Source organism: Calypte anna, chromosome 8, assembly GCF_003957555.1.
Source record: "Calypte anna isolate BGI_N300 chromosome 8, bCalAnn1_v1.p, whole genome shotgun sequence".
Classification (NCBI taxonomy): Eukaryota; Metazoa; Chordata; class Aves; order Apodiformes; family Trochilidae; genus Calypte; species Calypte anna.
Window position 1 is genome coordinate 30,145,555 of NC_044254.1, and position 123,601 is coordinate 30,269,155.

At 44.2% G+C, this 123,601-nt stretch overlaps 1 protein-coding gene across 1 annotated transcript; it reads left to right on the forward strand.

Annotated features, from left to right (window-relative positions):
* Positions 1-2,512: 2,512 nt before the first annotated feature.
* Positions 2,513-119,314, forward strand: LRRC7 (leucine rich repeat containing 7). Its single transcript, XM_030455170.1, has 26 exons — positions 2,513-2,557; positions 58,428-58,630; positions 62,670-62,787; positions 63,765-63,843; positions 64,586-64,675; positions 66,032-66,088; positions 77,590-77,653; positions 80,599-80,673; positions 81,199-81,343; positions 81,934-82,006; positions 86,461-86,590; positions 86,932-87,047; positions 91,802-91,871; positions 92,635-92,734; positions 93,382-93,506; positions 96,740-96,940; positions 100,666-100,788; positions 102,508-102,619; positions 102,832-103,012; positions 104,245-105,922; positions 107,662-107,811; positions 111,528-111,653; positions 114,840-115,058; positions 116,277-116,369; positions 117,332-117,406; positions 119,207-119,314. Exons 1-26 carry the CDS (start codon positions 2,533-2,535, stop codon positions 119,312-119,314), a joined length of 4,536 nt encoding a protein of 1,511 aa, XP_030311030.1. The 5' UTR covers positions 2,513-2,532.
* The last annotated feature ends 4,287 nt before the right edge of the window (positions 119,315-123,601 follow it).

Consider the following 123,601-nt stretch of genomic DNA (forward strand, 5'->3'; position numbering starts at 1 on the left):
TTTGAACTCTCCAGGTAAGGAAGAGCAAGCAGTTTCAGATGCCAGGTCATTAGATCATATCAGGTTTTTAAAGTGGTTCTGGATAACCTAAATGAAATAATTTCATTATTAAGGAGAAGAAATGATTTGACACAGTTTGAAAAAGTGTGGTAAGTTGTGACGTTGTAGCCTGCTGATGCCATACGCTGCAGCAAGGTTAGCTTCTTCCCTTGCCTGAGCCATTATCCTTTCCATTTTTGACCCACCCATTATCCAAAGCCATCCCAGGGAGTTCCCCAATCCCTCAGCACCCATCACTGCTCGGTCACCCCCTCCTCTTGTAACATCAGCCCTGGCCAAAGTCTCACTAGCTCACCAGGTCACCACACAGGACAGCCAGGTCAAGTCTCTTCCTGTGACCTGCTCCTTCTTCTGACTGTCCCCTGCCATGCTCCCATCACTTGCCATTCCTTTTCCCATCCATTTAAGAGTGCTCAGAGTCTTTTCCTTCAAAATGCCAGAAAATGGCTCAGCACCTGCTGCACATTTGTCTTCCTGTTCATGGGAAGACCAGGAGCAGGGTGACAGTGTCACTGATGGTGGCAGTGCTGACTCCTGACCTACTCAGGGGTGTTCCTGCCCATCCCATCCCATCCCATCCCATCCCATCCCATCCCATTCCATCCCATCCCATCATTCTATCCCATCATTCTATCCCATCACTCTATCCCATCCCATCCCATCCCATCATTCTATCCCATCATTCTATCCCATCCCATCCCATCCCATCCCATCCCATTCCATCTCTGCTTTCCCCACCCCCCCCCCCCAAGAAGAAGCTCCATTATTGATATTTTTCTTTTTTTCTGAACTTCTGGCCATTTTATGCCAGACACTGCACTACAGGTCCCTCACACACCAACCAGAGCCACTGTTCCCACCTCACAGCACCCAGCTGGACTTTTAGTTACCATGCACTGAGGCCTCCTCAGCAGGTGACCTGAAAATCAGCATCCATCTCTACCACCACAGCCCATGACTCATCTGCTCTTCTCAAACTCAAAATTAAAGCCTCCAAAAATGGAGATTTTTGTTGGCTGTGAATATAGAAAGAAGCACTTGAGAGAACTTAGTAGAACCATAAGGGGGAAAAAAATATACCAGGGCTTCTAGAGGGAAAATTTCCCAGGCTGTGTAACATCACCATTTATTAAATATAGGAAGCAGTATCCTAAATGTCTGCTCCTTTGATATATATTACAGATCTCTTAAAAATAATAAGAAAAAAACCCTTTATTTCAGGGTCATGAGTCTGAGGGATGTGCTCTGATCTACTGTGCTCTTTCTTTACCTTGGTTTTGATGTCTCCTCTGGAGTCCTTGGAAGTGAAACCACTCTGACACCTGTGTAACACTAAGGGAATTGGGGTGTAAGTTCAGCTGTGACTTGGGACCCCTGAAGTTCTTTGCATGATTGCAAAGATGGCAGCTGCCAAGAGCTTTCTTGCCACCCACGAGCAGGTGATGGGAGACAGCCTCCACCCAAGGGTGGGTGATGAAGGACACCACCCATGGGCAGGCTGCCCAGCAGCACCCACACCCTTTAAGTGGTGTGGCCTGGGACATCCCAGTGCTGGAGTGGGGATGCTGAGCCATCTCCCAGTACATCCCCATCTGCAAGGCCCCACCACTGGTCCCCAGACCCTGCAACTTGTCAAAAGGGAAGAGGGGCTGGAGAGTGTCCAGAGAAGGGAATGGAGCTGGGGAATGCTCTGGATCAGAGGATGCTGAGGGGAGAGCTTGTGGCTCTCTGCAATCCCCTGAGAGGAGGTTGGAGCCAGGGGGGGTCGGGCTCTGCTCCCAAGGAACAAGGGATGGGACAAGAGGAGCTTTTGGCACAACTCAAGTTGTGCCAGGGGAGGTTTAGGTTGGAGCTGGGGAACAATTTCTCCCTGGAAAGGGTTGTCAGGGCCTGGCCCAGGCTGCCCAGGGCAGGGCTGGAGTCCCCATCATCCCTGGAGGGGTTTCAGAGCCCTGGGGATGTGGGGATGAGGGACATGGGGCAGGGGTGGCCTTGGCACTGCTGGGGGAAGGGTTGGACTCAGTGATCCCAAAGCTCTTTCCCAACCCAGCCCATCCCAGGATCCGATGGCTCCTGGGCACACATCACCCGTGCCTTTTTTTGACGTCTCCCCCGCAGCGCGGGGATGTCCCGATCCCGGTCCCGCCGGGGATGCTCCGGCCGCCACGACGGGGCGGGGATGGGCGACACCGCCTGCGCACACCGCTCCGCACCGCTCCGCGGGGAGGGCGTGTCCGCGGGACCTCCCCCCACCACCACCTCCGCCCCGCTCCGCCCTCCCCTGCGCCGCTGCGGAGCGCAGCGCGGGCGCGCAGCGGGACCCGCCCCGCCGCCACCACCGCCACCGCCGTGATCCCGGACACCGCCCGCGCGGAGGCGGGTCTTGCGCGGAGGGGCCGGGCAGCCGCGGGCGCGGGCAGCCCCTCCGCGCCCCCGCAGGCTCCGCGCCCCCGCACCGCGGCTCGGCCCCGCATGGACGCGCGTTCCCGCCTGCACCGTGAGTACAGCCGGGCCGGGGGTCGGGTGTGTGTATGGGTGTGGGGGGTGTCCCGGGGGGTACCAGTCGCGCTACCTCCCGCAGGGCTGCCCACGCCCACCCCCCGGTGCGGGATGCTGCCGCCGGGCCGGGCTGCGCGGCCGCGGAGCGCGGGGAGGGAGCGGGGGGGGCGCGGCCGAGCCCCCGCCGAGGACAAAGGAGCGGCCGGGGGGTGCGGCGGGGACTCCCGGCGGGGCAGCACCGGGACCACCGCCCCCTCCTGCTCCCCGGCCGGGGGTGGGTGTGGGGGGCAGCTCCGGGGGTGTCCTCCCCATTCCCTCAGCCCGCCGGCACGGGGGAAGCGCCGCGCACCGCTCCGCCACCATCCGCGTATCCGCCCCTGGATTTTCCTCCCCCCGAAGCCCCTCGGGAGCCGCGGGCGATGCGGGGACATCGCCGGTTGTCACCAGCCGTGCGGCTCCGGTGCCGTCACCCCCCTGTGCCACAGCCCCGCGTTCAATCCGCGAGGAAGGCTTCGGGGTGCTGAGGGTGGGGGTGTGCCCGGGCTTGGGGAGAGCTCCTGGCCCCGGCAATGAGCTCATCCCTGCTCCTTCCCCACGCTTGGGCAAAGGGCTGGGCCGCGGGGACGGGGGCTCTGAGCCCCTCCCGGATCCAGCATTGCCCCGGGGACAGCGGCGGGGGCTCGGCGGGGCCGGCCGGGTTTGTTTGCGGGTTATTGCGGGGAGGCTGGAGCAGGGGAGGGTCGCGCCCGTGACAGCAGCAGCGCTGGAAGTTCCTGGGTGTTCGGGGGAGAAAACGGATCCGTCTGCTGGGTGGTTTTGTGTGCCCATCACCCCCGTTAAACCCTGCGTTCTGCTCCTGCACATCCCTGATTTTCCCTAAAAACTCCGTCCACGTGCCGTTCCTGGCTCTAACCTCAGGTGTTCTGAGTCATTATAATCCTCAGGAGCAGATGAGATATGAAGCGTTTTGCTCCTCATTACCTGACAGGAGAAGTGACTGAATCTGGGGGGTTTTGCTGTTTCACATCTGCTCGCTCAGATACTCGGCCGAGGACGGATGTTTGCCATGGCAACCTCCACCTCGCATCTTGCAGGCACTTTTTTGGAAGTAGCAAGACTTGCTGAAGACATAGGAACAGCTGATTTCAGACTCCATGTAATTATAAATAAATTGTGCGTCCTGGCAAAGATGACCTTTTTTTTTTTTTTTTTTTTTTTTTTTTTTAATATTTATGTTGCTTCAGCTGCTAGGTATGGGAAGGGAGGCAGCCTCCTGAGGAGGTCCTGGGCTGTTCTTTCCGTGTAGCTGCAGTGAAAGAAGGTTTTTCAAACAGGATTAATTACTGAGATTTATTTCAAGACCATATTAATTCAATGATCTTATAATCAAACATCCTGATGTGTCCTCTTAGCTTGATGTCCACACAAAATTCAGCCTTTGTCAGTATTGTGTAAAACTTTTTCTTGGATAAAACTGTATTTTTAATATGTATTTTTTTAATTGCCTCACATAGGAGGAGCTTTTCTGTGTGTTTCATTATCCAAATAATGTGAAATACTTAAAAAGTGGCTTTCCATTACACCACTTTCTGCAGTTGCTGAGGTAACAGCAGCCATCACTGCTCGGGCACGGTGGGACCGGTGCTTCCTACACCTGTGGGAATCCATGGAAAGGAGTGGTGGTGCCTGGTTGTGACCAAGGTCTTCACTCCTTGGTCCCACAGGAATTTAGAACAGCACCTTAAGAATTTGTGAAAAAAATCATTTAAGTTGTAGTTGCTTGCAGAAGGGGATTTTTAAGGAAGATTGTCCATTACCTCTGAAATATCTCACAACAGCAATGTGTGCACGCTGCTAAAGCCTCAAAACTTGAGATTAATGAGGAATTAACAGCTCCTGAGGCTTCTGCAGCCCTACAAAGCTTCAGCTGTGTGCTTTGCTCTTAAAGCAGAGACGCCAGGGATGGCAACTCCAGCAGAGCAAGAACTTCATTGGAGACCCAGAAACCAGGGATTAACCCACATCTGATGGGGCCAGCAGCTGCTCACTGCCTGGAGCTGCTGCCCAGGAGCCTGGGCTGGGGGACAGATGTGCAGCAGAGGCTTTCCAGTGCCTCAGAACTGGTGAATTCCAGCCTGCTGGACAGGGGCTGGTGCAGCCCCTGCCCTGCCCCACTGGGGGTGATGTGGGAGTGCTGGTTTGTCCCTGGAGACACCCGGGAGGCAGCCCTGCCCTGGGTGGCCCTGCTGGGGCTGGTGGCTTTGGTGTCAGAGGAACTCCTGCCTTTTAATCAGATGTGTGAAGCCATCAGACCCACCACAGGCACTCTGCAAATCTGCTGGGGCAGTGGCTGAAAGCCCACCCCGAGCACCCTGCAAAGTGCAGTGTAGGAAACCATCCCTGAAATCATCAGGGACGATGATGTAATTAATAGAATACCTTAATGATTTTGGTAGATCTCAGATGGACACAGACCAAGCACCCAAATGTTGTATTAAGCCCTATTTAAAGATTTGTAAGAGCCACCATGTGTCTTTGGTTTTCAGCTCTCTAATTTTAGCCTGGTTTCTGTAGGCTTTAATTTGCCGGCAGATTGCATCAAACCCTGGGACAAGGCTTTCAGAACTGGTAGCTTTTTGTCAGATCTTTTTTTTTTCTTGGGAATGCAGCAATTTGTTGATGCAGATAAATCCTACTGGGCTTGCTGTGCAACCTCACGGGGCAGCTGCACACCTTTAGTGTGCCCTGCTTAGAATCATCCTTAGAATCAACTTGGAAGTTACAGAGGAGTTGAAGGTGGGGAGATGGGATGGCCAGGAGGAAGGAGATGTGGAAGAAGCTGTGGATGAAGCTGGGTCCAGCTCCATGTAGGAGATCTGAAAGCCCTGAGGAGAGGCTGCTGCTGGCAGCTCTGTAGCCAAGTGCAAAATTAGGGAAGTAACGGAGCATAAAATCCTACAGCTGGAGAGGTGCTCTGGTGAGGTGGAGGGAGAGAAAAATGTTAATGGATCAAGGTATGAAGGAGGAAAGGAAGCCATGAGCTCAGGAGAGCTGCTCTTGTTTATCAGAAGGAGAACATTCTTCATCCTTTAGTTCCCTCGTACTGAGGGTGAATGAATATATAGCTACAGGAGCTGAAACTTACTGGGGGAAAATGCCCCCACCCCAAATATTTTGCTGGGGAAAAGAAATGCAAATGAGAGCTGGGGAAAAGAAAATCCAAGGAGAGCAAGTTTAACCTTCTGAAAGCACAGGAGGCAGCGAGCAGAAAAAACTCTGCTTCTGTTTCAGCATGGTGAAGGGCAGCAACACCTTCATTCAGGTCCAATGCTCAAGCTGTGGGGAGCAGCCAGGGGGGCTCTGGGGGTCTGGGCTTGCTGAGCAAGTTCCTGTGGATGGGAAACAAACGCTGGGCTTTACATCCTGGGAATTGTCAGTCCCTACTGGTTTTGTCAATGAGGTGCTTAAGATGTAAAGGCAGACTTGGTGCAAATCTCTGGTGCTGAGCTTATTGCTCAAGTTTGATGCGTGGAAGATATGACACGGGCTATAAATAGAGCAATCAATAGAGCAATCTTCCAGGTATTAAAAACAAAACAAACCCGGTACTCCAAGTGCATTTTGATAAGCAGAAGGCCATGTTCCTGCTGTGTGACATGGGGAGCAGTGGAGCAGAGCTGCTCAGCTCTGGTTGGAGTCACTGGGCTGTGGGCACTGACCTCGAGTCACAGAGCTGATGCTCCATTCCCTGGAGACTGCTGCTCTGATGTGGAGAACCAAGTGGAATTTAAAGCTTGGGTAGGCTCGGATTGTTTTTCAGCTCCTGGTTTTAAAGTACTGCTCTGTTGCTTGTCTTCTGTGCTGATGAAATTGTCATTGCAATTGACATAGGGAAGATTGGAGAAGGAAGATGATGGGATGTCTGGAGGAAGATGGCATTCCAGAGACTGCCCCAAGGAACCCACCATCATCATGGGTCGATACCTCACTTGCGTCACATCAGGGGCCATCCTCAGGGCTGCCTCTCCCTTCCTCACAACCTGTCATGTCATCTGCAGCAGGAGCTGGGTTGTGGCTGTGGTGGGAGGTGACCAAGCCCTGGTGGCAGTAGAGCTGTGAGGCCTCAGAAGGGTTGTGAGGAGGTGAGAGGAGCTGTCACTGGGAGCCTTGGTACTCTTCTGGGACTGAGGAGCAGAGCCATGGCTGGCAGGTCCCTGTGGCAGAGCAAGGGGTGGCAGCAGCAGTTGCTCTGACAGGGCCAGGAGCTCTGTCTCCAGCTCTTCAAACCCCAGCAGTCCCTGTCTCTGCCTGCTTCAATCTTGCCTCACTTTATTCTCAAGGACATGAAAAAACCCACATGCAAACGCCATATGTTCTGCTTCCAACCCCACATTCCCATCTTCTCCTTGTTGCCATTCTCGGTGTTTGACCATGGAAGAATCCTTGGGGCAGAGGCTTTTCATCCCTCCAGATGAAGGGATCTTTGTGGATCTTTGTGAGATGTTGATGGTCCTCATTCCTCTTGCCCAAAGGGCAGGCTGGAGCATCACCCCAGCAGGAGGGAGACATGGGGATGGGTCTGAAGTCTGGGGGAGCTGGTGGAGAAAGGGATGAGGCTGGGGAGGGGAATGTGTTGTCCCCACAGGAAGGGTCTCCTGGTGGGCAGCTTCACTTCCTAATTAGCATAAAATCTGCTCAAGGTGTTGCTGAAATCTTTTTGTACCTTGTGTTTAATTTTGCCTGGGGTATGTGATGCACCCAGCAAACCGTCTGGTGCCTGTTGGGAGTTTCCACCTCAGGCATCCTGAAGCTTTAGCTGTTGTAACAATAAAAAATTCCAAAATTTCCAAGCCTGAGTACTAAATTGGTAGCTTTCAGCAGTTCTCTAATTACGTGAGACATTTTTTGTACTTAACAAATGGCTCTTATTCTTGCCAACGCTTCAGCCCGGTGCTCTAGGACTGTGGGTGTCAGGGAACAGAACATATTTCTGTGTCTGTGAATATGATCCCACACGTTGTCTTAAGTGGGAAAATGTTCACAGCCCTTATATGGCGAGGGATTTTTTCCCCAAATCCATCAGTGCTCTCTTCTGCAGTAATAATGCAGTTTTATCTTTGTAGGCTGAATATTGATGATGAACCACAAATATGAAAATATTTTTTTTTTTTTTTTTTTTTTTATTTTTTTTTTTTCCCCCTCCTGGCAAAAATATCCCGAGGTGTAACCTGCTCTGCCTTGCAAACCATTCAGGAGCTGTCTCTAGAAACCACTGGTGGTTCTCAGCAGCTCATCCATGTGTAGGTGCCAACTGATGGATAAGTGCTTTGGAGCACCAGGAGTGCTAGTATTTATTTTTGTCTGGCCTTGTGCAGCTCTTCCTCATCTTTGCTGTGACTTTGCACACTTCTCCTCCTGTTCAGCCCTTTTGCCAGCAGACTTGGAGGCTCCTGCAGCCGAGTGCTGCACAAGAAGCTGTGTTCCCTGCCTGCCCAGTGATGTCCCATGCTTCCAGTCCTGTCCCAGGTGTCCTGCCACACCATGAGGAAGGTGTGGGGAATACAGGAGTTCCCAGAGCTCCCCATGATGGTCTGAAGGAAGGGCAGTGAGAGGCTGGTGGCAGATTTGTGAGCACTGTGAAATAAAGGGTGAGGGGTTCTTTAGGGGAATGGAAGAGCAGAATTACCCTCAAACAGATTTTGCTGAGAAATACTCACTTTGCATTAGATATTCCTGCCCAGTGGCACAACGCCCCAAAAGCCTTTTGGTTTGTACCAGGAAGGCTTTGTAATGCCCTGCAGGAGGAGGAGGAGGTGTGGGGCTTCATCCATACTGGACATCCAGCATGGGAAGAGCATTTTCCCATGGGATAGCCAGAGGCTGAGGCTGGAGGTGCTGCCACCCCCTGTAGATGCACCCAGCCCAGGAGAGAGGGCAGAGAGGTGACATGAGCATGGATGCTGTAAGACACATCATCTGCTGAGCTTTGTGGACACCTGTCCCCTCCTGATGGGTGTGTGGAAGGAAGGGAAGGAGGTGGCCTGGTGTGAGGATCCCTGGGATCAGCAGGGCTTTGTGAGGAGAGGAGAGGAGAGGAGAGGAGAGGAGAGGAGAGGAGAGGAGAGGAGAGGAGAGGAGAGGAGAGGAGAGGAGAGGAGAGGAGAGGAGAGGAGAGGAGAGGAGAGGAGAGAGAGGAGAGGAGAGGAGAGGAGAGGAGAGAGAGGAGAGAAGGAGAGGAGAGGAGAGGGTCAGGCAGGGGCTGGGAGGCAGCTGGAGGTGTGGCTGAACAGCAGGTCTGGGTTCCTCTGAAATCCCTGGCTTCAGATGCATTGGTTGTCTCATCAGTGAAGACATTTGTAATCCTGCAGATGGGCAGGAAGGTGAAGCATTACAGCACAGAAACTCAGTTATGTTTGATATTACTGATGATGTTCCAAGGTTTAATAGTTTTTTTAAAAGTTCTCCAGCAAAGCAGAATGTTTCTTTCCATGGGCAGAGTTGCACAGATCAGTCCCTTCCTTTCTGAAAGGGAAGCAATGGAAGCTCTGTGACAAAATGTACATTTTGAACAGTATCTTTTACCAAGTTCCTACCAGAATGGCTGTTTGTGTGAGGAATGCTGGGGCACAGATGTGCTCTATTTGTAGCCATGCACCCTTGTGGTTTGGGGTTTCTAAGTGTCACCCAGAACCCAGGATTTGGGTCAGAGCTGTGTCCCCATGCACTGCCACTGACTTGAACCCCATGGGGACTTGTGCCTGATGTGCCATCTGGGGCAGGATGGTCTGCATGGAATTTGAGGACAAACCTCAGTTACTACTCATGGATTTGTAAGACATATTCCTAGGTTTACAAAATAGGGGTTTCTTCATTCTCTGTTCCACAGTTGTGTTTTTCTAAGCACTGAGGGTTTTTTCCTAGCCAAGTCCCAGTTCAGGGATCCTGCAGAAGGATGGGTGAGTGCACAGCAACTCCATTCAAGTCAACACTTCCATGCATTTCCCAGGGCTAACCCATGGCTCTGTCTTCATCCTGCTGGGGCAAGGCACTGCTTTAATGGGCTGTCATTAACACTCTGCTGCTGGATGATTATTTCCAGCCATAATAGCAACAAGATGTTCACATCGACAAGTTAAAAATGAAGCTCCTGGAGCTGCCAGTCAGAGCACAAGGGCTGCTGGCATCCCTTCATCATCACTGCTGGCTTTGTGGGGATGGAGTTAGCATAAATAGGTGGGATGCAAAGTGTCAGGCCATGTTCAGTCCTTGTCCAAGACATCTTTGTTTTGGAATGGCTCTTTCAGTATCAAATTAATCAAGAAAGTCAATCTTCATCCATGGGGAGAAGTCAGGGGGTGGAGGGGAATATAAACAAACAAAAATGAGTTGCATAGTTGGTTTTCCTCCCCAGTTATTCTTCAATGTAACTGACTCTGTGGGGAGTGCAGCCAAGAAAGCAGTTTGCAGTGCAGTGCAGTGCAGTGCAGTTCAGCCCTGCTTGTGGGGTGGGTGTGTTGAGCAGTGGCTGCCAGGGCTGCTTGGCTTCTGGCACCTGGAGCTCCCTGGGTGGCAGGGGCTGGTGCTGGCTTTGGCTGCTCCATCACTGCCTTTGGAGACCCTGCTCAATAAGCACCCCTGGGGCAGACTCTGGTGCTTTAGTGTACTCCTGGGCTCTCTGCATCCCCTTTTTCACTGCTGTGTTGTGATTGGTTTTCTCCACCTTTCAGTGTTGTGGGCATCTCCCTTCTCAGCCCTTCCTCCTGCTGTGGCACTGCCCTGCCCTGGGGAAGGGCACTGGGATGGAGGCAGGAGGCAGGTATTGCTCAGGGCTTGCATCTCCTCTGTGCAGCTCCTGCAATTGGGATATCATCCGTAAACTGGATGAGGTTTTTTCTGCTTTAACCAGTGTTGGCTGTCAGATTAGCCTGAGATTAAATAAATCTTAATTACTTCTGCTAGATTTGGCTGTGACTAGTCACACTGAACTCATCTTAACAAGTTATGGGGTCACCTAGGGAGGAACTGAGAGGTAGGATGAACAGAGAAATGATTCCCTGATGCCAGCTTTGTTTGGAGCTCTGCTTCTTGCACTGGAGATGATGAGGAGCTGCTCCAGGTCCATCTTCTCCAGCCCCCTGGGATCTGGTAGATATCTGTCATGTTTCCCCCAACTCATCTCTTTTATAGACTGACCTACTTTGAGACTCTTCACAGAGAAGTCTATACCTTTGCCTGTCCTTTTCATCCTATTTTGAGCACTTTCCATATCTAGTATGTCCTTCCCTTTATTTCAATGAAGGGACCAGTTTTTTTACAGCTTTAGAATAGCTCTGGGAAACCTTAAGGCAAAGAGAATTGTGTCCTTTCTGAAATACTTGGCATTTTTCTAGTCCATTAGCCTGAGTGCACTGACTTTGGGGTGAGCAGCATGAAAAAACCACAGCCAGTGTTAACAGAAATATAAGATTAACAGAATACAATGAATTTGTTCTTCATAATAAATGCTTACCTAAAATACAGTACCCTTCAGAGTTGACAAGGGAGAAGAGTGATCATTATCTTTCTAATGAACTGATAAGTCTGAATATTAAATCATCTCCAGAAGCTACCTCTGAGCTTTTCCCCATCCTCTTTCTCCATCTGCTTTGCACTAGAGAACTTGGCTGCTTCTTTCTTTGGGGTTAAGAAAAAGCACTTAAACATGGAGTGCAAAACCTGTCACTGGCCCTTGTCTCTGGCACATAATTCGTGTGTGCATTTCTGTATATGTATAAAAATATAGAGATTTATATCAATACAAGCATAAGAATTTGGATTTGCAGGGATCACAGAGTTTGCTCCACTCTCATGATGGGAGAGGAGCTGGAAGCTTTCAGCAAGGAGAACTCAAACCATTAATGAGTTTTATGACTTTGTAGAACTTTCAGCACACGGTGGTGCTGGGGCTTCATCTTACCTCCTGGGGCTTCTCAGTTCCCTCTGAAGGATGTGGAGTGGGGTGATTTGTGCTGGGACAGGTGAAATTGGAAATGCTTAAGGGTGGGTATTTGCTTTTTCAGGTTTACCCAGAATTTCTAAAACATATGCATTAAAAAGTAGATGTTTTCAGGCACACAAGGACTTTCCCAGCCCTGCTCTGTCCTTCAGTCTCATGGGAGAGCTTGCACATCTGCCAGACTTTAGGCCCTGAACTGAGTTTTTCCAGTTCACTTGATAAATATTTTCTTCTTGAGACAGTTCAGAACTAGAGGGAGGAAAACCCCAGTTCTCTGCCTGGGATAGTAACTTTGGATGCTCTTCCATACTGAAATGTTCTCTTCCTTCTGGAAGAGCTCACCTCAGCCCGTCCGATGGTGGGGAATGCCCTTGGCTTTGGGAGCTCTGTCACCTTTAGTGGCTGGGCTGCTCATCACTGAGCTGCTCAGTGCCCCAGGGGTGAGCACAAAGGTTTTGGGGCAGGGGAGTGAGGAGTGGAGTGGCAGCTGCAAGGGGAGAGGGTCTGCAGCACCTGTGAGGTACCTGCAGGGACACCCAAAGGCATCCGGAGGGGAGAGGCCTTCTGCGTTCCCAGGCTTTAAATAAACACAGAGAAAAATGGAAACTCTCTTTCTTTTTTTCCCCTGTGACTTTGGATTCACCTCTACATTCTGAGGACTACGTATTTATAGCTGAGAGCAGAGCCCAGCCAAAGCCTTGCTGTGAGACCCACCTGCAGATGGTGGATCCCACCCTGCCCTTGTCTGGAGCGCGTTGCCCGCATCAAGGCACGGGCTCTGGCCAAGCAGCAGCAGCAGGGATCAGCTACCAACCCCCTCACTCTCCCAGATTTGGGGCCTTGGGGAGAAAGGTTTTTGAGAGGAACTGGATGTAAAAGAGAGGAGACCTTCCTCAGGCTGCAGATCAGGTTTTGCAGCACCGCTGCACTGCGCTGCCCGAGCCAGGGAGGAACAGGAGCAGGAAGGGTTCTTGGGAAAGGTACAGTGGGAAAATCTATCCATATTAAGGCATTTCCCTCGTTTTCCAACTCCTAACTGTAATTTAGTCTGATTATTTGTTTCCTAATAAATTGTGTGCAGCTCATCTCGACATCAGAACACATTAAGCTGTTTGCTCTGATGTCTGTTGCACAGGCTAATGCAATTCATCTCTGGAAAGGAGTTTTTGACCAGATGCTGAGATCTGACTCCAAGATACCACGCAGCTTGTTCCTTCTATCTGGATATACCCAGAAGGTCAAATTCTGCTCCTTTCTCTCCCCATAATTTAATTGAAGTCAAGAGAGCTCCAGAGGTATAAGGGAAAGCACACTCATTAGCTGTGGGAGCAGCAGGGGAAGGTGCTGAGTTTCAAGGCAAGGTGGTAGGATGTGAATGAGGTGGGGAGGAAGCCACCCGTGATGTTTGCCTTAGAAAAGCTTCCAGCATTTCAGCTGGAGCAGCACTGTTCAGTTAATGGAATGACAAGAGGGATTTTAAATGTAAGTAGAAATAAAATATGGAGTAGTGCCTACTGACACCTTTAACTGTGGATAGAAGAGGAATGCTTATTATTAATTAGTGAGTGAAAAAGCTTATTAGTGAGATACATCATGACATTGTTCTGGAGATGGGTGTGTTGTTATTGAAAGCAAAGATAGTCTCCAACTAAACATAACTTAAGGTTGTTCTCCCATTTTTTGTCTCCATAGATTTCTACTCTTTTCTCTTCCCTTCCCAAATGGTGATGGAACAAGTTCTGCTTTGACTTGTTGTCCTGTGGGTTGGTGCTAAGTGTGTCTGTGCACAGCAGAGGTTATTCCTGCAGCCCAGCTCACCGTGTCAAACCCTCTGCTTTGCTGCTCATTGCCATGGGTGCCACCAGGCCTGGGCTGGGAGCCCCAGGAGGCTCTGGCCCCACTCCCATGGGTGTCAGATCTGGGATCCAGCTCACCTGCTGGGGTCAAAACCACCCCTGGTTTCACCTCCTCTGGCCCAGCAGCATTTGAAGAGCTCTTCTGGCTGGTTTGACACCCACCCTACAGAAATATCCTGGGTCAGAATCCCTGTCGTGTTCTTCTCAGGGCAGAAAGTGGAGCTGCAGGGTGCTGTGCTGCATCCTCACAGCTTCTCCTACACACACTGCCAGCAGCCAGGCAGGGACAGGATGAGGCAGTAACCTGGGCACTTACACAGGGAAATAATTTATGAACCCCAATCCTTAAAGACAAGCATGCTGAGAAAGCAAGCCAGGCCTTTGCAATACCACTCATCAGTTTGGAATTGATTTCCTGGAGGAAAATTTTCTTCATTTTACATTTTAGTGTCTCATGTATGACATCAACAGGATGAGCAGGAACCAGATTTATTCATGGTAGCTCTAAGGGTCCTCAACCCTTAATGAAGGGTCCTTAATGAAGTGCAGTGGGTAGAAAGCAACTTCAGCTGGAGCTTGTACAGCACAACATTAAGAGAATATACCCAGGGCTCAGTTAAGATTCTAAATGTCTGTTTTGTGATTAATGTTCATTGCACCTAGGAACTCTTTTCTTGTCCCTTTTCTTAGTGTAAATCCAACTATTTTTGGAGTTACTTTGGGGACTGCACAGGGTGTAGAGCCCACCACGTGGCACAGCAAGTGGAATGGAATTCCCTGCTCTTGTGTGTATTAAGCTGGGGAGGGTTCAGGCGTTAGGAGCAGAACTCAAGGGGAAAGTCCCAACATCAGCCAGAGGTTTGGTTCTGAGAAGCCCCTGCAAAGGACCTGCAGGTCCAGCCAGATGTCTTATAGCCTGTCCTTGCTCAGCTTGGGCAAACTGGGTGGCTCAGGGGTGGTACCAAGAGGGGAAAGGAGCCATTCAGGCAGGCACAGCAATGACCCAGCAGTCCTGGCTGATTTCATCTGAGCTACACAGGATGCTCATCCAGGAGAAGTCCTGTCTCCCCTTCTTGTTACTGCTGGATTTTGCTTTTTGTTTCTGGTCTTTGTTTTTTTGCCAGGACGTGTGATGTCTTCATTCTGGAAGGTTGTAAAAGGACTTCCCAACAGCTCAATTCTTTTTCTGAAACCATTCAGGAAATCATGAGTCACTTTGCACCTTCAGAATCACGAACACAAACTGGATCCTGATCCAAAGGTTCCCTGAGATCATTAGAACTTGCATTAACTTGCATGAGATATGAATCAGGCTGCCAAAACTTATGTATTTAACACAGCTTTATCAGAGGCTTTATTCTGCACAGAGCTAAATGCAGGTTTTTCACAGGCTGATAACTTGGGCTTGAAATAGCACTTAGTGTAAGGAAAGGATAAAAATATTGGTAAGACATCATTCTGAGATGCCTTTCATGGTTTCAAAAGCTTTTCTGCACACTGTCATGCCCTCATAATATTAATTTATCTTTTTTTCCTGTAACATTTTGTTTGGAAACACCAGTTAGGACAGCTCAGTGTGATGGGGTTGGCTGCCTACTACAGGAAAATCTGGTTTGCAGGTTGTATGTGGTGAAAGGGAAGGTTGTGGTTTCTTACCCAGAGATCATTGTCCTGGTCTTCAGCAAAAATGAGAAGGAAAAGGGGGGAAAAGCAAACAACCAAAAAACCAACCAAGTGTGCTGGTTCTGGAGAGGCCAGGAGAGCAGGGCTGGGGGGGGAGAGTTGGAAGCACCCATGGAGCTTGCACAGAGTTTCTGTGCTGCTCAGGTCAGGTCAGGCTCTTCCCCCCTGCCTCAGGGTGCAGGGATGAGATTGGCTTTAACCCTTGCTGGGCAGAACAGACCTAAAAGCTCTCTCTGTGGAGATTTTCTATTCTCATGGGAGCTTTAAATAGCAACCAGACTCATTTTACCCACCGAACACAGAGCTGGGCTATTTGCAAGCACTGAGCAGAACTGATCAAAAGAGAGTCAGGGGGCAGGTAAATGGAGAGAGGGAAATGTCCTGGAGCATCCTTGGTGCTGCTGCAGCACCTTGTGCTCAGTCTGTGCCCTCCTGCCAGCTCCCTGGGGACTGCAGCCTCAGAGGGAAGGTCACAGGGAGCCAGCTGTGTGCAGGCTCCCAGGTCTGTCTTGGCATAATGGTTTGGCACTGGATGGAAAAATACAGACTGGGGTCTCCAGGGGCACCAACACAAAGATGTTTTCAACAGTCTTAAAATATAAAGGGCTTTGTGGCAAGGTGAAAGGTTTTGTCAGCAGTGGCATTACCGTGGTTGATCCATGGATCCACAGGTATGGGGGTGGGCTTGCAGGACACCCTTTTTTGTCCTTGCTTTTTTGTTTGTGTTCTCCTGAAGGTCAGCTTGGTTTTTTCCTGTTCTCCTCACTGAGTGTGGTTGGCAAAGGTGTGTCTGGAGGTTGGGAGTGAAGGCAGGCAGAGGCACACCTCATCCCTGGGGCACACACCCTGGGATCTGCCTCTGGATTTGCTGCCAGGTGTCTCATAATGGGCTGGCACTGCCAAAGGTGTCCTAAATATCTCAAGTATTGTGACATATTCACTTTGGGGAGTTTTTCCCATGGTGTGTCTGAAGAGGAATTTGTTGTCTTTCAGTACTTTCAGGTGGCTTTATTGTATTTTTTTTAATTGTGGAAGTGATAAGCACTTTATCTCTTGTTAAAAGATGAGTAGTAAAAGCCTCTGAAATTGTTGGTTAGGATCTTGGCCTTAATTAATGAGTTCCAGTGGTCTTGCTTTAGCTTCTGCCCACTTTCACAGCCAGTGTCGCAGTTCCTGTCTCTGAAACTCTGAAGTCAGTGAAACAAATAGGGGTTTTGGGACTTTGGAAAGGGAAAAAAATCTAAGATAAAGTAAATAAAAAGGGAAAGCAATTAATATTTCCCAGCCAAACGAAAAGAGTATCTGTTATTATTAGGGCTGCCACACTCTGGTTCATAGGGTATGAGCCACAGTGGGTTATGGGATGAGGTTTTGCAATACCCTGGAACAATGACTTTCCCTGAGCTGCCTAAAGAGCAAAAAAAGTCCCTGAATGTGCCAGGGTGAGCACAGGTCTTCACATGCATGTGAAGGACCAGAGGAAATGGATGGAAGCTACTCCAGGGGAGGTTTAGGCTGGGTGTTAGGAAACATTTTTTAGTCTGAAAAGGTTGTGAGACATGGGAATAATCTGAAGGAGAATCGGGTTAGTGGTGAGCTTGCAGTGCTGGTCCAAGTGCCCTCTCTGTCAGGTGGCAGATGCTTCATGTTTGGTGGCCACAAGCCCAGCTGCAGCAGGTCCCTCATCTCCCCAGGGACAGTGCCCAGGTCAGCCCCAGGCAGGATGAGGTGGGAAAACCATGGAATGAAGGTGGGATCTCTAGCTGGGAAAGGATCATTATCCTCAGCCTTTGGCAGGCTTTGCTGGATGGTTCCAGTGGGCTGGGCAGCAGCAGGCAGAGCATGAAGGCAGGAATCCCATCACTTCCCAAGCCAGCACTCCCCTTGCAAGCTGCCAGTGCTATGGAGCCAGAAGCAATATTCCATTATTTCTGGTTTTAACGCCTTTTCTCCCTTTTTCTTCTGCTCAAACGATGCAGCATTCTACAGAGAAAATGGTGGGAGGGATCTGTGGCAAGGAACTGTATTTTCCTCCATGCTGTGTATTCCCTGTCTCCTGGGAAGCCTTGTATCTAGCAATCAGATTGCTTCTCCTCAACTCACTGCAGAGCAGGAAGTTTTTGTTTCACTGCAGTTTGGATCCCCTCTCACAGAGGTTATCAGGGCTTTGGGACTCTGTATTTTACACACCCTGATTGCTGCTGCTCCTCATTAGCCCAGACTTGTTTGTGTTAGGGTAATTATACATTTTTATTAACAAATGCTTTATTGGCCACGTGTATCTGCTATTTATATAGAGAGCCTTCTCTAGATATACTTCACCTTTTAGACAATACCCTCAAAAAGCTTGAAGAGGAATTCTCATTGGAAACAAATCTTTTATCTCTGCCTTCTTCAAGGGCACCACGAGGAACCCAGCATTTGTGGCAAACCCTTGAAGTTCTGCCAATGAACTTGAATAGATGATAATTAAATCTCTTTAAGATTAAAAAAAAAATGTTAAAGTTTCTTGATTAGCAGCTCAGCCCTGGGCTGCACTGCTGTTCATCCTGATCAGACACCAAGCCTGGGGTGCCCCCAGCTCTTGCATAACTCAGAGCTTATTTCAGCACTGGGAGTGTGACAGCTAAATATTGTACAGCTCTGAGCCCACGTGTCTTCCACAGTTGGTTTTGGGCTTTTTTGAGTGTACATTGGCATTAGCAGCCACTTTCCTGTAAAATTATTTTGGATTCTTTCCCCCAGCTGGAGCCTTTCCAGCTTGGTCCAGATGACCTTTGTTTATTGTAAGTTGAGCATATGTTTCTTTGAGCTTGATAGCTGAATGAGAGCTTTTAGTCCTTGTCAGTGGAGGAGGCTGTGAGGGCAAGATTATACCTAAGGCAAATCATTTTACATATTCTGAGGCTGTACCTGCTAATGCAATTGAGAAAGTGGGGGTGAGGACTGCTCCAAAATTAAGGGTATATAATATTTAAACACACTTGAAATAGCAGCTTGTGGACTGAGAGAGTTCACCACTGGAATAAAGACACCTGTAGTCTCCATGATGGACTTCTTATGAATGTCAACATTGTTAACACAAGCATTTAGGCAACTTCAGAAGTAATTCTGAGCCATTCTGCGTGTTCCTGAAAGGCTTTATTCATTGTGATACTTTACAACATTACTTCTAAAAATATACCTCCCAGTTTTGGCAGAAAGAACCATTGTGTGGGAAAAGTGAAATCACCATAAAAAGCACTTTAATAAAGTCTTACAAGTTAAACATTTTTAATTTGTTACATTTGTTAATCATGGGAGTGTGAATGAATTAAACTTCCTATTCATATATGTAGGGTTTACTTTATCTGATGAATCTCTAAGAAAAAGGTTGAAGATGTGTCTGCCTCTGCTCTGGCTCTGTGAACAGAAAATACATGGAGTTAAAAAGAATTGTAGAAAGGAAGACATCAATAAACCGTGTCCTTCATCCTTCCAGACAAAAAGCTCCCTGAAAGGGAAACTCTTCTTCAGGGCAGAGACTGTGATAATCAGCCTGGGGCTGATATTGAAGTGTCTTTGAATATTCTTATTCACTCTCCTCTCAAGCTAAGTGGATGCATCGTGTCCTCTCTCTGGTCATAATTAATGAAAAACCTGTAGCCCTGCTTAGCACATCTGAGCATTTCTCACTGCTCCTAATTGACTTATGCAGCATCCAGTGTGACTTGATGGGCTTGGATGGCTTTCCTTTAGTCCCTACCCTTTGAACATTTCTCTTTGTGCTAACATTTCACATCCGAGGTTTAATCTCTTGCAGCTTTATTAGGGAGAAATTAGCTTCTACAAGAACTGAGCTGTGGAAAATGGGTATTTGGATCTTATCCTGATTCCAAAGAAGATTGCTGTGGTGGCTGGAGCTTTGGAGTGTGGGTCCCATCAATGCACCCAGCACAGTCTGGTCCCCCAGAGCAGCCTCTTCCTTCAGAAGATGTCTGAGCTGCAGGGAGTGCATGCAAAAGCCTGAGGGCTTTACTTTTAATTTTATATTCTGTTTCTGTTCTGAATTTTGGAATGCCCCAAACAACTCTTGCTGCCTGCTCTTGCAGGATCAGCAGAGGAGCCAGCCAGCAGCTGGGGCTGCCCTGATGTTCCTTGGCTGCATGAACCCATTCCCTCCTGTTGTTTCCAGGTCTGTGTAGTCCAGACTCCTCCCTCACTGCCTCCCATCCTGGGGTCCTTTAATCTCCCTTTGGGTGCTGGTCATTTTTTGTGGCATTTTCAAGTCTTCTGAAGTCTTTCAAGAAGAGGTAAAGTAACAAAAGCCCCAAAAGTGGGACCTGGATTTAAAGCACCCTCCTTTTATGATGGTTCTCAAGTTACAATTAAGCTTCTTTTCTAAACTTTTATTTTGTGAGTTTCAAGTCTATTTAATGCAGTACACGAATTTATAACATTCTGAGTTCTCAGTCAAAAGCTGGGCAGTATTAAATCCAGTGCCTGCTGAATCCGTGGCTGTTATCCCTCATACCTGTAATCCCATCAAAAGAAATTTGTTAGGCTAGTTTGACACTGCTTTTTTTTTTAATACACATGTGTAATGGCATTAATTTAATTAATCTGCTGTAATTCTTTACAAATAGTGTTGTGTATTGCCTATTCCATTGTGCAGGATCAGTGTCAGGATGACAGGCCTGTAACTGCTCAGATTATCCCATTCTCCCTGTTAATCACTTGGGGCAGCAGCTGCCTGCTCCCTTCTAGTTCTCCCTGATAATATGGCACAAAAGAGGTTATTGTACCTCTACCTGTGACCAGCTTACCAGAGGCTCCAGATATATACAGACTAAGTCCTAAAGGCCTTGCTTTGGGAGAGGAGGCTCAATAGAAAGTTGAAAGCCAGGGGTGCAGGTGAAATAGAAAGCCAGGGGTGCAACAGGCTCCAGGGACACTGGTACATCCACTGCTCCAACAGGTCATCAGTCCATTTTACCCTTACATTTCCTCCTAAAATCCAGGCAGTGAGCAGCAGGACAGCCTTTTGTCTCAGCACTTCTGAATCCCCTTGGGAAGCTGGCTAATTCCTGGGATCTGAGGAGAACCGCCCTCAGCCAGAGCAGCTTTTATCAGAGGTGCCTGGGGCTGCCTCCTCTCCTTGGCATGCCCATCCTGAGCCTCAGGTTTCCCTTGCCTTGGATCCAACAGGCCCCAGCTCACTGCTAGGATCTATACAGCTGAGCAGCAAAAGGGACAAAATCTCATGTAAACATATGAAAAAATTGCAGTGTTATTTAGGGCCTGGGACAGGCAATGTCATTCTGTTTGCCTATTTACAAGAAAAGTAATTCATCAAAACTCAGCAGCAAAGGCAGGAGTAGTATCTCTTGAGCTATCATTTGAATCTCCTTATTTTTGGTTGGTAATTTATTTGTCAGGAAAATATTGCTGTAAAATAATTTTTTTTCTGAATATGAGCTACTGGGTAATCAGATGGCTTTTTGGGTTGATTGTATATGCTGGCCTTGTACTCTAGGGAAATTCATACTTTCTCAGCTGTTCATGGCTCTCTTTCTGATCTCCTGAGCCATTGCCAGAGTTACAAAATAGGAAAATCCATTCTAAGAGACTATGCAAATGTCTTCCAGCCAATGCTAGGCTGTGCTGAGGTGCTCTTGGTACAACAGGGCAGGATTTTCTACCCCTTGTCAGAGGTGTGGTGAAAGGCAGAAGGAAAATGATGCAAATCTGGTGCTCTGGAATAATTTAATTTTGGACTCCTCTCCAGTGCCAACATCTCCTGATGAAAAACAGCCTTTCAGGCAGTTGGAGACTGCCATGGCAAAGACCTGGACTACCTGGCAGGGAATCTGAAACAGGAGGTAGCAAAGCTCTCCTCCCAGCCCTCTCTGAGCTCAAGGGCAGAAATCTCCCAGCCCCGTGGCTCTATCAGAGGCTCACAAACAACAGACACATGAATGCCCTTCAGCTGCCAGTGGTGCAGGAGGCTTCATGGGCACCCAGTAGTTCCATATCAGTAGAATTTTCCATTTTGTGCACAGACAGTGCTGGGTCTGCATGGTGGCAGAGCTGCAGCCTGGTGGCTCTGGGCTGGGGTGTTGCCCTGTGATCAGTCAGAACTGAGCTGACACAAAGCTGGTGGGGCAAGGGCTAGTGCAGGGAATGTGGAGGCAGAGAAACCACTCTGGATTCCAGAGCTGTCATCTGATCATCACAGATGAGGTCTGCAGAGGACTAGAGATTAGAAGTTTATTAAACTGTGTGTTTGGGGGTTCTTCTGTAGTGCTCTGAGAGCCTTGCAGTGCTGAGGGGAGCAAGAACACCATTTCAGCTACAGAAAAGTCTGCTAATTAAAGACTGCAATAGGAATGTAATCTTAGAGAAGCTCCAGGGAAAGGGAAATATGTTCTCCTTACCTTTGTGTTTTGTAAGTGTGCAGACGAGAACAAGGGAAGAGAGGAAGAAACTCATCCTCATAAAACCAGTCTCTTGTTGGCATCATGTTTGGGAATGAGAGCACATTGCTGGTGGTGCTGTAAGAGGAAAGAGATCTCTAGAGGAAGCAAAGTAGGAGAGAAAAGAAACACTTATTTATTTATTTAAATGAAGCTAACCTCAGAATGCCCCTGCAAGATACGTAGCCCTGGGACAAGGGCTGAGCCCTCCCAAAACCCCAGAGGAGATGAGCTGGAATAGTTAAGGGGAGCTATTTTGGTTAAATACAATGTAGATGAGAGTTTTGTCTGACCTATTCTAATGTTTTTATTTGTTTCAAGTCTTGTTACTGCCCTATGCTTAAACGAACTAACAATAATCAATCTGACAGCCAAACTCAGTTTGAAGTGGAACTGTGATGTATTAAATATATCCAGGGCACACCAATGCTATTTCTGTGCTAGGCACTGAGGTGTGAGGGTGAACAGGTCGTGGTGGAGTCACTACTGGCTGTCCTCTGATGGAAGGCCCAGCTGTACAGTGTTTCAAAAGAAGGAAAAAACCCCAAAGTTGCCATATCCATGTGACATCTTTTGTCTAAAAGGCCAAATTCCTGACTTCCTACTGCTTCTAAAATTCAGATTTGTTTGCTATCTTTTATGCTGTTGCATTAATGATTTTCAAATATTCAGAAAGTCTGCCATGCTTTAGATGGCATTAATGAAGTCACTTGCTTTATTCCTTGGACAGTGATTTAGAAGTGATGTTGCTAGGATACCAGCAGAAGAAAAGGCAGTTACACAAAACTGTGTGGCAGAAGGGAAACAACCAAGTTTCTCAAGGCCAAGGAGTTGCATCTCAATGGAGTAACTTACATCCATGCTGAATACCATCCTTGTCCCAGGGCTCTGTGTCCAGCTCCTCCTGGCTCTGCCTGGTGCCCAAAGCAGGTGCTGAGCACCCCTCTGTCTGCTGGGAGGGGAAGGGAGGGTTTGGGGGTTCTTCAGACCTCTTCCTCCTGCATTTTCATTTCTTCTGGGAAGCACTGGTCCCTCCTCAGGAACAGGTGAGACTCCTCTGGACTTTTATTTCTGGCTCACACTGCAGCCAGAGCACTGGCAGCAGGAAGAGGATGAGGTGGCTCCCATGCCAGGTCCCTGGGGTGCTGGCAGCTCTGGGGCCAGATGGGCTCTGGCAGGCTCAGGGCTGCTGGCACAGGCAGGGCAGAGCTGGGCAGGGGGGACCCATGGGATGGGAATCTGGGATGGGCTCCTTCGAAGAAATCCTGGGTCTTCAGACAGCCAGACTTCAGCTGGTCATCTCTCCTGAGGACAGCCAGACTTCAGCTGGGCACCTGTCCCTTTCTCCAGCTCTGTTTCACATCCCCTCCTCCTCTTCTTGGACCAGAAATCCTTTACGGGTCTGCTCTGTGTTTAATTATTGCTCCCAGCCCCGAGTGTTAAATAACATTAGAAATCGTGTGTGTCTGGGAGAGTAAAGTAATTCCTTTTTTGGATCTGACCCAAAAAACAATTCTAGTTGGTGCCTTGTGATATACATAAGGAGAATGTCAGCAAGTTGGAGCAAAATGACTTGTGACAGATACACATGCACATCCAGAGCCCTGGTGTGTTTAAAGTTATAGAGGGCTCTTAAACAATCTTGCTGCCTATTAGCTGCCCTGTAATAGGAACAAAATGAATCATTAATATTTAACACTGAGCCCTATCTCCCATCTGACTGACTGGTGAAACATAAAAAAATACAAAACACTTGTTTGTTTCTTCGTGGCCAGTTGGAGAATGGTGGGGAGTGCATTTGTAACAAAGGAAAAAATACTTGCAGTTTTTTGGTTTTGTGATGTGTTGGGAGAAACGAGAAAGGGAAGATGAGCACTTACAGAATGAACTTGCCATTATCTGTATTCCAGCAGTGACTGAATGAAGCTGCTGAGCAGAAGCAGTGATGCAGACATGCATAGCCTTGGGAACTGACTAATGCTCAGTTGGTGTTTTGCATCAGTGAGTGAAAATGGACTCTGCAGGGCTGATATAATACTTGGTAATTTCCTTTAGATACCTGGAGTATACCACAGCATGTTGAAATCTGCTGTGTGTGGTGGGGGACACATCCTTGTCTGCTGGAACAAGGAAAAGGTGGTTAAGTGTTCATTATCTTCCCATGATTTTCCCAGGCTTTCTCTATGTAATAAGATACTCAGTAGCTTGGAAGTAGAGAGGAAAAAGCCACAGTAATTTTCAGGAATGCTTTGTGTAGTGCTACTGCACTGCATCCTCTATTTTGCCCTGAATGTAACCGATACACCACAAAACATTTTATAGAGCTTTAGTGGAGAGGGTGGAACAGTGGACCTGGACAGAAGCAGCCAAATCCCCAGCTGCTGTGAACCAAAGTCACCCTGTCCCCACCCAAGGACTAACCTGGCTTACAGCAAGGCAAGTTGGAGCTTTAGGATGAAGGATTAGTGCCTGGTGTGGCAGACAACTTTTCTCTCTCTGCATTTTGTAAAAGACAGGTCCCCTTTTTGACATGAGAGCTGTTATCTTCAGCATCACCAGGGGCTAAAACCCACCAAATAAACCTAAAGGTTTTAAAGCTAAAAGGTTCATTCTGCTCTTTAAAAAGGACTTGTATAATTTCCATTACTGTCACATGGAGTTAGGTATAGAGGATGCACAGGAATGAAATTCTTGAACTTAAGGAAAATAATATTTTTAATATGAAAATACATATAAAGTTATCCATGTCTTCACATTCTTCAGCAACAAATATCATGTCTATTCCATTACAAAAATATTTGTTCTTTCCAGTGTTTCTCTTGTTTCAATGTGAATTTCTTTATATATAAACCCACAACATACAAGTATATAAATACATACCTTTATAACTATAAACCCAGGTATAGAAATATGTAAACATCCAAATAATACACAAACATAGGAACAGAAATATGTAAACATGAAAACATGAGTGTTTGGCTGATATTTTTCAGCATGCTTTCTTCCCAAGCACTGCTTAGTTCCAGATCCTGTGCTCACAGGTTTCTCTTTCATCCCCTGGGGACACGGGGGAGATGGGGGATGCGTGACTGCAGCTCTGCCCTTCCACCAGCCCAGAGAAGGGAACTCTCCTGGCTGGCTGGCACAAAGTCAGGGATGGGTGTGTATGAAGATGCCTCTTCTAATGACAATTAGCTGGAGAAAGCTTAATTCCCCCCTCCAGTACATTTTATTCCCCCCTGATGGTTTCTTTGCAGCATTCCCAGTTCCTGCACTGAGACACCATGGGGTGAGTTGTACAGCAAATCCCAGACTTGTTTAGGCTGGAAGGGATGTTAAAGATCCATCCATTCCCAACCCCCTGCCATGGTCAGGGACACCTCCCCCAGCCCAGGGGGCTCCAAGCCCCATCCAACCTTCAACACTGCCAGGGATGGGGCAGCCACAGCTTCTGGGGGCAACCTGGGCACCCAGGGGCTCAGCACACTCAAGTTAAAGAATTTCTCCCTAACGTTTAACTTAAATCTCCTCTCTTTGGACACAAAGACTGATAGTGCTGAGAGGCTTTGTTCTACCAGAAGGCTTTAATTTTGTGCTCAAGTGCTGTATGGGAGATGTGCCCCTGAGGGGAAAGCGTGTGTCGCCCCTCTCCTCACAACCTCACGAAGAGTCCTTCGTGGGAAGGATTTATTCTGTCCCCTCACAGGGGACATTATTCTGTCCTCTCACAGGGCAAAAACTCTGAGTAAGACATGTTATTCCTTATTGGCAATCCACACAAATTTCTGCTGGCACAAACCCCCTTCATTCCCCAGCGCAGCCCCTGTGGTGAGCAGCGCGGGGCTGTGCCGGGTGGGTTTTGGCGGGAAGAGGTTGCGCCCAGCTGGCTGGAACCGGTCGGGGCTGGCGTGAGGCGGCACTCACAGCCCCTCAGAGCGCTGAGGAGAGGGGCTGAGCCCTCCCTGCCCTGCAGCCTCGGCTCAGGTCAGTTACTCACTTCTGGTGTTGAAGATTAAAACCAAAACTAAACTTGAAGAGATGCTCCGTGAGGATTCAGACTTGAAGGGAAAAGAACACAAAATGTGGCGCTCCAATCAGCATTTTCAAAGCGGTTTGTTGTGCTGTGGCACAGCTGAGTCATGGCTTCTTTTTGTTCTTTTCTTGTTTTGTTTTTTCAATTCTTTTTCTCAGTTCACTTTTTTGAGTTTGTTTTATACAAGCTAGCTAGTCTGTCTATCCAGAACTTCCCCTTCTAGCATGAGAATCCTGGAATCGTTTTAGTTGGAAATGACCTTTCAGATCTGTGTGAAAGGAAAAATGCATTATTTGGAATTCTCTTGAAGCTCGGGTGATATATAAGCTTCTGAAGTTGCAGTTTGGTAGCTCTGGAGAGATAATCAGAGCTGTCTTTGAGAGCCCTGGCTCCTTGGGCATCCCGCTCTGCTCTGGGTGGCTTTGCTGGTAACTCCACTCATCTGGAATTGCTCTGAAAAATGCCAGCTGAGGAAATCACTCAGAGACCAAACCCGCCTGCTTCCAAATGCCACAGACCATACAAAACGTGAAATAAATATGCATCCAATTAATTAGTGGTACAGTCCAGCAGCAAGAGTGGAACTTAAGCCCAGGTGAACCCAGCTCACAGCAGTATTTCCCTGATGTCAGCTGAAGGCAGAGGTTTTGGGATCAAACCCCATTTTTCAATCTTTCCTTTGAGCAGTTCCCTGTAGCCCCACGTTCCCAGGCATGAACCTCTGTGAGCAGAGGAGGGGCTGAGCCCCTGGGGAAGCCATCTGGGTAGGGGACAGTGGGGGACATCCCCATCTTCTGGGAGAGCTCCAGCTGCCCACTCACCAGTGCTGCCGGGCCAGGAAAGTGAGGCACGTCTGCAGACACTCACCAGATGCTGTCCTGAGATGGTTTTTCCTCTCCTAATCTGATTGAGGCTGTTCAGGTGTGTTTTGCTTCAATAAATAACCTCTTAATATAAAAGGATTGCTGTTTTGTCGCTGTGCCAGAGATGGAAAGGGCTGCGAGACAATTATATAAATGAAAGAAGAAAAAAAAAAAAAAATAAGGCCATCTGTGTGGTTAGGAAGCTGGGTAGCTTGTTTTGCTAAAAGGTAATACACTTCTGATAAAACTGAAAGTGTAGACAGATTATTTTAGTGATTTCATTGCCAATCTGTGATCATCTGACATGATCCTGTAATCTGTAAGGGAACCCACCCAAGGCTTCAGGGTGACTTGACTGGTATTTGGAAGGCTGGAGGTGGGAAGGTGGTGGGATGCTCTGTGGTACAAGTCCTCCTCAGCCATGTGTGACTGCTGAGGGGATGCAGTGCTGAGGCAGCCCTGTGGCAGCAACTTGGACAGTCCTGTTCCTCTTCTGGTCTGACTGAGTTTGTGAGGGAAGCGTGTGGTCAGATAAATGCATTGGAATCTCAGCAAATATGTCCACATTGGCCACAGTGTGTGCCAACACGAGGCTGCTCCGTTGCTGGGCACTTGTGATATTGCTGCATTTACCCTTGAGTGGAAGCAGTTGAGGCATGGGCATCTCTGGTGAAGAAAATACCAAAATCTAAGGGGCGAAACTGGAAGAATAAATCTGTCCTTGGTTTGCTTCTGGCAAAGATACCCACAGGGCTCCTTTGAATGCGTGAATGTGACTGCTTGTGTGTCTGCATTTTCCTTCTGAATTGCTGTTGTATTTTGCCAGGACAAAGAGCATCTGTGGATCAGGACAGTGCTGTATGAGCTGTGGTGCTGGAGGCTGGGAGTTAAGCCCCTCGCTGTGGGAGCCCACAGGTTGTTCCTCCCTTGGTTGGGATCTCTGACATTGTACTACTAAACAGGACTGATGGGCTGGCCCTGCAATAAAAGCACAAATGAATTTCAGAGCTTCTCACTGGGGAGTTACAAGTGGACTCAGAAATAGCTTCTTCAGAGGAAAGTACAGTTTATTCCTTTGGAGTTTTTTTGAGGCACTAGCATGTTAAATTTAGGGTTAAAAAGGGAGTCCAATGATTTCATGCACCTGCAGTGTGGTTAGTCTGTAACTCCCATGCAGGCCAATCAGCCTGAATTTTGGAGGCCACAAGAATGGTAGATTTTATTCAATCTTTTTTTCTTATAAAACTCCTCTCCCTGCTTTTTAAAGCTGAGCTTTAAGCTGTGCTGTACACACTTCGTTAGCCCACAGGAGGGCTTGGTGGCAGCAAGAGCGGAGCGGCATTAAACTCCAAGTGATGCATTGCCCTTGTCAGGGTGAACATCTGCACACGGGGGAAGTATGTGTGTGCTTTGGAAATGGAAGCTAATGAAATGAAATTATGAGGGTGAAACATGAGCAATTCCAGGGGAAGCCACATCCATCTGTGCAGTGATGGATGCCTCCCCGCAGGGCCAGCCAAAAAGGCAGCGGTGCGCTGCTCGCTGCTGAGCTACAGGTGGAGCACCCACTGGAGAGCCACTGCTGCCTTGGGAGGAGTGCTTGGATAAGGGAAATAAGGGATGCTGGTCAGAGCAGGGGGGTGTGTTTCTTGCTTTCCAGCCAGAAAGAAGAAAAAAAAAAATGGAGGGCAGAGAAAAAAAAAAAAAAGAGAGAGAAAAGGAGGACTACGGTCTAGTAATGAGTCAAGGGCTACATTTTCCCCTTCACTACAGTGAGATTTGCTAAGCTGTGGTTTCCTACTGACAATTCTACTCTGAAGGTTTTTCAATTAAGTTACTTAACACAGAAAAAGCCCCTGAGAGTATCTCGAGGTGAAGATGAAGAGAAATGGAGCATACTGATATGCCAGTATAAGGTAACTAAAATCCTAATGCTACAGTGATTTTTGATTCTTTTACTATTTTATGTTCTTATTCTTTTTTTCCTACTCCCCCATATGTAACTGGTAACAGCTAACTGGATGTAGAATAAGAAGGCTAATTAGATCTACTTCCCAAATTCCTGCCCTCTCCCAGACCCCTGGGAATACAGGGTGCTGCAGGGGATCACTGATCCAGTCAGGCAGAGATGTGCAAAGCAGTGAGCATCTTAAGCAGAGTTCATTCTTAGATTTCTAGGATGAGCATGAAAGGTAAAATCATTGCTTATGTGTCCTTACTGCTGCAAAGATGGCAGCCTAAAACCTGAGGATTGCTTTGTGGCTCTTTCTTGTTAATAGGTGAATATAGTAGCAGGCAGAATTTCTGCTAGAAGGCTGCCAAGTGTTTAGCTGCAGTTTCCCAGTATATTTCCATGAGCTTCAGAGAAATTTCCTTTATAGTCCCAAATTCATTTTGTTATCTGCTCTTTTCACTTTTTTATTTCTTGCTTTGACTTTTTTAGCCTCTTTTTCTTAAAAAAGCTTAGAATTATGCACAAGATTTTAAAGTGCTTCCTTGCAAGGGTACTGTTAGCATACTTCCATTTGCACTTTGTTACATCTTTATTATGTCACTTTGAAATTAAAGAAACATGAAATTAACTCCCTTAATGGGCTTTTACATTTTTTTAGTATTCTGAAGCCAAGTACTAAGTAACAGGTGTGCTAAAACCTTGCCTTGTGTTTAGACCTATCTGCATATGATTCATTTTTCAAGTTGGTGAGGTGAATGACATGAGTATGGCTGAGCAGGCAGCACTCTGCTCTGTTACTGGCTAATATCCTGCAGCAGTGTAGTCAGCTGTACAGCTGACCCTGTAGTTCACTGGACATGGTGGCTTTGATGTTTACCATTGTCCCACTACCTTTTCCTTATTTATTTCCTGCCCTGGGAACATGGTAACTCATGAACTGGTTTGTCACCTCTTGGTTCACATAGTTGCAGCCCATTAAAACGCCATCATGCTGGGCTGTTGCTGCATTGCTAACCCCAAGTTCTTCAGCAGCAAGTTTAAAATGTGAGGCAGGCAGAGTGCAGTCTTCTTATAGACACATGAGATTGTTCAAGTTAACTTCAATACCATGTAGTTTTGCTTAAGGTACTTTTTAAAATATCCAGGTTATTTTTTTTTCTTCGTGTTAATGTCATCACTGGTGTACATCCTCATTTATACAAAAGGAGATTTCACTTCCATGTTATCATCTTCTCAGAAATTATCCCAACAAAACTTTGCTTATTTCCTCCATTTCTACAATGTATTGATGGACTTTATGATCTCATGAAGGTGGTAAGGTGTTTTTAAATGATGTATTTGTCAGTAATAATGAAATGTGGTTTTCTGACTCTTGTGCTCTGTCTGTAGTTGCTAGTCAGATTTGGAGCCACACCAGATTTTCCTTTAGTTCATGCTTCTTTCCTTTCTCATGCCTTTTTTGTACTCTAATTATCAGATGGTTTAGGTATCATCTATTATCTAGAAAAACTGCTGACTAATTTTGCTCAATACATGTTTTTCTGAGTTCTCTAATTTTCCAGAGTAAGAGCCCTTCCTAGAGATTTGGGCTAGGGTTTTTTCCCTCTTCATCTCTCCTCTCTCCCTTTAATGTGGAGTGACTCATTAGTGGATCCAATCTCTTCCATCTCAGTTTTTTGCAGTAATTTCGTGCTTAACTGTTAATAATGTGCTTAACTATTAATTTTTGGAGGAAGCTTTTCTTCCTCCATTTCTAATTTCCCTCATGGCCATTGAGGAAAAATGCAATGTTCACTTTTCCATTTTCTTGAGTCCCTTTCACTCTTTCTTTGGTGTTCTACATGAATGATGCCCAGCTTGTTTAGACACAATTTTTGCTGCCACTGTCTTTATCTGTCTGCAAGTTGATGGGAAGCAAAACGAGGCAGCAAGTTCTGCTCACTCCTTTCCCAGCAGTGAAACCACTTTGGTGTCTATGCAGACCTGGGCTGCAGGATTTTCTGCAGGAAGCTGATTTCTTCCTCCCCTGAGCAAAGCTGCTGGGAGAGATACTGAGCTGTGGAGGCACTTGCAGTCTCTGTAGCTCATTGCTCCAGGGACAACAGACAATGTTGCCTTCCCTTGTGGAAAGCAAACCATTTCTTTCCTGATGTAGCTTATCTGCCTGCTCTCCAGGCACTTAGCTCCCCTTATTACTCTCGTACTGTTTTCATCTGGGTGGTGGGCAGGTGTCCCGTTGTAATTTTTAGCTTTCTTTTCTCTTCATCATCTGCACTTCAGCTTTCTTTCATACAGCCTGCTCTCTTCTTTATAGCCTCACACATTTGGGAACTATCTGCTCCTTTTCCCACTTGGATTTAGCATTCCCCTGATCACCTGTTTTTGTGAGGAGATATTTGTATCTACTCTTTGTTCATTAAAAGAGCAAAATCATTCCTGACTCAACATATGAATGCCTGATTTACCTTCTTTTGTCCAGTGCCATGAAAGAACCTCCAAGATACACTTTTCTAACCCACTTAACCAAACCCTTTCAGACTGATTTTTCTATTCTTGATATAGCACTAATGTCTAGGCTTTTGTGATTTGGGGGGTGGGTTTTTTAGTTTTTTGTTGGCTGTTTTTAGTTGTAGTCTTTGAGGCCCTAATTCAACAAATGTTCATTATTAGATAGCATTAGCTCAAGGCCATTCCTCCTCTGGATGCCTCAGAGGATCCCTGCAGTGCTGGGCTCTGGTGACCTCATCCTGTCACACATTTCTTGCTCTCTTTATGAGCAGACCTCAGTACCTGAATAAAATTGTAGTGATTGCAGTAGAACTCATCTATATCACATCAGCAAGGTGAGGGACTGTTGCTAACCTCACTGTTAGGAAAATGTGAGTAGGGAACTCACAGCTGAGAGTTTTGAGTGCTTTCCTGCCATGTGTGGACCAGAGTTTGCCAGTGAACTGATGGCAGGAAGAAGTAGAAACCCAGGTGGGTATCCTGGCTTTAAGGCTCTCTTACAAACATCTAGTGTTTGCAGTTGTAGTAATGCCACATGAGATTGTGCTTCCCTGGTAAACTCTCCTAAATCCTAATAATCTGCTGCCCCTTAAGGCCTTCCTGAGGCAGGCATTGTGTCAGGGTATTACTTGGTCTTGGTTGGCTTTTTTCCTTCACACGTGTCTCAATGCTTCTAAAATCCATTTATACTTGTCCTGGTATACAATTCTGTTGCAAGAAGTTACAGAAAAACTACTCATCTTCATTTCTTTTCCATGTTGCCCTCATGCACAGGATAATATCAGGGTTATCTTTGTGTAGTTTTTGAACACTTGGAATCAATTGTGGTGAGAAATAGATCTTTGGATGACATACCAGATTACAGAAATTACATGACACTGTAATATTGATTACTAAAGATGTGACTATCTTTAACCATTCTCTTTTATTATTAGCCAAATATTCAGCTTTCTTACAAGTCTCAAAGCAGTGCATCCCAATAGTTTTTCTGGTGCATTCAAAGTTTGTGGTTAAAATGCAATTGGATGCCTTATGGGGCTGTGTTCTCCTGCACATTGTAGCAAGCAGCCTTTACAGCAAACACTCTGCCCATGATCTAGTGTGAAAATCCTTTTTTGTTGTTGTTTTTGTTTTTGTTAATTAATTTTAGAAGAGATGCCACAATATAATTAGGATGTTATAGAGGAAAACTGAATTTACACTGACTAGCACTGTGTTCCTAAGTGAAAATGAAAACTGGTTTCAGTCTCATGTTTGCAGTGCCTCTCACAGCAGCAGAGATCCCTGAATTTCATCGGGGACAGAGGCCTGGCTGCAAGGTGTAGATTCCTTGATGCCTTCTGACTGCAGCACAGGGATGTTCTGTGCTCACAGGTAAACACCAGGGTGTCATGCACCTCATGGATGTCCAGAGGGAGCCTCTGACATTGTTTCAGGATGTATGTGCACTTTTCCAAGTTCTTAGCAGCTTGGTAGTTAGTGAATAGACACCAAGGGAAATATTTTCAAACTGGGCTTTAACCTCTGCGTATAAAACCCACAGTTACTTAGGCTGAATGACATTTTGATGTGCATGGTGGGTAATTAAGAATTTAATCACCCTTTCTCAAGTGAAAATGTTTTCTGCACAGACAAGGAAACAAAGTGTAGAGGCTTCATTCTAGAGAGCTATTTGCAAGCTTGATGTAGAGTCTGAAATTACTTGACTCCCTTAAAAAGGACTGGTGATAAATGTCAGGAAAATGCTTTTTGCCTGGTGCCTGGGAGAGAGGGAGCCAAGCCAGAGCAAGCCTAGGAACTAAAGAAGTGACCTTGTTTTATCCACAGGTGTACAGAGCTGACTGTCATTTGACAGGCATGCCCCAGCTGATCCATTCCTGTGGAAATGATGTGCTGGTTTTAAGCTCTCAAATTTAGAATTGAATTATTTCAGTTGCTGGAAATATCACTGATATGAAGTCCCCATTTTCCTGACCTTTTCAGTGAGAGACACTGGCAGATTTGGGGTGAATGGGAGAAGTGACTCCAGAGACTTGTGAGCAACTTTGTCTCTTGACAGCTCGTGGCAATATTAATCAGCTGGGTTAAGGGATGACTTTGGTTTGTCGTGCTGCATTTCTGGTTTTTGTTTGTTTGGTGTTTTTTGGTTTGGTTTGTGCAGTTCTCTTTCCTTTTATTTCTTAGAGCACTGCTGCTTGGGGGCAGGGAGAAAGAGGAGGGATAATTTGCAAGCTGCAAGTAAGCCAGATTGAGAAGTGAGGAAAAAAGAGTTTCCCAATTATTAGTAGTGCCCTGATGTAGTGAGTACTTGGCTGTGAGAGAATGAGACCCTGCCACACTTAGCAATCTGATACAATTCATTATGCTTCTAGTGACACTCATTTGTATTTCTCACTTCATTTATAAGAGATGTTTTTGCAGTATAAAAATGAATATTTTGGGAGTGTCTTGGAAATCTTTGCACTCTAACCAGTAACGTGCTAACACCACTACTCCTGTTGCAGTCTGTTTGGGCAGGGCACAGCTTCATGAGCTGATTGCTGTCATTCTCATAGGCTGGCTCTCTTCTGATGTTAAAGGCTGCTAATCAAGGTTAGGCATTAAAAGGGAAACAATTCACTCTGAAGGAAAAAAATTTTCAGGTGGCTGAAGTTGGCCCTTTGGAACAGCTTTTCTAACAAAATGCAGGCTTTTTGTAAGAAACTGGCTGCAAGGTTCAGTGTTTTCAGGCTGTGTGTGCCTCCAGGTGTTACATGTTCTGATGAAGGGAGAAGATTTACTTGTGGTGCTGTTCTCATGATTTTCTCCTAATATGCATGGCTGATATCCAGAGGATAGATTCAACAGGAATAAGGGTGGCCTTGATAAACTGGGCTCTATGCAAAGTTTGGAAGGGGAAACCAGTGAAATACTTGTGTTAGGCAGATGCAGGCTGAACTGGGCAAGAGGGATCAAACAACGTCTTTGGAAGACAATACTGATATGTCTTGGGCAGTGTTTGGACAGTTTTATAGCTGAGAATACTTAAAATCGGGCTTTTCCGTTTAAAAATAGTTGCTGCCTTCAGAAGCAGGTCCTCAGTCATTTATCCCACTCTGCCACCTTCAGTGGACTAATTCACTAGGCTGTTTTCCTGTTTCTTCTCTTACCCTTTTCCTCATTAAAATGTAATGAAAAGTTAAATGCAAAAGACAAGTACTTTACTGTTATACTGAAACTGATGTTTACTTGTCTGGGGATGGATTTCTAATGCTACATCTGTTCCTCTTTGGTTTATGGACAGAACAGTATCAATAAGCATAATTAAGCAAGCTGAATAATTTCCAGGGTATCCACACATTTTTAGTTGCTTGTAACTTGGCCGGATGAAGAGTTTTATTGATTTTGTTCAAGGCTTGTTTCTGCCTAAATTTTTATTGTCCTTGATTTATTTTTTTTTCTTTAAAGTTTCAAGTTTCATTAGCTATCAGAGGAGCTTCTGAGGAGCAATAAAAAATCAGTTACTTCTCATTCTTAGGAATTGCTGTAGTAGTTTTGAGCATTCTGGTATTTCAGCTGCCTGATGCAGAATGTGGAAATTTGGCAGTGAGTAATCCTGAAATGACATTGTTCCTCTTTCCACGTTTATGACAAGCTGTTCTTAACTGTGTAATGTACAGCTCTTCTGTATACTTTTTAGACCTTATTACACGTTCACCTTGTTTTCCAGAGTACTTCTACCTCACAGAGACACCAGACCAAACTGATAGAACTGTACAATTAAAGACTGGCTCATGCTGGAGTCATAAAAAGGGGTGATATTAAGAGTAGAAGAGAACCTGTTTTGCACGTTTATTAGCTTCGAAGTGCTTGAATTTCCAGCTTCTTTTGAAATAGATTTTGTGGGGGACCTTCCAGAAGTGCAGTTCCATGCTGCCACTTTGCCATGCACAATGGGGAAATAATGCTGGGACCAGCTGAGAGCCATAGCACCAGCATTCAGAGGCCTTCAAACATTGTTACTGGACCTATAAATATTGTTTAAAAGCCTTTATGAAAGCAGTTTTCCCCCGGGGGTGCTGTTCAAAGCAACAATGGTCTATAATAGAATGTATACAGCCTTAATACAAGGCTTTTAAATATTGCTACTTCCCTTACTGCCCTGGTTCTAAAAATACTGAATAAAACATTTCTGATGTGTGGCTTTTTTTTTTTTTTTCCCCTCGGAGATTTTGCTTGTTCTGGCTCATGTCTCACTGTGGATGTGGGTGACTGGTACTGCCTAGCTGTATGGCATGCAGCTGCCAAGTGATAAGATGCAAGACAATAAATGAACAGGCCTCACTGTTTAGTGAGTAGCTTAGTTTAGTGGGGAGATTTCTGCTTTTTTCTTTCAATTCCATCTGTATTTGCAGTGTCAGAGTTGTCCAAACTGTGGCTGTGGCTGCTCAAGACACCTTTTCATTCCCATCTGCCTCTTTTTCCTCCAAAGGCATGTGGGTACTCACCAGAGGGACAGTAAAGTACACTTTGGAATACAAAACTTTTTTTAGGAAAGTGTTTGTATGGCAAGTTTCATTATTGGCAAAATATTATTCCCAGTGGAAAACTGTTCAGTTGGAAAGTTTTTAGGGGAATCTGCTTGTTTCTCCAAGCCCAACTTTTGGTCTCCTGTTCCTGCATAAGCCAGGCTGGTGAGTTTTTACTCCTTGCCCATAATTCTTTCAACTCGGGAGTACTGCACGTTGCTCCCCTCTTTCTATAACATCTAAAATCTGAGAAATCCTCTGCATGGCAGGAGCTCCCAAGCCTGTCACCTGCCCAGGGACACGAGGCACCCTGGTGTGGTGCTGAAGAGGCTTTGCAGCTGGTGAAGGAACCCTTCCTGCTCTGCTGGGGGGTTGCTGCATGTGGATGTCTCCTGATCAAAATATCCAAAATCATGCTCTGCTGAGCTGGAGCTGGACCTGATGCAGGGGAGGTTTTGTTTGAGCTTTGTGATCTGCTTTTTGCATATCTGCTGGCAGGCTGGAGTGAAGGGGATGGAGATTGATGTTTGGCACTTCTTTGACATTCTGCTGGTACTAATATTAACTTGGGATGAGGAGTATATGTAGTTTTTGAAAATTAATGACTGGAGAACTTCTCCTGAGGTGCAGAATGACTCCTTTTCCTCCTTTCTCACTCACTTCATTTAATCCTAAATCGTGTTATTGGCAAATTTGTGTATGACTGTTTTTTACCTTCCCCATGCATGAGTAGAAGGAAACCAATTATCAGCCTCAACTGTTGGTTTGAACTTCTCACTGTGATCCATAGGAAGTGTCAAGATGCCAGAACTGGCCTATTCTAAAGATAAATTTGGTTTTATGAGCTTATCAACCTTTCATAAAGAGGGTATGACTGCATTAGCTGACTGGAAGCAGAAAACTCCCATTTAACAGCCACAACTTAGCCCATCTTGGTTTCCTTTTTAAGCCCTCTCCATTTTGCTTCATACATTTTCAGATTAAGTGCTCAGGCTGGGCCTTTGTTAGGGTAGCAAGTGTGAATGAAAGGTACACAGCTCTCAGCACACACGTGTCAGTGATGACTTCATTCAAAGTGGTCTTTTCAGAGCAGGTGCTGACCTACTTCCTTTAAATTGAGTCCTCTTTCACCACAGTTAATTAATTTTTTTTAATTATTTTTTTCTCAAGGAGCCTGCTACATGGAAAACTGCAGTGGAGCAAAACAGGCAGCCCCTAGGAATCTACAGCCACAGGAATGTCTAGCAAGTAGATAGCCTGTGTGTTCCTCCATTAATATTTAGATCCTTGTAATCAGAGGTGTGCAGATGACATACAGCTGTATGTCTGTGATCCACAAGGGTGCTCAGCACCACCCTCCAGACTTTCACTCCAAGAAGTGCCATAAGAGGTGGTTTGGGAAGCAGGCATTCAAAGGAAGGGAATTAGGGAAGTAGAAGCTGAACAATAAGCTGTGTGGAGCAGTGTTGGAACAACCCCTCCAGAGTCTTTGTTGCTCCTACCTAGTAGGAAGCTCTTTTCTTTCAAAACACAATCTGTTGACTGGTAGGGTCAGAAACTGGAGGCTTGCTTTGATTTCATTTTTTTAACTATGTTTTGAAAAATTTTCCATTTTCCCAAGTTTTACTCTGTGTGAAAGTCAGCCTGAATGAGTTTGGTTAATGTCCCAAAACAGCTTGACACAGGGAGTGATTTCAGAAAGTGCAGTTTGGTTTTATGCTCCTGTACAGCTCTCTAAAGGCAAAGAACCAGTAACAGATGTCAGAGTGTGCTGAGGAGAGTACAGTGGGAGTAGCACTTGGAACACTCTGAACTCCTGCCTGGGCTCTGCCGTGTGGGCAAGGGCTGAATGAAAATGCCACAACAAAATGCAGGGCTGGGCTCTGCTTTCCAGCATCACCTTCTTCATTGGGAATATGGAACTGGTTTTCTGCAAACTGCTCTTCAAGATTCAAAGCCTTTTTTCTGATGAAAAAAAATAATTAAAAAAAAATAATCTTTTCAGCACAGACGTATAAATATATATATATAAATATTAAGAGAGCAGAGTGGATTCTCCAGTAGTGGAACCTGATATGTCTCCCTCAGTTCAGGAATTCTGGCTGTTTTACAAAAGAAAGAAAACTTGTGATATGACCAAGAGATTTAACTAAGGCTGACAAATCCTTGCAGAATGAGGCAATTGTTTGTAATATTTTAAGAGTAAAAGAGTTCTTAGACTGCCATAGTTGGATTTTCTTTCATGGATCATGCTGAGGAAGGAGGCTTTTGCAGTAAGCAGGATGGTATATAAAAATCTTCTCGTAGCTTTTATTCTCTGGCATAGATGGGTCATTACAAGTCTGTACTATAAGTGAAAATCACTTGCAACAAGGTATTTCATAGTTCACTGTCTAGCTGTCAGTACTTCTAACAGTGCAGAATATATTTTATTTGATGGGTTGAGATTAACTCATTAATTATGGAGGAAAAAAAGGGGGAAATTGCATTACAGATCATCTCCAGAGGGTCCTTCCAGCCTCTCCCCTTCAGTGAGTTTGACTTTTGTCAGCTTTGCCACTCCTTTGGCTTTGGCAGGAATGCAGGAGTGACAGTTTTAGTTCCTAGGTTAAAAATAAAGAAACTTAGTATTGGGAAGCATGAAACCACTAAGGAATGAGATAATATTCTGGCATGAACTGCCAATGGTAATTAAAATCTAAGGGCTTCTATGTGAGTGGATTTAAAAAATAATCTAAAGTTATTGAAGCTTCAGATTGCACTTTTGAGCCAGCCCTCTTGGTTCATCCTGCCTCATTTTTGCTGTGCTGGATGTAAAAGAACCTAGATATGTGTTCCTTTAAACAAGCAAACCAAAGTTGTTATATGTTATTTAAGTGCTAGGAGATTAGTCAGGAATTTCAATTGTGTTTTTGATGTAGTTTCATATAGATTATCTGTCTCCATACTCCTGATAATGCCTTTTAAATTGTGGTGTTAATTGGCTGAGTCATTTTGAGGTTTTCCCTACAAAAGTCATTTTCTCTCCAAGGAGCATTGTCTGTGTCTTGTAGAACACAGGCAGAAGAAAAATCAGAGAACTGTATCATAAGTTGGATGTAAGAGGAATACTGAAAAGCTCAAAACTTGGTATTTGTTTGGGCTGGATTTCAGTGATGTGCTGAGGCATTGCTGGCAGCCTGAGGAGTCCCTGCTGGAAGGTTCATGTGGCAGTGGCACTGAGCCCTCTCTGTGCTGGCTCATCTCATGAGAACACTCAGGAAAAGCTCATCTTTTGGTCAGGTCCTGACGTGCTGTGCTTCATTGCATGACACCACCTGGTAAAAATGATCCTGCTTTGGGTTCCAGTCCCTTTGTTCTTACTGTAGAGATGCAAGAAAATCCTGCTAGGGCAAGAAAGGTTTGTCAGCACAGAAATGACTGGGTAGATACTTCAGGTTATGCAAGCTGTCAATCAGGGCTACTTTAAAATGCTCATACATCTTTCTGGGAAGTGGTGGTTTCAGTTCTGGACCTTCAGATGAACCTGCACAGAGTCCATCACCTGAAGGGTTCCTAAGAGCCTTCCCACCCTCTGGAAGTGAATTCATCAAACCCACTTGCACTGTCTCACAGTGCCTGGACCCCTTCCTGACCAGGACCTCACTCTGCTTCACCAAGCAGAACTGCATGTACACTTGTGAGGAAATTCCTGAAGCTGTCAAAATTGGAAGCTGGACAGCTAATTGTGAAATGAAGGGGCTTTCCTGACTTGTTTGGGAAATTCCAGAATTTAATTTTTTTTTCTCTGTGAAATATATTGATTTTTGTTTCAATTAGTTCTTATGTCACCCAAGATTATTAGACATGGCATATGAATGTCCTGGATATGAAAGTCAAAATATTATCCTTGTTTCATTTTATTGTATTTTTAAAGAAGTTTAAACAAATCAGTAAATTTGTTCTTGGTCAGAGTTTCTCCGGTTTGGGTTACAGTGAAACATTTTGACAGTCTGAAGCAGAAAATCTTAGGCACCTTGTGAGTAAATTGGGGAGCAGCTATTTTCAGTAGTCTAGAAATGTTGTCAGAGTCTAGCACATGGGTGTTAACAACATCTGCTCCTCTAATTGGTTCACTGAGTATTTCATTTTTCTACATGACTTGACATGAGGAGCCATGCCATGCTGTGCACTGCTACAGCTGAAACAATGTGACATTACAGAAAGGTACTAAAGGCTTTTTTAAACAAAGGCTTGATTCTTCAAACACGGCTCTTGAAACTCTGAAATTGTATTTTGAAACAGAAGCACTGACTTTCTGTAACCTCAAGCAGTGGCTTCAAAGCACTCAAACAGGAAGCTTTGGAACAGGGATAAATGATAATATTCTGTGGGTTGACTTTGAGGAAACTTAAACGCATCTGAGATACTAATTAATTGATACCAATTAATGGTCAGTCTGAACTGTGTGTGTGTGTCCAGCACTGAGACAGTTGTCACCATTTGGGAGCACAGATACGTGCACAGAACTATTTTCTGTAAACTGCAAAATCTTCAAAACACCGTTGCTCATTTCAGTTTAGATTATGGAAAGTTTTACTTTCCCTTTTTCCTTATTAGTAAGAGATTAATTGCCTTATGCAATTAAAATGGGACCTGCCATGACAGGGATCTTTGTCTTAGATACTTCTTTTTTTTACTCAAGAAAGACAGCTTTTGTGGAGCTTTCAGCTTCTGTTTCTGTAAAGATGAGAGAGCTTCTGCTTCTCTTTACACCTGAAATTCAGATACAGCATGTTTTACGTAGAAAAGTGCATAGAATCTCTGAATCACAGGTTGGGTGAGGCTGATGGGACCTCTTGTGATCATCTAGCCCAACTCCCTGCTGAAGCAGTCCCCTCCAGGGGATTCCCCAGAACTGGGTCCAGTCATGTTGGAACATCTCCACAGATGGCTTCCCAGGGCAGGCTGTGCCACTGTGCAGTTACAGGCACACCAAACAAGAATTTGTTTATCTTTAGATAGCACTTCATGTGTAGTGTGTCAGGTGCTTCAGTCCCTTCATCATTCTGTTGGCCCTTTCTGGGGCTCACTCCAGTAAGCCCATGTCTGCCTTCTGCTGGAGAGCTGAGAGCTGGGCATGGCCCTCCAGGTGTGGCCTCACCAGTGCTGAGATGCATCAAAATGTTGTGAGCTACTAACTATACAAATAAGGACAGCACACAGACCTAGGGGGATTAAAGATGAGGGGGAAAATGATTTAGAATGCTTGCATTTTAGTGTTTATGCTTACATGTTGATGTTTCAAGTACTTTTAAAAGCAAGTGTTTGTGCACTTTTGAAAGCAAATGTTTACGTGCAAGATTCCAACCTGGATTCCGTCTGAGTGTTAAGAGCTGAGGTTTTGGTTGTATCTCATCTTTAGTCATAGCAGAGTGTGACGTTTCTATTTGGAAAGGCCAAATGCTGTACACTTAGGAGGGGGAATTCAGCCAATTTCAATTTGTTATTGACTGATGGAATATTTCAGAAGTGGGGGAGAGGAAGAAGTGAACACCTGCTGTTCACCTCCTCCCTTACCTCAGGTTGATATCACCATCTCCTGACATAGCAGGTAATGTGGGCTGGCAGGTTGTTTCTAGACTTTCTGAAGGTGGATCAGCTCCCCTTGTGGAACCTGAACTCTGCATTTGAATGGGCTGCTGGTGGCCAAGTGAAACAGTGTAACAGATGATCAAGCTACTGGGTAAAATTTAGCTGAATCCTATGTGCATAAAAAAAGAAAAAAAATATTTGGTGCTCTTTTCTTTATGAAAATGCAAGGGAGCTGAAGAGCATTAGTTATGCCAGACTGCAGACCTTTCAACAAGCTTTCAAGTTGCAGCTGTGTGTCTGTAAACTGGTGGTTCTTTTTAAGATAAATTCCCTAAAAGAAAAAAAGTAACTCAAGAAAATTTCAAGAAACAACTTGTTCTAAATCAGTAGGAACTTCTTCCCTTCTTCCTCTAGCAGACTGACATCTATTATAATCATCTTCTAAATCCAGAAGACAGGTTCTTTGACAGCTAAACAATATCTTTTTTTTTCTTTTTACACTGGAAAGTGACAAAATGAAATCCTTTCCTTACAGTTCTTTCTGTTGGAAATTGCTGCTCACAAAGCTCACAGTACTGGTTCAGCCACTTCCATCATCTCTCTAGAAATTATCAAACTTCTCAGCCTTCTCTCTTCTCCAGTGCATGTTTGTGTCTTGTATGTGTTCTTGACTCATCTTTAACCAATCTGATCTAGTAAACCCTAAATAGAATTTGAACAGCCCTTTAATAGCAGCCTTGTGCTGCCCAGGAGCTCCAGCAGCTCTGTGGGGCTGGCTCAGCTCTGTCAGGCTCCTCTGCCTCACAACCATGGTGCCCTCCACCTGGCAAAGGAGTGGGGAGAAATGGTGCTTAAAATAAGGTGGGTAAAGGACTGAGGTGAGGTTTTGCTTCACAGGGGCTGGCCCCCACTTTGCACTTCAGGATTTTCTCCCATTCTTACAGAGCAGCCCTCTGCACAGAATCATTTCTGCACAGGGTTTGTAAAGCTGTTTTTGTGTTATTTTCCCTTTCAGTCTATCCTGTTCACAGTAAATAGCCAATTACACTTGCCTTGTCTAAATAATTAAGTGCAGCTCTTTTAAAACCTTCCAAATACTTTGTTGAAAGGCAGGCAGTGGTCAGGGGTGTAATGTGTGGGATATCTGTGCCAATGGAAATAACCACACCTCTGTGTGCTGGGGTATCCTTCCCACCACCCCCTTCACTTGCCTGTTTGTTGGCCCAAGCTATGAAATTGGGGTGCAGAACACTGAGAGTGGGACAGCACAATGTGACTGAGACCTCTGAGTTACCCAGAGGCAGAGGGCCTAACAAGCTTTGATAAAACATTTGTCTTGTTCCTGAATTTTTTTAGTATCAGGATATAAGCTTCTCCTTCATGTCCTGCTCCTGTCCACTCTGTCTTTCTAGCTTAGGGGGAGCCCAAAAATGCTTTATATGGTGTCATCTTGCTGATAAAGTAGCCATTTTATTGTTGTAGTTGCCTTTGCATTAAGGAAAAAAAAAATTAAGTAACAGAATTTTAGAATATTGGGGAGTTTTACACCTTAGATATTCAGATGAGGTTAAAAAGATTCAACAAAGATGAACCTGGCTTGGATGACTTTGTAAGAGTTCCTATGGCTTCTTCTGCATTTCCTTGTTGGGTCTATTCTGCCAGGTTCCCACCTATAAATGAGCATGTTGGCAAAGGAGTAAGTAGGTATAAATAGCCCAGGAGTTAATTTAGGGCAGTTATTCATAGGAGTAAGGAACTCAGAGCAAGTGACATAGCATAAGAACATGGCAGTGGGAGTAGCCAGGAGCAAGAACCCGTTTGGCCGGAGATGGCCTTAGAGGAGCTGAAGTGAGAGGTGAGAGGACGTGGCTGCAAGCTGTAGTAGAGTGTCAGAACTCAGCACAAGAGTTCCTCCCCCTCTCTGCTCCTCTGCCTCTGTTTTTATCCCTCCAGAACAGGAGCACGGACTGTTAGGATGTTGTTCGGCTTTCTGATACCATCTGTTTTCCTTGGTGGGAGGGAGGAATGGGATTCGTTCCAAGCTGTTCCAAATGTTTTTTTCCCTCATTCAGGCTGAAATTCAGATGTTCGTGCTCAGCTTCTAATGCGGTTCAGTGGCACTTAGGGTACTGTACTCTGGGCAGTCCTGATCCATATGTCATTTGACCCAACAAAGCTGTAATCACCTCTGTGCAGAGATGAGAAGGGCCCAGGAGGGTGGCTGGGCAGTGGAGCTGTCCTCATGTTCCTTTGCTGCACGGACAATCTCCTTTCTCCTGTGTTGACTAAATGCTTCCCTCAGCTTTTGTTCAGCTTTTGTTCCAGTTCTGTGTGATCTCTATCTGCTCCTACATGTCTTCTCTGTAATCCTCTTGACTACTGGTGATATTTCATGCCTTTCCAGGTTCTTTCTTGTCCCACTCCAAATTCTCTTTATTTTCCCCTCCATTAAATTAACGGACAGTGTTCTCATCTCCCCCTCACAGCCATCAGCTTGCCCAGCCTCATTTTTAGATCAATGTATTTTTTGTCAACATTGTCTGAGCACAGTGGTGTTCTTTCCTGCTTTATTATTATTTTTCCCATTTCAGTCTGCAGTGACGTGACTTCAGGTCACTGAACCTCACCAGAAGGCTGAGAGACTGGCTCTGTGCTCAGGCCTGCAAAGTGCTCCTCAGGACTTTGTCCTGGCTTTTGCAATGTCTTCTGCTGAGAGCTTTCTGCCAGCCCCTCTGCTGCATGACAGCCCTGTGTAAAACTGTCAGAAGCAATTGAGCTGGGAGTTGGCAGGGCTGTGGATGGAAAGGCCTTGCAGCAGTTACAGTTAAATGCTGTTCTTTATCTGTACAGCCACTCAAGCCATGAGCAATGACAACTCTGTTGGTGCTGTCTCATTCCCTCATGTCTTCTGGTGGTGCTTCAAAGATATCCTTGCTTACCAGTCAATAGGTGGAATTAAATAATTAGATTGTTAAAAAATAATAATTTGTTTGGTTTACATTAAGCCCTGGTGGGATGTGGGGGTGTTGTTGGCCTTTTTTAGATTATGGAGGGATTTAATTTTTATTTTGTTATTATAGAACACAAAGAAAGAATGCATGTAATTAAATGCCAGCAGAATCATCTCCAAGTTCCAAGAGACAACCACCCACAGTCAATTAGTAAATAGATGGTTTCTAATTTCTGTATCTGTAGTGCTGTTTGGTGATCACCCAGAACTGAAGGCTCTGATGTACAGAACTCAAGTGTACGGGGTTTGGTTTCAGTTCCTGCTGTGGACAGCCACATCCATCCAGCAACCTTTTCCCTCAGCTCTCTGGGTCTCACAAAGCAAATCAGTGTAGACAGAGACTGAAAAGTGACAAAGCATCTTTCAACTGATGAATTGTGAACATGTTATAAATATTTCAATATAAATTAGCAGTAAGGTGTTTTGATGAGTCAGGCAATAACAAGGGGAGTATGTCAAATGCAGAAGAGCACTTGAGTAGATGTTGGACCACATTCTGATATGTTGCTCATGTGGAGAGATTTGTCAAGACAATTTTTCACAATTGTCAGTAGAAATGTTGCTGGAATAATTTAATTTGAAACAAACTGAAATCATTAACTGTCTAGATAAATTTATGTAACCTTCAGAAAAAAATCTTGATTGTTGGCTTACATTGTAAGAAGGACTAAAATAGGGAGTATCCAGATTGATTATGGAAAAAGATCTACCAAATGCTGTGTTGGTGCAGGTCAGAAACACAAGTTAAACCTTTATAAAATGCATCTGCTTGAATGTCATCCTGGAGCAGATGAAATATTACTGGTGGTTCCTGTAAGAATGAACCTGAACATTTTAAGCTGGGGTAATAACACCTTTACAAATATTGATCTGAAGATCACAGCTCCAGTTCAGCTCCAGTTCAGTCAGAGCACATCTCTGCAGTTTGATTTGTCATGAGCTTAGTACCTACTTCAGTGGAATTTTTGCTTTGGCTTGTGGTTGTCCAGATGATTATAATGCTCCATTACCTGATCCAGAAAGTGGGGCTGTAAAATCCCATCGTTTTGCTCCTTCCTTGAGGACAGGAAATCCATGTTTCAGTTCCCTCTGGCTTACAGGGAGGAGGCTGGAGGCCAGGCTTGCACTCCTTCAGCCCTTGGGCAGGCTTTCCAGTGGAACTTGGATGTCTGTCTGTACCTCTCTGCCAAGAGCCTGTTGCTGCTTATGTACAGCTAAGTCTTCATTTAGCAGGTGTGTGGGTGCTCAAATATTGCTTAGTTCTTTGTTCACACTTTGATAATCTTGTTTCAGGCTGTGAGAAATGTCCCTGGACTTTGAGCAGGCTTTGGGTTTGCTCCAGGGAGGTTCAGAAAGGTGTCTGCTGAACTCGAGGAGCTGAGACACCAGAAGAGCTGCTGTTTTGTAAGAGTGAGCAGTCTGCAATTTAATTACCCCCTCCAGATGAAAGCGTGCCTAGTGAAGGACCTCGGGAAAAACAAAACAAACCAAGACCAAATCATTGTTGCTCTATGGAGAGAATGTGGCAAAGTCCTTGAGTCTTCCCAAGCTGTTAGCTCCACACCTGCCAGTTCTGCTGATGTGAGGAAGCCTCCATCAGGCATCAAGCCCTTGTTTTGCTGGAGTGGAACAATTGGGTACAGCTCTGGTTGATGATCCCAGTTTACAATGAAAGTGATAAAATTCTCTGCAGAAAGTCATTGCTAAGATTGCATAATTGAGCATTAAAGTTCTGATTATACTTTACAAACTCCGGGACTTTGTTAAAAACCTGACATTCCAATGTACTGAATTTCAGTGTTTGACAGCTCAGCTGTGAGAATTTTTTTAGAGAACATTTGTACCATAAGAACAGCATGTTAATTGACTAAAAAAAACTGGGACAGATTAATCATGGGAGGGATCTCGATACTTAAGAGAATGTAGTTCTAGAGCCCTCTGCTGATGGGAACCTTTAGAAATGCAGATCTTCTCAAATGCCCCTTTTTGAACGGCCTGGATTATTCATCCCTGAACTGAAGGGAGGAATAAATCCCTGCACTAAGGTGGCTTCCTCGTGGTGCCCACCAAAAAGGAACCTCAAGAACTGGGTTGCTCCTGAGCTTCCACATGGCAGAGGCAGAGGTGGGGTGGTGTTAGGTAGCAGGTGTCTCTCCAGGCACAGGTCGGGATGTCAGCATGTGAATTTTGCAAGGATCTCACTTCTCATTCAGGAGCAGCTGTGGCAGTAACAAGAGCAAGAGATTCTGCAAAAAGTGATCAGGAAATGGCTGAGTGCTACTGATTCATGCATTGAAAGAGCACAGAGAATAGATACAGACCAGAAAATTTAGCAGCTGAGGATATATACCAACAGCTTAATCCTTCCCCACAAACACTGAAGCAGTATTTGTATTTTACAGCCTGCCTTCCAGTATTTGATTTTTTTTCATCATTCTGGGTTGAACACAAGCCCCTCACAGCCTGGTGCCTTGGAGCTGGGAGTGGTTTCATTGCCTGTACATGAGGATGGAACAAAACAGAGAGATGTTGATTTTCCAGCATGCCCCAAACTTATTTGTTCCTATCCCTCCTGCAGAGTGAACCTGGCTTTGAGGTGCCCAAGTACCTCAGATATTGTCCTGCCCATTGTCTGCAGCATGTTAAGCTGACTGACCCAAGCTAGTAAGACTCCTTGGACTGGGATATGGAGTTTACATCCACAAACTTCATTGGTTTGTTAAATTTGTTGTTAAAACCAGAAGCTGGTTTAGTGCTCTTGTAGAGTAGAAGCCCTTGTTTCTTGTTCTTTGGGAATCTTTAGAGTAAAAAGAGGTCTAGAAAGGCTTTTTTTTTTTCATGTTTATAAAGCCAAGGCCTTCTGGCACAATCACTGACTTGGAAAAGAGAGGAGCTGGCCTAAATTTGCCCTTAAATCTGCCATTCTCTTGCAGCTGGCACTGGCAAAACATGTTTAACTGCAAACAGAATAAAATTCAAAATGCATTTAAGTGTAAAAAACTGGGCTTGAACAAGCAGTGAAGGATTAGTCTCATTTGCTGTGGCTAAATTCCCTTTTTCCAAAATAATTTTGCATTGTTCCCCATCTTTTCTTCTCTCCCAGTGTTCCTCCCCATGCCTTTGGAGCAGTTTCTCCAGGTTGCCCCTTCCTGCCGGGTTTGAGCCTTGCAAGTCTTTAAGGAGCAGTCGATGTGGCTGGACAGAAAGTGGAGATTTTTCTGAGTTCATGCAGAAGATTTGTAGTTCTGCAATTATAGAAAAGAGTATTTCCTGAAATGAAATGAACTTCTAGTTTGTTTCATATTTTAAACTCTGAAGGTGAAATACACAATCCTCCTGGGTTCTAAGGGGCTTTAATCAATGGTCTGTGGGCTTGATTTTTCACAGCCCAAGGCTAGTGATAGGACAGTGTCAAGGGGAAAGGGCAAAAGAGAGATTTTATGTCTCGATTCAGGCTAAAAGTAAACAAGAAACATGGCAGCTGCAACGTGGATTGAAGTACAGAGGAGATGTACTGAGGTATTCATGGGCAGTCTGGTATTTATAGAGGAGAAATGTTTAGATGTAAAAGATGTTTAGATGTAAGATTTTATTATTCAAGCAAGCAATTGCCATGGATACTTGTGGGGATTCTGTGTTTAAGATTTCACTTGTGCTGACATTTTGATGTACAGATTCAGGCTTTTGCATCTTGATGACCCCATGGTGAACATGCACACAAGCAGAAGGCAGCTCGGGTACGTGGCATAAATAGGTGTGGTGAAATGAGTGGGGGCACTGGAAAAAAGTGCATCTGTAGCCAGGAAAGAGGAGAGAATAACAGAGGAAAGAGGAACTGATGGGCAATAAAAGGCTTTATATTTTTCTTGGCAAAATTTAAGGCCTAATATAGAGAGAAGGGAGAGTAAGCAGAAGGGAAAAGCTTTTTAGTCATGTGTGAACAATGGTAAAAATGAAGTCGTGTTTGTGCAGTTCAGTTGGAGAATATGAATGTTTATGTAGAAACTCCTAGAAATTAAAATAACTAAGCAGTAAAGAAGCCAGCCTGATTGTTGGAAATATTTGCTGTGGTGTGTAACTAAACCATCTGCAAGGGGTTGGGGAGGTGAAGGAAAGAAGGTGTGAGCCAGAAGAGAGGTCTGGAGGTAAGACCCAGGTCTGGGCTCTGAAGGGCAAAAGGGGATGGAGAATGAATCAAGAACTCTGTTAAGATCAGGAAAAAGAAGATGGGGCAGATGAGAAGCTATTGCTGGTGGGTGACTGGAAGACCAGAAAACACTAAAGAAGTTGGATGGGAATAGGTTATGCAGAATGTAGGAGCATAGCAGGAGATGTGAGAGGAGAGAGAAGATAAGCAAGAGAGGTCAGGGAGTAAGCAGCACTTCTGACACTTCAGTCACATGGAGAGGGGAAGAGTTGCAGTAGGTGATGGTGAGGTGAGATGTCTCCACACAAGGGGAGCATGGTGAAAAAGACAATAAGGGATCAAAAAAGGCTCAATAATACGGAGTGTGATAGGAAGAAGTGCCTGCTCCAGGGCTGTTCAGAGAAGAACAAGAAAAAGTCAAGAGGAGAAAGATGAGAGCTTCACCAACAGGAGGGGAGACCTTGAAAAATACAAGGAGCAGTAGGAACAGTCACAGAGGTGGCACTGAGGGACAAAGGCTGTCTCAAGGTGCAGTTTCACTGGTGGAGAAGGAAAACTGACATGGAATCAGAACTGTAGTTTTTTAATTATTAACAAATTTCTATTTTTTTGAAAAGGAAAAGGTTTTTGAGAAAGCTTTGTGGCTGGTTATGAGCACTTACCATTGTGAGCCACAAAATCTGCATTTTCCAGGCAGTTGGTTATATATATTTCAAATGTAACTGTGCTTTGGAAATACAGACATCTAAACAAATAGATGGTGTGACATGTTGAAAATGAACTTCATCTCCCTCAGTTTTGGGCTTCAGTTCTCTCTGCTCCAACGTGGCTGCATCAGTGAGCAAGGCAGGAGTAAGAACAAGGAGGAGAAAGGCCCCTTGTCCCAACACATCTCTCTGCCTGGGTTCTTTCAGAAGATCAGCTTTCATTGTGAGTCACAGTTGTCATTTTTAATGCAAACTTCCTTTTCTAGCTGCAGTTTGTAGTTGTGTGTTGTTATCTGTGTAACTTCCATTCTGCAAGCTCAGCAAAATGCACACAGCTTTCCTGTAGTAAGCTCCTGCTAAGCTGATTAATGTGTCAGGAATAATGCAGCCAGATTGTGATGTAAACCATTGAAAAGTAATTGGGTATTCTGTATGAGCCTGGTCCTCTGTGAGGGAGAAGCTCATATTTAAATACCAGTTTGTTTGGCTGAGGTTTTTAGCAGACAGATTACGTCTCCTGTACTGTTCCTGTGGATAGCAGTTCAGCCACCATACAGGGAGCAAAATCCATTACTCCATAAGGCAAGAAATAAAGCATATTTCCTACTAAATTTCATACCAGATCATCTTTTAAACTAAGGGATTACTTCAAGTAAGAGCTGAAACACATCAAAGATCTAAGTTTAAATGTAAATTTCCCAGTTTCCAGAAAGCCTACTTTCCAAAGAAGGCTATTCCTCATCTTCATTTATTGGGATTCTCTACTTCTGAAATGTCTGCAGGGCTCATCATCAAACTGATTGTAATTTCTAGCAGTAAAGAGCATAATTATTACTTTTCAGCGTGTGCTACTAATATGCAATGAATAATTGAAATCCTGTCAGTTCTTGCATAAGAAGAAACTGAAAAACCCAGAGTCTTCCATAAGGACAAACCCCCACAGAGCAGCACAACTTTTGCTTTGTGTGTCACTAAGCAGTTTTTGTTCTTGCAGTCATCACTGGCTGAGGTTAAGATGACCCCAGAAACAGTTACTCAGAAAATATCACTTAGGAATTTCAAGACAAGCCTGGTAGTCACCTTTAGTTGAAATCAAGGACTGTATTACCATAAGAAGTAGAGATTGGATCCTGTGTCACAGGGGGACATCAAAGGTCTGGTTGTTCAAAACTGACTGATATTTTGTAGAAATAATTCTGTCTTAAATTTTACTTTACTCTTTTTGCAAAGTGCCCAGATCTCAGGATGGTAAAGTCATAAGTGACATCCCAGGTCTTGTAGCAAAGCTAGAGAAAATGACCTTGCTCATAGCTGTATGGAGCTTCCTGTGAGCAACGTTCTCAGGAGACAAAGGGTGAAGGCAAAATCTGCTTATTCATGCTTGGTTGTTTTACTTTAGGATTAGTGAAATTAAATATGAACTTGAATGCAGAGTATTGCAATGGAAATATAATGAAGAGAATTCAATTAACCAGGCATTAAACAGTGTTTCTGAATAAGATATGCTGCTATCATGGTATTTCAGTGCAAGAAAACAATGCAGATTTCACAGCCTTCTTTTTGATAAGACAAGTTCCCCTTTGGAAGCATTCTGATAATTCTGCTATTGTGTTTTATCCTTTGGAACCATAGCTTCTTAATCTTTGGAGGCAGATTAATGGAAACGTACAAATGGCTTCTACAAAGTAAATATTTAAATTGCTAAATTTGAGTTACTGATTAGCACATAAAGTTGGTATTCCTTACTCAGTCACCTGGCTGAAGGGTGAAGCTTCAGTAGAATTTGCTTCTTGCTTCCAAACAGGATGAGGAAGACAGTAACCTAAAAAATGCATAGTGACTTCTGATGGAGAAAATCAGGTACGAAGGAAAGAGATTTGATCAAAGCCAAGCAGTGCACTTTCTCCTTTTAAAAACACACTAATTGGAACCTTGCTAAAAATCAGACCCTAATTGGAAGGCACTGGAGCTTTAGGTTGTTTTTCTCTGCCTGGCCAGCTGCCAGCGTGCCTCTGGTCAGAGCTGGGTGTCTGCAGAGCTGAGCCTTCCTCTGAAATCCTGGAGCACCCTCCCTCAGAGCCCTGCCTCTAAGTCTTCCTATCTTGGCCCTGGTTCCCTTCCTGCATGGGTCTTATCATTGCTTTGGTAAAGCAGACTAAATTGCCTTTCTTACTTTGTCTTTTTTCTTTCTCTACATGGAAAGACACTTTCACTCTGCAATTTTATTTACTTTAGCAGAAATGTTGGGGAAAGAGTCGCCCACAGAGTCTCACTTGGGTTCTCTTTAGCAGCTCATAATAACTAAGAGCAAAGATGGGTTTGAAGGCTCATCCTGTGTTGAGCAGAGCACATTTGAACAAATCTGGTGGGGGTTGTTGAAGGTGACAGAGGGAATGGCTGGCCAGCCATGCCTTGGGTGGGGGTGAGTAATCCAAGCCCACTCATTGCTGTGCAGGCATCTTCCTGAGACACACCTGGGTCCCCTTCTCCAGGGGGTATTTCCAAATTCTCTTCACTTTTCCTACATGTGGGAAGCAAAGGTGTCTGGGGGGTTGTTTCCAATGAAGAACTGGAATGTCTCCTGCAACAGTATTCCTGCACCTTTCCCTTTGGATCAGCTCAGGGGAAAACAGAAAATTTTCTAGGTGGCATTTGGTTGTGGGGAAGATGGATTTGAGGCAAAGAACAGGCAAATTACGTTACCTCAGAACTCCTCTTGGAGTTATCAAATTGTGGAAAACATGAAAAATAGCAAGCTGTAGGAGCTTACATAACCCTCATTCTCATGTCACAAGGATGGTATTACTGCTAGAGAGAAAAAAGTCTTGACTAGAATAAAAACAGAAAATGGAGGAATTAAGAGTTACACATCTGAGTAAGCAAAGAAATAAGTGAGGAAAAACTCACACAGAGCTTCATAAAAGACAGAGCTAAGATGATGGCCACAAAGATGGATACAATGGAAAGGTGAACAGCACATTTACAACATAAAAGCTGGATGAGGAGGGCCCTACATTTCCTACATTTAAAAAAAAAAAGAAAAAAAGGTATCTAAATTATTAATAGTGCTATGTTTCTAATTGAAAAGTTGTACCCCAAATTAGGCTGATTCTGAGAGCTTTGAAGTTTCCTGATTAATACAGTGACCCAGGCTGCACATGGACAGGATGCAAATGATTTAAACAGCACACAGAACTGATTAAAAAGGAGAAAAAATAAAAGTGGATGTCTGGCCAGTGCAGGGAGAATATCAGTGGGGAAAAGGCTTTTGGCAGAAGGAAATGTGAGGACTGTTTAGTGGTTGCTTTATTTTTTTTTTTTAATTGCAACCTAATGCTCAGCTTTATTCCATCTCATGTGCACAGTCCCTATTATCAAATCTCTTTTGGCAGAGAAAATAGGACATAAATTCTGATCTGTTGGAACCACCTCTGAATCCTTCCTAAGGACAGAGGAGGGATACCACCTCTTCTGTATCACAAACCACCAAGGCTTTTGGTTCACAGAACAGGGGTTTTATGGTATTTGAAGGAAAAAAGAGGTATTGCCAGCAACATATGTGGTGTCCACTTTGGAGGTGCAGGTGGGCTGGGGCTGGGTGGGTCTCCCAAGGAGATGCTCTCTGCTTTTAGCACTTCTGTAGTGGTGAAAGTCCTCTGGAAAACCAGAAGGGGATGATGGAGACTGTGACTGGGTTAGTGACAGAGAATTATGGTTCCTAACCTTGATAGTATAACTCATTGCAAAGAGCCAACATATTAACAGATTGGTGGTGTTGATTATGCTGATAGTAAGAGAAAGAAAAAAGGAACAGAGAAATCATCACTTATTTGTGCTGTATGACAAAGAAACCAGTGAAGGGAGTTGGCTGCTGCTCTGGATATAATTAATATTTTCTGACCCCCTGGGCAAATGGTGCCATTATGACTCATTTCAGCCTTGTAATGCCCTCATTCAGATTTCTAAGTTCTTGATTTTCCAGATCCCTCAGTAACTTTCTAGCAGTACCAGATCACTTAAACTTCACAATTTCTTACAGTTTTTGAGGAAATTTCAAGAGTCTGGCTAATTTCTGTGTGAGGCCCTGTCAGACAGCACAGGCTGAGCCCACAGGACTTATTTACTGCCTCTTGGTTTAATTCCTCTTTGAATTTCAGCTCAGGCCATTGGCTATGGCCATGAGTGGGGAACCAAGACCTCCCTAAGATAAGAACACTTTAAAAAAAAAGTCACATCAAAAACTTGTCTGGCAGAAAAAAACAAATCCATCATTAATCTCTGGTGGAACAGCTGGAAAAAAGAAGCTGATTTATACTGCCAGCTGGACAGAGGCAAATTCTGCAGTTCTTTACAGGACCATTTTAACTTCATATTTTCTTGATATATTTACTTGGCACTTCAGAAAAATATGTTGGGAAGCTATTGTCTGCTTCTAAGACTTCAAATTGCCTACAGAGGTTTAAAGTGAGTTGGTGTTAGGGCAGAATTCAGGGCTGGAAAGATGTTCTGCAGTGCTTGGGGTGTTACCATACAGAGGTCCTGGGGCCTCTTTATCTTCTACAGGTATCCATTGAAAAAAAAATAATAGAAAAAGAGTTGATTGTTATAAAATGTAGATTCTTTTTAAATGAAGGGTTACATAGCATTTGTTTAAAGAATGAGCTCCCTAAAATTCAGTGGTAATTCATCTCCCCAATACAGTATTTGGGAATTCCTGTTTTAAATGCACTCTCAACAAGCAATCATGTGAATTCTGAGGCAATTTGAAACTCATTTGCAGTTGCAAGCCTTTCAAATTACTTTCCCCACAACTGCCACTTGCTGCTTGTTCTCACTTTTTTTTTAACACTGGTAATGGAAAAGTAAAGCATGTTGAAGATAATACTTTGTATATTTAGGATAAAACTAAACTGATTAGATAAATACTTGGGCAGATATGGCGTTTTTAGCTGTGGCTTTTTCAAGTAAATTTTTAATTACTTTGTGAAGGGAAAAAAGAAAAATGGCTGTATCTGATGATGTGTAGGCCCATTACAGAGCAAAAAGCTGCTGAGAGGAAAAAATAAATTCTTCCATCTTCTGAAAAACAAATGCTGCCTCTCCTGTCCTTTCAAGATACTTGAGGTTTTGAAGTTTGTTGAGCTGTTTTGTTCCATGTTTAAATCCCAGTTCTGTGAGCCATACAGCAATTTTCTCTGCCTCTCTCCTGTCAATAGGTATGGAGAACATCTTCTCTCATGGTTGCTGAGAAACAGGGATTAGTGATTTTACTGCATAAAGATCTGCTCATTGAGAGGAGATCAGATTTTATTGTAATTAGTTTCCATAAAACTTCTGGGTTTTTTAGAATAAGGATTTTCTGCATTGAAGAATAAACTGCAGATAATGATAATGAGATGCTTGCATGAAGCTGATAAACAGCAGTTTATAGTTATGCTTCTTCCTAGTTTCTTTTATTCAATAAAGAATATATTTTTAAAGGCTTTCAGACAGCAGGTAGTAGCCTTTTTAAGCTTTTGTGGGGAAAAATGTGCTTGTGTTTCATGTTGTTTCTCTGAATTGCTGAAATAGGGTACATTACAGTTTGTTATGGGTGCAATGGCATAGAATTAATTACTCATTAAGATGTTAATGGATTTCTTTAATTGAAGTCACAACAAAATCAAATAAAAGTGGCTGGACATTTCATCCTTGTTCTTTTGCACTGGAAAAACTCCCCAAGTTCCCAGTGCCTGTGCAGGACAGTCCCTGTGGCTGTCCCACTGCTGGGCATCCTGACACTGCTGTGTTCTTGTATGTGGGACTGAAAGCCTGAAATGTCTGGAATTCTGACTGATACACATCCTGAGAGTCTGGCAGTGAAACCTATCACATGGCACAGAGGGAGAGGCTGTGGAGAACTCCATTCCTGTCCCTACTTTAACTGGGGAGAAGTGCCAGGCAGGGGTGCTCCCCTGAGGAAGCAGGAGGCCTTTCCATCTCCTGTGTCCCTTGCAGGGCATGAGGAGCTCCCTAAGGCAGTGACATCTCCAGTGGCCACCCCAAACCTTGGAGGCTGCCTTGCTGCTGACTCTGCTGGGCTTCAGTCTGGCTCCCAGGGCTCTCAAGGAGCAATCCTCTTACAGTCAGTAAGAGCTTTATGAAAATGATAAAAGAATAAAATGTAGGTAAGAAAAGTGTAATTACCAAAGCTGGCATTAGTGCAGGGTAGGAATTAATAACACTGAAATTAATAGAGTTTAATTACCATTAGTCTGCAGGGCATGAAATTTAACTCCTTTCAGTCGTACCTTAGGCCCTGTAATTCTGTACTGGTGCTTTCTGAAATGATTACCAAGAACAGTATAAATCCTAAGGGATCTTTTTCTTAAACACATTTTTTCAGCATTTTAACTGCAAAGGAGAACCAATGGAGCAGGCTATGGACATGTGCACACCTACTTCTGATCCATACTATCTCATGGTCTTTCTTGCAGCAGTTTCTGCAGTGGAGTTGCTTCTTACTACTTTTTCTCACAAAATCCTAGCAATGCACCTTCACTCAGCTTTAAGAGCCTTTCTTATTCCACTATTGATCTTTTCTTATGTACAAATCACTCATCTATCCAGTTCCTGTTCTGGTTTGGGGCTCTCTCTTGAAGAAGACAGTTCCAGCAGATGACCACTTGATCCCACTGGCCTGATTTATTGTGCAGAAGGGTCTTCCCATAGCTTTGAAGGAAGACAAAGTAGTTAAATCACTTTTGTTTATAATCTGCAATGTTTTCTTTCTAATTTTCAAAACCATTTTCTCCAGAACAAGTGGCAGGTATCTTTACAAACTGCACTAGTGGAAGCACTTTTATTTACATAAGCAAAAGGAGAAACTCTTCAAAATGCTTGTGCATTTTTGCTATTTTTAGTGCCTTTTCATCACCTGACTGTTTGTACACTCTCTGGCTGTTCTGTGCTGGTGTGATTGTTCTGAGTTTCTATTCAAATGAAACCTGGGGTTTTTCTAATGTGTGCCTACAGCAGAGAATAATGCAAAGCTAAGTGCTTTGTAATGCCTCTGGGAAGAATGGCTTTTGGAGTCATTTCTGCAGTACATGTCAGCGTTCAATTGTTCATTACCTTCAAATAGCTTAAAAAGCTACAAATAATTTGATATTCTAAGGGCATTTATTTTGATTGTGTCAAGGTTTGAAATAGGCAATTGCAAAGGCTGCTTCCCATGCCTGGATCCAGAGGCTGTGGAGCCTGAGGGCTCAGTTTGGGTTTCTCGTGCTGTCCCTGGGCAGTGTCTCTATGGATCTGGTGTACCCATAGGAGCTTTGGGAAGGTTTGTGAAGGTTTCTGGAACTGAGGGTGCAGCCCAGGTTGGTGGCTGTGCTCGTGCTGCACCTCTTGCTGCTTCCCAGGTTTGCTGAAGTCAGGAGGAGCTGCAGCTGGTCCTGAAGCCAGGTGGAACTTGGTGCCAGGTGACTAAGCTCAGGTAGCAATGACCAGAGCTGCTTCCAGCCAGGTGAGCTGATGGCATGGGATGTGCCATGGTGCTGGAGCAGAGGGAGTGAAAAAGATTTTACTGTCAGGGTGTTGAGCCCAGGTTGCCCTCAGAAGCTGTGGCTGCCCCATCCCTGGCAGTGTTGAAGGTTGGATGGGGCTTGGAGCCCCCTGGGCTGGGGGAGGTGTCCCTGAGCATGGCAGGGGGGGCACTGGAGGAGCTTTAAGGTCCCTTCCCTTTAAGGGACTTTGAAGTCCCTTCCAACCCAAACCAGTCTGGGCTTCTGGTTTAGAGAGAGCAGATAACATGGCAGTCAGAGCAAACCTTGATCTGAGAAAGAACTGTGGGCACTTGTGGTGAGGTGGGCTGTTCTCCTCCTGCACTTATCTTGGAGTGGAGCTCTGGGACTTTTCCTGCCTTAAATAAAAAGTGACACATGTAAAATTCTTTGAAGCTGAGAAAATGATAAAAGTAATTTCCTCCCAAATGGGCTGGAAATGGGCCATCAGAGCTGAAGCTGCAGAGGCAAGAGCCTTGTTTCCAGAGGAGCATTAGGAGCAGTGTTAAAATAAACATTATTACAGAAAGCTTTGAGTGCCAGTCAGGAACCACAGAGTTCTGCATGAAATCTGACTGGGGATCTGACTGTGGAGGGAACTAAAATGAAGAACATCCAAAATCAAAGTTCACAGAGTAAATCTGAGTGGTGTGTCAGCTTTTGCTGTGTGGCTGCTCACATTCTGCAGTGGGCTATACTGCTGAGCTGAAATATAACTTGTAGATTTTCTGATTTCTTATCTTGGAAATTAAGAGCTTCTTTTTTCATACCTGTAAGTGTTCTATTTTTACATTTTCAGACCTTTAGATACGCTTTATTACCGTAATTGAGATACAACCCTTATGTTACAGCCACAAACTTGGCTTCTGGTCAAGCTGAATTACAAAATTCCTGTCCCCTTTTCTCTGGCTTTACCCCTAAGGCAAAAGCAGCAAGGCTGTCACTGGCACTGCCAAGTGAAAAACCAGCTGCACTCTGCTTTCACTGTCTCATTTATTTCAACATCTCAGTCTCTTTGAGAAGATGAGAAAACAGTATTTGTCCTGGCAGTATTTGTGTGCTCATCTCACTGGGGCTGCCAGAGGCAGGAGAAGTGCTAATGGAATTGAAACAAGGAAATGAAACGTTTTAGTGTTTTATTTGCCTTGAACATATCAATGTATTGCATGATAAAGAAATCAGAGAGAATCATGAATGGGGCATTATAGGACCGATTAATTTACTTTGTGAATCTTACAGTTTTGGATAAATGATATCTTAAGCAATATGAATTATCCCCACTGGTGTTTTGCCTGAATATCCAGTTACTTTTTCACTGGCATTCTGGGAAAGAGGATCCTGGTAACCTTTACTTTGATTTACTTAGACTAATTTGTACATTCTTGTCATAAATGTAACCCAAAACACTGAAAGTGGTTTGGAAGACAGGAGCTGAAGGTTTAGCCCTTCTTCACTTTGTGGTAATATGCTTCAGATCAGCCTGATTTATCTCTGAGCACAGTAAAATAACTCCTAAGATTGTCAATATATACCACAGATTTGCAGCCTGCTTGACATGTATGAAATCTGCTTACTGAGTGTTCTCTCAATTCAGGAGTAATGAGTTAAAGTATTTTTACTTTAAAGTATTTTTAACTTTGGGTTACTTCTGTACTAGTTTTGGAACCAATTAAGTTCATACGTCCTTTTCTTCATTCATATGCTTGAAAAGACAGTGAATGTAAACTGGTAGTAACTGTGGAGAACTAAGAAACTCTGAGCTCAGATGAAACAGGTCTGAGCCCAGTGTTGTCAGGGAGAATCAGAACCAGATGGTTCTGCCTGATTCACTGCAGAGGAGGGACCCAAACCAGGAGCAGAAGCCTCAGCTGTACCTGGGCTGGCAGAGGTGTTCCCACAGGTAGGGTTTACACAGTGGCTCTCATTGCTAAGGACAGTGACAGCTGGGCATGCTCACTAATAATTCTAAAGAAACACTCCTCCAGATGTTGATAGTTCCAAACAACTGTTCTGTTTCCCACCTTGTTCCTTCAGGATGCTGTTTGGAGATGACCACCAAAAGGAAGATCATCGGGCGCCTGGTGCCGTGCCGGTGTTTCCGCGGGGAGGAGGAAATCGTCTCGGTGTTGGATTACTCTCACTGTGGCCTGCAGCAGGTGCCAAAGGAGGTTTTTAACTTTGAAAGGACCTTAGAGGAGCTTTACCTAGATGCCAATCAAATCGAAGAGCTACCTAAGGTAATGTTGTGCCTCTCACAAGATGTCCCAGTTGTGTTCTTAATTGTGTATTCGGAATTAGGGCTTGTTCCTCACCAGAGTCCTGCTGGCTGTGGGCAGAGTTGTGGCTGTTATCTCCTGGGGCTCTAGATGTTGTCACCCATGGCTTTTCTGCCCTCTCTGAAGAACCCAAGCAGCTGAGCCACCATTCTCACAGATGGTACTGCCTGGGGAGGAGTAGGGCCACCTAATTCTGGCTTTATGGCACAAGAACAAGGACAGCCAAAGGAGTCTCCAGTTGGGAAGTCACCAGTTGTTCCAAACAAGTACTTCTTGCACAGCAAGTAATTAATATGGCACATGATAACTTCACCAGGAGGATGCTGATGTGTGGGGTTGGTGATCCCACACTGGGGGCCTCAGCAGCACTGCTTTAGCAAGCTCTTTGTCAGGATAAGCCCTTTATCCTTCTGAGAAATGTCAGTACTGCCTGACTCAGGTTTTTGTAACTGCCAAGGAGGCCCTGCAGTAAGATTATTTAAGTTACCCTTTCCATGTAAAACTTTTTATAGAATCTCTAAATGGGTTCTGTTGATGAATGTTTACTATAAGGAATGAAAAGTTACTGTAACTTAAGTGTTCTGGAAACAAAAGAGGGCAGGGTAGTGGAAAAACCAATTAATAATAGGTGCTAGCTACATAATGAAGCATGAAGTAATGTAATCCACTCCTTAATTGGATTTTTTCTCAACAATAATGAAAGATGCAAACAAGTCTTTAATTAAACATTGTTCCCCTGTAATCCATTCTTCATCATCTCTCAGCATATTTCCTACTTGCTCTGTTCTATACATAATTCTACTTACTTTTTCCATTCCATGGGTCTGCTGTGCAGATTCATGGCTTAAGATTGCTCACTCCAAGAAATTCTTTACAGATGGTAAGACAGGGTAGCAGCAATCTCTTAAGTGCCACAGGAAAATGATATGGAGAGCTGCCTTATCTCCCCTGCCCCTAGAAAAGGACAGCAGAGAGCCAGATATTTTTTCTCTGTCTCTATAAATATGCAATGGATTGTGGTGAGAGCCATTTTACTGCTACCAAATACCTTCAGGACTATTTCTCTTTCAATACCAATATATGGTTAACTGGGTATTTGAATTTTTTTACTGAAGACTCAGGCTGAAGAATATAGAAAATGTCTGCTTTGGCTAGGGATATGTGGAATTTGTCTGGGGTCTCTTGAAAGGATGCATCACCATGGTGTTCAAACTAATCTTATACACTACTGCAGTGTGTAATGGAAGAGAAATATAACAGGGTATAGAACAGGAGCAATACTGAAGAAATCCCTTTAATTGGTCTTAAGTTTAATCAGTAAACACATCATTTAAGATACTCTTGGCCTTGTATAAGAGAAGATTAATGGGAGTGTTAATTTGCTGTCTTTATACCATTCATAATGGTTTGTCTTAAGCCTTTATTAATCATCACCATTATTTGAATAGTCCACACATTTTCTCTATCAAGTTTTCTGCTTCAAGTATTTTTTCTGCACATCTCTGGACTTTTTTCAGTACCAAATTAATATTCTCAAGATAAAATGCCATTTTTTTTCCTTAAAGTGGCACCATATTGCTTAACATGAACTTTTGTATTACGTGTCACAGTCTGCCACAGGCAGAACTTTTCTCTCCCTGTGAATATGAATTCAAATAACCTGTTCCAGAGAAAATCTGTTTTGTCAGTTTCCTGTTGTTCACTGCTGTGTGGTTCTGAAGCTGCAATCTTCTTTTGAAATTTTCTGTCAGCAGAATGCTTCATCAGTTTAAAAATGTAATGAAAGAAGCACAGCTAAAATATCTGTTGGGTCATTACCTGCCTTGGTTACTCTCCCAGCTGCATGGTGTTCTAGAAACCAATGAATTATTTTGCATTAAGCTGATGTATTAAATTCCACCTGGGTTTTAAAAAAGTTCTTACCTTATGTCTTATGCATCATAATTATGCTCTGTTGTCTTTGTTGGAAATGGACTTGTAGCTCCTAATTTCTAATATGTTTTCTTTCTTTCAGGGATTTATAGGATTATTATATAACTGTTATTCTCTCTTTTCCCCTGACTCCAGCCTGGTCTTTGATTTGCCCTTGACTTCATTGTCATGAGCTGCTGCAAGTCTGTCCCTCTTTATAAGAGTCAAATCAATCAAGGACTAATAAGATAGAATATTGATTTTGCTGAAGGTGGAGTCACTGGCAATCAGTTTTCAGAAAGCCATGAATGAGATGAAAATTCTCAATTCTCTCTTATAAAGGATGAATCTGGACAAGTTTGTAATGGACAGAACCAGGGTACTTGTTGTTGCCTTAGGAAAATGTGTCTGTCTCCAAGAAAAACTGCAGAAAGAGGCAGCACTGGTGTCACCTTGGTACCACAGGTGGCATTGCTTTCCATCTTGTCCCAGATGATGTCCTGCCTTCAAAAAGGGGAAAAGTAGGTGCTCCCAGATGCAATGCAGAGGAATTGCTCCTTCTCCAGAGACAGATTCCCTGTTATTGCCATTGCCAGAGGTGTGGAGTTGAGCAGTGAACGTCCCAGCTGCTCCTGTGGGTTAGGGGGGGAAGCTCAGGCCAGAGATGGTTCCCCAGGTTCCTCCCCTGGGGCTGCAGCTTCTCTGCCTTCACTGGGCAGCCATGGGGAGGGAGGTTGGACCATCCTGAGGAGTTACCACTGGTGAGAGGAGAGCTGAAAGAACTGGGAGGACAAAGCCATTTTGATGAGTGTCTCAGTAAAAATGCCATTTTGTGTTTGGTGCCAACTGTGGTATGGTGCTCCTCATTCTGAGCATTTTTATTCATGTGATTGCCTCTCTGTTTTTTGAGAATAAATTATCTTTCAGAAAATGCAGGAATTCTTGAAGGGATCATGAGTTACAGTAGAATAATGCAGTTTCAAAATGGTCTAAAATGTACTTAAAGTGAAGTAGCAGGTTGGCATTTGCACACCATTTGTGTGTTATTTTTTCCCTCTCTAGATCCTTGGCTGAGTTTTTCATTCAATTCAATCAAATTATTGTGTTTTCTCAAACAGCCTGCAGATGAGCACACAGACTTTATTCCAGTAGAGAGGGCTGAAAGAAAGACTAAATCTGTTGTAAACAGATTCCTAATATTTGAGGAACACTTTTGAGGTGCCTGAAAAGAGAAGTTGTCCTTCCCTGGCAAGAAATTAGCCAAACAATTGTTTTACATTCTCCCCTGGTACCTGCCCCCTGGCCTTGCAGAAGCTGGGAGCTGCTCTGTCTGAGATCTGCACCTGCCATGCCACCCACCCAGCCCTGGGGCTGCTCCTCAGCTCTGCTTCCTCTCACCATGGGCTTTTTCCTGATTTTTACATGTGCAAGGGGTGGTGCGAGGTAGTGATAGTTCTGCAGAACTCAGCCCTCTGCTTCACCATGATTTCCTGGTGACTTCAGGCTGAAAGGAGGATTCTTTTTCACACTGAAATTCTGACACTTAGAAAAATTTGAATTGGAATTTGAAATGAGGTCCTGAAGGGAGGGGTTGTGGTAGTGGTGGTGGTGTGTGGACTTAAAGAACATTTTGGTGAAGCCAAAGCAGTTTGTTTCTCGAAGATGGCAAATTTCTTCTGTATGCAGTTAAAATATTTAAATATCTACCATGACATCCAACTACAAAATCAAGTATTTTAATGCACCACAAACCACAAAAAATTTCAGTTGATATGACACATGTGAAACAGCCTCTACCTGCAAACTGGTGATTGCAGTGAGTGTGCTGGTTTTGACAGAAAGCTCTTTTTGAACATCCCTGCTGCCAATTCTGTTCTGATTATTCCTGCCCACTGCCTCTAAGCTGTGGTTGTGGTCCTGAGCAGCCTGCTACAGCCTTCCCAAATAATGGCTTTTTGAAAGATCTTTTGACTATTGGGTTACTGCATAGCTAATGTAGTTTTGTGGGTTTTGTTGCTTCTGTGTATAAATAATAATCCCAAACTAATCCTGTTCCTGAAACCCTGTAAGGTGTCTTTCTGTGTTACAGCAACTGTTCAACTGTCAAGCTTTACGCAAACTCAGCATCCCAGACAATGACCTCTCCAGCCTGCCAACCACCATTGCCAGCTTAGTAAATCTCAGAGAACTTGACATCAGTAAAAATGGTAAGAGCTCAAACATACAGAGGCTTTCAAGATTTGTAATGGATATAAACAGCAGTGGAGTTTTAATCCCTAATGGGTAATGAACCTGTGTTCTTTTTCTGGATCATGTACTGCTTGCCTGTCAGGCACTTGGGAGAAGTCTGAGTGGATATTGGAGGCTGGACTTGATGATCTCAGAGGTCCTTTCCAGCCTCAATAACTCTGTGATTCTCCATAATTCTGTGATATTGACCTCATTTCCTTTTCTGTAAAAAAAAAATAAAATATATATATATTAAAAAAATAGAGATTGTTTTAGCACAGTAACCCCTGCTGACTTGTGTCTGGTAAATACTATAAAAAGGAGTGGAAGATGGTTTTTCAGTGCACTTAAGAACCATTCCACCCTCCCAGGTGACAGAGTGCTTACTGGGCTCCTGTGTGATGAACTGAGGAACATGAGGCTGCAGGTGAACAGCCAGCAGGATTTAGGGAGCTAGTGACTGAGCTGCTGGTTTGCATTTTCAGTTGCACATCTACATTTTTTTGTGCCTAGGAACCTGAACTGAAGTGTCTTGGACGTGAAAATGAGGCTTAGGCACTCCTGAAAATTTTGCAGAATTTCATGTCAGTTTAGGCTTAGAGACTCTCAGGATTATGTTTAAGTTCTCCTGAGAAGGGGAGGACAGGCAGAGATGAAAAAGATGAGGAGTTTGGAAAGGAATGAAAGGCATAAATATCAGTACAGATGATGTCACTAGCTAACTCTAGAAGATTATGTAAATTAATCATTAGCATAATACTTTTAGTACAAGGCATGTTATCTGTTCTGGCCTATTTATTTAGTGCTTTAGTATGATCTTTTAGACCATAATACCAAAATATGCATATTTTTCCTGCCATAGCTTAAGTCTGGTCTGAATGGACTCAATTATGAACAAAACGAGTTACAAGTGTCTTTTTATGTGTGTATAATTGTTCTTTCTATATTTTTCTAGGAATTCAAGATTTTCCAGAAAATATTAAATGTTGTAAGTGTTTAACAATTATTGAAGCCAGTGTCAATCCAGTCTCTAAGTGAGTATCAGTGGCTTGTATTGTATACTGCAACTGCACAAAATTTACATGGAGTGAACTGAAATGTAAAGGCACTGACTGTATCAAATGGATTTGTGTGATTACCTGAAGTTTCTTTTTAATAGCTTGAAATCCATTGTTGGTGGAACTGAAAAGATCTGTGTGCTGTCAAAGAAACGTGGGGCATCTGCACTTGGTGAAGCAGGGGCTGCCAAAGTGATGCAGCTGAGGCAGGCTCTGAACCCCAGGGCTCTGGTGGTGTCTGTGTGAGGGAAGGGAGCCATGCTCAGCCTCACCTCCTCCCACCTCCTGGCTGGGACTTTGGCAACTCTTATTGCTTCCAAAAACTTGCAGTGGTAGCTACAAAAAAATCTGTGTTGCAATCCCATGATTTATACAATGGAGGAGATGAAAGGATGAAATTTTACTGTTTCACTTTAAATATTAAAACCAAGAAGAGATAGAAAGAAAGTAAGAAACACCCTTGGCTTAAAGCCCTCAGGTAAGGAGAGGGAAGAGGCTGATGTAACTTGAATGTGTCAGGCATTTGAATTTCATGTGGTTACAGCAACCTGAAAGAGATCAGAATGAGAAAAAATGTCTGTAATAAGTGAGTTCTTCTTGACAATTTGTCTAAAAAAGAAGGTGAGAGAGAAAGTCATCTTTCTCTTTCTATATATACATTGTTATTATTTCCATAGCAACTTCAGGGTGAGCATGAAGCTTTTCACTGTTTTTTCAGGCTGCCAGATGGCTTCACACAACTTCTAAATTTGACCCAGCTCTATCTAAATGATGCCTTTTTGGAGTTTCTTCCAGCTAACTTTGGAAGGTAAGAATTAGTCATCAAAGTGCCTTGCTCTTTCATATGAACCCAGTAGAGGCTTTAAGGGGTTGGTTTTACAGCTGTGTTCTTTTTAAACACAAAGCAAAGCCAAACCAAAATGAAACAAAGCAAAACAAAGTGATTTGGGCTTTCCAGCCCTTTTTGTGATGAATGATTGTTGCTAGAGAGAATGTTTTGTCAGCTAGGATTTTATGATGAAGTGGTGCAGGTTGGTGGTTTGGGGAAAAGGTGAGAAGAAAGTGAAATTGAAGAAGAGGCCTGTCTTTGATCAAATTTGGTATTAAATTGTGGCAAGGACAGAAAATAACCATGTGGCCTATGTCTGCTGAAAAATGAACTGAAGTGTTGGGAGTAGAAAGGAAGAAAGAAATGACAGAGCATGGTGGAGTAACCAAAGGACAAGTGTGAAAGCAAGAGGAGAGAAGATAAAAAAGACAGCAGAGCAGAGAGGCTGCAGATTGAAAGATAAATGCAGCAGAACCTGAGCCAAAAAGTGTTAGCTAAGGACAAAGCAGGGTGGGAGGGAATCAAAGTTAACACAATTTGAGGAGGGCAGTGGGATGTTTCCTTACCCAGCACAGGTCTGCTGAGGTGTGAGATTTACTCCACCTCTGTTACTCTGGGGAGGGAATGGTGACTTTCTGCCCTCAGGTTGTCTGCTTGGGCAAACAGCTCAGAAGACAGAGGATTAAGGGAATCTGGTTTTACAGAACTCACCTAGTATTAGTTTTTTCCTGGTCTGTCCAGTTACCTGTGTGTGTTTTATTGTTCAGCAGGGAACAGCAACTCAGCACTCCAAAATCAGCACAAATTATGTCACTTGCTATTAGAAATGACACCAATGTGCCCAGATCTAGCAAGTGCTGCTTTATCAGCATTTACTTGATGGGCCCCTCACTGAGCAGGAGCTGAGTCTGGGCTTTATGGTGGCTGGAAGAAAGAGGCAGAGTAATTGGCATTGTTTGCAGTTGCTGAGTGATGGGGAGATCAGAGTAACTCCTAAGCCAGCCTGCTGCTGCAGGTTGGGATCAGACATGATGTCCAGATGTCAAGGAAAATGATGGGGATTCATTTTGATGTGATTCATTGCTCAGAAGTTGCAAAAGAAAGTTATGACCTAAGTAGCCCTTGGTTTTTATCCTTTAGTAGTTCTGGAAGTGTTTGAGAGAAATTAACTTTCACTTTGTAAGCCTTGTTTTAAATAATGAATAAAAATAGTTCTGAATTGCTGTGCAAAACTGATATATGTCAGAGTTTTTCATCCGAGTTCAGACAAGGACAGAGATGTCTGTGATGACAATCAGCCAATTCACTGAGCTGATTTCTTTCTGATGTTTTTAGGCTTGTCAAATTGCGAATTTTGGAGTTAAGAGAAAATCACTTGAAAACTCTACCAAAGTAAGTGACTGAATATTTACATAGAACTCTTTCAAAAGTGCAAAATGTGTTTGTTGGTGGCCATGCAATGATGTCATTTCTGTGAAGTTATTTTGTCTGTGGGTTAAAGAAACTCTACTGGAGGTTTTTAGCAAAAAGCAAACATCCAGTGACAGATGGAGACTGGGATGTTGGCTGACTGGAACCCAAGATCCAAAATCCATACCATGACATTTTAAAACACCAGATGTAAACAAAACTGGAAAACAACATATGAGAGAACCCTGGTCAGTGTTTATGTGACAGTATTCTGACATATTGGAAACATCCTCAAGGTAACCCCAGTAGCACACTCTCCCTGGGGGATCTGTGCAGAAGTCACAGGTATTTGGTAGCTTACAATGCTGTTTGGACACTGTTAGCCTTGGAATGTTAAAGAAATGTCAACTTACTCTCTAATAAATCAAGTTGCAATAATTTGTTGCTATAATTTGACCAATGGTTAAGTGTTATTTTGAAAAGGAAACAGTAAAGAAGTAAAAAATAAATCTGTACACTTCCTGTGCTAAATATAGGAAGCTGCACTAAATAAAACTAGGGACTGTAGCTTTTATTTTAGTATCTTTTATTTAGCTTAAGTTTTTTTTTCTGTGATACATGGTGGTTAGCAGGCAAATTATGTCAAGTTTAGTGATGTTTAGAAGATTCCTGCCCTCAGAGTAGCAGTCTCTGGTTTCAGTAGCACCAAGCTGGTTGAGGTGGCTGAGTGTGACTTTTCCCACTGTTTGATTCTGGAAGTGAGGAAGTTCTCTGATTCTTTAACCAAGGGAAAGATTATTTGTAGGTGTGTTTGTCCTCCATTGTTTGTGGCTCTTTGCCTTGGCAGAAAACATGATTGTGTTGGTAGCTTGTCCAGCAGTTCTAAAGTAAGAAAAGACATGAAAGGGAAGGCAAATTAAATAGTTTTAATACTGCAGTTTGGCTTTTAAATAGATGTGAAATGTACTATAGGGGCATTGTAAGTACCCTCTGCTCAGTAGTGTTACCACATTAGGGGCAGCTTAAAAGATGTTGAAGAAAAGGTTGTCAAAAGCAGATCATGGTTTTCATCTATTCTGTGAAATGTACATATGCAGAACTTTTAAAGGAAACATCTAGCATCTGGGCAGAAAGAGGAGTTAAGTGTGCTGTGTGTTTCCCATAGCTCTGCTCTGGCTGTATTTCATACAACATCAACTGTCAAGGCTGTTGTAAAATGTATCCATGGTAACTGAATGCAAAATGTTCTAGAACTATTTACAGCAGTATCAGTAAGCCCTGAGGGTGTAGATGGCCGAAGGGTGGCTGGCTGAGCAGGGCACAGGTCCCCAGAGTGTCCCTCTTCAACACACCTTGCATGGCAAAATGGGAGCTTCCCTTTGCTGAGTTTCTTGACGTGGTTTTAGAGCATCTGAAGCATGTCCAGGAACACCACTGTATTCCCAGACACTTCCCTGATGGAAAATTAATGAAGCATTGTTCATCCAAAGGCTTTGAAGAGCCTTCTGGTACCTTCTGGCAAGCAGAGCAAAGCTGTCAGACAGCAGTGTCTTGCTGTGCCACTGGGCTGGAGATGGACCTTGCTCTTCAAGTGAAAATGTTGCAGGATGTTCCTGTTTTCTGCCACCACTACCAACTCTTCAGAAAATCCTACCAGGCTTACAAATACTTGTGATGTACTGAACACATCTGTGTGTCCAGTCTATAGATCTGCAGTGCTGTTTCATAAAACCAATAATTGATTTTCTGTCTTACATGGATTAAAGATTATTGTTGATATTTGTTTCCCAAGAGCTTTTGAGCAGTTAGAAATATTGTGAGATCTCTGGCCAGCATTGCAAATATTTTCTATTCTTTTAGCAAAGCTTTAATTTGTGTAACAAACAGAAAAATCTGCTTTTTCTCTTGGATTTCTTTTCAGTGTTTCAGAGCATTTCTGAGATTCTAAGTTTCTCACATTTGAACAGTGTTACCCCTAGCTCAGTGGCTTGTCTGGTGGCTTGAAGCTCCAGCTCAGCTTTTATTACTGTGTGTGGATAAAAGCACAGCTGATCTTTACTCACTGGAGCAGGGGTAACACTACAGTGCAGTAGCTCGGGGTGGTGCTTTCTAGCTCAGGGCTCCTGACAGTGTTCTGTAATGCTGCCCTGCTGAATGTGTATTTGAAGCCAGGAGGCTTTTCCATGGCCAGTGATGGTTTCAGTCATTTTCCACCTAAAGAGAAGCAATTAAAATCCATGGACAGATTCCCATTAGCTTCCAGGGGTGCTGAATGTGGCAGTTTGTGCTTCAGTGTTTAATTATTCTGGGCTTCAGTGATTTCCCAGTTTTCTGTCCTGCTGACTAAGGCTGTAGTTCACCCTGAATGGGAAGCTGTGGGAAAAGAGGAGGCTGCCAAGGCAGGAAGTGACTGTGGCAGGGATCAAGGCTTACCTGGCAGGACCTGAGGACCTGCTGGCTGTAATCCACTTTTCATTCCCATCCTTTCTGTGTGGTTACTCAGCAAAGTCACCAGCATGTGCCCCAGCCCAGAGCTGACTATTGGCAGCTCCTCCTCCTCCACCTCATTTCACATTGGTATTTCTTCCCCTCATTTATTTAACCAGGTGAAGACCCTCTCTGACCACATGGGCACTGAGGTGGAGAGTGGTCAGGGAAGAGCATCTCTTGGAAGTGAGGACAGAATTTGTTGTGCATCTCTTTTCTAGTCTTGACTCTTCCAAAAGATCTGAACTGGTGTTCAGAGGAACCAGGACATTCAGGCTGATGGAAGAGCTCTCACAGGAGGGAAGAGGGAATCAGGAAAGCTGATTTTTTTACTTTTAAAAGTAAAAATGTCTTAAGAGTGCAATTACAGCAGCATATTTAGGAAGCAGAGATAAGCAGAGGCTATGTGTACCTGTGCACTTTGTGTGTGTGTCTATGTAGGCAGAGATAGATATACATATTATATATACACTTAGATGCATATTATGGTTGGACTAGATGTCCATAATTTAACCACAGATCTAAATTACCTATTTTCCTAATATTTTTAGCCAAGCATTCTAGGAACTGCAGCACACACAGACAAAGCTCTGAGATGGTTCATCACTCATGTTCATCACTTGGCTTGTTTGCATGTGGAGAATTTGTGGTTGTGTTGGGACAGCACAGAGTTATTACAGTAATTAAAGTAAATCACCAGTTCTTCAAACAAATCTAGTAGCTAAATTTACAACTTAGCAGGGAAAGCAGTGTTCTGAGCACATTTCAAACGTAGCAAAAAAAGCTTTTAATTTATCCAACAGGCATATGTAAGCCTGGTCTGGTTACTACTCCAATGGAAGCTCATTAATCTGCACTGAATTTTTATTTTCTGAGCTTAGACACTTCATAAATATTCATTGCTCTTCCCAGCAACAAATGTCTGCAGACCTGTCACTCCTGGGTCTCTGGGGACATAAACACCCTGTCCAGTGCCAAGAGCAACCAAGAACATTTCAGGTCTCAGGAAAGGATCTAGAAACTGCTGCACAAAGCAGCCAGGCAGCCTGCCTGTAATTTTTCTTTTTCTTTTTTCAAAAATCTTTGAGTAAATTAAAGTAATTAATATGATCTTTGCTCTGAGAGCTGTTTGGGCTGAGGAAAACACCTTTTGAGGGGTTTGTGGGATTGCTTCCAGTAGGGATTTGTAAAATGGGAAAGCTGCAGAAGGTTTGTAAGTGGTGAGTCAGGAGTATCTGAGAAACTGTAGGTGCTGCTAATTGGTGAGAAAATACTTGTGTTTTGTACTCATCCTAATGACTCACTGCTTCCCTACCCAAGATGTGGCCTCTCCTCTCTTTGGTTTCTTGACATCAGGTTTGTTTGTCAGCAGTGCCAGTGCCACCAGGAAATACCCTACCACAGGGACCTTACCAGAGACCTGGGTCCCTGGCAGCTGATTTTAGGGAAAAACAGGTTTTCTCTTGGTCTCTCAGCTATTGCTCAGGATTAATTTGCTTTGTCAAGAGTAAAAATTGCAGTTCAAGTTCTCAAGTACAGCCTCTAAAATTGGAAGAACTCAGGGATCCTGAAGATGAGAGCCATTCAGAAGTGGGTGAAATGGAATGGCAGAGTGTGCAGGGGCATCTGCTGGGGCCTGACAGGGACTTGGGGTGTAGATGAGGGGTTCTTCAGTCAGAAACCACACTGGGAAAAAAGCTCACGGGTGTGTTTGTAGGATGCAGAATGTCTGTGAGTCATCAATCTCACAGAGCTGTGACAATGGCAAATGTTCTGTGTCAAAGTCTTGTCACTAGGGACATGGAGGTGGTTGTGACATTGTCTGAAAAATGAGGGAGGCCAGGATGAGGAAGAGCTAAACAGGGTTCTAATTTGACAGGAAAAATAATGAATGCAGAGTGTATTAAATGGAAAGGCCCTAAAAATAAAGTGTTACTTAAGCTAAGAAAGCAGAGGTTGAGGGGAGACAAACAGGGGGGGGTCACTGACCTCCTCCTGACACAAACCTTGAGTTTTCACCAGAAAACTGAGGAAAAAACTAAACTTAAATGCCACGTGTCCTGATGGTTTGAACTTGCTGGTGGATTGCAGCATCAAATCTGCTCTCCACATGAGGCAGATTTTGGTGGTTATTAAGTAAACTGGCTGAAATCAACCAGAAATGGGACCAAAAGTCTAGCAAACAAATCAGATGCAAAGCACAGTGGTGGACTTGGTTCCTCTTGTAATGGTCATAACCATGTATTGGTTGAAATGATTTGGAACTCTTATTGAGGCTGGTGATTTACTTAGCACTTTGCAAAGTGGAAGTGTCTAAAGCTGGAGAGAGTTACAACTCTTCTTCCTTCTGTAGTTACTTCCTTCTGTAGCTAGGACATTATTACAAAGTGAAGAAATAAAGAGAATAATTCCAATGAATCACTTCTTGCACAGATACTGTATGTGTTGAAGGCTGACATTCCACTGAAATAATCATTTTAATATAAAAACTGCCCTACATCACTCAGACATGGGGATTTAGCAAAACATTGCTTGGAACATTGTCAAGTGACTATTCTGTTCTTCTTCCCCATTTCAACACCATTGTGTTTTGATTTTAAGGTGCCTCTTAACATTTCTCAGCTTTTGCATTGTTGAAAGGTTGCAGATGTTTAATCTCAGCAGGAATGAGCCAATAAAGGTTCAGGAAGGTATTCAGACACTGAGAACATCTCAATCCATTACCCTTTTTCTGATGGGAACTTTGCTGAATAAAGTGATTTCCATTACCCTGAAAATGGAGTTGTAAAAAGCATTCTTGTGACTTACAACTGTTAGTCCCATTGACTTCAATAACATTTAAATTCCTGACATCCTCACCACTTCCCAAATCCTGTTTTAGGAAGTAAATTTTTAAAAATCACAGGTTGTCTTGAGTGTGTTGAAGTCAGTGGAACAGAGAATTTATATAAGCTGAGAATCTGTACAGAGGCATCTAAATATAGGTTTAAAAGCTTAGCTTTAGACTGCTATTTTTTGAAATGCTGTTCCACTTTCTTCCTAGTTTATTACAAAGATGTAAACTGTTTCCCACACTTTGAAATTACAAATATTTTCATCATCCATGATGATGTGTTTTCTTCAAGTAGTAACTCTGGCTGAGCTGAACAAACCATACTCCTGAAGACTTACAGCTTTAGCACCACATTATTAAAATATTGCCAATATCTTCACAAGCAGCTACTACTCTGTATGTTCCTTTTTGGCTTTTTTAAACTAAATGTATTCACTGCTCAGGGCAGGTACAGAAAATACATTATATATTGTTGTAAGAATGCTTTTCCAACATATGTAGTGGGTCAAACTCGTCTGATTAATCACCTCAATTATTCTTCTCTAAAGGCAGTAGGGCCATTGTTTTTTGGAATATCTCCACTAAAAGGCCTCTTGGAGAAGCTAGAACTTGCTGTGAACACCCAGCAGGACTGCTCCTGCTTTCCAGGATGATCCTGGCATTCCTTGAGCTGTCATGAGGGGCTCTTACCTGGCAGTGTTCATGCTGCATCATTTTGATGTGACAGATGGGCACAGGGAGGGCATGGCAGAAATCAGAGCCCTGGATGCAGGCCTGTTTCATACCCCAGGGTTTGGGGTTTTTATAATTTGTTTATTGATTATTTGTTTCTTTGAAACTTCCATTTAAAAGATGCAAAAGGAATATTTATTTTTTTCAGGAGGGTTTATACCCAGCTACTGGGGTTACACATCAGATAAAGACTTCATAGCACAAAGTAGTGGGAGGGGACAAGATTTATAACCATGGAGAATCATCCCAGCCCAATTTAACACTCATTTGGTTCTTAATTATACCAGAACCCTGAGCTCCTCCCAGGGCAAGTGGGAACTAAAGACCCAGAGAGTTCCTTCTGACTGTTACTAATGAGATCTTAGGCTGAGGCTCCTGCTCTGCTTTCTCAGCTATGGAAGGTTTATGGCCTGCAAGGTGTGGAGGTGCTGCTCAGTATGCTCACAACACCTCAGCTCAGTGTCCCTATAATGCTGCTTGGTTAAAGAGCAAAAAGATCCACAGAGTAGAAGGGCCTGCACACAACTCAGACTGCAAGAGGAATTCAGTAGCAAGAAGCTGAGTGCTTGAGTGCACTGAGAACAGGATGGGGTTGTTACCTCCCATGGCCATCAGAGACCTGTCCTTTTCCCCAGCTGGAGAAGGGGACTCCCAGGAGCACAGGGTGTGACACACACTGTGCCTTCTGTCACCCTCTGCTGGCTCTCAGTCACACCAGGGGCCCTGGGACACTGTGTTTCTGTCACTTCCCAGGTTTGGGAGAGGTGGGACTGAGCTAAACACACGTAGAGTGGCATGGTCAGTGCTGCCATCCTTAGCCACAGCCTTTGCCTGCAGCTGCCCTGGGCTCTGCATGGCAGCAGTCACTGTTTGTCCCTCCACGTGAGAGGCAGGGAGGGGACATCCCCTGCCCTCTGTTCTTGCAGCACATCAGGGGGTCCCCAAGGGCCAGCAACAGATGGCACCTAACCTATGATCAGCTCTGTGGTGTGCAAAATGTTCCCTTCTGCTCCTCTTGCCTTCCAGCCTTGAAAAAGTCACTGTACTGCAAGGCAATTTATTTGTGTAAGCAGGAAAATAAAAATAATCATGCAAGACTTGAGGAGTCTCAGCTGCTTGTGTTCTTACACAGGTAAAAGGTGATGGATGATGACTTCTGAAAATCTGCATAAGTCAGAGTCATTAGTTCTTTATCACTGGTACATGTACCTAGAGCTGGTCAGCAAGTTCTTAATCAACTATTAATCTCTGTATTTTCCACTGAATACATCTGTGGATGATATCCAGCAGCTCTACCCAGTATTTATGCCTTGTGGCCATCTTTTCAGCTCGTGGGGCTTTTCCATGCTTCTCCCATTTCCGTGTCTCCTAGGACTGGTTCTCTTCCAGCTCACAAGCTCTGTGTTGCTACTCATCTCCTCTCTGGATCAGGAACCAGATCTTCCCCAGCCTGGCCATGGGCTGCCACCTCTGCCCACCTGCAGCACTTCTCTGTCACTGAATAAGAAGGTGGCTCAGCAGTTGTAGTGCTTTTTTCCTGGTAAAGCTCAGTCTCTTAGGGGGAGGTCTGGCCCTGGCTTCCTCTTCTATCTGAGAGACAGTTGTACATGTGTGTAGTTACTGAGTCGTGACACTTTTCATCTCAAATACATCCTGGTCTTTTTCTAACACATCCTCACTTTATTTCTCTGGCTTTCCCTTTAGAAATAGTCCTGGTTCTGCTCCGTGCTCCTTCTCTCTTCAGGCCATATCTCAGCAGAAACAGGAATCAAACAGACTTCTAAATCAGAAACCTGCATGGAGAGTAAAATTCTTTTACTCTTGTTTTCTGGGTTAGCTGATTCAGTTAACTTTTAGTCATCACATATTCCTTTAACACCATTTGAACTTTTTTCATCCCTGTTAATTATTCATCATCATAAGTCAGATCTTCTTCCTGCTCTCTGACAAAGTAAATGGGACAGCAGTGCCAAAGCTGCCTTTTCAGGCTTGCAGGCTGAAACTAGGTCTCTCTTTAATTTATGTTCATTCATTCCATTCAAAACTAGTGCTTAAGAGTATAAAGCATGTGCTGAATTCTGTAGAGATTTGCATAGTATCCTGTATATCCTGATGAAACAGAAGTTATTTTTAGTTGGTAGTGGGAAACTTAGAGCCTGCTTCTCCTCAGCCTTCAAGATGGTGGAGCCCCAGATCCCAAGTACTCAGTCCTTTTACATTCATTCCATAATATGCTCAGCTGAATCAGTACTGCAGTGCTTACAATTTATTTGTTTCCTTTCCACTGCATTATTACACTCTAAGCTAAATATAAGTTGTCAAATATGCTATTTACCCAATCCTGAATCTTTGCAGCAAAAGCAGTGAGGTGACCTTTGTGGCAGTGACTGACCCAGGCAGCACTCAGTGGGTTGGAATTGAAATGACTGCAGTGAGTTTGGAACTGGAAGGGCAATTTGTCCCAGAACATGGAGCACTTTTATTGTCATTATGTCACTGTGTTACTGACACTCTGTGTTTCTTTGTCCAAATGTGCACATCTTACAACAAAATCACTGATGCCACCAGAGCCACAGAGATTGGAGAGGATGTGAATTGGTGTGACTCTGAACTCAGGCTCCCCTCAAGAAATAGTAATTCTGAAAGTTCCTGGCAGAGGAGCTGTGTGTTTGCTGCTGCTTGTATTTGGAATGTTTTTCACTGCAGATACTGTAAGATTTTGTGAAGGTGAATTTCTCATCTTCAAGGTGCCCACTGAAGCTGGTATTTGAATATAGATGTGAGGGTAAGAAACACAGAACCTTCTGGGGAGGAGATGGGAGCTGAGCTGAGAGTGTCTGCATTCTGTTTGTGTCATCAGGCAAGCAGGGGGGATCTGAGCTGAAATTCAGAATGCCCTTCCCAAGGGTTTGAGAGCTGTGCTGGGAAAGAGATCTGGGTGTGAATGAAGGTCAGAACTTTTCTCTGTGGTCAGCTGAGCAAACCTTTCCAGTTGCAGAGTGATTCATAACTGGGTCCTGAGCTCAAGGATTCATTTTAGAGACCAGATCCATTCCTACCATAAACAAACCCCATGGGAATTCAGGATCCTGTGTGGACAGCAACATTTTAAAATCACCAGCTCCTGCCTGTCAGCAAGCTGACCAGTGTAGTGAGACAGGACCAGGTGCCCTGAGTTATTGATGAGTGGGTGTGGGTTCACCTGTGTCTGGCCTCCCTCCTGAGCATGTGCAGGAGCAGGGGGCCAATAAGAGAGCAGCTCACACCCACTTCTTGATGATCAGAGGCACCTGGTCGCTCTGTTCCACTACAGACCAGGGGGCTGATGAGAATACCTTGATTTCTTCAAAATAATTGATGGCTGTTGACTCCTTTATTTTTTTATTTGTTTCCCTGCTTATGTGAAGTGTTTGCAATGTGGAGAGAAGTGACCTCTAAATAAGGCAGTGAAAACAAACATGCAAGCCCAGGAGGAAGTTATGGCTGGTGATATATATGGTTACCATGAATTATAATGAACACCACTTGATTGTGTAATGTCTGGTGTCATTCATGGCATCTGTTTTAAACCAATCCTGAGCAATGTGAGCTTTTCCCCAGGTACTCAGTAATCTCTCTAAGCTACTCTTTATGTTGGTTTTCATGCATTTGGAGTTGGGTTTTTTGTTTTATTTTGTTGTTGTTTGGGGATGTGTGTTGTTTTTTGTTTTGTTTTTTGTGGGTTTTTTTTGCTGGGTTTTGTTTACTTTTTACAACTTGTTCCATTACTGTGTTTAAAATGAAAGATTCCCCTCATTCTGAACCCATTGTGGGGTCCCCCTCAGGAGCTGAGGCACAGCTCTGCTCCATGGAACTCCTGCAGCTCCTTAGGAAGGGCAGAGTAGAGTCAGAGTTGGTGTGCATAAAGGTTTATGTGGGATTTCTGGCTGCAGGTTTTGTTAGCACATGAATTCCGTTCCATTCCATGCTCTATGCAGTGGCCATTTAACTGAGCAGTACTCCTAATGGCACCTTTCCTCTTGTACCTGCATAAAATGACCCCACATAAAAAACATAATCTTTTCATAAAGAATATACAAGTTATTGCTTAAATGAGATAAAAATATCCCAATCTAATGAAAAATCTCAGATAATACTCCCTTGGGTACATTGGGCAGTGTGCTTTATCTGATGAAATAGAACCAGTATCTGAAATTAATCTGCCCCATGGAAATGTTTCGTTTTCTGAAACTAAGTACCTGACAGTGGAAGTGACACAAAGTAATATTTAGAAGTTGCCTTTTATGGGGCCTTTTCAGCGGCACAAACCCAACCTTTTGGAACTAGAAGCCTGGCTCAGAGGTGGAGCAGGGGATGAAATGCCCAAGTTCTCAGCAGCTGGGGTGGAACCTTTCGTTACCCATCATTTCTTCCTGGAGAAGTTTCAGAGTTTCAGGTGTCAGAACATTAATGTCTGTGCATCAGTGGCCATTGGTGTAGGTACCAAAGGGTTCCTGCTGTATTTTTGTACAAACTATGAAACTGTGTGCCAGGTTTGCTGCTTTGTTCCTTGTACCACCTCATGCTGGTGTGGGTGCCAGGAAGGGAACTGGAAAGGTGCAAGGAGCTGCAGCCTTGCTCAGATGCTGGGTGTGTGCCCTGTGCTGCTCAGGAGTGAAACCTGCCCTCAGGATTTGCTGAGGGAGCTTTGGGGAATGTGGAAATGCTGCTCAGGGCATCATTAGGCAGAGAGGCTGTGCCCTGCCTGATGAGGGGATGCTCCTCAAAGGGGAACACCTCTGGTTTAAGCAAAGGTGTTTCACTTCCCAAAGCAGAACCCAGTAAATCACAGCTAAGGAAGTGCAATTAGTTGTGGAAAACTCCCGAGTCCCATCTTGCAAGCACTTCCTGACAGGGAGTGCCCACATCAGTGTAAAGAATCCTCCTGAAGATAATGAGACTCTGTGTGGGGATAACAATGTCCACACTCATCAAGTTTGCAATTACAAGTGTAATTACTGACTCCACTGGGTTCAATTAACTTAAAAATTTGTATGCGAGATTTGCAACTTGTAGCAAAATGTCAGAAATCTGAACTAGAGTAACAGCAAACCAGTCACCAGACAATGCTGGAAGTTTGGGAGGAGCAAGGCAGACCCAGTGTGTGGTACTTCCAGAGAAAGGGAGGGGACATAACTGCCCCAAGCCTGCTGCAGTTTTGATCAATGAACTTTTTTTTTTTTATATACAAAGGTAATTGTTGTTTTTTAGTTCACTAACTTTAGCTCAGGTCCTGAAGGTGAGTGTACTTTTCTCTTTTGCATCAGCATCAGTCTCATGTAATTCCTTTTGCAGCAACAGTACCAGTTAAGCTTTATTTTTATCTAAATGAAATTCAACTGACATTTGGAAAGTAAAAATTTCATCTTGGATATCTCCTCCTCTGTTATAGGTCAATGCACAAACTGACTCAACTGGAGAGGCTTGATCTGGGCAATAATGAATTCTCTGAGCTGGTAAGAAATGCACCATTTTTTAATAGAAACCTGTGTGTTCTGGCTGCTCTGTGGCTGGGACATTAAACTTTTACTTGAGAGGCATCATTGTCTTGTGGCCCCGTGCTATGGTCACACTATTTGGAACACAGAAGACAGATCACAGGTCATGAGGTGCATGTTGATAGCACAGGATTCTTCATCAGCATCAGGCTTCTGGGGTTCAGATCAAGGTCACAGATGATCCTCACTCTGAGCTGGCTGCCACTGCTGGAATACTGGAGTGTGGGATGAATACTTAATACATGAATACTTGTGTCAATTATGTATTAATTGCTTAATATCCATCATTATATCCTGCAAATATCAGCAGTTGCTATTAGCAGAAGTAAATTCTGGACTCCAAAAGCAGTTTCTGTCCCTAACTCACCTTGCAGATGAGAATTAATTAGGTTTCTTGAGCTTTAATAGCTTTCAGGACTTTTCTCTGGTGCTGGTACAGAAGATAATGAAGGAGCTGTGCCCTCCAGGTGTGTGTCTGCTCCCTCCTCACTGACCGTGTCAGAGGCTTCAGCTGGGGGTCAGCATGGGCTGATTTTTAGGGGGCCTCACTCCCCTCCTGCAGGAACTGCAAATGTGTTAAGAGAAGGACACCTTAGGAACACTGCTGCTTCATCCTATTTGAGCCCTGCCAGACCAGGGCTGTTGGGAGGGCCTCAACAAATGAATCCTGTGCCACTGGTGGCCCAATAAATGTCTGTGCATGCTGACAGCCTGTCCAGGGACACTGAAACCTGGGAGCTCCTGAAAGTCAGGGAAGAACAAGCTGTGGAAATAGTGCTGCTGAATCAGGGCTTGCAATTTGATGAGGGGTTGATTTCCCAGAGCTTTCATTAAAATTAAGATATTAGCACTTTAAACAGATTTTGAAATGTCACCTAGTGCTGGAAAGCTGTGGCAAAGACTGCATCTGCTTTAGAGACACTGCTTTACCTTCTGCCTCTATGGTTATAACCCTGTTAATGTTCACTAATTTACACTGCTATGGGGAAGAAAATAGAGGGGTTTAATTCAGATTGGGAGTTAAAACTAGAAATCCTTGGCATAGATAAACAGAACAGAATTTTCAGGAGTGGTATTTGGAATTTTGATCACAGGAAATCTATACAGGCTTCCTGGATCCAGAGCTTGTCTTCTGGGGTTCCTTCTTTATTGGAGAAAAATCCAGGCTTGGGGCTGAGGGTGAAAGTAGAATGAAGTAATTCTGTTCATTTGTTTTCTGGCAACAAGATCATACAAATGAAGAGATAAATATGTGTTCCTGAAATACAGATTGTCACTTCCAAAGTGGCAGCCATGTGTGAGGAGTTTGATGTCATCAGGGAGGGGCAGAGGTAATCTGTGTCACAGCCTTGAATCACTGGGGGGCTCTAACAGAGACAAGTAAGGTTTTAATACCTCTTATCAAAACATTAGTGAGATCTCATCTGAATTACCCTGTGCCATCAGCCACACTCAAGAAATATCAAATGAGACTGTAATACCTACAGCCCAGGAGCAGGCTGGTGCCTTGGAGAAGGGTGTCTGCCTAATGAGAGGAGTTTAAAAGAAAATTGAAGTTGAGAGGGTAAATTATCATTATCTGTAATAACCTTAGTCAGTGAACACTCCAGAGGAATAAAGAACCATTAATCATCAGAGGAACAAATGGGATAAAATACCTTTAATTAATTTAGCCTGGAAATTACAAGTGGCTTTGGCCATTAAAGGACAACTGAATTTCAACAGAATCAGCCCAGGCACAATAAACTGTCTTCAAAATACTGACTAATCATTTTTAATATAAACACATTATAAACCAACATGAAAACTGGAAGGCTGAGCTCTCCAGAGTCCCAGGTTCTTTCTTACCTGATGATGCATCAGGAGCTTTTCCCATTCTGTGCTGTGGGACCTGGGCAACTGGAAAATCAGATTTCTTTGGGGAATGACAACTTCCCAGGGAATTTAGACTGCCAGAGATAATCAGAAGTCTCTCTCGAGGCCCTGTGATGCTAGACAGAGACTTTTGTTTCTAGTTGTGGTGAAGCAATTCCAGGGCAACAGTACTACAGACTTCTGAAATGCTGAAGTCTGATTTACCCAGAACCAAATAAAATATTTAATATCTGTTTCTGGCAGGCTTTGAAAAACATCTCTGCAACTCTACAGAGCTCAGGCAGCTCATCAGCTCAGTTGTGCCTGTGACACAAACTGCTGAGGCTGAAAGAGGGAGATGGGTGTGACCTGAGAGTTCTTGATTTTCACAGCTGTGATGAAGAAGAAATGTGGGGAATTACCTTCTCCTGTTCCACTAATATCCTATGGTGCTGAAAAGAACAGAACATCTTAAATTAAAGCTTAATATTGTAATTGTAAGGCTTGATCATTGCATAACACCATTTTAACTGCTGAATATGACAACTGCAGACATTAAATCACACAGAAATGTGGTTTATCCAGGGAAGTGTTCAGCAATATGCCTCAGTTAAGCTACTTTTAAGACTATAAATCATGCAAAAGGCAGAGTTTAGCATGTGCTGCAGGATGAGATTTGGGCAGTCTTTTCACTGCAGAGTTTCTGAAGCTCCACAATCCTCCCTTCTCTCCTTTGCCATGTTCATAAACTGCACACTGCCAGGAGGATGCTTAGGACAAGAACTTCAAAGCAGCTCTTAGCTGTGTTCATGGCTTTTTCAGAGGGTTCTTAAACTTACAAGTTTTGACAAAGAGCAACAGTGGTTAAATTACTGGAGTGAGAATCCCGTGCATGTTGTTAATTATCAATGTCTGATGAGGGTTCTAAAAAGAAAGAAAAAAAAAAAAAGGAAGGTGAAGACAGACTCTTTGTTAAGAAAATACTATTTTTTATTTAACTAAAAATGACATTTATTTAACTGTCCATAATACTTCTGGTTTTTCTTCAGCCTGAGGTCCTCGAACAAATACAAAATCTGAAGGAATTGTGGATGGACAATAATTCTTTGCAAGTGCTACCTGGGGTATGAGCATTTCTTTTATGCAATCAAATGATCATGTGGCAGGAGATAAGTGCATGTGCATTGTTCTGTAGGGGTATTTCTGGTTCTTGTAGTCATTAATTATTACCAAGAAGTAAGAGTCTCAGCATATCCATGCACAGGAAAACCTCTGAGTGTTGTGTTAGGATGTGGCAGTGTCTCAGGGCCTCTTCCACTTCAGTCTTGTGTAGTTTTCATGGGGAGGGGAAATATTTCCTGTTGTCTTCCCAACAAATAGAAATTTTAAAACCCCAGGTGATGGTTTCTATATATGCTGAATCTGGAACACAGTAATTAATTAGTTTGGGGCAGTTCCTTTTGCAGTCACCTGAAGAGGAAAGCTGTTGGCCCACCACAGGTGCTGCTTCAGTGAAATATGTTGTGAAAAGGATGCTGAGATGATGGACTTTCCTAAGCCTTGGTTACTACTGTTTGGCTTTAATTAAACTTAGAAGCTGGCAGGCAGTGTGTATCTGTTGAAGTAACACTTTGTAACGTGCTATTAAGTCTATAGGGAAGTTAAAACAGCTCGTGTACCTGGATGTGTCAAAAAACAGGATAGAAACTGTGGATTTGGACATATCAGGATGTGAAGGACTTGAAGATCTCCTGTTGTCATCCAACATGTTGCAGCAACTGCCAGACTCCATAGGTGAGAAAAACTCAGTGTTTCTTGTCAACTTTTAGAGCTGAGGATTACATTTCTGACTCTATAATGACAAGAATTAACTGTCTTTGCAAGTGCACTCAGGGTTGATTCTGGTTTTCAGTCTCATTGTGGTTTGCTGTCTGTCCTTGGCCATTGTGAAGCTGTGTAAATGTAGCATTTACTTCAGATAATTTGCTAATGTCCACTTATGGCTTGAGCACCTTTTAATCACAGCAACAGGACTTGAATTTGATTGAAACATCAATAATAAGTAGAAATCCTACTCTTTCCACACAAATAGCATGCTATTCTTAAACCATTTTTATTCAAGACTCCAGAAATCCCTCAATGTTTCTCTTGCAGTTCAGCCTAACCTTTAATCACTGCTTCATTTCACTGAAGAGTATTTTCAGTGGGACAGAAGTGTGTCTGGGTACTGTCCTACATACAGACACTTCTTACAGATGTAATCTAGACCAGAATTCTTTAGTTGTAGAAATCATTTTTTGGTTTAAGGATATGGGAGTTTACAGAAAGTAAAAAAGAATAATGTGAAATATCTTTCTATTAACTCTTCCCTGCCTGTTTTGCAGGACTGTTGAAAAGGCTTACGACTTTGAAAGTGGATGACAACCAGCTCACAATCCTGCCCAATGCAATTGGAAAGTAAGTATAAGTCTCATGGTTTTCAGCATCAAGTAGAATGTGTTTTACCTGCAGCACGTGGGCTTTTTAAAATAAAAAATAAAGCAAAGATAGAGTGCATTACAGAATAATTCCAAACTGGGTGCCTAGCACCTAGCTTATAACATTGAAATTTGGAGCAGCACTATTACTTCTGTGGACTTAAACTGGCATAAGTAATAAGATGACATGTATCATATTTTCCAAGAAAAAGAACAAAGATACTTGCTGTGTGAGTCACTTGCAATTTAGATGATTAGAGCAGCAAAAGTAGAAGAAATAGAAGTATTTGAGGGAATGCGTCTGTTTCCATAGCAACACCCACTGCAAGGAAAACGTCTGTAAACCTCACATGTGCTAAGACTTCATGAAACAATGAAGTGGCATAAATGCAGCAGTCATGACAATTCCATGGGTGTAGCCATCAAGCTGGATGAGGGCTGGATTAGTAACCTGATTATGAGGAGCAGGACCCGTGCCCTTTAGCTCGTTTTGCCAGATGTCAGAGGATGGCTGGTGCAGAGTTCTGCCCTGCACTGCTCTGTGTCAGGAGCTCAGTGCTAAACCAGAGCTGCAATTTACTGTCAAACTCCAGCTGGAGGCAAACTCTGAGCCTGCAGACAAGAGGCTCTTCCCATCCCCCTTTCCAGCAGAACATGTCTCTAACATCAGTATCTGTTGCAGAATGCCTCTTCCTCTGCATATTTCTCTTTTGAAGTGCTGTACAAACTGATACTCAGAAACCTCAGAATCCATGGTGCCTGGCTGCTTCCTATAGCTGTAGCTCTATTGTTTCCAGCACCCCCTTGTACTTGTGCAGAGGTACTGACTGTGTCTGCTTGTGCCATACACCAGTTGTACCATTCACACCAGTTCTCTCCTGTTAGCAAGAACACTGGGAATGGGGCAGCTCTGAGCAGAGCTGCACTCAGACTCCATGCAAAAGCTGATCTCTCTTCAGCAGGTTTTAACTTCTATTTATATTAGAAGTAGTTTTCTTCAGCCAGGGCTGTCCTGAGGCTTCCAAAATGAAAGGCCAGAAGGCTTCATTTAGACTTCTCCAGAAATATGAAAATATGCTGAGGTCTCTGGAGTAGAAATATTCTCTAACCTGCACATCCAGTGCTTTTATAGGCATAATTTCAATAATAATTTAAATTTTTGTGTGCCAGTTGGAAAAAAAACCCCAATCCAAATCTGAGAACTCTTACAACTGCAGCAGCTGCAGGTGAGGTTTGGCTTTCCATGCAGTGTCCTTAGATGGGTGTGGTGTTCATGGACAATGCTGGAAGTTGGTTCTCTGCATCACAAAAGGGGAAATCTTATAAATATTGTGTAGCTATGAACTCTGGTGGGCAGGGAGGGCTCACAAAGCTCAAAAGCTGAACTGAACACTGTGCAAAGAGGCTGATGGAAAGCCCAGCATTATCTTTAAGAATTTTGGGTGTAAATTCTTAGCCCCTGTCATGATGATGTGTTCTCCTTTATTGATTTGTTCATGCTGAAGGGAAAGGGTTTTGTTTTTTGGTTTGGTTTTTTTTTTTTTTTTTTGACCTAATACCTGTTCAGTATTGTTTGTTACGGAGCCTCATTTACACTTTTGAAGATGCAAAGTGCTGCTCTGAATGGTGTACAGCAGAGCACAGGCTAATCACCTCATCCTGTCACATTACTGTGGAGTGCTTGGTTGTGCTTGTTCAATGAAATGCTTGCTCTCCTTTAATGAGGACCATGTCTCCCACATCCAAATGAAGTTCCTTTCTCTGACTCATCCACTTGGATCGTTTCCTACTGGGTCTGTTTCTCCTCAGTGCTGATGGAGGTGCCCACTGCAGTGTTATTGTCACACAGAGGTTAGCAGTGTGGAGGAGGGAACACCCTGCTGAGAGCCAGAGCACTTCAACCTCTCTGCTAACAGCAAGCTGCCACCCTTGGGCTTGGCAGTCCTGCTCTAAGGACAAACCTCTAAGTGGCATTTAGATTTGGACCCTGCAAGGTTCTAAGGACAGTGGACCCAGCTTAATAAAACATTCCTGGTAAAATCAGTGGATTGGTGATGTTTCAGTACTGTTCCACGTTGGACACAAAGACTGGAGATGGTGTCTTGTGTTCAGGGAGTGTTGTCTGCACATCTCTGGTGTGAGCCCTATCTGACAACAGTAGGTGATGCAAAGACTTGTATTCCTGGGTCTGCAAAATCCTTTTGCCTCATGTTGGACAACCTGTGGGTGTAGCCAATGCTCAGGATTTAGGGTGCTGGGTGCCAGCAGTTGCCTGGGTGCTGGAGCTGTTGGGAGGAAAGGGCTGTGCCTCTGTGAAATGAAGTGAGATTGGCTGCAGCTACTGTTTTGTTCCTGGCAGTCATGATTCTCCCAGGATGTCTCTACTCATCTGTCTAAAAATATTCCCCATCTACCTTAGGATGTGTCCAGTGAACTGCCTCATTCCTGTGGGTGCCAAACAGAACAGCAGGTGCATATCTGATTGCTGTCTGCCCTTCTATAAACCTGTCAAGAGTGATCTGAATTTAGGCCAGGAATGTGTAAGGTTAATGATGTTTCAGCTGAATTAGCACCCTCAGAATTACAGTGGTTATTCTCTTTCATTTCTGTTCTTCCATGCCCAGCCCGTGCTGAATGAAAACTCACTCTCTGATGTGTGTATTTTTTAGCAGTGGTAATTATGGAGATAAAACAGAGTTTCACACTGACTTTGTAGTTTATATTGTGGCCACATTCATTTGTCTGCTGCTGATGTCATCAGGAAGGGAAGAAGCTGAGAAGATCTGTACCAGACAATACCTTGCAAATAAAATGCTCTTGTCTGCTCAAGTCATCCTTCCTGCCAGGGAGCTTCTGCTCTGACAGTTCAGAGTGTCAGATGTTCCAGTTGTGGTTGGGAACATTGGAATTCTCAATGAGTTTCTCCATTTCCAAGCTTTTCTGGTTGTGTTATCATTAGTAACAGGAAGAATGTGTGCATCTTGCAATTTAATGAGCTCTCCAGTTGGCCTCTGCTCCACCAGGCACATGTTTTGTATGGAGAAGGTAAACAGGACTGAATTTTGCCTTTACTGAGATTCTTTTGTATCTAGGTTGAAAGGAATTGTAGTGGATACAAAGGTTGTGTTAAAGAAAAGCTATAACCAAACCTGGCAGAGCTCTTGGCTACATTCCATGCACCTCTCTCACTAATCACTGAATGACTCACTCTGGCTTTTCAGAAATACAGCAATTAGGGGAAAGTTCTGAGAATTCCATGTTAGGAACAGCCATTTCTGGTTTCATCTGGCATAAACTTGGATGGCTGGAATACCTTATTTTAATTAAGAAACTAGAATAAGGGGAAGTCAGACAAAGAGGGAAGATCCAGTCCCACAGCTGTGATCCCTATAAAGACAAGGAGCCAGGTTTGTAGCAGAGGTGTCACATCTACCAAAACATTTGGAGAAAAAAACCAGTCAATCTCCTGGGCATCTTCCCCCTTCATCAGTGGACAGGATGATGACAAACATTCAGGAAGAAATAACTGCTGGCCTTTTAACCTTGCTGTTAATTAAAGCACTGGAGACAAAAAGCTAGGACATGTGGAGCAAATAAGGGGCAGCAGGGACAAGGAGCTGTGGCATTTGTAAGAGGTCACAAAATTTTTATTCTGTGTGGAATGAGCAGTGCAGTGCAGCATCCCTTCAGGAATGTGTACAGCCAGCCTCATGTTTTCAGAGCTGCACCAGGTATTTCTTCAGAATTCTTTTATGTGTGTGTGTAATATGCAACGTGCATATATTTCTATAGTACTATATATTTAATATATAGTACCTATGTATTCCTGTTAGTAAGTGTTACTTGCATTACTAAAGGACAAGTTTTCTAAACATAAATGAAAAGTGAAAGATCAATGTTCTTACAAAGCTGTGTGACTGCAACAGGCTGGGATGACTGCTGAGTTTGGGTCATCTTTCCTCACTACTGATGTGTATGAGAAAAGCTGCCACGTGCATCAGTAGGGATGTGCCCTGGGGCAACCTCTGCTCCCCTTCCCTTTGCTCTCACAGCAGCATTTCTGTACCTCTTGTCTGTCTTTGTGTGTTAACTCATAAACTTCATGGCTTGGTTCTTCAGCTAAGTGTGAACTGCCTGGATCACTGTCTGAAGCACTTGGAATGCTTCCTCCTGACAAAAAGTGAGATTGATGATGTGGGGAAACTGAGTGGTCTGAAACTGCCTTACTGGGTAGGATTGCTGAGCAGTATCCCCAGGAACTCCTCCAGTCCTCTTACTGGAGGCTTCTCCCAGGGAAAGCTGCAATACAGGTTTTCTCTTCAGAGCCTGGTGTCTGTACCTGTGTGAGGCTGAAAAACCTTCAAAGGTTTTAGGGTTTTAATTTTGATTATCTAGCCCTTGTATAGCATCTAAAAAGTGTGTTTACAATTTCAGTTTGTCTTTATTAGAAGAATTTGACTGCAGCTGTAATGAGTTGGAGTCCTTGCCTTCTACCATTGGTTACCTTCATAACCTGAGGACGTTGGCTGTGGATGAGAATTTCCTTCCTGAACTGCCCAGAGAAGTGAGCAGCTGATTCTCTTTTTAAATGACCAACTGAACCATTTTGTGGTAGGCCCAAGATTTCATCCCTGCTCAGACAGAATACCTGTTAAAGCAAATGTTTCAGCATGATGTGGAAGACCAAGTCTTTCTTCACATAGCAGCAGAACCAGTAAATCACTAAATTCACCTCAAAGTGAGAGCATCCCTCAGAAGAGTGGGGGGAGCAACCCTGGGCATTTCCCTGCTGCTCAGTTAAAGTGAAAACACAATCTGGCTGCCTCCTGACATCAGGAGTTAGTGATAATGGTAAGCTTTGACAGAGAAGGGTTCTGAGCATCTTTGTTCTTTCCATTCCTGTAGATTGGAAGCTGTAAAAATGTGACAGTGATGTCTCTGCGCTCCAACAAGCTGGAATTTCTCCCTGATGAAATTGGTCAGATGCAGAAGCTGAGAGTCTTAAATCTGAGTGATAACAGGTACAGTGCACAGAATTTTGCTATCCTATTATAAAAATGTATTTTTTAAAAAAATAAAATTAAGTCTTTATAAAAACATAAAACATAAAATGTTTTAAATTATTAAAACTCTATTTAGAATTACTTTATTTTAACTGTAAGGGAAAAAATAAACAACCTTGATTTAGTTTTTTAATCTTTATGGTTTGGCCTTTATTCCACTGACATCCAAAGAAAAACTTGGATGGGGCCAATTTTTGGGTCTCTGTGTGTTTTCACAGATGAAAACCTGGTTACTTCTTGTATCTCCTGCTGTTTCCATGCTGAAGTATGACACTGGCTTTGCTTTTGTATGTAATTTTGAAACATTTAATGATTCCAAAATTGTAGCAGACCTGTAGGAAATCCCTGAATGCCAGCACACTAACATGATCCTGCCTCCACTGAAATCAAAAGAAAATTTTCTATTTCCTTCAGCAGAGCAAAGGTTTTGGTGAAAAAAAGCAGATTCTTCTGTTCTTATGTACATGGTTGTTCCTCTGAGAAGCAGAATGCTTCAAATGAGCCTTTCTTGTTACTTACCTGTGCTGCCCTAGGCATCAGAACAGACTCACTTTTCCTTGAAATGTGTTCCAGGAATATGGTAGTGTTCAGCAGAACCACTGAAATGCAAGCTTGCTCTCTAGTATGTATCCTGTTTGTTTAGCATCCATACTCACTAAAAATTAGGGGCAGGACAACTTTGTGTCTGATGTACTGCCAGCACTTTCATTGTTGAAATTAAGGTTGACCCTAAAATATAAAACCAAGTTACCTAGAAATCCCTATCATGTGTTTGTAAGGAATTACCTGTTTCATTCTGTTAGGTGACTCTGCATTGTATAGCACACCTTCTGCATGGGCCAGCAGTTAAACTTGGTGGAGTTTGGGATCTGGACAGTTTCAACACAGACTCAAATCTTGGGTCTCTTGGTTTGGGGACTGACACTGTACTTCAGGCCACACTTGTCACCCCCTCAGGTTCTCCAGAGGCTTGGATCACTCTGCCAGGTTTTCAAGCTTTTTTTTTCCATGTCTGTTCTGGCAGGTATCCAGTTCCTGATGCCTCTTTCCATGGTACTTTCTTTGCAGAGGGGACAGACTCTGTCACCACGACTCCAGCTTCTCTATCCCATGCCATGCTCTCTAATACTCTGTACTTCTCAGCTGCAGTGAGGAGTCCTCTCTCCTTTTATCTTTACAGATATCTTGATCTTTTCAGCCCTGTGACAGGCTCTTCCTCCCTGGGAAATGCAGTATTTGGTTTTCTCTGCACAATAGAAGGCAAGGAGGGGTTGAATCCTGACTTGCCATCAGGTGGTATCTAATGAGGGCTGGTGGGCATCTGGGGAGAGCCTGGCTGCCTTCATCACCCTCTGCAGTCAGGGAAGATTTGATTCCAGATATTTTCAGTGCAACCACCTGGAGAGTCATCCTTGCCTTTGCAGCATAACCCAGTGCCTCAAGAACCAGTGCAGCACTTGATAAAGTGGTTGTGCAGTTACTGCTTGCATGAAAGACACCAAGATCTCCAGCACAGAGTGAGGCTTTGGGGGTGGCTGCGTGGATTCAGTCACTGTTAGGAATGCAGATGGGATTCATTCAAAGCAAAAGAGATGTCTTACCAGTAACCGGTGTTCTTCACACTGTGTAGTCCACATACACATCTGTCTTCCATCTGCTTCTCCTCTCTCCTCAGAGTCCTTCCAGGTCTGAGTCCTGTGATTGAGAGGTAGAATTGTTAGAATGTACATTTGGGCTACACTTCTCAAAGAGCATCGGTTACTGGTAAGTAACCTTTCTTTTAGTTTTAGATTGTTCTGAAAGAGGAGCCAAGAGAATCATCACCTTTTTTTGTATTTGCACTGCTCCTGTCCTGGGGTGAGAGCTCAGTTACTGCTCTGAATCTCACCCACAGAAGCTGATTGAAAAAAGGCCCTAAAATTACATGATGGAGTCAAAAACCTGGCAGTTCCCTGGTGTACCTGTTCAGTTATTTAATCACACCACAATCCTCATTGCCAAAGAGGTAATTACTTTTGGCCACGTATATCCACACGTGGTTCTGTGACCAGAATGTTGGTGAGTTCCTGTGAGTCACATTCTTTTAAACCCTCACACTTGGGAAACAGAGTTATTATTCATTTGCTGAGAGCTGCCTGGGAGAACTGTCACAAACAGCAGCTGTCCCTGGGCTGCCTGACTGCCTGGCACTGCTCCTGCTTACCAGTAACCTACAGCAGGTTTTGACAGAAATTCTTCATGGTTGGGGTATTTTTTATAAATTCTTTTTGAATGCCACCAAACTACAACGTATGCATCAATAAGTCTATCCCCTAGGTGCCTGGAAAGCTCCTTGTACATTGTGTTACTCGAAGTAGTAACCAGTGAGAACTCTTCCTGTACTCTGAGCTTGGTTACTGTGACCACAGTGAAACCACCATTTGTACAACTGGTACAAATACATAGTGGTTATTTTACATAACTATGAGGAAAACTGTTGCTATCAAGAGAGAACAGTTCAAATGAGGTCTGTCAGTGGGCTTAAATAAAAGCAAAGACTGCCTTACCCCAGGAGACCCCTCAAATACTGACATTTGATAGTTTTCATATTTAAACAGTATCAATTACATTTTCTTTGCTTTTCTTGAGTTCCATGGATAAATATACTTTAGCTTACTCCTAAAGTATTAGGCTTTAAGAACTTCACACATTATGCTAAAGATGTGATCTCGGATCAATAATGGAAGGAATTATTCCCAAATCCTCATTCCAGACTGGTGTGGTGCTGATGTGCAGCTCCTTGAGTCCTGCAGCACAAGGGTGTCATGAGGAGGGGCATCAGCTCAGGAAGTCTGCTGGGTTGGGTTGGGTTGGGTTGGGTTTTATTCACCTGAGGAACTGCAGGGGAAATTTCTTCTCAGTTTTTCTCTTAAAAGAACATTTTCTACCTGAAAATTAAGCCCTACAAAAAGTGCATATGCATTTCAGATGTTCCCAAACTATTACTGCAGAGAGCTTTTTTCCTGAAAAATCAATTAGTGCCTCAGGGTGTACATTAAAAGCAAAATTTTTGTTATTAACTTTTAAACTTTTACATATACCAATGACATCCAAGATTGTACCTGTATAATAACCTAATTAAAAGGAATGCAGGTAATCTCTATAGCACCTGGAGATTTCCTGCATTTGCCCATCATGTTTTCAGCTCTTGTTACAAATGAGTTTAAGAGATTGCAAAGTGAAGTTATTGGTGAATGAAAATTTGCACAGGAGTGAAGCTGTTGCTTGGGAAAAAACCATAGGGAGTGCTGAGGTTGTTCTGGGGAGCTGGAGATGGTGTTTTCCCACAGACTGGGTGTCTCTGGCTGCCCTCAGGAATGCTGCAAGCTCTGGGTGCAGCTGCTCTGGAATGGTCAAACAGCTCCTTCCAGCAGAGAGCTGCAAAGGAGATTTATTCAGGCTGGGTCAAATCCCATCCATAGTGAAAACAAGTGCAAAGTTTGCCTTTTAATTGAAAGTGAATTAAATTTGGGCATCTTCATAATTACCTATCTATGCACCAATTAATGTTTAATCTAGTATTCTGAATATATTTTCCCTTAGATTTATACAAACAATTACACATGTAATTTTCCAAACTGTCTAGTGACAAGTTTCAGCATCTAAGCATAAAAGAAAAGCTCTTTGTTGAACAGCACAGCCATGAACTTTGCTTTTCTTTGTGCCAGTACCTGAGTGCAGTCACATCTTGGATCAAGCAGGGCAGATTAATCACTTTTCTCAATTACTGCTGAGCAGTTTGCTCTTCAGAGGAGGCCAAACCCTTTACTGAGGATGATGTGAGGTAGAGCAGAGTTCTGCTGATTTATACCAAATAGGATCTGGCCTATTGTAGGCAGAAAGTACTCAACCTACCCCCACTTGTAACTAATATTTAAGATCCTTTGTAGCTCTAGTGTACCCTTATTTTGACTGATGAAGGTAGAAAACAGTATCTGCAAGATCTTTCCTTTCCACAGTCTGGGAGAAAAGAGCTTTTCCTCTGCTCTCTTTGTTAGATCACATTTAGCTTTTGTCTCTGTAGACAGTCCCTTGGCTGTCCATTTCTTCCTCCAGCTCCTGAACCTTCTGGAGCTCAAAGCTGGGAGAACAGCAGTGGGTGGTTGTTCAGAAAAGCAAAAGAATTAGTGGGAAAACCATGAAGTTTCCCCAAGCATCTAGTCATCATTTCCAGTGCACTTCCATCTATAATTAACATGCTAATTCTTTGAGTGTTTAATTCAATGTTGTCTTTCAGGTTCACCAGGAATATTTCTATTACGTTAATCTTTTTGCTAACATTTGTGCAAGAATGAATTTCAATAATAAAAACCTGAATGTCCAATGAAAAGGTTTCTGTTAGCAACTCTGAAAACTGTTAGGTCTTTCCTGTAACTCTCCCTGGGACCAAGACTTTTCTGTGTTAGAACCTGTAACTTTGGTTACACTACTGATGAGAGAAAACATTCTCTCAGTACCTTTAGGAGATGATGTGAGTAGTTTTAGATTCCAAATCACTCTTAATATGGAATGGCTCTGCTAAAATACTGTATTTTAGTAAAAAGTAAGAGCAAATAAAAGGTGGAATCACAGCAATTTCAGTATGATCAAGATAAACATGCTACGTAGGGATTTTTAAAAGAAACTATTGTAAAAGTGAAGGATTCATGTTGTTCCAATATTCTCATTTCCAGGCTGAAGAATTTACCATTCACTTTTACTAAACTCAAAGAACTTGCAGCTTTGTGGCTTTCTGACAACCAGGTAATGACTTTCAATATTTTTATTTTATTTAGTAGCAAAGGGTCTTAGTGAGGGCTATAAATGAAACCTAGGATTTAATACATGACTGTAGAGAACTTTAGAAGTCTTTGTTCCCTGTCCAGCTTTATGCTTTCATATCAAGGTACAGATCCTTCTGGGTGTCATTTATGAACTTGGAAAGAGCACCTCTGGAGGATTTATTACCTGCACATAGCCAGCCTTACAGAAGTAAAGCTCAGTGGGCATGGCCCAGCTCTGCTCTTAGCCCAGATGTCCAGAGGAAATTCCTGCTGGCTCCAGGAGAGTTCTGCTGGCACGTGCTCCTGGCACTGCTCCTCAGATGGGCTTTTACCTTTATAGCTGAGCAAAAAGTTTTCAAGCTGAAGGGAGGGGAGGCTGGAGGGATAACAGAAGATGATGAATTTTGGGGTGTTAAGGTGGGATTCTCACCTGTTTCACAGGGTCTAATTTCCATTAAAGATATAACATTTCATGGCTTCTCAGCCCAGACACAGAACACACACTCTCCTTTTACATATAGTTTTTTCTGCAGCATTTTGAGGTTTCTACAGTCTAGCATAGAGTATGTTCTAGTCTATGAACTGTGGCAGTCACCCCTCGATGCCACACCAGAGCAAAGCAGGAACAGGAAATAATCCAAATTCTATCTAATCTTGTATTGTGTGTTTATCAAATGTAAGCTCCTGTCTCAGGGAACAGGGATGCCCCCAGCTAACTGGTCTGTTTTGCCTTTCCTGTGCAGTCCAAGGCTCTCATCCCACTGCAAACAGAGGCTCACCCAGAAACAAAGCAGAGGGTCCTGACCAACTACATGTTTCCCCAGCAGCCCCGCAGTGATGAAGGTAAAGTGCAGAGGCAGGAGCAGAGCTGGCTCAGATAGAGGAGGAAAGAATGGGGAGGGAGAGGAAAGCTTTCAGAGGGTCCTTGTGTCTCTTGTGACACGTAGAGGAGGAGTGCACACACACCAGGCTGCATTTTGTCACACCCAAAGGGATCCTGGTTGCAAATGAATCATGCTCAGGCTGTCAGATTTACATTTCCTTAAACACTTGTTTTCTTTTCAGAAGAATGGCCTTGTATAAACAATCTGAACCTGGGGATTGAGTTCAGGGGACAGAAATCCCAAGATATGCCTTGCTGCCCTGTGGACAGGCTGCGGGCCAGAGCCAGCTCCCCCTGCAGAGACACTGGACCCACCTGAGAGGCTGGGGTGGGCCAGCTCCTCCACATGGGGAGCTGAGAGCTTGGCAGGGCCCAGGGATTGGCTTCTCTTTTCTCTTCCCTTCTCTTGTGCAGTCAGAGTTTGTCTGCATGCTGCCTCTGCTCCAGATCAGCCCCAAACCCTCCTGCTTTCCATCACTCTCATTTCAGGTTTAATACTGTGAGATCTTACAGTTTCTCAACTAATTCTTTTTAGATAATTTCCAGTCCTCTGCTGGGTGCACTGATTACTTGTTCTTGTCCATTGCTGTTTGCAATTTAACTGTAGATTTCCAGTCAGACAGTGACAGTTTTAACCCCACTCTCTGGGAGGAGCAGAGACAGCAGCGTATGACTGTTGCCTTTGAGTTTGAAGACAAAAAGGAAGAGGAGGAAAATGCAGGGAAAGTTAAGGTAAGTTTTATTTGATTTATTCTGGTATTCACCTATTATGGACAGGGCTACTTTCGTGTTCCAAACACCCAGAAAGTACTCATCACCATGTTTGAGGGGCAGCAGTTGAGGAAGAACAGAATAATTCTTCTCTCTGAAGCACTCATTGCCAATTCCTGCTTTTGATTTTCTTGGCTAAAGAGCAAAACTTTGATTTGCTAAATCAGGTCAGGCCCACAGCCCTCATGTCAGGGTCCTACAGATGTTACGTCACAAAGACAAAATTAACACATAAAATTAGAGTTCATGTTGACCCTCCTAGTCCTTGAGGAATCTGTAGATCCCAGAAAGGATTCCATATTCCTCTCACAGCTGGAGTCAACAAGAGCTCTGCAGCTTCATGGAGTTACACAGGAATGTGCAGTGCAGAAGGTATTTCTCATCAATTTTGTAACCTAGCAAAGATGAAGATCAAAATAGGAATATTCTGTTCTGTTTACCTGAAATTAACATAATTCCAGAGCTTTCAACTGAAATCTTGCCAGGCTGTGCAAGGAAATTATTTCTTCCTGCAGGTGTGTGTGGGTGTTCCTGCTCCTGCACAAAAACCTTTTTGCCCAAGGCATGAAAAGATGAGTTCAAATCCAGTTGGACAGAAATGCTGATTTCCATCCTTCTGGTGTGTCCGTGCTCATTCCCAGAAATGCCAGTTCCCCTCTGTGACCACAGAGGTGCTCCAGAGCTCCCTGGCTGCCCCATTCCCCCTCATGAACCAGGAGCTGATTGCTGGCACCTTTTGAGAGCTCAGTCAGTGTCACTCCATCCACAGGCTGCAGGAGGGCATAGGGATGGTTTGAAATGTACATTTTAGCAGTTTCACCAGAGCTTTATGGGATGAATTTGAAGGTTAACTTCAATTATCAACAGGCTGCAGAGTTGGTAGTGCTTTATAAAAGCAGACATAGCTTTCACTCTTTTATCTCTCACAGTTAACTTTAGTTATCTTTAACTCTGTGCTAAAACAGATTTGGTTAATTGAAATTGCTCAATAACTTCTGTCAGGTATTTGGAACTTCAAAAGCTCACTTTCCAGGGTCATGCTGCTCTTGATGTAGCATTAAACATGCAAGGATGGTATCAACAGGGAGTGCAGCTTCCCTCTGTGATGAGAACTCTGAAGCAGGGATGAAAATGCCTGCATGGCAGTGGGATCACCTGCCACACTGCCAGGATTTCCACTGCTTAATATGAACACTCCAGCAATACCAAGCTCTGGCTGAAACCCCTCTCTGTGAGTTGTCTCTCATCAAAGGCTTTCAGTTAATTTTCTCTTACTCTTACTTCCTGAGGATTTGCTCTGTGACTCAACTTGGAGCTGGTTTTGGCTGCAGACCTTGCACTGAAATCCTGGTCTGAATTTTATGAAAAAGCAACTGCCTAATTAGGCCCCATCCTGATACGATTTCTTTCAACCATAAAGCAACCAGAGCTCTAGTGATGTTTTAATTTCCTTTCCTCTGTTCAAATCCTTTATTAACATATGACATCACAGTGAAACATTTCAATGTTTTGTGTTAAAGTCATGTCAGAATCTATTATCTGTATTGTTTATTTGATTGTTTATTGCTTTGGAATTGTATGCAAGTATTTCATATAATTTTATTTTCCAAAACTATCATGCTTTTGCTTTTAAAATATTCCTGTCAATAGACCACATTCATTTGAAGCCAAAATTACAATTTCCTACTCATCAGGGACACCTCCCCCAGCCCAGGGGGCTCCAAGCCCCATCCAACCTTCAACACTGCCAGGGATGGGGCAGCCACAGCTTCTGGGGGCAACCTGGGCACCCAGGGGCTCAGCACCCTCACAGCACAGAATTTCTCCCTCCCATCTCCTCTCCATCTCCCCTCTTGCAGCTCCAAACCCTTCCCCCTCATCCCATCCCTCCAGGCCCTTGTCCCAAGTCCCTCCCCAGCTTTCCTGGAGCCCCTTCAGGCACTGGAAGGTGCTCTAAGGTCTCTCCACAGCCTTCTTACAATTGGGAACAGTTATCCTGATGTGCACAGCTTGCACTGTGAATAGCAATTTTACTCCATTGAAGGATTTTACTCCATTTCCACCCCAAACTGAGGCCCAAAGCAAGTGGCAGGCTCAGCCAGCACCGTCTGTATTTGAGGTGACTCCAAGTGGTGGCTTGGGTGCAGCCTCACTGCTCACAGGACCTTGGGAACCCCAAGTTTGGTGCTGAAGCCCCAGAGATAGGTGGAGCTGGGTTAGGTTTGCAGCAGGAAGGATGGGCTGAAGGCCCACACACTTCAGCTTGCTCAGCATCTCTCCTCCCAGTGTGGAGTGGTGCTCAGCGGAGACAAAGGGGCTGTGACCCAGCAGGGGAGGTGTGAGGAGAGGTCAGCAGTGTGTGTGTCACCTTCCCTGCCATGGTCCCTTGCTGCACCCCCTCCTCAGACCAATTTGCTGCCCCTGTGATGTCCTGGCAGGTGACAGAAGGTGCTGTCACCCATCAGTCTTCTCAGCTGCTTTTCCCCTTTCACTCAGCCCTCAGATTTTGTAGAACTGCCTTCAAACTAGGATTGCTTTGGGCTTGGGAAACACAATGTTTCTCTTCTTAGGAGTGTTAAACATTATAGACTTAAAATGTGGAGTTTTCTAGAAAATCTGTAGGCCTGTCAGTCAGTTAAAGTAGCACTCAGTGTGACTTAGGATGAGTTTTCTGTAGTGTTTTGAGTCTGTTTTCCTGTATTTTCTGTGTAAGAGTAAGAAACACTTGAGTGCACGTATGTACATTATACATCTAGAAGAGCAAATAGCTCCCAGTTGCTCAGATTCTGTTCTCAGCTGCCAGAGATAATTCAGATTAATTCAGTGCACTGAACACAGCTAAATTAATTCTGCATTTACACTATTTTTGTTTTGTAAAAGTGTGATTGAATATGTCAGTACTCTCAACACAACATAGAATTAAAAGGCAATACTCTCACAGGGTGAAATACAGACTTAGAGGCAGCCATGCCCACCCAGTATTTGCTGTCACTGAAATTCCATTATGGGCTGGCACAGAGTAACTGAGAGCAAACTTCAGCCCCAAAGCCCAGGCTGCCTGTGACACATTGCCTCTAGGAGGTGACCTACAAATGGCAGGAATTTGCACTTAGCCATAGTACTGTACCATGGTTTTAGTTTGCATGCTGTTTTCATTTTGTATTTGTGCTTTAATTCTTTTTATGAATGTTCAGGTTGAAATAAATCTAAAACGTTACCCCACTCCATACCCAGAGGATTTAAAGAATATGGTAAAATCAGTTCAAAATCTGGTGGGCAAAACAAGCCATGGAGTACGGCCTGAGAACTCAGCACCAACTGCCAACAGTGAACAAACTGTGCAAGACAAGTATGAGCACAAGTGGCCCATGGCACCCAAGGAGATTTCAGTGGAGGTAATGTACAAGGATCCTTCTTCCTCTCCAGAGTTCCAGTTGGGGTTTTAACATAACTCCATCAAATGATATTCTGCCCCTGCTGTGAACGTTGTACCTCAGAGTTTCTGGTTTCATTCCATAAAGTTAATTTAGTTTGATATACTGAGTTTCTGTTTTCCCTGATACTACTGACTTTATCAGACTGAATTTTTGGTTTTAAATCTACCTAGGTCTGAATTTTGGTATTGGTATATAGAAGCACTCCCCTAAATTTTAATTATCAGGGAGATTTGCATATTAGCAGGAGAATGGACCTGCTCACAATTTACAACTCAGACTTAAGGAAGTGTATTTCTGCATCAAATATGTTAATGACTAATCAGTTTTGTTCTGTCTGACCTGCTCTGCTGTTAGATTCTGCTGCTTCTATTCACACTCCATGCAGTAGATAGCCAATTAACCTTGTCAGAAGCCAATGAAGTCAGCAGGAGTGCTTCTGTGCAGGGAACTTCAGATCAGGCACCCCCTGAACAGCAGCTTGCAGGGAGCTGCAGAACCTGTCCCTCCCTGTTCCCAGAAGTGGGTCAGTGTGCACTGTAGCAGAGGCTTCTGTGTGAGCAGGAATAGAGTCACTGAAAGGTAAATTCCTAAATGCTGCACTTTTGTGCAGCTGTTGCAAGCAGCTGAAGCTTGGTCTCCAAAGTCAGCTACTCATTAATGTTCACACTAATGACTTGCTTTGTGCAGACACTGCTTATTAGTAAGGGAAATCTCTTACCTGGCAGTATGTGCTGACAGGTTACCAGGTTGGACACCTCTACACAAATACCTGAAGATCTTCATGAAGTCCTAATGTTCTACAAAAAACACAAGAGGGAAAAAAGCATCACGTTATCTTTTCACTCCTTTGTTATTTAAACATTGTGATCAGTTCCTTGTCCTTGAAATATCCCTGTCTCTGGCTAGTCATGGATACATCCACTTTTTCTCCTTCAGTTTTCCTTAACACAGACTGAGCTGTTCTTACTCACCAGACACTGTAGCTGCTCTGTTAATACTGTCTGGTTGGTTTTTGAACAGTTTAACATTTTCATTTCCTTAAAAAACAAACTATCAGTTTTCTCTTAAGATAGCTACAGAAGACTTGAACCAAATCTCAGCACAGTTGTGATTAGTACTTCAAACTAATATATTCAAGTGAAATCATTCATATTTTTATCTAAATCTGGAATCTCAAGTTCCACCTTTATTCCTTTTTCCCTGGTAAATCTTTCTTCCTGTGTCAGTCTGGCCTTTGAACCAGTTTTTGCAGTGTGCCATGAGCATTGGCAGTTCTGCTGTACTTGCTGAGTATGTACAATAATTTGTGCATCCTCTGGCTTCTGAACTTGATTCCTAACAGCTTTCTGCAGGTTTTATTCATCCCTAGTTTAACGTGCACATGCTGTCTGTCTGGAATTCACATCTATGATGTCTGATGAAGACAGGAGGTTTCTGGTCTTGGTGACCCAGGCAACAGAAATAGGTGGCTGTACTGGTTTAGTTGCTCTTCAACTAAATGTGGAGTTGTCAAATGAAAATGTTAACATCCTGGAGCCCCAGCTGAGAGTCCTGGGAGAGTGCAGAGCCCCTTGAAGCTGCCCCTATGGAGCTGCAAGGGACGAGTGAGTGAGTGAGATTCCAGTTCCTCTGGAATGCTGTGTGACCACGTGCTGTGCTCTGGCAGAGAAAACATGAAGACAAATTTCATTCTGATCTCTCGTTCCTTGATAAAATGCATTCCCCTTTTTGCAGCAGCAAAGTAATCACATCTGGTTTTTATTGTGAGTGTACATGAAGTGTTAATTGCATGAGGCTCACAAAAAGCATTCCAGAGAGATCACTGAATTGCTGAAGACCCTGCAAGTAATTCCTGAAGTGCAATCAAATAATGTGATTGCAATTTCCTCGTTAATTCTCTGCCCCAAGCAAGTGATGGGAGTGCATGACTACTTACATCACATTGATGAAGAAGTAGTTTTCATCTTCTTTTATTGTAACAGTGAAGAAGGTGGCACTTTCCCAGGTTTCTCTTTCTGTAGTACTGAGTCCAGACTAGTAACAAAACTGTCTGGTCAGCTAAAGAAAAGCAAAAGTGTTATTGTTACTCAGGCAAATACAGGCACTGGGAAGATTCTCTGCAGGGTGGTGTCTACATTTTCCTCTCTTTGGCTTCCTTCATGAAGATAAAGGAAACAGCAGAAAAAGTGGGATGATTTTGTGGATAGCAGTAGCACAGTTTCAATTATAGCACATTAAATAAAACATAATTAAGTTCCATTTGCTTTTTAGATAATTAGGAGACATCTCAAGCCCCAAGTTAAAATAGAGTTTGGAAATGAGGTGTGTTCTGATACAGATTTCAGGTGAAGACAGTTTCTAATAACAAGGTAATTTAGTTTCAGTTGCAATGCTCACTTTTTCATCCTCAGAGGCCAGATAGGCTGCTTTCCTTTCTGACCTCTTCTGGGTTTCCTTACAATTAATTTGGACATGTCTCTTCACAAAACTGTTTCTAAATAATTAGAGGGAGCATCTGAAATCAGTAACAAGCTACATTTCAAATTCCCTGTATCATCCTCTGCCTTCAGAGATAAAAAACAACTGATTTCTTAATTAATCATCAACTGAAATAAACCTCTTCATTGCCCTAAGTCATTCTGAAAGATGTGTGTTTTGGACAAATCAAGCCTGGGATAACTGAGTGTGTTGCACAGCCTTTCCCTGAGCAAAATGAGAAGAGTGCCACAGATGTGCAATTAAGATCTTCAAACTTAAATTCCTGATGTGTCTGGATTGACAAATTAATGGGAAATACTTGTATATAACTCTGGGCTTTGGGTTTAGAAAAGTCTGGTTTAGTCCAGCCATCCTCTGTGCTAGTACCTAGCAGGCCTGTTAATACTGTGTAAAAAGGAGAGATGGTTATTCTTTGAGTGGCCAGGAGCAGGAGGAATATCCCCCACTCTGCTTTCTTCTGGGATAATCCCTTCTTCTGGGACCCTCGTGGTGTGTTGCTGGATTAGTGACTGAATTTTATTGATCTTACTCAGCCCTGTCTGACCCTCAGACAGAGCCCCCCCTTCATGGGCCCACCTGCTCTGCTCTCTTCAGAGGCTTTATATTCCTTGCAAGGAGGCTCTAAGAGTTATTTTTAAAATTCCATCTCTCCAAATTATAATTTAATGTTCTCGTGTTGTCAGCATGAATAATTGGTGATATTTCTCTTTCCCAGTTCTTTTAATGGGTTTTACCACGTATTTTCATCTCTCCATATTTTTCTGTCCTCCACCAGCATCTTTCTCTGGTTAGTCCTGACACGTATCTTCTGACACAACACCATTGCACTTATTTTTTTCCCTTGGTTCTTGCAGTTGGTTCTATTAAAAAATACTCTCTTAGAATTGACTGGAACATGATTTAGGTTTTTTTACAATATATTTCACTTTCATGACATACCCACAAATGCCAGAGTAGTTCTTTCCAAAGTGTATTGATTTTTGTCTGAATAGATGCTAAAAAGAATATATTTATATATGTATATAAAACATTTAAAAGTTCATAAAATTTTGCACCTGAAATAGAAACCTGTGTTGATCATTATGTCAGAAATGGACCTGCTGGTTCTTTCTACCTTACAGCAAGTAGTTTTGTCTTAAGCTTATAACTTCTGGAAGTTTCATGGCACAATATTGGGATTCTAGGTTCAAGATACAGTAAACACAGAATTCCAAAAGAGTCCCCTCTCTGATACAGACAACACTTGTAAATCCACTCTGGAAACCCCAGGCAAGAAGGAGGAAGAAGAGCATACAAAAAGCTCAGAGGTACAACCACAAGCTTAACGTGCACCATGCTGCAAAGGTGGAGAGTTTCACACTCTGCGAATGCTCTGCACTCTTTTTATTTCTCAGCAAATAGTTTTACCTGAGTTTGTTACACTGCACAAGGAAATGTTTGTGCTGCACTGGAAAACTGCTGTTGCACTTTGAGCTGTATGTAAGTCACTGCTGTATGTACAGCACACAACAAGGATCTCTGCATGTGAAAGCAGTTTCAAGTCTTGAATGCATCACTCCACCTGGCTCAGGATGTAGCTGTGTCTCCTTAGATGGTAGCACTGAGGGGGTTAATTAACAGGCTGTGAAGACACCTGTTCTGTGCTCTTTTGGTGTGGTACTACCTCCAGGATGCAGAAGGATTACCATATCTGTTATGTAAATTTAATTATATTCTTCAAGGCTACATTACATGGCAAATGCTTCTGCTAATCTGTTTCCACTGTTAGTACAAAAAGTACTTCATGGAGAGTAAACCACTGAAAGCTTTCTCCTTATGAGCAAAAGCAAGTAAATTTTACAGATACTGTAGCATTTTACATTTTAATACTGTGGTTTGGTTTTAGTACTCCGTTTCAATTGTTTCTCTAAATATTGCATCTCTTCCCTTTATTGGCTTCACTCTGCAAAGTCACTGGAGTACCTTAACAGCAAATATCAGGGTACAGAGGGCCTCATAGTGTCTCCATTAGTGTAAGTTCCCTCCTCTGTATATTTCTCCTAACCATTTCCTTCCTCATTTATACTACTAATTACTGATTTTCTCCTCTTGTCTCTCCAAAATGTCCTCCTTTTTACTAGAGGGTGAGATCACAGCTCACCCTCCCACTCCCAAGCCAAGGCATGTTTCCTGTAGCCCACTCCACAAGGGTGGCACTGGCAGGACTTGGCAGTGGTGCTGTGCCCACCTCCACCAGTTCCCTCAGCCCATGCACCAGCACCCACAAGGGGGGTTTCCCATTTTCCTCATCCTTCTGGCTGCCTTTCCTTGGGTCCCCTCCTGAGGGCAGGGTCGTGTTCCTCCAGGAAGTGTCACACTCCCCAGGACACCTCTCTCCAGCTCAGTGTCTTTCTCATTTCTGAACTTTCTTCCAGGGGTAAGAAATGCCATGGATTCCCTCTTTGGGTCTTCATTCCCTTCTGGTTATCCTATGAGCATGATGTAAAGGTTCTAATTTAAAATACCTTTTTCAAAGACTACACCTCACTTCCTTTCCACTTCATGAGAAGTTTATGAAGTTTGAATCATTTTAATGTAGCAAAAACCTCTTCAGAGACAAAGTAATTCTAATTAAATATAGCTATAGAGACAGCTTGATCTACAGAATGACGAATAAATGAATGGGGAACACTTGCTCTTGAGATAAGAAGTAGTTGTTTATGCTGAATTGTTACTTATTTCTACTGGCAGCTTGCATACTTGTGACCTTTACTGCGTCAAAAATGTTTACGTGGCCTTGATGTAGCTCACAAGTTCCATCTGTTTTGTCCATATTTTCAGAATGAACACATCACTGTAATTTTGACATTTGTTTATGCAGGACTAATCAGAATTTCAGCTGACAAATCAGCATGATTAGAGAAAACCCGTGCAGTGGGGTTTGGGTGTGTGGTCACATTCATGAAGAGAAGGCTGTGAAATGTTTGTTCATTGCAGTTTGGAGGGGATTCTGTTTCCTATGTTTACTCTTACCTTATCTTCCTCAGGATGCCTATGGACATCCTGCCAGTGAGATGAGGATAGGGGAACTTCGTCCTTCCATGCCAGAGACTCCGTTGTACCCACCCAAACTTGTTCTTCTGGGTAAAGAGAAGAAAGGTACAGACTTAACTTACAGCTTTTTAGATGAAAGCATTTGCAATGTATACTGATAACCAATACTTAAGGTGCTGTACAGTTCACTCTGATTTTAAAGCATATTACATGCATATTTCTGCACATGTGTATATCCATAGTATCTGTTTAAAAATGTTTTTCTCTGGAATTTTCAAATACCACCTCCTGAAAACATTTGCTGTGTTTTGTTTCAGAGTCAACAGATGAGTCAGAAGCAGATAAGATCCACTGTCTGAATAACAGCGTTTCCTCAGGCACTTACTCAGACTATTCCCCTTCCCAGGCTTCCTCAGGGTCCTCCAACACCCACGTTAAAATGGGCTCCTTGCAGACAACGGCTAAAGAAGCAGTGAATAACTCTCTGTGGGGGAACAGGTGTGATCATCTTTCTTAATAGTGCTGCCTAACACTTTTTTTAATTAGAGAAGAGTAGGTTTAGATTGAATGAGTAGGTTTAGACTGAATGTTAGGAAAAAGTTGACCATGTGGGTAGTGTAAAAATGGAAGAGGTTTCCCAGGGAGGGGGTTGAGGCCTCATCCCTGGAGATGTTCAAGGTGAGGCTTGAGGAGGCTCTGAGCACCCTGATCTGGGTGAGGGTGTCCCTGATACTGCAGAGCTTGGACTGGGTGAGCTTTAGAGGTCCCTCCCAACCCAAATCATTCTGTGGTTCTGGCTGCCTTTCAAAGTGATCCTATGCTAGCTGTTAAGGCTCTCCATTAACAAAATGCAGTTCTGCCCCAGTTTTGCAGAGCTGTACATAGCTACTCAAAGCCCAGGCCATGCAGCTGGCCACCTGTTCATGCTCTGTAAATGTCAGTACTTCCACAGCTGCTTTTTCAACTGTGTGCTACAACCATGCACTAAAAGTAATCAAACTGCAATTATCCTGCTCGGAGTGGTCCTGAGCTGCAGCTGGCTGTAGTTTAGCAGAGATAGCAGAGTCTGAGTCTCTCATATTATTGCTGTCCTGAGCCTCTCTCTGCCCGGGACCTCCAAGAACATCACAGTGCTCTGAAAGCTGTAATTTGCACTGTCCATCAGCAACCTGAACACAGTCTTGTAGCACACCAGGAACACCTGGTGAGGATTCCTGCCATAAATCACCTCATGTGGTTCCATCCCATTAAAGAGAGGCTGGAGCCTGCTCACTGGAGATGCAAAAAAAAAAAATCTTGGTGGTGAGAACATGCACAGACTGAATCTGGTAGGTTTGGTTTTGGGGAAAAAAAAAAAAAAAGTAAAAATAAAAAAATCTCCCCTCATATATAGAACACAGAATAACAGAAGGTTATTTTTTAAAACAGGAAAATGTGCTCAGTTGGGTTTATGTGAACATGGCATTGAGCAACCCGGAGCTTTTGACTGACTTCTTAGTTTCTCTGTGTGCATACTCAGAGAATCTGTGCTCTGGTGCAAAAAACCTGCAGCCCTTGGTGCCAAACCAGCTCAAGGTGCACTTCTGCAGTGCCATCCCAGAGCTCCCAGAGATGGGAAAACACTGAGCTGCTCTGCACCTGCATCTTTCCCCTGAGGGCTCAGGTGCTGTGACGGAGGGCGTGTTATCTGGTTTCGCTTCCTTTTGTTGTTTTTTTGGGTTTTTTTGCAGGCTGGCCCAGTCGTTTCCACAGCCCCTGGAAACCAAGCCATTGCTGAGCCAGCGGGAAGTGGTGCCGGGGGGGAACCTGCCGGCCCGGCCCGACCGGCGCCCGCTCAGCGACACCTTCACCGACAGCTGGGCCGACGGCTCGCACTACGACAACACCGGCTTCGTGGCGGAGGAGAGCGCGGTGGAGAACCCCAGTGCCAACCCCCTCCTGGGCACCAAGTCCAGGAGCACGTCGGCACACGGACGCCGGCCCCTGATCAGACAGGACCGGATCGTTGGCATTCCCCTGGAGCTGGAGCAGCCGACGCTCAGAAACACACACGAATCTGAAGTGCCTCCTCCCAATCCTTGGCAAAATTGGACCAGAACCCCTAGTCCTTTTGAAGACAGGACAGCTTTTCCTTCCAAACTGGAAAGCACCCCCACCACCAGCCCTTTGCCTGAGCGGAAAGATCACATCAAAGAGTCTCCTGAAATGACTAGCACTTTCAGCCCGGGAATAGCATGGGAATATCACGACTCAAACGCTAACAGAAGCCTCACCAACGTCTTCTCCCATATCCACTGCCGCCCAGACCCTCCCAAAAGTGTCATTTCCATCAGCAAGAGCACGGAGCGGCTTTCCCCCATGATGAGGGACATAAAAACCAACAAATTTAAGAAGTCGCAGAGCATCGACGAGATAGACGTCGGGACGTACAAGGTGTACAACATCCCCTTGGAAAACTATGCAACTGGTAACGACACTGTGGGAACCCACGAGAGGGTGGAGAAGCTGCTGGGCCCGGAGCACGGCATGCTGAGCATGTCCCGCAGCCAGTCGGTGCCCATGCTGGACGACGAGCTCCTCACCTATGGCAGCGTCAAGGTGCAGCCCCAGCACAAGCCCCCGGTCACCAAGAAAGTCTACCAGTTCGACCAAAGCTTCAACCCGCAGGGAGCAGTGGAGGTCACGGCCGAGAAGAGGTTGCCACAGCCTTTCCAGCTCAACCCCGAGTACATTCCCCAGCAGAGTAAAAACCTGCCCCAGGAGCTGGTCAGCCCCCGGGCCTACCGCGGCTACCCCCCCGTGGAGCACATGTTCTCCTTCTCCCAGCCGTCGGTCAACGAGGAGGCCCTCAGCACCCCCTATGCCAGCCAGGGCTCTCGGCCGGGGTTCCTGAGGAGAGCAGATTCCTTGGCTGGCTCCACCGAGATGTCCATGTTCAGGAGGGTCAGCGAGCCCCAGGAGCTGCCCCCCAGCAGTAGGTATGGCCGTGCTCCCTACCGAGGGGCTGCGGAGCGCCAGGGCAGCATCTCGGTCTCTGAGTCTCAGTTCCTCAAGAGGAACGGCAGGTACGAAGATGAGCACCCTTCCTACCAAGAGGTGAAAGCCCAGACTGGAAGCTTTCCGGTCAAAAACCTCACACAAAGGAGGCCGTTGTCTGCAAGAAGCTACAGTACAGAGAGCTACGGCACGTCCCAAGCCAGGCCGGTCTCGGCGAGGCCTACAATGGCAGCTCTGCTGGAAAAGATTCCGTCAGACTATAACTTGGGTAACTATGGCGACAAGCCTTCCGATAGCAGTGATATAAAGACAAGGCCTACCCCTGTGAAGGGAAATGAGAGCTGTGCTAAAATGCCCGCTGACTGGAGACAACAGCTACTTAGACATATAGAAGCTAGAAGGTTAGACAGGGTATGTTTGGCATTTCTCTGCAATTAATGCCTTTAGTTGTGTGTTTCGGTATTTCCAACTCTTTGCACGTGCAGTGGTTACCACCAGAATGCCCACTAATGACCTGCCTGCCTTGGTGCCAGAGGAGCCGACCCACACCAGGGCTCTGGGGGTGCTCCAAAGCAGCTGGAGTGAGGGGGTGCCAGGTAACGAGCGGGAAAGGGTCTCAGCACCAGTAATGCCCCCCGTGCACGTTACTGGTGTAGGAACTGCTGCAACACTGTCTGAAATAGCAAAAAAACCCCAAAACAACCCAACATACAAATCTCTCCTTATCAGCAGATGTGAACGTGCTGCTGAAGTCCAGTAATGATTTGAGCAATCACAGATGCTGGGTACGTCTTTGCAGCAAAGGGCAATAAAGAAAAACATCACAGATAAAAAGCAAAATAATGTGTTTTAGCTTTCCTACGGCTGTTAGTGGGGAGGATTTAAGGGTATCTCTTATCTCTGAGAAACATCACTGGGTATATATACACTGCCACTGTTTGTTTAGAGGGGATACAATTATTGCTCCATTTAGCTGTAGAAGTTCTGCTGATTTGCCTCCCACACAAGCAGCACTCCAGTGCACGGGGTCAGTAAGATCCTAACTGCTAAATGAGTTACTCCACCAATCGGATTTGCTGCATCCTCTGAAGTGGTGGTGAAAAAATTCCTGTTGTTGAGTGCAGAAGTTGGTTTCAGAATGTGTCCATGTAGCAGTTTGATGCTAGATACTCGTGAGATGGGTGTTAATGCATTCATTACCTCCCAGTTGCTCGGGTGTGATGCACACTGAAATATCATTAAGGACCAAATGGGTAACCTTTAAAAACTGGCTCGAAGGCTGAAGCCTTTTCCTTATTTCAGCTGTTTTCCTTATGCTGTGCACATCTGATTGGAAAATTCCTAGGCAAGATAGTGCACCCCAAGTAGAGATTTCTGGTGGAAATAAACCCTCTCCAGGTGTTTGTTTAAGAAGTATCTTTACACATAGTTTACAACTTGTGTTTGCTTAAGAAATGCCCTATGCCATGGCAGGCTGGCACTGGTGACTGCAACAAGTGAAGTGAGGTCAGAGCAATCCCTGCAGGGGCTGCTGAGCCAGGCTCTGGCTGGTTGCCACATGCCATGAGCAAAGCTCTCAGAATCTGGGCTGTCTGGGGCAGTTCTGCTGGCGAGAGCTGCTGGGCACTGCCCACCTGCCCCTGATCAGCAGGTCCCTGTGCTGGGGCAAAGCTCATCCCTTGTGTGCAGCTGCTGGCCAGAGAGTGGAAGCAGAGCTCCAAGGGTGATGCAGAACTTCTGCTGCAGGGTTTTCCCTCTGCCTCTGATCCTGTTTTATGCTAGATACATGTTTTCTGGCCCATCCGTGGTTGTGCAGATGTACCTAAATTTGGCCATATTTGCAAAACAAAGACTTGTGCCACATTATAGACTGCAATTTTCAAACTACAGGTACCAACATATTTCACCTGCTGTCAGCGTTGAAGTCTTTTCTGGTATCCATTCTATGTATAAGTAGCAATGTATTTGCTTCCGTGTGACCCAGTGCATGCCTGAAAAAAAAAAAAAACCAACAAAAAGCTATTTATTTCTTGGTACTGTTCGTTTGCTTTAAACTAAAATGTTGTGAACTTAACCATATATATGTGTGATACTTAATTCAATGAGCATGTGTGTTCATATCCTGTCACGTGGTTGTTTCCTCTACTCAGACTGCTGCTTACAAACACAACACAGTTAGCCTTGGCATGCTGCACTCTGGAGGGTTTTCAGCCATGCATGCCGGCAGAAGCATGACTTTAAACTTGCAGCCTAAATCTAAATTTGAAAACCAAATGCTTCAAGAGCTACCTCTACCGAAAGTAAGTATGGGATAGCCAGCATATACCAGCATTACCCAGTCAGTTGATAACACTCCTTGCTTTCTCCTGGTTTAGCTTTTGCCTCTTGTCCATGCTTATACTCTACCCAGTCCAAAAAGCAAAGGTGGTGGCACTGCCTTTCCTACCCAGCACCTTGCTTTCTGGATTAAGTAGCTCCCGTGGCTGTCGTTACTGCTTTCTGCTCCCATGACTGATGCAATCATTCTGTCTTCCTCAGTGGCTCAATCTGCTCACAGGAGGGAAGAAGGTGTTTGATTTGGTGACTCTTGGACCTCAGAAAAATCAGTGTAGAAGTGTTTAATATGCATTTAGGTGGGCTCCAAGAGACAGGGGGTTTAACATATGAACGCTACTTGAGTATGCTATGATAATCAGTTTGAGTCCATGCTTACCACACCTGAATTAATGTTAAACTATTAATAATGCCTACAGAAAGGGAAAATTTTTCACATGTTTTACTTGCTGGACTAGATGATCCTTGGTCCCTTCCAACCTGACACTCTGTGATTCTGTGGTACTTGGTGATTAACAGCACTTTGCTGGCAAGTGCAGAGACAACTGCACACAAACAAATGTTTGAAGAGAAAAGCAGATGTGAGGAGCCAGAGAGGGCATTGCTGAGGTGTTTTCAGTCTCAGGGAGGAGGTGCTGAGGCCTGTGCCATGTCAGGCCACCCCTGTGCCAGCAGCAGGTGGTGGCACTGCTGGGCTCCACGCAGGAGCATGGCTGGGTGTCTGCCCACAGCCCCACCCGTGGCTGCTGGCAGGGATCAGCTCCATCTCTGTCAGTAACTACAGGGCAGCAGAGCAGGCATCCAGGCACTGCAGTGCCATCAGCTGCACCAGTAATTGCTGGCCTGGCCCCTGGCAGGGCTTGGCCCCAGCCAGCTGGCAGCAGCCCAGGCAGAACCAGCCAGAAATTCCCAGAGGAGGATCCCAATGGCCCATTTCAGAGGTTAGATCCAAGGCTGCTGAGAAGAATAAGATAATTGAATGGCAGGAAGATGAGCAGATTGTGCTGGCTGGAGGACAGGCCTCAGCCCTGCTTAGCTTACTAATGCAGGGCTTCCAGGCAGAGCTGGGAGAGGCTCACAGTGCCCACACACACACACAGATCATGGACAGTTCTTCCCCTGCTGTGTAACTTACTCTCCATGCACTGTTCACTGTTTACCCCTCCCCTTCAGCTGTCTCTGGATTTAAGCAAGTCCTAATGTTAGTGTGTGCTTCTCTGTTGTTGGGTTGGTGGCACTGAGGTCAAACCTTCCCTGCAGACGTGTGTGTGTGTGTCTGGACACAGACAGCTTTCCCCTGTTGGTCATAACTGGATTTTCCTTTCAAATCATTTGTTTGTCTGTTTGGGTATAACCTGATGCTTGTCCCAAGTCCTTGACAGAAGTTCATTTAACATCAACTCCAAACAATGGTGCTGTTTTCCTACACGGTTTTAGGAATGATAATTTCCAATTTTTAATAATTTGGGGCTGTAGATGAATATGGATACCAATACATGGATGTCTGAGGAAACTTATGAAACTGCTTATGGGGGATATGTTTTGGGGTGTGGTTTTCTGTCAATTATTCTGCTTCCTATTCCACCAGCATTCCATTGCTACATACCCATAGCAAATGTAATGCTGAACTGCATGATGGGGGGGTTGTCTTACTGCACTGTTTGGAAAGTACTGAAAAGATACTGTTGAACATAGAATGTCAATGTTTAGTATTGTTCAGTTTAATTCCTTCACATGTTCTAAAGGATTTTACATTCACTTGATGAATCCAGGCCACAGCAGCTAAATATTAACCTCTTCTTCTTCCCCTTCCTTGTGGCCTAGATTCAAGAATGTAATGAGTGAGCTTTAGTTGTCCAGTGGAAGATCAGGATATCAAGTATAGCAACTGCTTAATTTGGAAAATTCATTCCATCAGCTCTACAGAATGTCTGAATGGCTGCCTTCCACTTTTTACCTGCACTTAGCAGAAATGTAGTTTTTTTCCCAGTCTGCCCAAGCCCACCATGGGCACCTGGGGCTGGGGTGGCTCTGGAAGGTATGACACATCACAAAGATGAGGACTTTTCTTTTTCATTGGTTTTTACCACTCCTCAGAGCCAAAATATTTTGCAGTGGTATTTTTTCACTGTAAAGCTGCTCCCTGCCCTGGTCTCAGATGATGAACCCCCCGTGGGGTGAGGGGGACATGCAGCAAACAGGGCAGAACAGCTGATTCTGAGTTTGTGTAGGCACAGAGTGCCCAAACTGGGACCTCAGTTCTGATCCACGGACAAAGAGGGCTCAGGGCTGGGGTTAGTTTTTCCATTTGAATATGTGTAAAGAAAGCTCTACAGGGAGGTCTTGTAATTTCAAGAGGGAAAATGTTTCTCTAGTGGTTTTAACATAGAAAAATCACATCTTTCCTGATGTGTCTGGAAGACTTTGTGAATGATGAGAGAATGGTAATGAAAGCTTTCTTTGCTTTTCAGTAATGAGGGCTGACATTTTTTTATTCACAATTTACTTCTACTTCTGAATTACTTTTAAAATTGACCAAAAATTTTAAAAAATTCTTGATTGTTGACCAGTTACCAGCTTTGGAGTCTCAAAGCACCAGTTTCATTTGTTCTTCAGTCATCAAGAGAAGTGATTCATATTTTTTTTAAAAAAATCAATGCTGAAGAAGAAAGTGCTTAAATGATAGAGGGGAGGAAGAGAACTTTTTTTTCTTTGCAGATTACCATTAAGCAGTTAACTGAATAAGCACCAGATAATGCTGAGTGCTGTCAGTGGCGGCACGGTGGGGACATTTTGGAAAGCCTGACACAAAAGGCCATAGCCAGGTTAGCAAAATTCCCAGCTATGGTAAAGAAGTACAGATAATAAGAAGTATAAGATAATAAGTACAGATAACAGAAAGTCAGGATGGGACAAAAAAGTGCCCATGTCCTCAGAAGTGCTGAAAGCAGGAGTGGAACAACCAGGGGGAAAAAAGACAAAGAAGAAACATGATTATCTTAAAGGTCTTTTCCAACCAAAATGATTCTGTAAAAGAAGAAGTGGAAAATAGTAACAAAGCATCAAGCTTGTTGAGGAAGCTTTGTGTCTCACCTCCATGCCTATTCAGGAAAGGATTTAATTGCTGGGTAATATTGTGCACCTAATACCCTGTGAACTTGGAGCAAAACCAGCCCCAGCCCTGAGAGAGGCCTGTGGAAGCTGCCACATTGCCAGGAGACACTGTCACAGGTTCAGTGCTGCCAGTAAGGGAGAAAATCTAAGCATGTAATTTAATCTTGGTGGCAAGTGCCTCATGAATAAGTTTTTTTGATGCTTGAATGACCTGTAAGAAAGTTCCAACTGAAATGACTAATGGCAGACTGCACACTGAGATGGGGAGTGGTGCCAGAATGTGCTTCTCTGAAAGGAACGAGTTACATACAATGGATTTTCACTTTTCTCTCATCATTCATTATTCTCATTGTTCCTCTTATGTATCCTTCAAGATCTCCTGCTTGGGGAGAGTCCCTCAGCAATGTGATCACACCTTTGTGAAACACCCTAGAGATGTAAAAGCATTTCCATGTTATCAGTGGTGTGGTGCTGTGTGATGTGGGTCGGTGACTGCTGTGATGTGGAGTGAGAGATGTCTGTGGTGCTGTGACAGTGACTAAAGGCTGCCCTACCCTTTCTGCAACAGACCCCGTCACAGCAGAGCAGTGTCCTGGACAACGGGCAGGAGGAGATGTCCCTGGGCAGCCAGTGGAACCCCTACCCCCTAGGGCGGCGGGACGTGCCACCAGACACTGTCACTGTCACCAAGAAGGTAAGCTGCACCCCGTGCTCTGCTTCCCCAGCCAGGGGGAGAAGGAGAATGGGCTGATGAGGACAGGCTTGGGAAGCACATGGGTTTGTTTCAAAGTTTAATGTGCATTAAGGATGGTCTTTTGATGCTTGCTGCCTGATTCTATATTTATTTCTGCACTTGTGGAAATAAATATTTATATTTATTTCTCCACTTGTGACATCTGTAGCCTGTGAAATGGGCACATTGGGCTTGGCAAGTGTGTTCCTGTAGGTACTGAAATGCCCTCAGCTCCCTCCTAGCCTGACAAGTCACCACTTGAATTTTTCATTTCAATTAAATCCTTCAGTTTACCACAAAAAAAAAAAAGGATGGAGGCCTGGACAGGCACAGGTGTCATGGCAGAGCCCTCCTAGGCACTCATCATCTGCTGACAGACACACTAGAAAGGGTTCTAACTCCTGGTACCTTGTGGGTATGAAATTCCAGTGGCTGGACCTGGCCTCTTTCTGTGCAAACATTGGCTGCTCCCTCCCAGCCCCAGCCTCTGCTCATCGACCCAGAACCTGCCAGGTTTGAATGCTCTGACCATGAAGCTGGAGAAGAGAGGAGGATGAAAAACTAAACCATGTTTGCAGTCAGCTTCAGAAGGTGGAGCCCCAGGTGCAGGCAGTGGTAATTACATTGGCTGTTATCTCTGCAGGGATCAGTCCTGCTCATTCTGGATGTCTACGAGTGAGTAAAAGCAGTGTGAAAGTCATCACTGGTAACTTCCAATTAGCTGTCAGGAACATCTCCCTCCTGGCTTCACATCTCTTTATCCAAGGCAGCTCCTGAAGCAGTAGCCCTTGCCTTCATACCAAAGCAGATCCAGGAGATTCCCATCTTCCAGAGCACTGCTTGATGGTGGGAGAGAAAAGCCACTGAAAACCCCCACAGCCCAGAGGGTCCTCCCAGGCACAGGTGGGGTGAGGAGGGAGGTGCCCTGGCACTGTCTGATGGAGATATTAGAATGGTTTCTCCATCCCCTGACATGCAAGAAACCAGGATGAGACATTTAAGAGGAGTTCCTGCTTATCTCCACTGCCATGTTAGGACAAACCTGCCTTTGTCCATCCACACCACCTCACACAGCCCATGCCTTGCATTTGTGCCTCAGGGCTGCTGGAATGAGGAGCCTCAGATTCTTTTACATGCTAAATGTTTCAGTATCTGGCTGCTCAGAGGTGGTAAGAACAAACACTGTGTAACCAGACCGAAGTCTGATTAGCTCAGAGGAGCAATCCATGGCTACATTGTCAGCTACTTTAATTATTCTGTAAACACTGGACACGGAGCTGGAAATAATTAACTTTGGTGGAGGGTGTTAAATAAAGTAAAGAATGCAAATGCAACTGGGAAGCAGTCTGCATGATAAAGATTTTTTTCCTGAAGTATAAATAACTCCTGGTTCCAAGAAAGGCAGCTTACCCACCTCCAGCAAGAGCCAGTGTGAATACACAAGAAGCAGGGATATCATCTCTTCAAAATCTGTTAACAGGAGTGAGAAAATGAATTCTGAAAGTGGTTTACTCACCATCCTCAGGAGGAGGTTTGCATTGTGCTGTCGTGGCCATCCTGATCTCCTCTCCAGGGAAGGGACCTCCAGTGTCTTGGTTTCCCAGCATCTGGGGATTAAAATGCAGCAGTTATTTAGTCAGGAAATCTTCTGTAGAAATCAAGTTCAGCATAACCAACAAACCACATAAATATAAATTGTTGCATGTGTTGTTTTTCCATTAAGACAGCAGTGCTGGTGAGTGCAGGGCAGGGTCACTGCGTGGCAGAGCTGTCCTTGGGACATCCCTGGAAGAACAGTGTGCACTGTGCAGAGATGGACTCAGGCTGTGCAGTACATACACAGGTGCAGTAAGACACATCCCAGATCAGCCACACGTGAAGGGCTCCTACACCTGGGCTGCAAAAGTGAGGAACTCGGATGCACTCTGCAAAAAAGTGGGACAGAGCAGGTCAGGGTTGCTCACAGTCACTGCCTGTCCTGCTGGGGCTCAGTGACACAGGAGCTCCAGCTGCACCTGGATTGAGGGTGTGTTCTGCAGAGAAAGTTTGGAAATCCATTAAGATGTATTTTTGCTCTGGCTACAAGCAAGTAACTAGTGTCCTAGCTGCTCTAACTTCTGAGGCCAGAGGATTGGCCAGTGGGTAAGAAATATTTTGCTCTCTTGCTGCATCAAATGTGATTTTGCCTAAAATACAGTCTCACAGCTGGTGACTCTCCCAGCAGGATCATAAAGGTTCTGTAGTACTGAGGATGAGACCTTCATGACAAGATGTGGTTGTGTTGTTGGCTGTGTAAACTTCATGTGAAACTTCATTTAAACAGGCCTGGAACCCGGGTTTTGCTTGTTCCCTTAGTGCCAAGCTGCATGGCATTATGTATAACCACAGCATCCAAGTCCTGTAAATATGAAAGGCAGACAATTGTCTCAGCTGAATTGATTTTGCAAAGGTTTGCCTCGAGTATCAGGTAATCCATGTGTTGAAGAGGAAACAAGTCTGCAACTTTACCATGGCAAGAAGAGAACACAGAAAGCAAACCTCAGCCCTTAGATCCCAGCTGCAAACACAAAAGGCTGAGGGGTCAGGAGGATGGCAGCAGCCAGCTTTTTTGAGGAAAAAGAACCATATTCTAGAAATCTGATAATTTGATGAGTTACATACTGTAAAAGCCACATGCACTCCTTAGACAAGGAGTGGGATTTACCTGATCAATGTTTTCCATGCACAATGCTTAGCACTGGCCAAGGCCTGGTTGTGGGATGGATTTTCTTCCAAACTATTTAAAGTAAAAAAAAAAAAAAAGCATCCCAGCATCTTCAGAGTCTGCTGGGATGAATAATGCACCCTGCTTCAATGTATTAAATGTTTTCAGCTCACAGAGCACTCTGAGCAGATCCATGTATCATGGTGCAGGGGGAAGAAACCTTTTCTGTTTATTAACCATTCAGTTCATGGCTGATTTCCCTCCAACCTCCCTGGGTCACCACCTGCTGTGGGCTCAGCCTCGCTGCTCATTTCCACCCGTGGTCAGCAGGCAAACCTCTGCTGGGATTGAAGAGGTTTGCTTTTCCTTGACCCTGTAAGTTGTAATAATTGCTTCTTTGCAGCTTCCTGAATTTCTGGCCTAACGGGTTACGTTGCCCACAGGCAGGTAGCCACATCCAGACTTTAATGGGATCCCAGAGCCTCCAGCACCGGAGCCGGGAGCAGCAGTACGAGGGGAACATGAACAAAGTCACCATCCAGCAGTACCAACCCCCACTGCCCATCCAGATCCCCTCCTCCCAGAGCACCAGAGCACCACAGGGTGGGAGGTGTCTGATCCAGACCAAGGGGCAGAGGAGTACGGATGCCTACCAGGAGCAGGTGAGGAAACGGGGGTCTGGAAAAGAACACCTGGACAGAACAGTGCCTGGGGCTTTCTGCCTTGTGCACAGCAGGGAAATGGAGCACAGGGCAGCAATGGGTGGGCTGGGGGAGGCCTTGTTGCTGTCTCCAGCTGCCTGAGAGGAGACTGGAGTGAGCTGGGGGGTCAGTTTCTTCTTTTCTGCATAACCACTGATAGAGGAGAGGAAACAGCCTCACGTTGTGCCAGGGGAGGCTGAGGTTGGATATTAGGAACAATTTCCTTCCTGCAAGAGAGTGGTCAGGCATGGGAAGAGGCTGCCCAGGGCAGTGGTGGGGTCACCATCCCTGGAGGTGCTGAGAAACCCTGGGGAGGTGGCACTTGAGGACAGCTGCCATAGGAGGGTTGGGTTGATGGTTGGACTTCTTCACTGTCTGCTCCTGTCCCCAGTACACCTGGCCTCAGTGACTGCTGTCCCTGTGTGAGGCACCTGAGTGGCAGAGCATTTAGCAAACCTTTCTCTTGTGTAAAGTGTTGGGTGATCCAGACAAGTCCCTGCCTGCATGAGGTCCCCAAGGACAGCACTGAGCTGCAGGAACAACTGTGTGTGTGGCAGGAGGTGCTTAGCCTGGCTCAGCAGTCACTAAGCTCCACCCAGGTCATTTTTATTCTATATTCAGTTACCCAATGCTGCTCAGAATCATCCTGGCTCAAAGATAAGACTCAGCACTGTTCCCTGGAGCAAGGCACTTGTGAAAATGGTGGGTGCTCAGTGCAGGCTGTGGGCCTGGTGGTGGCAATAGTCTGGAGATCTCTGAGCATCAAAGTCCTTGTTCCTTGGGTTTTTCCTAAACATAGTGCCTGTGATACTGCTCCTGTGACACCCTTGAGAAAAATAACAGTGCAGAAGATGAAGCTTCACTGAGAGATTTATCCCAGTGCTGATGGGAAAGATTTGGCTGAGGTGAACTGCCCTTTCACAAGCAGAAAGGGGTTTTTATCTTCCTGAAAATAAAGTGCTAAGATACATGCAGGAATACCTGCAGGAGGGTGGATGTTAGGCTGTCATTGCATCAGTTTAGAACAATATTCTACTGACTGCTAGTGTGCAATACAGGTTTTGGGAGGGCCAGCTCATCTCCTTAGGGGTGCAGTGGGATCTAGGAGAAGAAGATGCCATTGTTTAGTCAGGCTTTCCTGTTGGCATTGACTTCTCTTGCCATGTCTGTTTAACCCAGTTTTGTGTGAGGATAGAGAAGAATCCTGGCCTTGGTTTTAGTATCAGTGGTGGAATAAGTGGACAAGGAAATCCATTCAAACCTTCTGATAAGGTAAGTTATAAACTCTCTCTAAATAGCCTTTATTTTAGAGTGCCTTATGGCAGAGGCATAGATAACACACGTGAAACTTTTATGCATTTCTGTTGTGATAATAGGAAGATTTTTCTCATACTTGGGTTGGTTTTTTTGTTAGGGGACAGTTATTTTTTTTTCTGGTTAATGAAGACAAGAGAAACAGAAATCATGTGGGCTTCTGCTTCATCTATCAGTTAATTTTTCACTCTGCTGGAGCATCATCTCTTTTACTTTTGTCTTTTAAGAGTCACCATTGGCCCTGGTGAAACTTTGAGCATTGTGGTGAATGCTGCACCAGCAGCAGCAGCACTGGGGAGCTGAACGTGTCTGTTCTCTCCTGGCTTTGGCTCCAAGAGGCAGTAATAACTCCATAAATGTTGAGAATGTCTGGCAAACAAGGAAACTGAAACTGCCTTCTGGCTTCTCAAAAACTTGAGCTGGGAACAGAAAGTAAAGCAGTGACTTCCCCACCACTCTGAGTGGCAGTGGGAAGCTAACAAGAGGTGTAAAATATGTGACAGTTCTACAGACTGGACTGAGTATCTAAAGGGCTGAGTACTAAGAAATGAATGGTTTTAAATTTATTGGTTTTCCCAAGGAGTAAGCAAAGATCACTTTAATGTTGGCTCCATTTGAATGATCCTCCTGGAAACCTCATTACTCCAGCCAAAGCAGACACTACTTGTGAGGTGGAATCTTGGTTTCAAGTGACCCCCACTTATCTTGGTGTCAGGCAATCACTAGCTGAAGGGACAAACCCCTGCTGCTGTTTGATGACAAACAGATGTTTTTAAAAAGTGGTGTGTTTAAGTCTAAACAGAGTTTAGACTAGTTGCCAGAGTATCTAAACTCCCCAGGCAGGGGTTAGGCTGACACCTGTATTTTGGGCAGTAGTTCTTGGTGACAGCATCCTAACCTCTGTTACTTCTGACTTATAGGGTATCTTTGTTACTAGGGTTCAGCCTGATGGACCAGCCTCCAGCCTGCTCCAGCCTGGTGACAAGATCCTCCAGGTATGGGGGGTTTGTCTGCTTTGGAACTGCACCTTTGCATCTTGCAGGGACTTTGTCTGCAGTAGCAGTTGGCAGTTCTTTGCTATCTTAATGCTTTAATAGTGATTCCTGATAGTGTTACAGTAATGCTGGTCCTGGGGGAAGGAATGAAGCCATTTGGGAACAAACTGAGGATGGGAAAAACAAACTGAGGATGTCCCCCAGGTCCCCTGCACCCCAGGGGCAGAGCCAGGTGACAGAATTTAAACTGAAAGATCAAACTAATCCTGACATCACATCCAGCTTTTCCACACCAGCAGCAAAGGAGGTGCAGGGAGAAAGGAGCTCTGGAAGGGGTTCATGAGCACAAGTGCACAACAAAGCAAGACACCTCTATAGTTCTCATTTTGCAGCTGATGCAACGTTTTTATAAGGAGCTTTATAGTCCTGCTTTTTTGGCAGAATTGTAACATTTTGCAATGTTTTTGCCTCCCTTTTGCTGCTTCAGCATTTTTGAATGTACTTGCATGAAAAAGGATCCACTGCTGGGCTGTGGAAGCAGCTGTGAAATTCACAGTGAAACCTCAGCTTTGGGTTTGCTTTTTGGTTTATTCTGTATTCCAGAATATTTTAAATATAGAGAGGCAATTTCTGAACATACCTTTCCAAAACTCCTTATTCACACAAAATAACAGCTGTCCAGGTAGGAAAGGGTTTTCTGCCATGTCCTACCAAGTTGTTTCTTTTTTTTTCATTAAAATGTGTTACCACTGGCAGAAAATAGTGTTACTTTTGAGGAAGAAGAGCCATCACAGTTGTCTGAAAGGTTTATAACAGTTTTTAAAGCCATTCACACTGAATGTGTGGGGACCTCGTGTGCCTTCAGCACAGAGGGTTGCTTGGACCTGCATTTTATGGCTGTTGTCATGGGAAATGGTTTCTCCTGATGGGCACAGGCCACCTGGAGCTGGGATTTCTCCTGTTTCCATGTGTGTTCTTAAAAGAGGTGCCTTTACCTTTGTCTGTATCGTCACATTTGAGGTACTGCTGCATTTTTCTTTGGTAACAGATTTCACTTTCTTAATCTATTCATCACATGTGTTGGTGAAGTTTGTTTGACTCTGCACTCTCAGTCACCCTGGTAGGACTGAGGCTCAGTCTCAGCAGAGTTTCTCCTTTGTCACTGCCAGTACAGAATTTTATCTGCTCTGGCAGGAAGTTTCCTTTTCCTTGCAATTACTCCTGCCCATGCATCATACCAGTCACCTGGTGCTGATTTATTTTGTGGCAAGCCAGAGGGTGGTCATTAATCTCATGAAGGGACTAACAGAGAAGAAAACATAACTGTGATGAAAGGTATTTTACTTCCCAAATATCAGCAAAGAGTGTGGTAAGAGGCATGGGCAGGTTACCTGAGCACCAGAGCAGGTTGTTGGGTGAGTGGTTCTCTTTCTGCACGCGCTGGACATCTGCATCCCTGGGCAGGCAGCAGTCTTCCATCCCAGAGCTCTTGTTCCTGCAGAAAACAATGGAATATCAGAGAGTCCCAGAATAATTTCAAGCTGGGAAGGACCCCTGGGGGTCAGCCTAGTCCAGCCCCTGCATGAAGCAGGGGGTGCAGTATCTCTCCCATGGGGGAGGAGAGAAAAGTTCTCTCAGTGGTGCAGTCAGACTCCTGGGGGTGGGGAGGGAATCGTGAGGTGATTATTAGTATTTATTTTAGCCTTGTTTTTCATTCTCCTCTATCCCTTTGCTCCCCCCAAATGAAGACACCACACAGAGCCTCACTGGATTTCTCCTATCCTTGTGTTTGTGTTGCAGGCCAATGGACACAGTTTTGTACATATGGAACACGAGAAGGCTGTGCTACTACTGAAGAGTTTCCAGAACACAGTAGACCTAGTTATTCAACGTGAGCTTACTGTCTGAATATTTTTTTATAAATAGTAAATATGTCTAGGCAGATCTAATGTTCAAACAGATTTATACATAGGAAACAAATTTTTTTGCCAATTGCTGGACCAATGGCAAAGGTAGTGCCAAATGTATAATACTCTATGTTAGTACCAATCATCTTGGAAGAAATATATTAAGGATATAAATCTCTTGTTCATGTGGCTGTGTATCAGTTCTAACTGTCAGCCTCTGGCTGTGCATTGGTGCGTTTTTTTAATCGAGTTACTTCTTAAAGTCAGTTTCATATGATTTCAGAACACAGAAGCACATACAAATTCTTTAGGAATTCTGCTGTCCATCAGAAACACTGCCTCAAAGTTGTATATGCCTTTATAAAGATGAAATATATAAACCTGTACTTCCCATGAAATATTTCTATCATGTCACATACAAAAATATAGAGAAGAAATATTTTCATAAACACCTGAAAGAAAGTATATATTAAATTAAATTTAATAATGTTCATTTATTTTCAATGCAAAGATATTATATGCCTTATGAAAATACCTGTACATATGCAGTGTGTATAGCTGGCTCCATATTAATCAGTCAGAATGTCACTATACAGGGTGAGGTACTTCATAAACTCTACTGTCATCTCTGGGACCTGGATACAGAGAACCCACAGGGGGACTGGTAACGTCCTCTTGGTTGGAGGCTTTAGCTGATCCCATGTGGAGACTCTAAAGAGCCAAGCAGCCAGTTCAGGCAGGTGGATGTTTCATCAAGGGAAGAAGGTTGTGATGGGTGGCAGGAAAACTTCTTTTGTTGCTGCTAATTTTATTATTTAACTTTGTAATTTAAAATTATAGGCCCTTTCCTTCCCCTCCCTGTTCTCTTGGTCTCACACTGCTCTGGCTTTCCCCTCTGGCCAGGCTGGGCCAACCCCTGCTTGCTGCATTCCCTTCAGCCTGGGGACAGCTGGAGGCTCCTGTCCCTGAGCAGGAGCAGATTGAATCCCAGAGGTGGTGGAGCAGCAGGTGACACCCAGCCAGCCTGGGAGGAGTTTCCCCCTGCAGCAGGCAGCTCCAGAACCCTTCAGGTAGAAGTCCTGGTGCTGTTCCCACCAGGGACTGCTGGCAGCATGGATCTTTGTAACCCTGCTCTTGGCTCAGCCTTGCAGGTGTCCCTTGTGTTTGGCACTGAGAGCAAGGTGGGGAAACATCACAAACCTCCCACCAGATGTTTTTAGGGGATCCAGTTTCTTCTGACTGGTGGCAATGGGCTGCAGGGAGAGCAGGACCTGCTCTGGGGGTGCAGGCTCACTCCCACCTTCTCCAGCTGGATTAGCAACACCCCAACACTCCAAAAAACCCCAAGTTGGAGGACACAGCTGTGGCACATGGGCACGGCCAGGAAGGTTTCACAGGTCTGCTTGCAAGAGCCTCAGGCTCTGCCCCTCTGCCCATCCAGCACTCACTGACCAGGGTAATGCACAGGAGGTGACCCTGCCCTGAGGTGTGCAGGCCTGAGGTGTGCAGCCCTGAGGTGTGCAGCCCTGGCTGCTCCAGGCTCCTGGGACTTCTGCCCAGAGGATGCTCTGGAGAGGTGCTGGGAGGGGGTGGGCTGATGGGAAACCTGTGCACAGGGAAACCTGTATGAAGTACCCCATACAGAATTACCAATCAGTACAGCAGGGTCTGTCCCCTCATCTTACAATGGAACACCAGCTTTTGAATGGCTGGGATTTTGTTGCTTTTTTCCTTTTTCCATTTTTTTTTAACTGCATGGCAGCTGCTGGGAGGCTGAGGGCAACTGTGCCCTGGAGGTCTCCTCAGCAATCATCTGGAAAGGGACACGGAGCTCCTGGTCTCTTGTGGTTTGCATCTCCCTTTTTCTCCTCAGTCAACAGGAAGGATTAAATTTATTAGCATAAAGATTACTGAAACACGACCTCCAAGCTGCCCTTGCAGCTTCCCACAGCACAGGAATTTTACTTTATCCATGCAAGCATTCCTGCTGGAAGAGATTCTGCACCACCAGGGGGGCATCGTGCCACCAGGTGCCACTGGGAGCTGTACCTGAGGCTAATACTAACATTTACAAGTTTAATATTATTTTTTTAATGACATTCAGACCATAAATTTGAAATTTAAATAATCATCTGATTTCATTTTGCATCATTACTTGCTCAGGTTTTTTTCAGCTTGTAGTTTTCCATCACATGGATGTAATTTCATAAAGAGCCCTCAGATCACACCAGCTCTGGCAAAGTCCACCTAAAACTTTTCCAGCATTTATGGCATTTCAGAAGCTAAAATTTCCATTTTTTTTTTAAGTCCTCATCACCCTCTACTTAAAGAAATAAGGGTTTACTCAACATCATGTTCAGAAAGTTGCAGGCACCTACATAGCTTTTAATCATGTTGCATGGGAACTAGGTCCCTTAGTAGTCATTTATGGCCTAAACTCCTCTGTGGAGCTGCCTTTGTTTTTTTCATGCAGAAAACATCAAACTGGAAAAAAAAAATCCAAAAGCAAACCCAAGAAACAAGTGATCTTCAGTGCTTGTTAATAATACTGTGTCTGGTGCTCGGGTGCTTTTCATGTGCTGAGCAGTTTATGAGCTCCAAAGCACATCTCCAGTGGGCTGTGGGGGATAAGAGAAATGGGGAAAAAACCCAAGTTACTTCCAAACTCCTTTTTTAACTGCTTTTCTTATTTTGTGAAGGAAGTTAAGAGCAGCCTTCAGAATGTCTTGCAGGATGCTCCAGTCTTCATCAGTTCCCCATTCCCAGCTTACAGGTTTCATCTGAGTGCTGACAAACCCTGGTTTTTAGAAGCCAGTTGTTCATAAGTGACCATTTATCAGCTTCACAACTGGTTTGATGATTTCCAAGCTATTTTTAACATGTCCATGTCTTCTTCTCTGTTTTGTGGCAGTTCCCTCCTGAGGGGGACACAGGGTGTGACAGTGACTGGAGGAGAGGAAACAGCCTCACGTTGTGCCAGGGGAGGCTGAGGTTGGGTATTAGGAACAATTTCCTTACTGCAAGAGAGTGGTCAGGCATGGGAAGAGGCTGCCCAGGGCAGTGGTGGGGTCACCATCCCTGGAGGTGCTGAGAAACCCTGGGGAGGTGGCACCTGAGGACAGAGTTAGTTGGCTGGTGGGGTTGGGTTGACAGTTGGATTTGGTGATCCCAGAGGCCTTTTCCAGCCTCAGTGATTCCATGGTTCTATGACCCTGGCAAACTTGCTGTGCTAGCCATACATTTAGCTCCTAGTGGCACACCTGAAAAGTGGAATCATGCATGGTATAGAATACCAAGGAGCCAAAAAAAACAACTCAAAATTACAGGCTGAAATGTTCAGGATCTTGGTTTGCTGTTGCTAGAAAGCACTTTGAATGTAAAGATGTTCCTTGGTCTGTAAAATAGCATTGAATTATGAACCTTATGCAATCAAAGCCTGCTTATTTATAGCTGTGTGTGTCTATATGTATGTATCTGAGCAGAGATATATGCAACAGTAACTGCAGAGAGCACTAAGAGGAAACTCACCTGTGTCAAAGCTGCTCAGGTGCAGGATGAGGTCTGCAGAGCAGATGCAGGGGTCAGCAGGGGGGGTGGCTGGATCTCGGGGGGTTATTCCCAGGATCAGGAGGAGGGTCAGAGCTGGGTGGGTGCTGCCTGCCCTCCTGGATGCACGGGGGCCTCTGGGTGTCCCTGAAGTGCTCTGCTCCCCCACCCAGCCAGGACAGCCCTGCAAAACACAGCCAGGAGGTGACACAGGTGGCCATGGCCCAAATGCCCTCACAGGCATTTGTCTGACAGCACAGGGGGTTTGACATCCAGAATTCCTAAAGGAGAGGAAGTTTTTAATTTTAGATGTACCTGCAGTGTGAGCTCCCTGCCCCTGGGTTTAGTGAGTTCTCCCCCACCCCAGTGCTTCCCCTTCTGCTGCCTTCACACATTTAATTTTCAGCACGAGTCCATTTGCAGGCACTCAGCCCTGGGATTTGTTTCATTTCCCAACCCTTGCCACAGAGTGAGTGGAACACAGCATCACGATACAACTTTCAGGCCAGTAGTTTGGATAGGATAGGAATTAATTGGTGGGTTTGGTTTGTTTGGGATTTTTGTTGTTTCCTTTTTATTTTTTAGTTCACTTGGTTGGTTTGGTTTTGAAACACCTTGGGTTTGGGTCTGTGTGGGCAGCAAGCCACGTGTGCAGCACAGCCTGGCAGCCCCAGCTGGGCATGGGTGAGCAAATGTCAAAAGCCAAATTGTAGTTTAAACGGTTTCTCCTAAAAAAAAGTAA

What these genes read in the sequence shown, in the direction of transcription:
- LRRC7 (XM_030455170.1), top strand. Translation starts at nt 2,533, where the DNA reads ATGGACGCGCGTTCCCGCCTGCACC. An exon ending in AAGAGCTACCTCTACCGAAA is followed by an intron (nt 107,812 to 111,527) that starts GTAAGTATGGGA and finishes TTTCTGCAACAG; the next exon opens with ACCCCGTCACAGCAGAGCAG. An exon ending in CATTCAAACCTTCTGATAAG is followed by an intron (nt 116,370 to 117,331) that starts GTAAGTTATAAA and finishes TCTGACTTATAG; the next exon opens with GGTATCTTTGTTACTAGGGT.